This window comes from Notechis scutatus, chromosome 6, assembly GCF_049901735.1.
Source record: "Notechis scutatus isolate UNSWTSFEM ecotype Mainland chromosome 6, rNotScu1.2, whole genome shotgun sequence".
NCBI classification, from domain to species: Eukaryota; Metazoa; Chordata; class Lepidosauria; order Squamata; family Elapidae; genus Notechis; species Notechis scutatus.
Genome location: NC_142014.1, coordinates 62,564,519 through 62,708,697, shown reverse-complemented (window position 1 = coordinate 62,708,697; position 144,179 = coordinate 62,564,519). Strand labels below are relative to the sequence as shown.

At 38.6% G+C, this 144,179-nt stretch overlaps 1 protein-coding gene and 1 long non-coding RNA gene across 2 annotated transcripts; both read right to left on the bottom strand.

Moving 5' to 3' along the window:
* Positions 1-41,305: 41,305 nt before the first annotated feature.
* Positions 41,306-143,907, bottom strand: PTN (pleiotrophin). The gene is made up of 5 exons (XM_026695076.2): positions 143,162-143,907; positions 78,481-78,590; positions 70,362-70,535; positions 62,969-63,130; positions 41,306-42,050 (listed from the first exon to the last, which is right to left on the bottom strand). Exons 2-5 carry the CDS (start codon positions 78,587-78,589, stop codon positions 41,998-42,000), a joined length of 498 nt encoding a protein of 165 aa, XP_026550861.1. The 5' UTR covers position 78,590; positions 143,162-143,907; the 3' UTR covers positions 41,306-41,997.
* LOC148130238 (uncharacterized) lies at positions 120,987-125,799 on the bottom strand. The gene is made up of 2 exons (XR_015750154.1): positions 124,563-125,799; positions 120,987-122,165 (listed from the first exon to the last, which is right to left on the bottom strand). It is a non-coding gene; the product is annotated as an uncharacterized LOC148130238 (long non-coding RNA).
* Positions 143,908-144,179: the final 272 nt, after the last annotated feature.

The window sequence follows — 144,179 nt, the reverse complement described above, 5'->3', positions numbered from 1 at the left end:
TTTCTTGCACGGCTGTCCCATTTGCATATGTAAGATGCACAGATATTCCTGTTGTATTTGGTGTACTGGATGTGCTTCAATAACAATTCCACATTTTGGGGACTTATCAATAGATAATAAAAACGGAAGTTAGAAACAGGGAAACAAAAGAAAAAGATTAGTGAAATAAAGAAGATATTTTATGAGAGAGAAGCAAATACTATTATTATTATGTTGAATATTATCATTTTAATTATCAATTTAATATTATAGAATTAATGCTAATGTGATGAATATTGTTGTAAATTTTGATTATCATTTTGCAAAGATATTTGTACCCAGATGACATTCTGTTTAATTGAAGAATTAATTGAAGAATTGTTATATTTAAAAAAAAAAAAAAACCAATTCCATATTTTGTATGTTTCTTTCATATGTGCAGCATAGTCAACAGATACTGAAGATGTACATTGTAAAAAAACAAGATTTCTACAAAACAATATGGGCTAAGTTAAATTACAGGTTACTTTTGTGCTTAGCAGCCAAAAATCTATAAGATACCCCAAAAAGTGTTCATATATATAGCCCTTCTGTAAGGACTGTAAATTTTTCTTTACTTTTTTAACCTTATTTTTCTTAGAAGATTTGTCATCTTCTCCCATTAACAGCCAAAACCTCCTTTTTTAGTAATATAAAAACTAAATTTGAAGGTGGCAGTGTGAAAACACTAACATTTCTTTTCTTTTTTCTTTTTTGCAAGTTTTATTGGTTTCTAAAGACAAACAAAAACAAACAAAACATAAAAACATCCAACTTTCTTTCATAAGTGTACAAGCAGTGTGTCGGTTGGTTTACACATTTTTTGAGCATCCATTTCATAGTCTCAATTACAGTTACATTGCATAATAACTCATATTATCAATCAAAAATTGAATACCCTAGTATCACTATTAAACAATCATTTGACTGTAATTTTGTTCATTCATACTTTGTGAGATAACTATAATTTACTTAGTTTATTTTATAACAATTCATATAATCCTCCCAAATCTATCCTAAAGACATTTTATAGATATAATAACAAAAAAAGAAAAAAAATACATCTTTATATATTTATTATTTTCTAAGATTCTACATATTTCATTATTGTATTTTATTATCTAACCATTGATAGAAAAGGTCCCAAATTTTGTAAAATTGTTTATCCTCTTGTTCTCTAATTTCAAATGTCAATCTACTCATTTCAGCACATTCCAATAGTTTCTTAATAGTTTCCTCCTGCGATGGTATTTTCTTATTTTTCCAATTTTTAGCAAATACAATCCTAGCCACTGTTAATACATTTACAATCAAATATTTTAAATCTTTACTGTATGTATCAGGTAAAATTCCCAATAAAAATATTTCTGGTTTCAAGTCTATATGTTTCTTTGTCATTTTTTCAAACCACATGTGGATTTTAGTCCAGTATTTTCTAGCATCCGCACAAGTCCACCACATATGGTAATATGAGCCAGGTATCAGATGACATTTCCAACATTTTTCAGATTTATTCTTGAAGATTCTTGCTATTCTTGTCGGGGGGAAATGCCACCTGTAAAACATCTTATACAAATTTTCTTTATATGCTGTTGACATTGTCATTTTATAATTTTGAGACCACAATTTTTGCCATTTCTCTAAATCAATCCCATATCCAAAATTCTTCCCCCAAGCAATCATAGTTTCTTTAACTTGTTCTTCTTCTAGTTTAATTTCTAATAAATATCCGTACAGTTTTTTAATCACCTTTTCATCAGTACCTGTCAAAATCTTATCTAAGTCAGTCAATTTGTCATAGAATCCTTCTGTTTTGAGATCTTTATCATACCTTGAATGTATTTGCGCATATGAAAACCAATTCATCTTTATACCTTGTTCCTCTAGATTTTGCATCGATTTAAGTTCACCCTTTTCATTCAGAATTTCCCCATATCTAACTGGTATAAGGGAACTAAAACACAGGGCTATTTTAGAAGACATCATATACGGGAGTCTCTGTGGTTAAATTGGGAGAAGATTAAAAGACAATGCTATTTGAAAATTCCAGTCTGGTTATCGACTATTGAAGTATTTGCCTATCCTATAATATATAAGAAGGATCAAACAGTTAAAACACTAACATTTCTAATGCAAGTGGAAGTATTCCCTGTGTGAGTATAAGTATTCCTGACAGCAAGACACGGATATAGGCAATTATTGTGGAAGCACATTCCATTATTTTAAAAGAATTTTTTTTTATAGGAAATAGATGATAGAGACAGGCAAATCTCATACCTAGCCAACTGCATATTACCAGAAAATGAGTCAGAAATTATGTGCTCCATGCACGCGTGCCTAGGAAGAAAGCCAGAAGGAAGCCATTTGAGACAGAAAAGAACCAGCAGAGAAGGAAGGAGTACAGAACTCACAACAGAACTGGAGACTAAAACATATAAAGAACAGTTGCTGGAATTGGGAATGTCTAGTTTAATGAAAAGAAGGACTAGGGGTGAAATGATAGCAGTGTTCTGATATCTCAGGGGTTGCCACAAAGAGGAGGGATTCAAGCTATTCCCCAAAGCATCTGAAAGCAGGACAAGAAGGAATGGATGGAAACTAATCAAGGAGAGAAGCAACCTAGAACTAAGAAGACATTTCCTGACATATCAATTAACCAGTGGAACAACTTACTTCCAAAAGCTGTGAATTCTCCAACACTGGAAGTTTTTAAGAAGAGATTGACCAACCATTTGTTTGAAATTGTATAGGGTTTCCTGCCTAAGCAGGGGGTTGGACTAGAAGACCTCCAAGGTCCCTTCCATCTCTGTTATTATTCTATTTATTCTATTCTATTAATACTGTCTACCTTAGCTATTTACCTTCCCCTACTTCCCATCTGTGGTCAGTCCATAATGAATGGGTGAAGAGCTGGATTCAAACCAACAAGTACAAAATTCAGATCTCAGAATTTAAGAGAAAGAGAAAACAGCACCAACGCAATGACCTTGATTCAGATGTTTCTTCATTTTGACCCTGTTATTTATGAGGTATGAGTGGAATTTGACATTTCATAGAAATTTCATTCCCACCCTAGTGCTAGTAGTGGCAAAAATGACTTCTAAAAAAGTAGCTAAAATGCAAGGCTTTTTTTTTTTTTAATGTGCCAATCGTTCTATCTTTAAAATGAATGAAAGACAGCATATTGAGGGAATGCCATTACTCCTTCCCCCGCTCCCAAATCAGATTTAGAAAGTTTTCTTTAATATTCATTATTGATAATTCTTTGGATCGAACTCCTCTTTGTAGTCAGAGTTTCCTGCAACCTGTGGGAACAAAATGTTGCGAAAATGAAACTGAACATTCAGCAAGACAGTTTTGAAATTGCTTTCTCTGTGTTCTCACCCCATTAGCCAACAAATTGGGTAATTAATATTAATAATTACAAAAAGAATGAATATTGATTAGTCTATTACTCTGATGAATGCCTGAAAACCTTGCAAGAAAATCAAAATGAGTTTGTTAAGATTCTACTGGGGAGGGAAAGAAAACACATATCCTCCGCGGTAAGCCAGCAATATTAGCAAGGTATTAATGAAGCAACTGAATCCATGCCATCAATATACATAAAGGATGCCAGGCTGGTTTTGCAAGGTTTTGTCAAGAGTCAAACATTGGTCCAAATGCCTTTTCTCTACTAATATTAATTGTGCTGCTCCAAGGAAGAGCCAGACCTAGGATTTGACTAATTTATGTTTGTTATACTAATAGTGGTTCTTATATTGATATTTATTTTTGCTTCAGGGTAAATAAACTACCTGTGCAAAGCACTCATGCTGAGGCAGGTAGTTTTTCTCTGACATGGTTGTGAATTCAGTGGGAGCCATGTTGAAACAGCAGAGTGAAGGTACACTGGGGGGGACTTTCTGCCACCATATAAGATGGCAAAACGCTCCAAGGAAAACAGAGGTTTTCGACATGAAGTAATCAATCAAACCTTTATTACAACTCATAAGCCAGAAGGGACAAGCATAAAACGCATAGACCTGTAACTATTAATAACACTTTAAAAAGGGTAATAAAATTACATAAAATATATTATTATAGTAATTGTAGTACAAATAGTGTTGCAATCATCAACTTTTATGCTAAACTCTGATTAGATGGATAGTACAATATCAGGCAACCTGGCAAGAGATGTCAGGGTCCTGGTTAGTATCGCAGGCTAATTTTGCCAACTGCCAGCAGTTCGATTCTTACCAGCCCAAGCCTTTCATCCTTCCAAGGTCAGTAAAGCGAGGACCCAGATTGCTGGAGGCAATAGGCTGACTCAGTAAACCGCTTAGAGAGGCCTGTAAAGCACTGTGAAGCAGTGTAGAAGTCTAAGTGCTGTTGCTATTTCTATTGGACATTAGGCTTCAACTGGTTCGAAAATCAATATCCAGATGACTCTGAGCATTTTCAAGCCCTAATAGACACACACTTTCCTAAGGTCTGAAGTTTGACATCAGTTTTTATCAGGGGTGGGATTCTACCGGTTCAGACCAGTTTGGCTGAATCCCTAGTTCCGACAATTAGCTGACAGTGAACTGGTTCGCTGTGACAATCATGTGGGCCCACCCCCCCACCCCCGCACTGTACTTACTTATATCCTCTCAGCTAATCCGCATGGCAGAGCAGATTGCCGCTCCTCAGCTGCGTTACTCCCCAACATAGCAGGTAAGTTTTTTCTGGAAATATTCACATGCACGATCACCAAACCGGTTGTTACACCGGCAGCATCCCACCACTGGTTTTTGTTGGCCAAAACTAAAATGGTCTCTGAGAATCAGTGGACCCAAACCCAGAGGAGGAAATATATATATATATATCAATTTCAACCAGAAAATAAGAAAATGGAAGCAGGCTCTGGCAAACATCCTTTAAACATCCTTGAACCATAAAACACTATTCACGGTGCATCTCGAAGCTGCAAGTATCGCTCTTATAAATTTGGACTGGACAGCTTCCAGGATATTAAACTTTGTAAAAAATGTGAACATCATAAAGATGTTTAAGAGATTACTTTAGCAAGAAAAGTCTTGCAAGTTGCAGGAATAAAAAGTGTCCCTTCAAACAGAAGAATGGTAAGACAGCTGTGGAGCTATGTTGGGCCACACTTGTCCAATGAAAGATATGTGCACTCCAAGATAAGTAAGCCTGGAAAAACACCCTAGGATGCTCTATTAATTTGCCATTTGTATAAACCGTTATTGTGTCATACAAACTCTAGTACTTTATTTTTTATATAATTTACTACAAGGTGTTATTTTAGGCTAAAGGAAGCAAATGTCTTTCTCATTCCCACCTGAGAGTCAGACACAATTAAGAAATCATTTGCCTATAGTAAACCTGGAATTGCACATCCTGCTACCATTGGAAGTGGTGATTAGAAGATGTGGGAGCCTGAATTATTGAACAGATGTACAAGTTAAAAAGTAAGGAGGCTAGAATATAGAAAAAAAAGCTCTACAAAGGTTTCCCCAAGGGGAACATCTGACTTTCAGCAAGGTGTTAGAATAAAGAGTCTGGATAAGGGCGAGCAATCTTTTATCCATTGAGGATTCCTGAAGTTTTCGCCATAACGTCTCAGTTGAAATCAGATCAAAAGCTGAGTTGAAATCTACAAAGGCTTGCAAAAAGGTGCCTTTGGGCAGTGAGGTGTATTTTTCAGCTAAATAGTACAAGACCAGACAGCAGTCTAAGACTGAACAGTCTCCTCTAAATCCCACCTGGTCTTCAGCAAGAATATTTTCACTTTGGATCCAACTCAATAGTTTTAAAGAAGGATACTTTGCACATAGTTTGCACGCTGTATTGAGGAAGCCAATGGCTGTACAGATGGCAGGGTTAAATCTATTTCCTGTATTCTTATAGAGAGGGATGATATTTATGGCCTCATTCCACTCAGATGGAAAACATGTTGTGCTATTTTTAGTTATTTTATTTATTTATTTTGTCAAGCGATTCTTTCTTTTATTTTTATTTTTTATTTTTCTTATATGTATCCATGTATTCATAACTATGTTTTTACTTATACCTATTATTTTGTAAGCAATTGACAAAAATAAATAAATAAATAAAAATAAAGTATAAGTACAAACATAGTTATGAATACATGAAATGGATACATATAAGAAAAATAAAAAGAAACAATAGGACAGGGACAGTAGGCACGTTGGTGTGCTTATGCATGCCCCCGACAGACCTCTTAGGAAAGGGGTGAGGTCAATAGTAGACAGTCTAAGGTTAAAGTTTTTGGGGTTTGGGGAAGAAACTACAGAGTCGGGTAGAGTATTCCAGACATTGACCACTCTGTTGCTGAAGTCGTATTTCTTGCAATCAAGTTTTGTGCGGTTAACCTTGACTTTGTATCTATTGTGTGCTCTTGTATTGTTATGGTTGAAGCTGAAGTATTCATTGACAGGTAGGACATTGCAATGAAAAATTTTATATACAAACTTAGATCGGACCAAAGGCGACGTAGTTCTAGGTTTTCTAGGTCTGTAAAAAGCACTGTAAAGCAGTATACAAGTCTAGGTGCTATTGCTATTAATATAAGTAAAAAGCAACAACAACAGCCTCCACTGGGGCCCACCAATCTTGATTTTCTTTTAGCATCTCTGGAATGATAAAACCATCTCCATTTTCAATTGAATAATGAAATTCTTAGTCTTGCGTATGCACAGGAGGCCATTTAGGAGAAGTCACCATTGGGTAGAGAACCAAAAGTGTATTGTTTCTGTGTGCAAAAATGTTCTGAAAGTAACTCTCCAAAATATCTGCAGTTATTTGACAAATGGGACCCAGTGGTGGGATTCAAATTTTTTTACTACTGGTTCTGTGGGCATGGCTTGGTAGGCGTGGCATGGCTTGGTGGGTATAGCTTGGTGGGCGTGGCAGGGAAAGGATATTGTAAAATCCTCATTCCCTCCCCACCCCACTCACCTGCTTTACAGCTCCGTTCTCCTGTGCAGGGCAACAAAAGAAGACCCAGTCGATCAGCTGGGACTCAGGAGGCAGAGAATAGATGGGGGCGGGGCCAGTCAGAGGTGATATTTGCCGGTTCTCTGAACTACTCAAAATTTCCACTACCGGTTCTCCAGAACTGGTCAGAACCTTCTGAATACCACCTCTGATGGGACCTATTGTAAGTGACTAGCCATACTGTAGGTGAGCAGTTAACTAGATGCCAGAAATAAGCAGGGTTCTTAAACTTAGATGCTGCAATTAATCTCCAGATATACTCTCTCAGTTCTTGTTCTTTCTTAGATTTCATAAATGCTTTATAAAACTTCTTTTGCTCTCTTAGTGATTGAAAAGAACATAATGAGTTGTCAGATCAAAAAATATGTAGTGCAATAAGAAGGGCCTTTTTTGGCAATCTATGTCAAACCAAGATTTGAATCTCATATGAAGGGGGCTTTTGAAGAAACTCTATGTAATGAAGCCTGGAGAATGTGAATAGTAGTAATAATGTGATAATATCCGTTCAGAACAGTCTGCTAAACAAATTTGGGAGAAGAGTTAAAGAAGACATGGGCGAGGGCTCTAAATTTAACAAAAGTGGACAAGTTTTTGCTACTCTTGAAGACTATTATTCCAAATGAGTCTTTCTGTTGTGGCATCAGAGAGACAGGATCCTAATAGTTACTTTAGGATTCAGATGGCAGAATAATGGGAAATTGTTACTATCTGGATGATTCCCTACATAGAAATAAGTTATTAGATGAATAAAATAATTGAGCTCCTTTGCAGGTCCAGAAGGTTAGTTCCCATTTAAGTCTGCTCTAGCAGAGGCATTTAGTATGACCATATCTAGACTATCTATAAGCTGGGCCAGTCAGAAACCTGCCCTATTACAGTGTTTATCTTTAGACAGTTGAGCTTGTGAAAAGGTAGACTTCTGCATTTGAGGGAAGAGGCCAACTAAAATAAGCCTGTAAAAATGCAACTGACTCTCGTCTATGGAAATTCTCCATCATCCAGGTCATGGTTGTCTGAAAGGTGCTTTTTCAAAAAGCAACTGCAAGTATAAACTGATACTATCATTCACTACCCATGATCTTGATGCTATCCTTCTACTGATGTAGCCTAGATCTGGCTTTTTTGGCAGCTGCAGCACACTGCTGACTTATATTTAAATGGTGACCCATCAGGACTCTTAGATCCCTTTCACATTTACTACTCCTGAAAGTCTTCCATTTTTAACACTGGGTGTTGCCTTGAGCGTGTGGAGTGGAGAGAGAGGGGGGAGGGGGAGGGAGGGAGGTGGAGAGGGGGAGAGAGGGAGTGGGAGGGATGGAGAGAGAGGAGGAGAGAGGGAGAGAGGGAGGGGAGAGGGAGGGAGGGAGAGAGAGAAGGGAGAGAGGGGTGGGAGAGAGAGAGGAGGAAGAGAGGGTGAGAGAGAAAGAGGACAGGGAGAGGGAGAGGGAGGGGGAGAGAAAGAGAGGAGAGAGAAAGAAAAGAGAGAGGGAGGGAGAGAGAGAGACAGAGAGAGAGCATCCATGTTTCAGCCCACAGAAGAAAAAGGTGCTGGGAAGATTTCCTTGGCAACAATACAGAAGTTATTTCCAATTACCTTCCTCTGAGGTGTTTCTTCAAATTCCCATCAAGACTACAGCACTGAGATTTTCTAGAGGACTCTCATCCAAAAGCTAACCATGCCTGACGTTGCTGTTTCAAGATGAAACTCAAGTTTTAATACAAAATATTAGCTTTCTCCAACCTCTATTCCCCTTGTTGTTTCTTCCTGAATGAATTTACTATTTCATCTTTGTCTCTCGTTTTCTTTAGACTGATTCTACAGTTTTGTAAACTGTTTCAGTGAGGGGGGAAAAAAATCTAAAAACGTATTTAGTACATAAGTAAATAAAAACTTAAGCTTTTCTTTAATAAGTCAAAAGGTCTAAGGCATATTGTGGGTGCTCCATCACTGGAGATTTCTAAGAAAAGAATGGACAGCCATTTGTCTGAAATCGTAGGGTCTCCTGCAGGGGGATTGGAATAGAAGACCTCTAAAGGTCCCTTTCAACTCTGTACTTCTGTTAGGATCTTTATTAGGCAAATTGCAAGTTTAAAACCTATTGTGCAAGTCTGCAGTTTTTCAAGAACTCCATTTGCAAAGTTCTTGTGGTGGGAGACATATGAGAGGTGCAGTCATTCTCTCCCTAGAGGATTCTGTGTATCTTGGGTGTGATGAAGAAATGGCGGTCATAATTTACACCACAAACTTGTTTGAAAAAATTGAAATTAAACACACTGAGACTGGAAATGGGATTTGTAAGAGAAAAGTAATTAGCCTTCTGCTTGAATTTATTCATTTTACTTTCTTCACACATTTTAAATATTTTCTTCCACGACTGTTTAAAAAGATTTGGGGGAAAATATTTCCTTCCTTCCTTCTTTCCTTCCTTCCTTCCATTCTCATCTACCCCGTCTATTCTGAAAATAAACAAATGCATAATATATCTGATTTCTTCTAGATTTCTTTTATGTGCAAAATGTCTTCTAGACTTGTTTAAATAGTGTGCAGGCAATTTGGTTCCATAAACTGCACAGAGATTTGAGAAATTAGGATTTAATTATACTGCCCTAACCACTGCAAATCTTTTTTTCCCTAATTATTTATCTTCTGCTTTGAGGACAAGAGAGATTTGCAAAAGATCTTGATTTTTTTTTTTAATAAGCTATAAAGGAGCCCATACCTTTCTATGCAGTTTCAGGAAGAATTATGAGATCCTTTTAAACATGTTTTATTTTCTTGCAGGTGTGTATTTAGGCAGAAATTGCTTTTAACAAAGATTGCAATCAAATGATATCAGCAAAAGAACAAGTTGAAATATTAAAACAGAGCCCCAATCTCCTTTATTGGCTATAAATCCGCGTGCTTCAGCTTTTTTATATATTAAAGAGCATCATAAAGTTATTATTCTCATGTGCATGGTATGCATGAGAGAGGAGGGTGAGGTAAATGAAGTCATAACTATCATTAAAACCTGCTTTTTCTGAATTTAGGCATATTTAGAAGAATATACATCTAGTAGAGCCCGACATCAATTTTCTGCAATATCCTGGAAGTTATAGGCCAGGGGTGTCAAACTCGTGTCGTCACGGCAGCGTCACATGACATATTGGGATTCCCCCCCCCACTTTGCTAAAGCAGGCGATGCCAGCACATGATGGATGTGGCCCGTGGGCCATGAGTTTGACACCCCTGTTATAGGCTAAGACAAGTCTACTCTGCAATTATGCACAAGCAAACTACTGACTATCCCTTTGCTGACCAATGATATTGCATGATATGAGGGATATGAAGGGATATGAGGATGGAGGTTTGTCCTCTGAGTTTGTGGGCTGGTTTATGAATGTTTTTTACCAACATCTTCAGCAAAATTTAGGGGATGTCAGTGTTGGCATTCCTCTGCTTATAAGGGCTTCATGTGGTCATGTTAAGTGAGGATCATTGGGAGGCGAAGTGCTGGTTTGGGAGAGGTTGTGTGGGTTGGTTCAGGGTCAGTGCAGTCAGTGGTTGAATGTGTAGTTGATTTGAATTCTGAGGGGTTCATAGAGTGATTGTAAGTCAATGTGTCTGTTGATGGAATGGCTTGTGGAGTGCCAGGCTTCAATAAACTTGGATGGGTGGTGGGTAGTAGTGTGGCCAATGATTTTTATATTGCACCAACCAAATTGAATCAAATCAAATATTGAATTTGAGAATAAGAGAATCTTTTCTCTGAGAAAGATTCTTGATTTCCTCTTGATTAATTATTTTATTTTTTGAGTCAGACTATGGCAGATTGAGGAGTCTATGCACGATAGTGCCATCAATCATCAATAGTGCCATCAGGACTGAATTGACTAAGTGCATTGAGAAAGTCCAGAAATATTTCACAAGAAGAGTTCTTCATTCCTCTACTCATTGCAGAATACCTTATGCCACCAGACTTGAAATTCTAGACCTAGAAAATCTAGAACTACGCCGTCTTCAGTCCGATCTAAGTATAGTATATAAAATTATACATTGCAATGTCCTTCCTGTCAATGAATACTTCAGCTTCAACCATAACAATACAAGAGCACACAATAGATACAAACTCAAGGTAAACCACACCAAACTTGATTGGAGGAAATACGACTTCAGCAACAGAGTGGTCAATGTCTGGAATACTCTACCTGACTCTGTGGTTTCTTCCCCAAACCCCAAAAACTTTAACCTTAGACTATCTACTATTGACCTCACCCCTTTCCTAAGAGGTCTGTAGGGGGCGTGCATAAGTGCACCAATGTGCCTACCATCCCTGTCCTATTGTTTCTTTTTATTTCTCTTATATGTATCCATTTCATGTATTTACAACTATGCTTATACTTATACCTGTTATACTTATAAATAAATAAATTAATAAATAAATAAATAAATAAATAAATAAATAAATAAATTGTTGAATATAGTTAAAGTTCATCCAGTTCAGCATCTCATCTCCAGTAATGACCAACCAACTCTGTTGTCGGGCTCCGTTAGGGATGGTGGATAAACTGAGCCTGTCAGCACGTTTGTAAGAGCCGCTGCAGCCTGCCGATATCTACTTTCGGGATTGTTTAACTGCGTCACATGCAGAGTTAGAGGAGCAGGACGTTTGAGTCATAGGTCGTAGGTAACGTGAGGGGGAATCCAGAAAACCCCTGTCCTGAGTATACAGCTCATTGGCATTGGAGGCTAGATTGGCAATTGCACTAAACTGAGGAAAATGAAGCAGGCTTGCGCGGTTGTTGGATGGGGTGCAGTTTGACTATCTAATTCACCTGCAATGAGGTAGGAGTCATAGGCGATGGTTAGAATACAGAGAAGGAAACCATGGATATATTAGGTATACCCGGATGGTGGGGATAAGGGTTGATTAGGGGCATGTACAGGAGATAGAAGCATTTAGGTGGGTATGTCTATACCTTTAAATAGCACTGGAAGGCAGAAGCTTCCAGTGCTAACCTAGACCGGATTGTATGCTGTTCTTGCCAGATGGAAAGTTCGTTGTTTGACATTAAACACATTGAAACTTGCTTTCTGCTGTATGGTGGTTTGTGTGCAAATCTGCGAGTTTTCAAAGACCAGCTGAGAAAACTGACAAGCAAGCATAATTTCTTCCAGTACAATTAGTGTTAAACAGTATACAGCCACTGAATAGTGAGGGAGAAATACTCTTGTGATTTGTTCAATTACTTTTTAAATGTCATTTAAGCAAGTGGTTGTCTCTTCTAAGCTCTGTTCTGATTCAATTTGAACAGGTGACTTAAAATACAAAGACCTGATGCAACTCAAGTTTGCAATTTGAGATCCTATTTGCATCATTTTGAGATCTGATTCAGAATGAATTCATCCACTATAACACAGACCCATCAAAACACCTGCAAATGCTCCCATTTTCAGCTGAATAATGTAAAAACAATAGGGACAATGAGCCTTTTATAAGACATTAATGCCACTAACATTCAGATGGATGCCTTCAAGGGTTTCACTATGGTAATATTTCGAATAATTCCCCCTGCACATCTTTAAAATTAATGAGAATCTTTTACTTCTTTGGATCATTTTGTGTGTGGGGCTGGCGGGGGGGCGAAGGAAGGATGCCTGGCACATCTGGTTCCAAATTTGACATCTCCTGAAAAGAGGTACTATATTATTGCATTGCATTGTATGAATGGATTGACTCTGCCAGCCCTTCAGGGCAGTCCAGACAAGAAGCACAAACCATGAGTACCAATACTCACTTTATTGTAAAGTTACATTAACATAATCTTATAAATCTGAAAACATTTGCCCTTCTTTTACTTTCTAGAAAATTAGGAGGGTCCCTTATGAGATCCTTCTCAGTCCCCCTTTCCTTTTGTGGGCTGAGCTACCTTTGGTTTGATAGTAGTCTAGGCTGTGTCCAGTGGTGGGATTCAATTTTTTTTACTACCAGTTCTGTGGGCATGGTTAGGTGGGCATGGCCAGGTGGGCATGTGACTGGGTGGGCATGGCTATGTGTGTTTTTTTTCCCCACAGCACACCCCACAACCCATTTTTTGTCTATTGGGCCTCAGGGAAGCCTCCCTGGGCCCTGAAAAAGAAGCATTTTAAAGGTAAGTATAACAGCGAGGGGGAGGAACAGCTGTGCCATGTGATTTAGATTAGCTAGAAAGCAAGAAATCTGATGATTTCCTGCTTTCTAGCTAATCTGAATCACGCGGCATAGCTGATCGTCAGAAATACTGATTCAGCCGAACTGGTAGCATTTTTTTTTTACTACCATTTTGCCTGAACCGGGCTGAACAAGTAGAATACCACTACTGGCTGTGTTTCTTCCTCCTGTCTTCAAAGGTCATTCCACATACCATTACCTCCTGTTTCCCAAGGTTAGTCCCATCTACCATTACTAAGTTTTGAATAGGAATTGAAAGAGGGGCTGTTGACCTGTCCTTGTGAGATGATGCAGTTTGTTACATCTGGCCCTGGGCTATGTGGGATCTCTTGGCAAAGTTGATGAACTCCCTCATCATTGGCAGGACTCAGCTGTATCCAGGTTGTGATTCACTGATAATGTCCTATATTAACAGAGGTCACAGAAAGTAGACTGACAGGACTTCCGGTTTGAGCTTCTTCGGTGACAGACCGAAACCTTGTCTCTGCGAGGCTTTGATCCGTGCTCGCTGCTGGAGCGCCCCGAGCCAGCTGGTTTCGGGGCTAAGCCACCCCATAGAGGTGGTGAAGAAGGGGGAGACTGCCTGCAGGGTTGAGGAGAGCCACATCTCTCCTCCCCAGCTGGCCATTACTCCCTTTCCTGAAGGCGGTTGTAGCGGTGGTCAGAAATGGCCACCACAAAGAACTTGACTGGAAAAGAATGTGCAGGAGGAAGATAAGAAGAGAAAGTTTTAGTTGACCGGGTCAAACAGCAAAAGCAACAAATAAGGTACCCTGGAATTGAAACTATTAAAAAAAACAATAACATTGTTCCCTAAGAAGATTTTTAAGCTGCAAAGGAGAGAGAAAAGGGAAAAGATTTGGTGTTTTTTTTTCTCCTTTTCCTATACTGACAGCTAAGAGACTTAAGCAAGAAATTGGAAAAAAATCCACTTTGACATTAATAGGCATTTAATGCTGAAAATAAAAAGTCAAAGGGATAATAAAGATTTCTGGATAATCAAAAACTTTTGAAAACAGGAAAGGAGAGAAAAAGAATAAAAGGGCAGGATCTGGAAGGGAGGAGACTGCCTGGAATTAAAAAGAACTTACAGCAAGATCTCAACAAGACTTCCAAAAGATACATTTTAACTGAAATATTGCAACAATTGGGTGATTGTTTAAAACTGTTTAAAATGGCTCCACTTTTAGAAGAACTGAAAATGGAACTTAAAAAGTACAAAGAAGATGCACAAGATGGGAGAGGTTCTTTTGGCTTCGTATTTCAGTTTTTAGAAATGGAGATTTGGAATTATGAGAAACAACAAGAAATGCCTGCAGAACAAGAAGATTGCAACAAAGAAGAAGCCATCTTTAATGAACAAGTAATCTTAGGTGGGGAAAAAAGGAAAGGGGGGGAAGAGAATGGAAAGTAAACAACTCCAAAAAAAAAAATAGAGTGAAAAATAAGTATAAAATCAGAAAGCAACAGAAGAGGGGAATGCAGAAGAGAATTAGAAGTAGAGAGACAAGGGGGTAAAAAGGGGAGGGAGAAGATGAGAGGGAAGAAAGAAAGGGAAAGAAGTTATAAAGGACAGAAACAAAATATAGAGAAACAGGGCCTATTTAGAGATAATGGGTGAAAATTTAACGGAAAAAGGGATTCTGCAAAGGTACATAAGATAGTATTGTTATATTAGAAACAGAAATAATTTTAGAAAATATGAAACAATGTATGATTAAAATGTTTGATAAAATAGCTATCGTAATTCAGTGGAATGCTTGTCAATAAATAAATGTAACAAAATGAATATTTAATGATTTACAAAACATTATGTGAAAAGAAATAAGGGAAAAATTAATTATGAAGATTATATGTGTCTTTAAGGAAGTATGATATTTAATTGAAAAGAAGTGTTAAAGATGTTAAAATTTTAATTATTATTAATGATAGAACTGAATTGGAATGGAATGAGGGTTTATAATTACATATATTTATAATCTTTTTTTTAAAGAATATAGTGTGTATTATAAGAATGTACCAAGCAGAATTCGATTGGAAGTTGTGTATTATGTATTATATTGAAGGTCATAACCTTAAGGTATATATTGAAGTTTAAATAAGAGTTGAATGGATGTCATTAAAAGATATAAAGGTGTCATACTCCAATTAGTAACTACAGGAGAAAATTTGTTTAATGAGAAAAGATAATATGAAATTGAAACAGAACAGACAAAAGTATAAATATAATGATTTGATTTGAATTGAGATGAGATAATCAAAATAAAACTGAGAAAATTAAAAGAGGGGGAAAAACTATATAGAAAATGTAGAATAGTATAAGATATGGAATAGAACACAAAAAGGAGCATGAAATTGAGTTTTGTGTCTGTATAAAGAAGTTCAACCCGGGACCATGGTATTTTCAAAAAAGATGTTTTACTTGTATTTTGTATGTGTGAAAACCCAAATAAAACTTTATTTAAAAAAAGAAAAGAAAGTAGACTGACACAATGAAATATAATGAGTTGGTACATAGATTGCCAGAGACAGCAGTTGACATGGAAAACGTGTCAATAATAATTGTGTCACACCTTGTGCTTTAAAATAATAAATACTTAGACTAGTGTCTATAGCTGTTAGCTTGGCATCTAGTAATCCTTTGCCAAGCAGGTTCTGCAGTTCTACACTTAGGTCTTCCTTTTTTCTCTCTCCCCAGATGAACTGTGTAATTTTCTCGTATCAAATTTAATCCTTTTCAACTCGTTGTTTGGATTGTCTAAAATTTTATTTTGGACTTTCCTCCTAGTCTTGTGTCATTGGGAATTTGATTATTGTCCCCTTCATCCCTTCACCCAGCTCATTAATAAACATGGAACATCGCCTTGGACACCCCTTCAGTGCTATTCTCCATTTCTGTGTTCTCTCTTGGTGCTGCTACTCAGCCAATTCTGTAACATCTAGCCCTTACTTCACTATTTTATTCATGAGGATATCAAGAACAACTTGATCAAATACTTGCCTGAGGTCAAAGTACACTTTGTTCAAAGCATCTTTCCAATCTGTTAAGCTAGAAACTCTGTCAGAAAAGAAATAAGATCCACATTACTTGGACTTGCTCAAAATCTACCCTATGTATGTACACCATGCCAAATTCCTGGAAAGAACTTCTCAATTTGCACCTTGCTCACTCATTCAGTACAATTATGGAGAAATTGAAGGAAAGATTTAATCCAGGAGTAGAGTCTAGTTTGACTTGCGAATTGAGAATGTGAATTAAGCCCAAAACAAGATTAGCCTCATCACTGCAAAAGAGCTGTAACAGAAAATGTAATGAGGTATTAAACTCATTAAGAAAGCCCAAAAGAACATTCTGTCTTCCCCTTCCAGCATTTTCCTTGTATGGAAGTGAAGTAGCTGTGTTGTATATTATGTGTGACAACTCCAGAAGCAATAGAAGTGCCATCAAGACTTTAAAGCATTTTGAAAGAGCTTGATGTGCTGCAAAACCATTTGATTTGATTTGCTGCTTGAAGTGTGTCCCTTCTTTAATTCAAAAATCTGTTTTGAGGATGTGGCTGAATTTAGTTCTGCTGAATGGAAACAATATTTCCAACTTGTGCACTGTCTATTCTCCTTAAAGATAATGAAACGTTTGTTTGGAAAGGAAAAAATGATGGTCTCTCCTAGATCTCCAGAGAATTATTTTCATTAGTGGGCCCTGAATTGTGAAGGAGGAAGAAGGAGAATCTATGTCCCTGCTTTTTTTTTTTCCTGAAACTTTCAGCAAAATTCAGAAGAAATTAATTCTATACCTCACGGTCTTCTAGGATTGTTTCAAGGTGTCCTAAGCTGATGTGTGAGGTGGCTGGATATTTATACATTTTTCAGACATATTTCTTAGCACATCTGTTGAATTTCAGTTGTTATAACCTGTCAAATGGGTTGAAGAGTTTTGAAATAAACCAGGCTTTGTGAAACCAAAAGGGATCCTTCTGAAAGCCTGCCTCATCTCTTTTGTCAGACTGAGAGTTTTATGCGAGGACAGAGTTAAGAAAATAACACATCAGGATAAATATGCAGGAAAGATGAACAGAGGTTATGACAAGGGAAAATTCAAGCCACCAAAACTGGCCTCAACATCAGATACATCACTGTTTGCAACAGACTATCAGGGCCTATATGAGTCACTGTTGATAGGAGAGAAGAGTCTAGGTAGAAGCCACTGGTTTGTGGGTTTCCTTGAAGCTCAAGTCCCTCCTGACTTCTACTTAACATGTACATAAACCACTGAGTGAGCTCATATACGCAGGTATCCATTTCAGTCCCTAGCTGACCAAGTGACACCCTTTGTTATGTGTCCAGAGTCTATGAGGGCTTGGATGGGGAAAAACAGGCTTTGATTTAACCTCAACAAAACTGAATGGCTGTGGATTGTAAAATCTCTCAGGTGTGGTGACTTTCCATTATTCTAGATAGGACAGTATTTCTCTAGACAAAACTGATTCACAGTTTTAACATCCTTCTGGAGGCTTGGCTCCTTTGAGGAACAGGTAGTGGCCATTGTTGGGATGTTCTTCACATCTATCTTGTGCACCAATTTTATTGATTCCTGAATCATGAGATCCTGACCATGGTTATTTATGCCTTGATAATCTATCACTTGAATTGTTGCAACACGCTCTAAGTAGTATGCCAAGGAATACAGTAGAACCTTTAGTCGCGAACCAAATCGAGCAACAACCAAAACTTTTTACCTCTGATTGTGAGCAAATATTCACGTAGTAACCAAACACAGCCACATCGATTTCCCCTTCTGCACCATTTTTATTACGCGCTTGAGCTTCCAGTCACAATCAGATCAGGTGATAACTGAATTTTATTTTGCAAGCTGTTCTGGCTTCCATCAAGTCTCTGCAATCCATTCAAGATGCTGGTTATCACCTACAAAGCCTTCATGGCATAGGGCTCAGGTTTTGTGTGACTACCTGTCCCCTATTCTTTTAGCATGTCCCACAAGTTTTCACAGAGTAAGTATAAGCATGTTCCAAGACAATGCCATCTGATGGGACTCAGAGACATATCTTCTTTTTGGTAACATCTTCCCTATAGAAAAGGATATATCTCTGACGTCTGGATAGCCCTGATCTTGCTGATCATTTATATAACACTGAAGACCCATTTCCTCCCTTGCATGTTGGGCCAAGATGAACCCATCTTGAAGAGGTGAATTAGATAAATACATGAGTGACCTTGGACAGAGTGGTGTGATGATGGCCTTGAAGTGGAGTTCTCACCTCACAATCAGGAGGTTGTGAGTTTGATCCTAGGCAAATATTTCTCTCTCTGGATATGTTGAGATTATGTCTGCTGAATATCACTCCGCATTGGTGACAGGAAGGGCATCTGGCCAGTAAACACTCAGCTCCATTCAGTTGCCCAGACTCCACCCCAAAAGAGATTATGGGGTTATTAAAAGATGATGACGATGATGAGTGACCTTGGACACAATGCAGTTTGGTGGTGGTGGTGGGGGGTTTGTGTGTGTGTGTGTGTGTTGCTGTTCTAATCTAATTTTAGCTGCCCAAAGTCACATTATTAAGTTCTATAGCACACTTATCAATTGAGTCTATAATTAATCTATCAGATGTGAGAAACTTCTGCTAGATCTTAGCCATATTTCTGTTCGTTTAGTAAATATTTACAATTTCCAGAAATTGCATAAATTGATACCCTCTGTATGTATGTGTTGCATTTGATGCATTTGCAAATGTTACATATAGATAATAGGCCTCAGAATATACAATGATCCCTTAATTAATGAGCTTGTGATGTTGATTTGAGAGTAAGAACATGAATTTTAACACTTGGATAATAATTATCTAGATGTATAGCATGACCAGGAACATTACCAGTGACAAGGAAATCTCCTTTCTGCACTATTTTTTCCATATTATAAGAACCACAAAACAATTGATGAACCAGTCTTCAAGATGTGCTGTTGTGCTCTGACCTAAACCATTGACATCACACTTATGTTTCTCCACTTTTACTGTCCCTTGATCACTTTACATTCATGATTGCAATGCAGAATGAAATAACATTAACAACTGTGAGATGAAGCAGTATCTATCCACATGGTAATTATGGGAACATATGACCAATTAAAAAACAAAAAACCTCTGCCCTCTGGAACATGATGCCTACTTTATAATCCCCTTATGAAAAATCATCCACATGGTATACCATTTTTAATTTCATATGTAATGCCCATTTTACATACCTTGACAGTTTTAGATGTGATCTATTGGGGGGGGGGGGGATATGCATAAATTTAAGGATATATAAGTCAGCTCTTACATTACCCAAGGAACATTTATAACTTTTCATTTAACCATATTTCCAAGTGAATAAACACGAATGTTGGGTTTTGCCATTGAAAACCAACTCTGAACTACCTCTGAAGTTGGACATCAAATTCAGATGAAATATGGATTGGACCAAACTGCCATAATTTGGGGCATTGTACTCCAAGACAACTAGAGAGCAGTTCTTGCAATGTAAAAGTGCAATTTTGTTTCTTTGTGTGCCTATCCACTTTCTTTCTCAGGTGCTCCAAATTCTATAGAAAAGAAATATAAATGGGGGAATGGAGATTTGGTTGTTTGCACACAATGTGAGCTGAAGCCACAAGTTTGACAGACTGATATTGACCTTAATGGAAAGAGACAGCTGAACAATGGAAAACAGAACTTGTTCAGGTAGCTGTGTTTAGTTATAGCACATGACTGCTAGCTTCTGAATGGGTCCATTCAAGTAGGGCCTTGAGAGCAGAGATAAGGGAGCCGTAGTGTCAAAAGCTCCTTGTAATCTATAATGCTAGATTCTCTGCCTTTCCTAGTTCAAGTTCTTTTTTTATTTATCAGAATAAAGAAGTAATCATTGGGAGTCTTGGAGGCCTGCACAATAGGTTCTTTCATGTTGCCTTTTGTGCAAAAGGTCACTTTGAATTTTGCTTTGTTGAAGGAGGTGTGCAGAGTACATTTATGTAATGTAGGCTTTCATACAGTTCTCCCAGCCTGCGAAAGACCAAAAGCGTAGTTACCTGCCAAATACATCCAGAGGCAATGAGAGAGATGCTAGTGACAAGGAGCCTTCAAATTGTCTCTGATCGCAGAAATAAATGGGATTCTCACAAACAACTTTAAGGGCTACTATCAAATGCCCTGAAAGTATGGGTGATCTAATTTACTGCAACTGCTGTCTTCACAAAACCTCACTTAATGCAATGATAGGATTATGAAAACTTCTAGGTAAAGGTAAAGATTCCCTTCGCACATGGTCATTTCTGGCTCTAGGAGGCAGTGCTCATGTCCGTTACAAAGCCGAAGAGACAGCACTGTCCGAAGACGTCTCCGTGGTCATGTGGCCGGCAAGACTAAATGCTAAAGGTACCTGGAATGCTGTTACCATCCCACCAAAGTGGTCCCTATTTTTCTACTTGCATGTTTACATGCTTTCAAACTGCTAGGTTGACAGAAGCTGGGGCAAGTAACAGGAACTCACTTTATTAAAATTTTTAGGAAACTTCTAGGAAGTTTCAATTGCTTAAATCCGTGATTCTCAAACTCTGGCCTGCAGATACCTGGGGTTCCATGATATCATCACAGGGTTCTACAAAAGCTCAGACTAATTGGATGATTTCAATCTTAAGCCTTGGGGGTCCGTGGCCATGGTCTGTGGCCACAAAAGATATTTCAAGGGAATCCATGCTGAAGAAAAGGGTTGAGAACCATCACTAAGTGTGGACAGTTTGACAACAAATTAGAATGGAGTCCCATTCAGATTTGTAAATGGTTAGCACAGATATATTCCAGTAAAAGTATTCCAGATGTTTCACTGTATCCAGTGGTGGGATTCAAAAAAATTTACTACCAATTCTGTAAGTATGTCTTGGTGAGTGTGGCATGGCTTGGTGGGCGTGGCAAGGGAAGGGTACTGTAAAAACTCAATTCCCTCCCCACTCCTAGGGGAAGGTTACTGCCAGTTCTCCGAACAACTCAAAATTTCTTGTACCAGTTCTCCAGAACTGTTAGTAGAACCTGCTGAATACCACCTCTGACTGTATCCCCCTGCAAACACAGTGTTAATTTAGGTACTGACAAAACTTAAATCTCTATTTTCAGAAAGGACATTAAAATACTGTTCGTTTGTTTAACTGTGGAAAGAGAAGAAGATATTGGATGAGAGTTAATATTATTATTATCATACAATATAAACTGTATTTACTTATTATTATAAGTAAAATATGTAAATTTTATGTAAACATTTATATTGATACATTATAATACATTGATTCCATTATAGTTGCAGTTATAGTTGCAAAACATTAAAATTTGAAAGATGCCAGCAAAAAAATTTTTATTATAAAGGACAAGTTCAGTCACATATGGTCTTCTTTAATTAACAGTGCTAATGTTTCCATTAAATTAGCTTCATTTGTATAAATATTACTTGGATAGTAATAGTAAATATGGATGTTTAAAATATTTGTATTTCTCCTCAAGATTACATATATATATACATGTGCAAAATAATAATAATAATAATAATAATAATAATAATAATAATAATAATAATAATAATAATAATAATAATAATAACTTATATTAGTAAATCACCCAATAACCAATGTTACTTGGCTGTTAAATAATGAAAAGGCAATATAGGGGTACACTAAAACAGTAAAACATTAAATGCTTAAAATGTGCTGTTTGGAGATATTTTTTCAGTATATTTAAATGTCATCAATCTAGTTGACAGATGCAAATTGGAAAGGAAGCTTTACTGATATGTGTCAGTAGCCACAGAATTTTCTTCCAAAATAAATTCAAAAGTGAACTTCTGCAAGTGAAACAATATGCAATATTTGAAATTTTGAGCTAAGAATTAGCGTAAATGTTTGTTCACTTTCTTGCAGAGATTATGGAATGCTTAAAGTTCTCTGTTGCCATTTCCTTTTCTGATCCAGAGGTGGTATTCAGCAGGTTCTGAACAGCTCTGGAGAACCGGTAGCAGAAATTTTGAGTAGTTTAGAGAACCGGCAAATACCACCTCTGACTGGCCCCGCCCCCATGTATTCTCTGCCTCCCGAGAGTCCCAGCTGATCAGCTGGGTCTTCTTTGGTTGCCTTGCACAAGAGAACAGAGCTGGAAAGCAGGTTAGTGGAGTGGTGAGGGAATGGAAATTTTACAGTATCCTTTCCCTGCCACGCCCACAGAACTGGTAGTAAAAAATTTTGAATCCTACCACTATTCTAATCATATGTCAGAATTCTCTGGGATGCTAAGAAACTAGTTGAAATAAAGCAGTGATGTGAAGCTATTAGCCTAGGTCCTAGAAACTAAGATAAGGGAGCAATCAGAGGAACTGACACTACTTCAAAGGGCCACTAGGCTGTGCCTTTGGCCTCTAAAAGCTTCTCAGACCTTAATTAAGCAAGGCTTTTCTCCAAACTGTCAGTTAGAGATATTTCCTTAAATCTTATGAGTCAGTGGAGCCATCCAGGAAGACTTGTTAAATATTTATTGACACTTTAGTTTGGAGAGGCAACGTATTAATGTCTGAGCAGGAAGTAAAATTTATTGGCTGCTTTTATTTGCACTCTTTGGAAAAGGCTCTTATGCTAGGAAGGAGAGAGAAGAAGAACACAACTAGTAGCAAGGGGGATGGACTGAGTCATGGTGTTAATCAGTGGTGGGGTTAAAAATAATTACTACTGGTTCTGTGGGCATGGCTTGATTGGTGTGGCATTGCTTGGTGGGCATAGCAGGGGAAGGTTACTGCAAAATCCCATTCCCTCCCCACCCCACTAACCTGCTTTCCAGCTCCTTTCTCTTGTTCAGGGCAACAAAAGAAGACCCAGCTGATCAGCTGGGACTTGGGACGCAGAAAACAGATGGGGCAGGGCCAGTCAGAGGTGGTATTTGCCGGTTCTCCGAACTACTCAAAATTTCCACCACTGGTTCTCCAGAACTGGTCAGAACTTGCTGAATACCACCTCTGGTGTTAATGAGGGCACAATTGGGAGACTTGGAAGGACAGGTTACGGGCAGAGTATCATGAAGAAGGTATAAATCTGTGTGGTCACTAGGAGTTGAAAACAATCTAAAAGCACCGATATGCAACGACATTTGGGTTATTGAGCATAGTTCTGGTTGCTGCACCTCAAAAAGGACATCGTGGAGACAGAAAAACCTCAGGTGAGTGCAGCTGAGATGACCAAGAAGATGGAGTATACAAATTTATGCATAGACATAGAGAAACATTTTCCTTCTTCCTAGAATATTGGAACGAGAACTAGAAGTCCTTCAACAAAAATGGAGTCTGGAAAAATCAGGACAGACAAAAGGAACTGGGTTTTTTTTTTTACAACATTAATTCAGTTTTGGAATTCACTACTATGACATGTGGCATTAACTACAAGCTTTGGAAAACAAGAGGGCTTCTATTCACAGTTGGTTGGGCCACCTATAGCTTGATGACCTAAGGGGCTAATTTTCAACAGAAAATTACTTGTGTTCTTATGTTCTCCACCATACATGCTCCAAAAAGCACTTTAGAGTCTCACTCATTTCACTGTTGAAAAGATCCACTTGGTAGAAAATAATGTGATTTCTTCAAATAGTAAGAGAAAGTCGAGAGATTGCATAAGTTATCGTATAACATTGTGAAATGGTACAGAAACAAAATTGTATGAAAGATAGCTGGAGTCCTTTTCATTTTCTGTGATGCTCATGTGAAACAGTCCTGTATTTTTTCATGGAAGAAACTTTCTAAAAAGAGTCCAGTGTTAGTGGTGCATACCAAAGTGCTGAAAACTTGTGCCATTCTTTTCGTTCCCAACTGATAGGAAATCCATCTTTTCATTCTCTCTCTCTCTCTGGCAGGCCTCCAATTTTTATTCCAGGTAGATTAGCAGCAAGAATTGAGTTCAGATGATATTCTCAGATTCTGTGCCCAGCTAAATATTCAAGTCATTTATCTGAGGCTGTTTTAATGATATACACCGTTCTCAGAATGCACCAACTGAGCAACAACATTATATGGACAAATAATTTATGTGCCAGCTGACAAATATAAAATTTCTCCTATAAATGCCTGCTTTCAAAAATTAGTTTAAAATGGAGGCATATAATAGAAAGGAATGCAAAGAAAACTAATGCAAGTCCCCTATACTAGTTCTAATTTGCTGCAAATTGTACAATGCACACCCTCAGCAATTATTCTGAAGTTTCTGGTTACAACAATTAGAGGTTTTTGAGACTACATTTTGAACGGCATAAACCTTGGTTTTCTAGGCATGTTGGGGTTTCTTCTTGCCCAGATTTGGCTGGATATAAATAATTTAGAGAAGAACTTTGTTGGTTACAGTACTATTCTACTTATGTTTACAAAAGGGCTGGACAGCAGAGAAGAGGATCTGTCAGGGATGAGTTGATTTGAAGAGGAAATATGCAACTGCTTTGTTCTTATTTGTTGAGCTTGATCCAAAATAAACATTTTTCTAGACAGAACATCTGAGAAAGATACAGACATCTCCCAGTTTGCTTTCTTGGGTCTATCACATTTGGAGACTAGAAGATTAAAGAAATAAAATGCAAGAACACAAGAAATATCCCTTCCATCAATTTATACACATTCTCAGATTAAAGACATTCTAAAATTTAACTAGAAAGCCTAAGTTCTAAAAAATGACACATGTGAGAAAAGAGGAATGGCGTGTTCTCTGCATTTTAATAATCCAATTAGGAATTAGATAAATGGCTTCAGGTTGCTTTTGTCCAGATTGGGTGCCAGCTGTTATGTCAACCTAAATTGATAAGATATGCTCTAACTTACCACACCTACCTCTGTTCCCAGTGATAATATTGAATCTGGATGTCTTTCAGTATTATCCACTTAATTGTACAGAAGTTTGTGTAGGTCTGGATAGATCATTGATTGTTTTAAGACTTGGAGATTTAGGGGGTCAGATATGCCTTCCTCAGCTCTTATCACCATATTTATTGTTATGGAAGTCTATGCCACTTCTCTGTTGTGGTTTGTCCATTAAAGTTAATAGTCCATGTGCAAATCTTATTTTCCTCCTCCTTCTCCTCCTCCTTCTCCTCCTCCTCCTCCTCGAAAACAAATTATTGTAAATGTGTACATGTTAATGTTTAAAAACTGTTTTTTAATCATCCTCAGTCCACCTTTTCTGCAGAATACTTATTGTACACAAACCCCCTCTTCAGAGATATATGTACATTGGCTCCATTAGCTAAAGAGTACAATTTGCTCTGAACAGTAGCCCCTTTACTGCGTCACTTGTTCACATTAACAATTAGTTTCAAAACTCAAAAGAAATCCCAAGTGATGATGCTATGATTGACAAGATTTTTCAGTGCACTGAATTAGATAGTTTGACACTAGAATTGAAAGAACAAGATAAATCAGAATACTATAAAGTATGGAACAAATTTTACTATTGGAGAGACATGAAAGGGAGCTCACAAAATTGAAAATAGAGTTAAAGACGAAATAGAAATAAGGTATAAGATTTAAAATGGTACAAAGCTTAAATGTATATATGTATAGATGTGTATATAAATGTATATTTCTTTTGATCTTTTCTAGTGTAAAATGTTTAGACTGAAATGTATGTCAAACCACCACGTTCAATATTTTAATCTTATTTCCAATGAATTTAAAAAAATCAATTAGTTTCAAAACAGATATGCAGCATCATGTTCCCTTTTGTGATTTAGAAATGCCGAACTTCTGGTACAATAAGAAATGCCTCCATGTTTTCTCCATATCTGGTCGCTGAAGTTGAGGAGGCTGTCTTAGAATAGTTGATTCCTTTTGAAGCATCTCACATTAAAATCACATTTGAATGACCCATTAGAGAAAATAAATAAAAATAACTTTTAAAAATTCCAAAAGGTCTTGATACTGTTTTATAAAGGTAAAGCTTCTCTGAGTTAAGTTTAATTCTTGAATAACTATTCCCCAAATTCTAAAGCCATGATTTTTTTCAGATGGTTTCCCATTCCAATAATAGTTACATTCAATCCTTCTTAGCTTTCTTTTTGAGACCAGCCAAAATGGACTAGGTGCTACAACTTGCTGTAGATTATGATGTTAATAGATCCACTTACTGAAAAGATATTTATGTTATACTTATTGGGTAGAGGAGCCAAAGACTAAAAGGCAGTTCTATTCATGTACAGCTATAAACCCTACTGAGATCAATGTTTTCTATTCCCAAGGGAACTTCCTGAAGGATCGGTAATAACAAGTTGGCATTAGGTGAAGGCCTTTTAACCCACTGAGCAACTCAGCATGTGAATATGCTTTGATTATGACATTTTCCTCTGTTCTGTTACACGTTATAACTTTGTTTTAATTGCTGTTCCTGCAGCTTTATTTTCTTTCTTTCTCTTTTTCTGCAAGGTCTCCTGATTTTTATTTTACCATCTGCTGCTCCAGAAGATGTAGCTGAAAGCAGCCATAGAACTTTTCTATAGAAACAATTGACTTTATACAAACATTACCTCCAAATGCTCACAACACCTCCCAAAAAATGCTAGCAGGAAAAAGAAGGAAGGAAGGAAGGGGGGAAGGAAGGAAGGAAGGAAGGAAGGAAGGAAGGAAGGAAGGAAGGAAGGAAGGAAGGAAGGAAGGAAGGAAGGAAGGAAGGAAGGAAGGAAGGAAAGAGGGAGAAAGAAAGAGAGAGGGTGAAAAGAAAGGAAGGAAGGAAGGAAGGAGGAGAAAGAAAGAAAGAAAGAAAGAAAGAAAGAAAGAAAGAAAGAAAGAAAGAAAGAAAGAAAGAAAGAAGGAGGAGGAAGGAAGAAAGGAAAGAAGGAAGGGAGGGAGAAGGAGGGAGAGAGAGAGAGAGAGAGAGAGAGAGAAAGAAAGAAAGAAAGAAAGAAAGAAAGAAAGAAAGAAAGAAAGAAAGAAAGAAAGAAAGAAAGAAAGAAAGAAAGAAAGAAAGAAAGAAAGGACAGAAAGAGGGGGGAGGAAGGAAGGAAGGAAGATAGATTACAATTTTCATAACTTTTTCTACTGGTTTAAAAGGCCCCTCCTGAGAAAACTGCTGTGGAGTGGGAAGCCGCAAACCCCCAATTATCATTACAGATGATATTGCCCTCCATCCTTCAAGGATCATCTGCCACCCATGTGTCTTTCAGGACCATCAGTCCATTTATATCCATAGGGATTTCTTTGACAGGACTCACCCATGCAGGGAAAATGAGCTGAATTACAGTGGGAAATTGCTTGAAGCCTTTTCTTTTCTTCACTTCTGCTTATGACAATTTGAATTGAGTCATGTGGAAGAGCTTCAAAATTTGTCCTGTAGCAGAAAAATGAGCACGAGCCTTTCTTTGGAAGCTCTGTAAACATCTTCACAGAAATTTTAAGTGGGATCCATAGAAGCCATTTCTTCCCATTTCAGCTTCCATTAATTCTGTTCAGCCGACCGTACTCTCTTTCCTTGCATGCTTCATCTTCTCATACTCTGCCACATTTTCTTACTGTCAGACACAGCATTTGGGAGCTAAAGAAATATAAGGAGGATGCTGGAAATTCAATTGCACAAACATTACCCTACATATACTCCTATAGTTCCAAGCTACCAATGCAAAAATTAGGCTTGTAACTGCTTTGCCTTCAGCTGAATAGAAACATTCTGTTTTGACTTCACAAACATGACAAACCCTCTGAAGTTGACTCAAAGATTCTTTTATTAGGAGTACCTGCAACCTTGGAAAAAAGTTTCTCTCTCAATGCAGGCTAACAAATCCGGCCGGCCAGAAGATCAATAGTTGTCTGCCACATCTATTCATCTCCGCCCCCTGGCTTTTATGCCCAGAGCTAGATTGGGGCTTTGCTAGCAGTGGTGGCTCTTCCTTCCCAAGGGTCAGTCTTGATGTTGACCCTGACTCCTACACCGCTTCCTCTGATTCGGCTGCTGGAGGAGCCAGCAGCCGACGGGCTACAACACATTCCTCTGGGCTTACGAATAATCAGTATTTAAATACAGCTCATTTTATTTGTTTATTTATTTATTAAACTTGAATGCTGACCATCTCACCAAAGGCACCTCTTTTAAATGTAACCGGGTGTTTTTATTGAGCATTTTTAATAGGAAGAAAAGTCTCTATAATACAATCAATGTGCAAAACCTACTAGAGAAAATTGCAACCAGATAAAGCACAGATCTATTGGTTTTTTTTTTTTTTTTTAATATGGAGTCTGTTTCAGTGCTTGGCACCTTTCTTTGGCTGAGCTAATGATCAGAAGGGTAATCCCTGGTTGCCTGTCAGAGTTACCAAGATATGTTGTGATTATTTTTTTATTTATTCTTTGCATCATTTCTGAAAAGAAAAAAAACAACTTCAGGGAAACATGGGAATTGTCCTATTTTATTTAGAGATGGGTGAGCAATTTCTCCAAACATCTTTAAGAGAAGGCAAATGCAAGAGATCCCCTCCCCCCCAACTCTGTTCCCTACAGATTGAACTGAAATGTAAAAAAAAAAAAAAATACAGTAACATTTCAGATCATAAATACATGATAGTGTAGTGAAAAACAGGCCACTCACACACTCAAACTGGCTGCCTCATTGTTATATATGTTCTGTAGTATTGGTAAAGGGACACAGTGGCTCAGTTGCTCAGTGGCTAAGACACTGAGTTTGTCAATCAGAAAGGTCAGCGGTTTGAATCCCTAGCACCGCATAACCCCAGGTATCTGCAGGGCAGAGTTTGAGAATCACGGATTTAAGCAATTGAAACTTCCTAGAAGTTTCCTAAAAATTTTAATAGAGTGAGTTCCTGTTACTTGTCCCAGCTTCTGCCAACCTAGCAGTTCGAAAGCATGTAAAAATGCAAGTAGAAAAATAGGGACCCCTTTGGTGGGAAGGTAACAGCGTTCTGTGCACCTTCGGTGTTTAGTCGTGCCGGCCACATGACCATGGAGACGTCTTCAGACAGTGCTGGCTCTTTGGCTTTGTAATGGAGATGAGCACCGCCCACTGGAGCTGGAAATGACTAGCACGTATGTGCGAGGGGAACCTTTATCTTTACAGTATTGGAGCCCAGCATGAGAATATCTACAACATTTTCTTTACCTTTGCAATGGAATGAATGGATGTCATTGGGAGATGAAGTGAAGAATGTTGACTAAGAAACTATCAGGCAAAAGAAGGAGGAGCCCCCAAGGGCTTAATGGTCAGAGAAATAAACTTGTAAAGGACTCACCCTGATTGGTCAAATGATTAAAGTTGGTGGCATGAAATGTGTATTTTCAGACTTGCAAAATTCTGTCAATGTAGCCTTATAATAATACAGAATTAGCTCATCTAGTCATGTCTCCTGTCTGGTTTACCTTTGATGATATTTGACATAGTTTCTAAAATAAATAAATTTACATCAAATTTGAATGAGAATAGATGGAAAATCTATGGCACGGTCATGAGAATCTAGCCCAATATCACCCTGTGAGCTTTGGAGCAAAGTGAGAATTGGCTTCTGTATCTTCATAGTTCATTCAATCATTTAGTTCAGGGGTCCCCAACCACCGGGCCATGGACCGGTACCGATCCGTGGAACATTTCCTACCGGGCCGCCGGTTTGCTGGGCGCCGCCATCTTGTTTGATGAGAAAGTGCTTCTGGGTGAGCTTTTCCAGTTGGAAAGCGGCGTTTGGGTCCTGAAGGAATCCTCGCGCCTTAGTTTCATCGAAGGAGGGTGGCTTCGAACGAAACTAAGGCGCGAGGATTCTTTCAGCACACAAGGCAAGGCGAGCTGAGCGACCGTCCCGAAGCCGTCCCGAAGCCCATCGACAAAGGTACAAAGGAGGAGTTGAAGGTGGCGGGGAGAAGCGGGGGTCGGCTGGCTGGCTGGTCGCTCGGCTCGCCTTGCCTTGTCATGCGTGCTGATGCCGGTACCGGGCCGCGGATCATTTTGTGATGCCAGTACCGGGCCGCGGCACAAAAAAGGTTGGGGGCCACTGATTTAGTTGACAACTAGTTTTATTGGTGACGCAGTGGTTAGAGGGCAGTACTGCTGGTTACTGACTGAATGCAATTTGGCAGTTCAAATCTCACCAGGCTCAAGATTGACTCAACCTTCCATCCTTCCAAGGTGGGTAAAATGAGGACACAGATTGTTGGGGGCAATAGGCTGACTCTGTAAACTGCTTAGGGAGGGCTGAAAAGCACTGTGAAGCGATATATAAATCTAAGTGCTATTGCTATTTAAGGAAAGGATGCACATGGTGCCTTCTTAATTCTATAAGCAACCTAATATGCACGTCCCCATTGCTACAGCAATTACTCATCCCAACCTTTTCCCTGTAAGTCATTATCTACAAAGTGAGACCACATTACAAATGAAGGAAAAAATACATGTCCCAGGATAATTTGCAGGATCCAATCTGGCTCAGTCACTGGGACCAGAGGTCTTTCAAGCTTTCAGGCTTGTGCTGAAGCCCATCCTCAGGGAACTTTTCTCTACCAGAATCTGTAGAGAGAAATTCCCTAAAGATGGGCTACAGCATGAGTCCAAAATCTTGGAAGACTACACCCCTGGTTCCAGTGACTGACCCAGATTGGATCCTGAGACCATATTAACCAGTGGTGGGATGCTGCCGGTGTAACAACTGGTTTGATGATCACGCATGAACAGCTTTCTGAAAAAACTCACCTGCTATGTTACTAGTGGGGAGTAACACAGTAATGGCAATCTGCTCTGCTACATGAATCAGCTAAGAGGATATAGGTAAGTACAGTGCAGGGGCGGGAGGATGGGCCCACATGATTGTCAGAGTAAACCGGTTTGCTGCCAGTTGATCGTTGGAGCTAGAGGTTTGCCAGAACTGGTCCAAACCGGGAGAATCCCACCCCTGATATTAGCAATAACTTGATTAGTTTAAGCCCTCAAAACTTTTACACTTGGAAAATTCTTACTAAGTAATATCTTGATCATACATTTCTTAGGAAATCTGATCTTGGAAAAGCTACTACTGTATTAGCCTCAAGTAACTGGGGGGGGGGTCCCGAAGGCAGCATTCTCAGAGCAAAGACAAAGCATTTATTTCAACTCTGTGTGTTTATTTCCCTGATTGCTTAAAACAGTCCGGGAGTTTTGTGAGACGGTATCTCACCAAGGAATGCAAAGTCAAATTCTATCTTCTCTTTGATAAGACAGCCTGCTGTGGCATATTTATATAAGAAAATCGTTGGTAAACAGTCTAGAATTTTATGAGAATTAGTTCAGAAGGCCAAATGGGACCAAAAAAATTCCAAACCTAACAATAAACATTATAAACACAAGTTCTACTCAGAATGTTGGGGTGTAAAGATCAAGCCAAAGAAGCAAACACAATAAATCAAAGAACAAACTGTTCCATTCTCATAAGTCCTTTTGGCTTCATTCTTTCATCCTCTTCCATCTATAGTAGGCCAACATGACAATAGTGATGGCAGTACAAAATTGACTACAGTCAGTTTTCCTTCTGCAATGAAAAACAATTTGCAAAAAAAAATAATGGTGGGGATATCTGAACCAGGAATCTGACCTTGGTCTTCTGCAAAATCTTGAATCCATAATAAGTTCTCAGAGCTTGCCTTTCCATTATATATCTCTCTCTCTCTCTTATTTAAAACCTTTTGGGCAAGAAAAGATCATGCAGCCATTGGCTACCAAAACCTTGCAGCTCTTATTGGAAGACAACAGCAGAATAAATGAATTAATGTCCAAGTTTTAATTGCTGTACTCTAATTAAGTCTGTATCCAACCTATCATCTGCTTTTGAGTTTTTGAGCACATTGCATTTTTAACGATTAATCAAGTAACCTCTTGGCAGACAGCTGAGACAGAGAGACAGACGGACAGTTTAACACTGTCTTCTCTGAAGTCTTTTCTTCCTGTGCCAAATGATTCCTGTCACCACCTTGCTCTATTCCTGAGCAAAATAGACAGGCCCCCTTTTTATCCACTGATAAGACGAAAGACTGGACTGGGAAACTGGACTGATAAGCGAATGAATAGCAGTGATGGTGTACTGGCCATGTTCAAATCGACTCACTGACAAAACAATTCTGATATGCATGCCTCATTCCAGCCCCCAAACCTGCCAAGTATCTCAACTGACAGCAGGAAGACATGGCGTCAACAGGGGGGAAACATCAAAGTGGGGAGAAAAAACTCAGACATATAGGATCTTCTTAGAGTTTGCCAGTACTGAGTTTCAGAAATGGTTATTTTAGCCTCTAGGACATGAAGGGAGATCAAGCTAAGAAAAAAATTTACCCAGCCAAAAAGTACAACTAGCAAAGAGAAAACAATTTTCACATTAGAGTCTTAAGACTGTAAAGAAGTAAACTTCTGCATCCACTCAAGAGCAGTCCAATGCCCCTGTATATATGCCCCATATACATTCCCTGTATATGGATTTCAATATCCAGAATTCTCAGATCTCTTCTACCTATGGAATTCTGGGAGTGTCCAAAGGGTAATGACACAAGTTACTATCCATCGATACACTTCAGTCAGCACTGAAAGGGAATATACAGATAACCTTTTCGGCCATTTTAAAAGAGAAGTCCAAAGTGAAGATGGAAATACAGTTAGTCCTCGACTTATGACCACAACTGAGCCCAAAATTTATGTTGCTAGGTGAAGAAATGTCCCCGCTTAGTTTTGCCCCATTTTATGACCTTTCTTGCCACAGTTGCTAAGTGAATCACTGCACCTGTGAAATTAGTAACCCAATTGTTAAGTGAATCTAACTTTCCCATTGACTTTGCTTGTCAGAAGGTTGCAAAAGTTGAACACATGACTCCAGGACACTGCAACCATCATAAATATGAGTCAGTTGCCAGGCATCTGAATTTTGATCACATGACCACAGGGATGCTGTAATGGTTGTAAGTGTGAAAAATGGTCATAAGTCACTTGTTTTCAAGGATGCTATAACTTCAAATGGTCACTAAATGAACAGTGGTAAGTAAAAGCTCTGTCTCTGCCCCCTCAACTAATGACTCGTGTTTATTTGAAAAATCTTTGGTGATGTTTTCAAAGGGGAGGAAATTCATTTCATCCACATTTGAATATTGCATTATCAAGTCACTGCATGAATCAACTAAGTTATCATTCCAGTCTGGAGTTTTCAAATTTTATAATGTGTTCTATAATAAATGTTTTACAGTATATTACAGGGAAGCTAATAAAAGTGCACATATTCATAAAAAAGATAATAAAATCTATTACAGAAGGGGCAATGATTTGTAAAAATTGTGCATGCTGAGGAAATTTGCAAACAAAAACTGTATTATTTGAAAACATGTGTATTTGTAGTTTTTTATTTTGTTCTCAGGTTACTAATAAGCATCAAATCATACTAGAAAACAAATAAACCAATATAAATTATAAAGATACAAGCAACACGGTTATAGTCATAAGTGAGAAGAGATAGGTAATAGGAAGGATGAGAAGAATAATAGTAATACAGTTTTACTAAGTAGTTTGACAGTGTTGTAGGAATTTGTTGTTTTGGCATTCGGGAAAAAAACTGTCCTTGTGTCCAGTTGTTCTGGTGTGCAGTGCCCGATAGCATTGCTTTGAAGGTACAAGTTGAAACAATTTATGTCCAGGATGTGAGGGGTCTGTAAATATTTTCACAGTCCTCTTTTTGACTGTGCTGTATACAGGTGCTCAATGGAAGGCAGGTTGGTAGCAATTGTTTTTTCTGCAGTTCTAATTATCTGTTGAAGTCTGTGTCTGTCTTGTTTGGTTTCAGAGCCAAACAAGACAGTTACAAAGATGCAGATGACAGACTCAATAATTCTTCTGTAGAACTGAATCAGCAGTTCTTTGGGCAGTTTGAGCTTTCTGAGTTGATGCAGAAAAAACATTCTTTGTTGTGCTTTTTTGATGATGTTTTTGATGTTAGATGTCCATTTTAAGTCTTGAGATATGTTAGAATCTAGAAACTTGAAGGTCTCTACTGTTGATACTGTGTTGTCTAGTATTGTAAGAGGTGGTAGTATAGGAGGGTTTTTCTTAAAATCTACCACCATTTCTATGTTTTTGAGTGTATTTAGTTCAAGATTGTTCTGGTTGCACCACAAGGCTAGTTGTTCAACCTCCCATCTGTATGTAGATTCATTGTTGAATCTTGAATCTTGAATGAGACCAATCACTGTTGTATCATCTGCAAACTTCAGTACTTTAACAGAAGGATATTTTGAGATGCAGTCATTGGTATATAGTGAGAATAGAAGTGGAGAGAGCACACAGCCCCGAGGGGGTTCCTGTGCTAATTATACAGGTATCTGATGTGATTTTGCCTAGTTTCACCTGCTGCTTCCTGTCTGTTAGGAAGCTTATGATCCATTTACATTTACTATAGATAAGCTGGCAAAGAATCATTGACTGGTTAGTACAATAGTGGAAAATGTTGTTCACCTCAGGCCAATGCCATCAGATCCTGGCACACTTCACAAAATTATAATGAAGATAAAGTAATGACATCAATACATTTCTAAGTAGTATATTCTGGAATAGAAAGAAAAGTTATGGTACTCGAGAACATCTTTTCTCACTCTTAGCAACTTTATGATGTGTGGTCTTCAACTCCTAGATTTCTGGGAGTGTCCTGACTGGAAGTTGAAGTACACACTTCTTGAAATTGTTGATGTTGAGAACAGTGCTGTAGAATATCTAAAGAATATCTACACACCATGCACTGATGTCATGGTGCGCAATTCTAAAGCAATGTTTCCCAACATCAACAACTTTCTGTTTCAGAATGACCTTGGAAGACAGGAGGGAGAGACTAGGCAATGACCATGTCAGTGTTCCAACTAACCAACTCCAAAACAATAAAGTTCAAGACAAGCATTTCCTCAAAGTTCCATTTTATTAGAGCTGTCATATTGGCACATCTGGGAAACATGGAACTCTTAGATTCAGGTTTTCCCTTCCCAACAGAAATTCAACAATCCATCCCCTGCATCCACCAGTCCATCACATGGACCAAATCAAATCATCGTCCCAACTTAAGACATCCCCCCAGATGCTCCTTTCCAGGTGCAGGGTAACATGTCCTTGACTCTCTGAGAAAGAATGTTGTTGAGTCTACCTCACTATGAAATCCCCCCTCCCAAATTCCCAGGCACTAAATGTGGCAACCTCGAAGCTTCTAAGTAAAAAATGGCTGAAGGACAAGACAAGTAGAAACTGAGTCCATAGAAGAAATGGGAATAACAAACAGGAAGGACCCTCCCTAGTTTCTTGGACTGTAAAGATGATGGAGAAGAGATGTATTTTCAGACTTGCAAGGTTCTGTTAATGTAACCTTATGATAAATTTAAAGCCAGCATTTCTAGGTGTGCTTCTTGGATGTGCTACCTTGCAATGCTGACAATCATTCAGATTAGCTGTATTCACTTGAACTTATGTAAACTCTAGATCAACAGCATTCGTAGGACCACAGATTCTCCTATAAGCAGTGAATGAAAACAACGCCCTGTTGAATTCTGACAAACTTGATATGGCATTAAATAAAGTGTTGGGGTGATAATTATCTGCATCTCACCAGACTGGAAAGATGAATTTAAACTTTTCTTCGGCTTCCTGCTGTTATCCTGATGAAAATAACTTCTGCAAAACAGCTAGGCACATAAGGAGGAAACCTCACATTGACAGTAGTGGGCAGGTGCTTCTCAAACAAGTAACAGCTTCGAAACAAAGGGCTGTTATTTCAGAATCGCCGGAAGAGGAAAGTGTAAATCTCCTCTCCCTGCAAAAGTTTCAACGGTGTCGCATCTCTGCTCAGGCATGTATTCCAGAGGTGGTATTCAGCAGGTTCTGACCAGTTCTGGAGAACCGGTAGTGGAAATTTTGAATAGTTCAGAGAACCAGCAAATATCACCTCTGACTGGCCCTGCCCCCATCTATTCTCTGCCTCCCGAGTCCCAGCTGATCGGCTGGGTCTTCTTTTGTTGCCCTGCACAGGAGAACAGAGCTGGAAAACAGGTTAGTGGGGTGGGGAGGGAATGGGGATTTTGCAGTATCCTTCCCCTGCCACTTCCACAAAGCCACACCCACCAAACCATGTCACGCCAAGCAAGCCACATCACACGCACCAAGCCATGCCCACAGAACCGGTAGTAAAACATTTTGAATCCCACCAGTGATGTATTTCCAATTTTTTCTTCTTCAAATGTTGCTATCAAATGCATTTTCCACTTGGAGCCTGGCTCTTAGGAAGCCCATTGAAGCATTGTGGATCAAAAAAAATATCTTAAGGTAGAGAGGAGCCAGAGCCAGAACAAATATAGACTCTTCTGTTCTAAGGAGAAACTGTTTGACAAAGAGACTGTGTGACATTGAGAACTTCCTGAGAGAACTTCTTTTTACTGGAAGTTCATCAGGAATGTCTGTATTGGTGTAAAGCAGGAGAGAATGAGTCTTTCATATATGAGTTGTTCATATAGTTAATCCATTTTTAAAGCTGCCCCCATTTAGCATTAAATAATTGGTCTTCCAAGGCAATGCATAACACTCAATACTCTAAAGACTTCTTAATCCTTAGGAAAGGTTTGTAACTAGGATGGGATGTTTATCCTTGTAAGCAGAACAGTGCAACACAAACATAAGAATAAATCCTTTGGAACAATAATGGAATTTGGAAGTGCCTTTTGACCTTCAATCTTGTTGGCTGCATAAAGTAGCAATGCCCCAGTTAATACCTGGATATACTCATATACTGTTGTAGATTAGAGTTTGACACCAGTGGTGGGATTCATTTTTTTTTTTTTTTACTACCAGTTCTGTGGGCGTGGCAGGGGAAGGATACTGTAAAATCTCCAGTCAGAGGTGGTATTTGCCAGTTCTCCGAACTACTCAAAATTTCCGCTACTGGTTCTCCAGAACTGGTCAGAACCTGCTGAGTACCACCTCTGTTTGACACCCCACCCCACTACCCATATCTAGGGCGGTCTGTAAGAATTCCCATCTCTATTTTTATCCACCATGGTCACATAATGAGACAATTCCCTCCTGATTTTTCAGTGGGATATCAAAATATGGGATATGCAGTACTGTATCTAGGATATAAATCTTGAATAGGTTGAATGCATTTGTGAAGTGTTAAACTCTCCATAAAAAAAAAAGCAAAATAAAATAAGTTAAAAATCTCGCTAGTATCATATCATTCCTTCTTAGATTTCATATTATCATACTGCCTATTGTGCTCTTAAGCAGCTAAGGAAGAAAATATTAAATAGAACTGTGGTCACTGGCTACAAACAGGATTTCCCCTCCTGGTGAGCTTTTGAACTAGCTATCTCATCATGTTCTTCGCTTAGATATAAAAATAAACAATCCATAGAATTCATACCTTTGTTAAATCAACCTTATAACTGTTTCAAGGTTTCAGTGTGCTTTTTTTTAAAAAAAAAAAAAAAAAACTTCCTGGGAAAAAAATAAAAGTCAGAGAAGGTGGAATAATAGGGGTGTGGGGGTTTAAAGAGAGAGAAAGATTGTGGATGTTGTTAGGAAACATTCAAGCATCTGATGTTTCAAGTCATTTTTGCTCACCAGGAGTTTCTTCCAGGTAAATGTGTACAGAATTATAACTATGATGTTCTTTCATTTCAGATAGATCTATGCTGTGTAGGTCCTTTTTTTACGACATAAGAGATGTATATTTATTTTTTATAAAAATACATGCTTATATATCTACCATGCACATATATGTACCTATCACTTTATACTTTTAGGAGAGGCAACATTGTGCAACACGGAAAAGGAGTAATTTGAAATAATTAAGGCATGAGAGAAGAAATGGAAAAGGAAATAATCAATTGCTTGGGCAGATTTTGGTCTTCTGGTCAAATTATATCTTTTGGTGAATCTCTAAGTGAACTGAGGCCAACACAGGCTCCACAAAGCAAAAAGCTAAATACAATATCTTTCTGTAAATTCAAATACATGCTTGATATAGATGTCTAGTTGTTTACGGATTCCAAATAGGACTTTTTCCATCTTAGATATAGAAGTTACTTGTACCAACTTGAATAACAAGCTGGAGGAGCCTGCAAGAGTCAGCAACCCGAGTGCCGCTGCTAAATTGGTGCAAAGCTAGTTCGCCCCCTGCAGTCCATCAAGGATAGGTGCGCAAGTGCCAAACAGAATGAATTCACAACCGAGGCTGTCAGGACTGCATTGTGTCTGGCACAGTGGTCACCAACCAGTGGGCCAGGGACCACTGGTGGTCCGTGAGAAAATTTTGGTGGTCCACAGAGAGATGTCACCTCCAAAGCACCCCCAAAGCAATTCATCCAGGCTGCGTGGGAACACAAGGCTGCGCCGCTCACATGACCCCCAGGAACACAAGGGGGTGGAACAAGGGGGGGAAACTTGCCCCACTCACCCCACGTGCCTTGCCTGGCCACCAGGTTGCTTCTTTCTGCTTCTTTTTTCTTCTGCTTTTGGCTGCATTCAAGGAAAGCAGCAAAAGTCTTTCTTTCTCTTTCCCAAACTCTGCCAGAAATGAGTCTTTGGGACCCTGCAAGGCATCCTGCTCCAAGAGGCTGCACCATTCTGATGGAGTTTGGCGGAGAGAAAGAAAGACACCTGCTGCTTCTGCTGCTTTCCTTGCATGAAGCCAAAAGTCTCTCTCTCTGTCTCCCCCTGCAATCCCAAATAAAGAATGATTGATCTGTAGGAAAACGGGGTGGAGAATTTTCCTGTAGATATTTTTGGGATTTTCCCAAGGTCTCTGGTCCACAGGATTTAAAATTATGAGCTTGGTGGTCCCTGAGGTCCAAAAGGTTGGCGACCCCTGTCTAGCATGTGTAGATTTTCCTGACATTGTATGCCATATGATAAATAAATAAAGCATGCTTAAAATAAAACTGGAGTTTGACTACTTGACTGAATTATACCAAAGCTAATTGGTGTTTCTTTACCACAAGCAAGGAATGATGAATTAGTGGCTTGGGTACAGTTAAGCTTGATCAACCAGTTTATTATTTCTGTATCTTACTAAAAATGCATTATGTGAAAGCCTTAATTGGTTAAAGTTGTTGTACACTGCAGAAGTCAGTATCTTGGGCTCATCTGGTGATGATTATGGCATCTAGAAGATTAAGACTCAGGATATAGAAGACTAAATGGTAAACAAGGAAGAAAAATGGTTGTGCGGTACATCTGTAAAATAAGAGAACACAGGAGGATACAACATATCTGACCGAAGGTAGCCTGATCTTGTGGAGTGGAATGGCTGAATAAATCCATAGAAGTAAAGGTGAGGGGTTAGTTAAACACTGAGAAAAGAAAAGCACTGTATGAAATGGTATATGAATGTGATGGAAACAAGAATGTTTTTGCAAGGACAGAAAGACCTGAGGAGGCATAATGTACTGTTGCTGTAACCTTGTTGCATATGGTTCTGTTCTTATCTTCTGCCATTAATTTCGGTTGCTTGTTCCTTCTCTACTCTTTTTCTGCACTTTAAAGTATGTGGTGGGAATATTTGTATTTTATTGACAATTTATAGGAGCATGGTGACTCACGTGATTAGGATGCTGGAGTAGAGGTTAGTAAGGCCACGTTTGAGACCTGAATGCTGACATGGGGAGGCGTTGAGCTCCCGTCCTTTGCTCCAGCTCCTGCCGGGGACATAAAAGAAGCTCCCAACTGCATTTCCCCCAGGCAACAGGGTTGTCACCAGCTAATCCTTTCAACCCACAAGTGCCTCAGTGCTTCTGACATGAGCGCTATCTATGATTTAAATTGCAAATATGTCTTTTTGTTCACTTTTCTAGGATTTTGTGTCCATGGTTTGAGCACTAAGAGACTTATCACAATCTTCCATCATCACTGGCTTTTCTATTAACATAAACTCTTTACATCTAATTTTATCTACTGGGACAATCAAGCAGTCTTTGACCTCTTGATTCTAGCAGAACTTCATAACTTTTAAGAATTCTCTCTGCCTGCTTTGCATCTCTTCCTCCAGTTAAATATGTAAATGGTATATTTCATTTCCTATCCAAGTTCCCTTCCTATATGACTTGATTAGTTCTGTTGGTGTCTACTAACTATTGCAGCTTTTCTGTGTCTTTCTTAATAGGGGGTAGTCTGTGTCAACACATGAAATTTATTTCCAAGAAAGAGTTAAGCTTACCCTATTTTTCTCATGAAAAATAGGCTACCTCATGAAATGAAGTGATAAAAAGACTTTTGAAATTTGTAAATTTTTGGGCAGGAAGTTATTGGATGAGGTAAATAATCAAATGCATACTTTCCAGTAGCAGTTCAAATACTAACAATTATTTACAAGATCATGTGGGAAATAAAGGTTGCTTTTCAGTTGGCCAAAACTTTTGTTAAATTCAACATTATCATCACCAGCTATTATACCATCTACTACAGGTAGTTCTCAACTTAGGACCGCAACTGAGTCCAAAATTTCTGTTGCTAAGTAAGACAGTTGATAAGTGAGTTTGATCCCATTTTACAACCTCTCTTGCACAATTGTTAAGTGAATCACTGCAGTTGTTAAATTAGTAACATGGATGTTAAATGAATCTGGCTTCCCCATTGATTTCGGTTGTCAGAAAGTTGCAAAAGGTGGTTAATCACATGACTCCAGGACACTGCAACCATCATAAATATGAACCAGGTGCCAAGCAAAGAGAATTTTGATCATGTGACCATAGGAATGTTGCAATAGTCGTGTGAAAAACCACCGTAAGCCACTGTTTTCACTGCCTTTGTAACTTTGAACAGTCATTAAATGAACTGTTGTATGTCAAGGACTACCTCTAATGAATAATATCATGGAGTTACACTATCAAGTCATGATGCATTAGTCCATCTTAGTGAGATGAAAAAACATATTTTGGATCTGCAGACTTTGCTTCAATTTTTGATAGCTGAATAGTAACCAAAAGTAGTGGAAATGAATTTTCATGCTTACCATGAATTAATTCTGTCCTGTGATGGGAAATGTATTCAGGAAGGAGATAAAAAAAAAATCATGATGGACTATAGTTTTAAAATGTTTTATTAAAAGCTGTAAGTTACAACCAAGTTAGCTATTTCAGTGCTGGTACAATCTGCATGTAGAAATCTACTCTTGCTATTACAAAACATAAAAACTTGGTGGATGAAGTTCTGTCTATTTTATACATAAAAAGGCCTGTCTGCCCAGACCATTATGACATCATAGAACCCTTGTAGGCTATAACTTGGGAGTCCCATGTAAGTCATAAACATGCAGAACCAAAGTGGACTTGGCAGAGTAAAAGAGGAATTTAAAATGGATCTATACTTTCTCATATATAACGGCACTCATGTACTAAATGATATTGCTGCCTTTATTGAAATTTTCTACACATGCCACTAAGATTATAAATTTAAAATACTAGAATATCAACTTTCTCCAACTTGGATCATTCCAGGTGTGTTGCATTACAACTCCCATCATGCCCAGCCAAAAAGATGATGGGTGACAGTTGTAGTCTGACTCATTGGAAGATCAACAAGTTGGAGAACTTGTAACAGTGGAGTAAAAAAGAGAGAGAGAAAGAGAGAAAAGAGGGTGCATTTGTATGCTTATTTTTCCCTATTGTACAATTAAGCTATAAATAACTTCTGGATAAAAGGACTAGGTGTCAATGAAACTTGTTAACCAATTACATTCAAGGAAGTCCCATTCTCATGGCCAGCATAGCTTCCCTATTCCAGTGGCTTCTCCTGTTTCTTGCCTTCTTTTTTCTTTTTCTTGGGTTCTGTTGACACAAGAAGAATAAGAACAGGATCAAAACATTGTCAAAAAGAAAGATGACCACAGAGGATGGCAAGGAAAGAATGAGCATTTATTAGATCCCAGGAACAAGAGTTACATCCACCATCCTAACAACACTATTTTGTACAATGTATGTACTCAAGACTATCACATGTATCCAAGAAAAATATCTATTTGCACCTTCTTCCTCTTCCAATTTAGCATTAAGATCCTTCACATATAATCCAGAGAAAAAGTAACTTGGATTTTTCAAATGTCTGATTACTGACACATAAATATTTATCTGCATTAAAACTGAGTGAATACTTCATATTGATACTCTACATGCAATTAAATTCTTACTACTTTAAAAAAACACCTGAGAGGCCTGAATTTGTTGTCTGGCAAATAAGAAAATAAAGTCTCATAGCTAGCAATTCCATAGGAAAAGGATGACACAGGAAGAGGTGACAATAAAACTTTACTGGCTGGTGGCAACCATTTTAGATTTTCTAGACTGCACAGTTCCAAAAACATTTGGAGAGAAAATGGACCTATATCTACAGGTCTTTTTTAATATTAGCAGCTAGCTAAATGAGGTACCATCTTCATACCATTTCTACCATCTTCCTTCAGTTACTGAAATAGCAGTTTTTCAAGGAACAAAAATTGGTAAATTTCAATTTGTTTAAATGGTGCTTTTTCCAGGTATATGCCTCCGTTGGAAAAAAAATCAGTCAGCATCTCAGACAGGCACATTCTATTATGACATTTCTTCTGCAATGAGTATTCTCTAACTCATACCTTCCTGAATTGTATATCAAGCAGATAACTAAATCAAACAGTCAATAAAGAAACAAACAAAAATCGAACACATTCATGACTTGAGCCAAGAAGTGAAAGGAATGTTTGTAAACAGCATAATACTGGGTGGGATAACCAATAATCTTAATCTTTAAAACAAATTTCAAACTGATTTAGACATGTTAAAGAATTAGTCTGAAAATTACAAAATGAAATGTAACAGTGATAAACATAGCGTCCTGGAAAAAATGTACAATTCTGAAGTAGGAGGTACCTTTGTTATAGTATGTGTGGAAAAGATCTTGAAATCATAGTTGATCAAATATGATTTAGCAGTGTGGCATGGCTGCCAAGAAAGCAATAGCAATTTTATGAATGTCCAAATAACTGAAAATAATAATTCTGTTATATTCTGACAAACTCCACCTTGCATACTATGCCCAATTCCAGCTACCTTTCAGAAGGATTCAGAAAAACTGAGAAAGGTGTAAAGGAAGTCAACAAGGTTGATAAAAAGGGCTGGAAACTAAGTCCTATGAGAAGAGATTAAAGGAACTGCATATTCAACAGGTGAGAATATCTGTAGCTCAGGGTTGAACTGTGGAGTTTTTGGTGCTCTCTGAGCATGGTTGTTTGCTAATAGACATTTAATTATCCAACTAGGTAATATAATCAGTGTTAGCTATCATGTTACCTACTTAAATAATGAAGCATTTGCTAGCAAGCAACCAAACTTAGAGAGTACCAAGAACATAACAGAACAACATATGGTTAGGTTTGAGAAAGCTCATTGAAAGAAGAGGTAAGAGTCTTGGAAGATGAAAGTATTCTAGAATGCAGGGGGTAGAATAATATATTTCAATTACAGGGTGACATATACCAGTCATTGAGTGTTAGGAGTGTTGTAGTAGTTAGACCAATTCAACAATAACAATTGTTTAACGTGGCGGAGATCTCCCATTCACTGACTGTGTTCAAGAATGGCTGAAGAACCTTCTATCAGGCATACTTTAATATGGTTTCTGCACTTTTTACAGGGTAGAACCTGATGAAATAAATAGTCCTTTTCAATTCTGTCATTCTCTGCTGCAGTCTTCTGTAGGAAATGATGGATGGATTCTTTCAGCAGTCCTAAAGCTGAGTATAAAGTGGACAACTAGAATTGTGTGTCACAGAGACCTTAAGTTAATAGCTTCTTCCAGGTATGAGTGTTTTGGATTTAGCTTCTAAACCTAAACTTTGGAAGAGCCTCTTTTACTTTTCTAAACTTCAGAAAAGCCTCTTGTTGGAGCATTTGTTCCCCAAGATTACAGTGGAAGTATTGCCAAGGTAAAAGAACCAGTCAGGAGAAGAATAGCCACCTATCTTCTAAAGCCCATAGGTTTTATGAGATTTGCTATTGACCTTCAGAAAATCTCTGACCTTGCTGTCACTTCTGGTTTATTCACTTGTCTACTCAAAACTAGGGACATGGTGGCTCAGTGGCTAAGACGCTGAGCTTGTCAATCAGAATGGTCAGCAGTTCGCTGGTTCGAAACCCTAGTGCCATGTAACGGATTGAGCTCCAGTTACTTGTCCCAGCTTCTGCCAACCTAGCAGTTTGAAAGCGTGTAAAAATGCAAGTAGAAAAATAGGGACCACTTTGGTGGGAAAGTAACAGCATTCCATGCACCTTTGGCATTTAGTCATCTCGGCCACATGACCATGGAGACATTTTTGGACAGCGCTGGCTTTTTGGGTTTGTAATGGAAATGAGCACCGCCCCCTAGAGCCGGAAACACCTAGCACATATGTGCGAGGGGAACCTTTACCTTTACCTAGAATGGGTTGGAATAGGAACAAGAAGGAGCAGCCAAAACCACCATTCATCTTGCAGCCATAGGAAAAGAGGAAGTTAGTGGGGTTTTGCTTTTTGTAGGAAGGAGACTTTGTCCACACCTGCCTTCTCCCTCTGACAAAGAAATGTTAAAAATAAATGTGCGATTTAAAAATGGGCAATGTATTTCATCACCTATGCAGATGTTTAATGTTATTTTCCAGATATACTTCCCTCCCCAGTTTTTCTAAAGGATATTAATAGTGTGGGAAGAAATGGAGGGAGAGGAGAGACTCAATTATGATGCAGACCCAGCTTTTCTTATCTCAACAGCCAGTTATGCTTGGCATGCAAGTGTTTGTCTCAAGGATTAGCTGGTGGAGGACCCCCAAAAAATATCAGTTAACTCTTGGAGAAAAAGTCATAGTCCAACAGTGGAAGGCAAATGAGAAGATGCTGCATGGCTCTGAAAACATATACCTGCACCCACAAATCCTTTGAGTTACCTGCCACTGTTTTCTTCTTACTGGGGAATCTTTGGAATATGCTCACTATGCAGGTGAGCAGCCCATTCTACACCTTTGCCATAAATGCTCTATTCTAGATGTCTAAAGGAAAGAAGAATTAGGGGTGACGTGATAGCAGTATTCCAGTATTTGAGGGGTTGCCACAAAGAAGAGGGGGTTAAATTATTCTCCAAAGCACCAGAGGGCAGGATAAGAAACAATAGTTGAAAATAGTGGTGGGATTCAAAAATTTTTTTACTACAGGTTCTGTGGGCATGGCTTGGTGGGCGTGGCAGGGAAAGGATACTGTAAAATCTCCAGTCAGAGGTAGTATTTGCCGGTTCTCTGAACTACTCAAAATTTCTACTACCGGTTCTCCAGAACTGATCAGAACCTGCTGATCAAAGGGAGAAGCAATCTAGAATTAAGGAGAAACTTTCTAATAGTGAGGACAATTAAGCAGTGGAACAACTTGCCTTCAGAAATCATGGGTACTCCATCACTGGAGGTTTTTAAGAAGAGACTGGATGGTCACTTGTCTGAAATGGTATAGGATCTCCTGTTTGAGCAGGGGGCTGGACTAGAAGACCTCCAAGGTCCTTCCAACTCTTCTCTTCTATTCTGTTCTGTTCATCTACATATTTTACATATACAAGCACACATGCATTCATGCACACCAATATACATGAACACAGGTTATTTATATGAAAGTGCTTATCACACTTCAGGATAAGATGCCAACTTTAGCAACAGATCTACTCCTGTGGATGCCAGAGCCATCCTCAGCAATGCAATGAACCAACCACAAAACTCATACATGGACTTAAATTTGACAAGCTACTCTGTTCTCTCCAGTATCCTGACTAATCTGAAACAGAACAGAAGAAGAACAAGTTAAAAAAACTATGATTGCTTGGGGGAAGAATCTTGGATATGGGGTTGATCTAGAGAAATGGCAAAAATTGTGGTCTCAAAATTATAAAATGACAATGTCAACAGCATATAAAGAAAATTTGTATAAGATGTTTTACAGGTGGCATTTTCCCTCCGACAAGAATAGCAAGAATCTTCAAGAATAAATCCAAAAAATGTTGGAAATGTCATCAGATACCTGGCTCATATTACCATATGTGGTGGACTTGTGCGGATGCTAAAAAATACTGGACTAAAATCCACATGTTGTTGGAAAAAATGACAAAAAAACATATAGACTTGAAACCAGAAATATTTTTATTGGGAATTTTACCTGAAATATATAGTAAAGACTTGAAATACCTGATTGTAAACGTATTAACAGCGGCTAGGATTGTATTTGCTAAAAACTGGAAAAATGAGAAAATACCATCACAGGAGGAAATCATTAAGAAAATATTGGAATGTGCTGAAATGAGTAGATTGACATTTGAAATTAGAGAACAAGATGATAAACAATTTTATAAAATTTGGGATCTATTCCATCAATGGTTAGACAATAAAATATAGTAATGAAATATGTAGACTTTTAGAAAATAATAAATATATAAAGATGTATTCTTTTCTTATTATATCTACAAAATGATTCTAGGTTAGATCTGGGATGATAATCTGAATTGTCATAAAACAAATTAAGTAAAATATGATCATTTTGGAAAACATGAATGAATAAAAGTATAGTCAAATGATTGATTAATAATGATATTAATGTATTTAGTATATTGATTGAAAATATGAGATTATATACAATGTAATTATAATTGAAGACTATGAAATGGAAGCACAAAACAATTTGTAAACCCACCGGCACACTGTATGTACATATATGGAAGATCATTTGATGTTTTTATGATTTGTTTGTTTATGTTTGTTTTAAAAACCAATAAAAATGTATTTAAAAAAAATTAACCACATATGTCTTGGAGAAGTCCAAATATTATCTTTACTCATTTGCAGTATCGGAACAACCCAATTTTGTTGGTAAGTATTGAAAAGTGCAAAATGATGATGAAGTGTGCTATGATTAAATCAGAGATCTTTCTTCAGCTAACCAAAGTCAGTGCAGTTGGGTACCACATCTAAATATTCAGCATTTTTTCCTTAATAGTGTGGTCGCAATATTAGATAGTTCTGAATTGATATAGATTGAGTTTTTTTTAATGTCAGTCCCTTTATATATGATTTTTTTAAAGGAAGAAGCCATTTGAAAGCTTGTCCCCCAGAAGAGAAACATAATAACTAACACTTTGTGGAAATCAAATTAAACATACATTGCAATTTATTCTTTTTCAGTAAGCAGAGGAACTGGGTTGGCTTGAACACAAACAATGGTGAATTGTATCAGATTCCATAAAAGCTCCACACATTTCTTGTAAAATATGTCAGTTCTTGGATCCAACCTGCTGATGCAACTAAACCACTGTAGTATTGTATGTCCTGGCAAAAGGAATGGAGAATTCCAACAATGTGCTGCACAACTTGATTCATTGGATTAATCAGATTTTGTTATTTTCCATTAGGAGCAATAAATGGCTCAGCATTCTGAATGATGCTGACACAGACAATATGTAAGAATGCTGATTCTCACTGGAACTGCAAAGCTTGAACAATATATTTGAGGTTGTGCAGATGGCAGCCACGTTGGTCAATAGCATGTAAAGATCCAAACAATCACTAAATGGCAACAAAGAGTTAAATTGTTAATATCTCTTTGCTGCCAATCTCTATCTTTGCAGCCCAGATATGGAAGCCTACTAGACTGATGAAGAAGCAGGCACTGGAAGAACTGGAGGTTGCTTTGGCTTATTAGTTGCATATCTTTTCCCCCTTTCTTTGAGGTCTCCTTTATCTTCATTTTATTTCCACAGTAATAATCCTATAAGATAGATTAAGCTGAGAGAGAAATGGTTGAGGAACAGATATAACAGATAATCAGAGTTGGAAGGGACCTTGTAGGTCATCTAGTCCACCCCCCCGCCCAAGCGGGAGACCCTACACCATTTCTGACAAATGGCAGTCCAATCTCTTCTTGAAAGTCTCAAGTGATATAGTGAGTCTCAAGTGATATAGTAGGAAAAGGACTTGCATCTTCTTGTCACTGGTCCAAGCCCAGAACATTAACCACTACTAGACAATCCATCATTGGGTCATTGTTTCAGAAACATTTTCTTACGAGATACCTCAATGCCTTCAACAATGGAAGATTTTTTAATGTACTGCCATCATTGAAAAAATTCTTAAACATTCAAGGAGATATTCAGAGATGCATCTGCCTTGAAACTAGCCCATGTTGAAGTGTATAGTGCAATCAAACATTAGTTGTCCATGTCAAATGTTTTATAACATCTTTGATTATGTCATAAAACTTTTATGATAAATTTATTATAGGAAATTTGCCAAATTTCAATTCCATGGGGCTCATGGATTCCAAATTTTGGATACATTCTGTAAGTTAGCCCATTGGAGGCATCTTGGTTAAAAATTGTTACCCTTATGGTGCACCATTTCATCTGGTTAAAAATTATGGGAATGGGAATTTTAGTAGTATATAGAGTAGACAACCTATGATCTCTTGAGTTATTATTTCAAGATATTTTCTTATTAGATTCCTCAATTTCTTGACAAAGCTTCTAATGTTACCTGAAAATGTTGCTTAAAAATCTTTAAAATTAAGTTTTTTAACCTTAAAAAATTGTACTGCCTTCACTGGAAATGCTGGGATACAAACTTTAGCACAGGGAATTTCTATATCATTTTGGTATTATGTCATAAAATGTTTTATGATTTATGTCATAACATGGTTTACCAAATTTGCCAAATTTAAAATCCATTGGGAGGGGTTATGGGTTCCAGATTTTGGACAGATTCTGTAAATTAGCCTATTTGAGTTACTATGATGCATCATTTCTGCCAGGAACAAGAGTTTTGGTAGGATATAGATTGCTTCTGTCATTATCAGACATTACTAAATTTCCTGAGGCACAATTAATCAAAACCCCAACATTCATTGATAGGTGTTAAATATATAAATCAAGAAGTACATTGTGTGTTACACTATGAATTGTTTATTGAATAAACTGCAATTGATCATCCTGGATCTTGTTGCAATTCTCTTCTAATTGGTCAGAGAGCAATTCAAGGGCTTTTCCTACCATCTACTCTTAATTATCCATCTTGTTTTTTACAAGTGACTTATCCTATAACTATTAGTGGATTGAAATTCACTTGCATATTCATGTAACCTATCCAAACTTACAAACTAGATCTGCACATCCACTTTCTCTTTTCTCTAGTAAAATATCATTATATTATGGTGTCACTATATCTGCAAGGTATATCACCGCCTTCCTGCTGCATGAATAGAAATGTTCTCAATATAATGACCTGACTTCAGAGAAGGGGAAAAAAAAGACTGACACGTTTGTCATTTTCAACAACAGTTGGTGTTTCTTGAAGATACACCTCCTTTTTAGAGTTCACGTTTTCTCAAGTTTCCTAAAGTAGAAAGTTTAGATAGTTTGGCAGCACCGCATGTATTTTCACCAAACAGATGAAAACAGCTGAACAATGAAAATTTTCATATGTTTTGTACTTTGTTCAATTTAATCACAATTGTGATATTCTAATTTAATGCATATTATTTTTATGAGATCCAAGGGCTATAAAAGTTAGGTAAGGTTTCTGTAGTACACATACTATGAATTGTCTATCCCTATCATGTAGGAGAAGAGGAGATAGAAGGCTGGGAGGAAGAGTCAAGCATGTCATCAGCTTAGAGTTGTTATATTCTCACAAATGATCCAAGTCCAATCACTTTTGAATTCTGTTGCCTGTTATCTGTTGACAATTTAGTATTAAACTTTAGTTGATTAAATGTTTATGTGCAGCCTTGAACAATACATTTTTTGAACTGTAACAGTGAATGGTCCTGATCCTTTGCACCTGATATATCCCACACTAAGCCTTGGATATCCATGTCTCACCAGGCCAAGCAAAAGAGGGGAATTGACTCAAAGTTTGCAGGAACTTGGAAAAATGCCTGTCAACTTGTCAAGGTTCTGAATAATGAACCCAACCAATTCAGCACTCCAAGACTTTCAGCTTTCTCCAAGAACTGTTTTATTGAGTACATTGTTTCAGCATGAATGAAAACAAAACCAGTTCTAAATAGTTCCCGTGGTTTCAGTATAATTAAAGAATAGATAATTCCCTCCTTCACAGGTCACATTGTCCAATTATGTGTTCTGTCATCTCCTTGGCAACTCCCTCCAGTCTCTGGCCAGCACCTGTTGAGATGACCTTGGTTCCCACAGAATGATCTGTTGTTGCTATCTGATCTGACATTCCAGACTTCACCCCTCCCACACTGTGTGGCAATCTGAGAAAGGGAAAGATGGCTGCGGCAGGCCTGATCTGTTTCAAAGTTGACAATGCCTTTCAATGGATCCCCTTTTTACTATATATCATGGTGCAGGACATTGTTCTGTTTTGGAACCCCTCCACTTAAAAACAAAGTGATGTAACTTCTGAGTCATTGCTGAAAAATCAATATATATCTGCTATTAAGAACTGATAATTTTGCCTATTGTTCAAATAATTCTTTAAGCAATAAGATGAAACCAATTTTTAAAATAATTCTTCAAACAAAAATAAATAGAAGCAAGCAAGCAAGAATAATTTCTTATTCTTTTTCTTGACTCCTTTATTCTTTATAATAATGGAGAAATGTGAACCCTTTGGTAGTTGGTTCTGAGAAATTTGTTTTTATATTGCTATATTATCTTTTCTATATTCCTTTTTTTGATAACTGGCCTTGCATCTGATGACTAATATTTATGATGGGAGCTCTATCATGGTTATACTCAGATATGATTCATAGTGGAACCAATTCAAAAATAAGTTTTTTTTTGTCTCTAAAATACCTGCAAGGATTCAAAACATCATTACTGGTGATCAAACTGCAGGACATTCATATCACAATTCTTTTTCTTGCTTCTTTTATTCTTTACAAATAATAATAGCTTATAAATCTTCCAATGATTGATTCTGAGAAAGATTTGTTTTTATATTGTTATATTTCCTTTTCTTTATTCCTTTATTTGATAACCATCCTAGCATCTTCACCAAAAAATTTTTTTTAAAAAAACTCCTGCCAGTTTCAAGGGGCAAAAGAATCCTTATTTAAATTGTATAACAGATTGGATAGAAACATTTTGATTAGGAAAGTTAAAAGGGAAGCCTTATTTGAAGACAAGAGTTAGCAAATTTTTGAAATCTTGGAACGTTCTGTGGACTTCTGGAGGAGTTATGGAAAACTGAAGATTTCTCCATGAAAGCAAGTCATCAGTCAAAGAACCAGTGAATAGACAAGGACAGAATGTGAGATCATGTGCTCTTGCCAGCTGCATTTTACAAGGAGAGGGTTAGGGTTAGGGTTGTTTTCTGCAGGTTTGAGCATCTGGAAATTAAGGGATTAACTGTTTGGCTTGGAGCCACAGCAGAGCCTTTGAAAGGGCACTAAGTTCACTTTCTAATCATTTTTGGAAATTGCCTATTAACTATCCTCAAGCAATTAGAGACCTTCAGAACGACAAGTTTGAAATGTCACCAGGTTAGTTTAGCTTCAATTCTGAACAAAAGAATAATTATAAGATTAAGAACTTAAACAATTTGCAATAAACAGCAAAAAGCTAAATAAGGTTTTAATCTAAGAAAGTTATAAATGGATTAAGGATCCAAATAAATTTGAAATATTCACTTTTGCTATAAGATTTTAGAATTAGCTATAAAAAAAATAAATCCCTTCTCATGGGAATCAGATTTAGTTTGACCGCCTTGGCTATTTTAAGTCACAACAAAGAAAAACAATTTTATGATTGTAGAAACTGGACAAGAGAGAAGACTAAAGATTCTAAGTAGAAGTGCAGCAGATGACAAGGGAAAAATACAAATCTGCTTTTAGTGTTATTTAGCACTGGATCTTACAAAATGGCACAAATATCATAAGAAAAATATTAAAGGAGATGTTTCAAGAATTGAGCCAAAATTTAGCAGCCACAATATCAACAGTGTTAGCAATGATGACTACCTCTATGGATAAATGAAGTCCAAAAGATGTTAAGGAGAGAATGATGGATACGGAGCAAATTTTGTCTGACAAAACAGAGAAAGTACTTAAAGCAGAACTACAAATGACAGGCCAAGAGAATGATTTGGAAAAGGATGCTTTATTGGATATACAAAAGAAACAGGCTTAAAATTTAAAAATTAAAGGGGAAAAGCAGTGACAAACTAAGAGAATGACCTTGAAAAATTTCTTAATGGATTTTGTAACGATGTTTGTAAAATCATTGAAGAAGTCTGTGTTATGGGATAAAGAAGAATTGAACAAAAATTAAATTCTATGACAACGTGTGATTGAATTAAAGATTAAAACTGTTATATAATGACATAAAATTGATTTATTTGATCCAGAGTAAAATAAAACTTTTTCATGCAACTCTACAGATTTTTTGCTGATACTAGGATTAAAAAGTTGTTGTTTTATGGATTTGTTTATAATTAAGAGATGGGAAGGGGGCACAATGGCTCAGTGGTTAAAGATACTGAGCTTATAAGCTGGAAAGCTGGCAGCTTGAGTTTGAGATCTGAGCAACACACAAGGGTGTGAGCTCCCATTAATTGTCCCAACTCCTTCTCAGCAGCAGTTCAAAAGCATGAAAATGTGAGTAGATAAATAGGTACCACTTCGGTAGGAAGGTAACAGTGTTCCATGCACTTTGGTGTATAGTCATGCCAGTCACATGATCATGGAAGTGTCTTTGGACAATGCTGGTTCCCTAGGCTAAGAAATGGAAATGAGCACTACTCCCTAAAGTCAACACATCTACACAGAATAAACTTTTACCTTTATCTTTAAGAGATGGGATATGGAATAAAGAAATACCTTGTAATGAAGTTGGAAGTCACTTTTTAATATATTTGTTTTCTTTTTATTATGTTCTTTTTTTCTCTTTCTACTTTTTTCCTTTTTTCTTGCACTTATTCTTTCTTCCTATTCTTTTTATATACATTTAGTTTGTAGTAATTTGTCCTTATTTTAATCAAAATCCTTAATACAAATTACACAGAGAGAGGAAGAGAATATTGAAAGGTTATCTCTTCTTTATAAACAGCAGCTGTATTGCTTGTCACAATGTCTAAGCCACATTGCCTAAGCCATATTGCGTAACCCAAAAGAGCATTAGCATTCTCAAATAAGGATGCAAATTTACAACAATCCTCTTTAAGAATATAATGATGTGCCTAACAGACCCTCAGGACACAAAGAAGGAAAGAAAAGTATAACAGGAGAGACTTGGATAATTATTGAAAAAATAATCTTTAGTCCAAAGGAGGGGGAAATGTGAGACATAGATGCAGAGTAACTTTGTTTTAATTGCACCAGCTATAAATTGATCTGAACATTATTTTGACAGGCTTTCGAGATTTTGTTCCATCTATCTGAGTAAAAAGGCTAAGACGCTGAGCTTGTTGATCAGAAAGGTCGACAGTTTGGTGGTTCGAATCCCTAGTGCCATGTAACGGAGTAAGCTCCCGTTACTTGTCCCAGCTTCTGCCAACTTAGCAGTTCGAAAGCATGTAAAAATGCAAGTAGAAAAATAGGGACTACATTGGTGGGAAGGTAACAGTGTTCCATGCGCCTTTGGCATTTAGTCATGCCGGCCACACGACCGACCACTGAGACGTCTTCGGACAGCTCTAGCTCTTCGGCTTTGTAACGGAGATGAGCACCACCCCCTAGAGCAGGAAACGCCTAGTGCATATGTGCGAGGGGAACCTTTACCTTTATCTTATTCACAGTGAAGATCTTTCCAGAAAACTATTGTCATTGTTAGGCTAGTAACATGGTTGTTAAGTGAATCTGGCTTCTGACTTTGCTTGTCAGAAGGTTGCAAAAGGGGATCACATGACCCCAGGATACTGCAACCATCATAAATATGAACCAGTTGCCAAGCATCTGAATTGTGGTCATGTGGCCGTGGGGACACTGCAAAGATCGTGTAAATAATGGTCATAAGTCACTTTTTTCAGTGTTATTCAATGTCACTAAACGAACTGTTGTAAGTTGAAGATTACCTGTATAGGGCAAAAAAAAAAAAAAATGGAATGAAAGTGATGAAAAAAAAAATTAAACAAAAGAGAAAGGACCATCGGATCCAGAATGGAAAGGTTTTCTTATTCACTTGAAATAATAATTAGAATAAATATTAACTTATTCTGCCTCTATCTCTTTTTAAAAACATATCTCAATAAGCATAATAGCTTCAAGCGGTGCTCCCGCTGTGAAGAAGCACTGCTAAGTGCCAAATGTACAAGTAAAGCCATTGTTCTGATTAATTTTTCTTCTTTTTCTCCCTTTCACCCAAGAAAAATAGCATCACCGTGGGGAAAAAAAATTCTGCCAATATTATCCACTATTTAACGGAAGCCATTATTCATGCCATGTTCTGCCCTGGAATGGACTGCTTTTCAAAGCCTGTTAAGTCCAACGCGGTGATTGGGATGCCCTAAAAATCTATTTTGGGGACTAAACAGAAAGTCAGAAGTTTTTGAAGATATAAATATAGTGATAAATAATTCCTGGTAGATGTATTTTTAAGATCAGGTCAGCTCAGATAAGAATTGGCAAAGTAACGAATTCCTTAAGCTTCCATTTCCTACACTTGGGAAGGTCCCATTGTTAAGCATTAACTGTAAGCATGTATGAAAACACCTGTCTTCAAATTAGAATTTTCCAGATGTGCTGGACTACAACTCCTATTACATTTGTTTAAAAAACCAAATTCCTACCATACCGAGGCAAAAATCATTGGCCCTATATAAGGACAGGAGAAAAGTACATTCGAGGATTTCTGGAAGGCTGGAATAAGGTAGGAAAAGGGGATTGAAGGAGACATTTCCTATACAGTATAGAGTGTGTTCATATAACTCAGAGGTGTAAAACTCAAGGCCCAGGGGCGGGATCCAGCCCACAGGGTACTTAGATCTGGCCCATGAAGCCACCCTGGAAACAGTGAAGGATGAATCCACAGTACCTCTGCCAGTGAAAATGGAGCTCACAAGGGCCACGTGTGGCCTTCCTGGGCTCCATTTTCAGCTGCGATGGCCTCTTGCAGCCATTTGTCAGCAAAAAAATGGAGCCCGAGAGGGTTGTGCATACGGCCCTCCCAGGTTCCATTTTCTCTGGCAGAGGGCCAGTGGCCATGCCCACCCTGGCCACGGCCACCCCAGCCAAACCCAGTGTTTGACCTCGGCCCCCTGAAGTCAAACACAACCATAGTGCAGCCCTCAATGAAATTGAGTTTGACACACCACTCATGAAATTCTAAACCTAAGTTAACAAAAGACAATAGTTCCGATCATATTATTGCAGATAAACAATAACCATGAGCCACAATATAGACATATGGCTCATTCAACATGTTAAGTCATTGGTTGGTTTGGGTTCACTCAAAATACAGAACCCCAGATTTCTTAATCCCATTTTAGTTAAGTATGATTTGTTTGCAACTCTTGCCAATATCAGAAAAATCCTTCCTTTCCCTACCAAATTATTCCAAGCAACAGCTTATTCCTTTGCTAAAGATTAACCTTTTCATGCATCCATCTAATGAGCCATATTATAAATTAAGCAGTACAATAATCAGAAGCATCTGAAACCGAGAGCACGGAATCAAAGGGAGGAAAATCCAGCATTTTATGATAGAATTCGTATGAAAGAGCTTTAAACAAGCATAGGTTTTAAGCATTTCAGCATTTTAGTTCAATAACCTTACATTGTTTAAACTCAGTTTTTATTGCAAGGCTTTTAAAAGGATACTGAAAAGACTATCTATCTATCTATCTATCTATCTATCTATCTATCTATCTATCTATCTATCTATCTATCTATAACATGTTTACGTAGATATTAAAAATGTAAAAAAGAAAAGCTACTTCCATTTACTTAGTGTCAATATGATATGCCATCATAGTTTGATCAATTTAAATGCCTGGAATACTGATGCTTGAGCTGTATACATGAATAAAATTCAATTTCTCTAGCCAAGATTCAGAAAACAGATTTATAAGGATTGGTCAAGGATTCCATGCTCATTTAGAACAGGAATTCAAACTAAATTCTGATGGCTATTTAATCTTCACTTAAACACATGCAATGAATCCACCATGTTTCCTGCCCCTATTTTGTGCTGTGTCCTGTGACCATGGAAAGACTTTGCTGATCATTAAAGGATTTCAGGGGGGAAAAAAATCTGAGCTGCTATTATAGATACAGCAAGAGACAAATACTATAAGATGAAAGTGTTCTTTTCTTTTCAAAAACCACTTGGCTTCTTGAGCTAAAGCCATCTTGGGGTTAATATCCCATGTGGAAAAAGAAGAAGGATGAAACAAGAATGCCTTCATAGACCTGTCATACCATTTTGCAATTTTTCATATGGTGGGGAGGCAACTTTTGGCTTGGCCCACTTCTTGGGCAGTGTCTCTTGGTGAATTGGGGAACTCCAAATTGTCCTGACGCACTTTTCCTTCTTCCCAATACAACAAAGATAATGACCAGGACAAAATAGGTAGCATCACAAGACCATATACTTTTGTGTGTGATTGGACATACAAATTTTGTGTGTGTGATTGGACACCCAAACAAGTGTGATTGGATGAACAAATTTCTTGAGTGTTCAATCACATTTGGTTAAGAAAGAATTATATTCTATTTTATTCTATTAACTATTTCCTTTAGTGAAATTGTATACCTGCAGAGGAGAGGGGGGGGGAGAGAGGGGGAGAGAGAGAGAGGAGAGAGAGAGAGAGAGAGAGAGAGAGAGAGAGAGAGAGAGAGAGAGAGAGAATGCTTGATTCTCTTATTGATTCATATATGGGGCAGAGAGTTACTGCATTTACACTCTTTTTGTGGACTTTCTCTTGGTATCTAGTTGTAAAGAAAATCCTGGACTATTTGAGCCTTTAGCCTGATGCAGGAAGGGCTTATATTTCAGAATAGCTAATTATACTAATGAGCCATGGTGGTGCAGTGGTTAGAATGCAGTACTGCAAGCTACTTCTGCTGACTGCTGGCTGCAATTCAGCAGTTCAATTCTCAATGGTTCAAGGTTGATTCAGCCTTCCATCTTTCCGAGGTGGGTAAAATGAGGACCCAGATGGTTGGGGGGCAATAGGCTGACTCTGTAAACCACTTAGTGAGGGCTGTAAAGCACTGTGAAGTGGTATATAAATCTTATTGCTATTGTTATTGCACCTGTTGAGCTACTCCAGAAATTTTTTCTCTTCTTTCCCTGACTCACTTTCACAGATACATATCTATATAAATCTTCCTCCCTTTAAACCCATTAAATACATTGGGGGTCACAAAAGGAATAGACATATTCTCCATTTTAGAATGTGGCCACTGTCGTCATGGATGAAAGTCTATTAGCTGACCCTGCATACGATCAATACATTTCACTGTGACCTGTCAAATTTTGGAGCAAATGTCTACAAAAGAAATGCTTGAAGTATGTCCATGTATAAATGTGGACTGTTTTATATTTGGAATTTTGCTGTTAGACTTATAGAAGGAATTAATAGCAAACAGCAACCCCTGGTGACAGACCTCAATAATACATTGACATCCTCAATACCCAAGGGTATGGGGAAATGTAACTGTGAAGAGGGACACCGAGTGGTTGAATTTGATCCAGGAAGTTGACAGAGATGCCTGTCTATATAATTGTCTAATAATATTCTATAGGAAAAACAGAAAAGCAAGTCAATTAATTCTTAAGACCACAAAATCAGGTGGAATGTATCAGTCAGCTTTATGAAACTGCAGAGAAGGAGAGAGACTGGGCGTATCAATCACAAAAGATGAGCTATCAGAGCTTCATCTAGAGATACATGACACAACAATTATGTCAAAACTAATGAGAAAAAGCCTCCTTACTGCCTGGTTGAAAAATCACCTGAGAAATTCAATCTTGTCTTGACATCCATAAAATGTACCAATTCTCTTAACTATTCTTTATTTTCGTTCATGTTAGCAGAATTTAAATGTAAAATTTAAAGTACACAATAGCAGAGGTGGTATTCAGCAGGTTCTGACCAGTTCTGGAGAACCAGTAGTGGAAATTGTGAGTAATTCAGAGAAGTGGCAAATACCCCCTCTGACTGGAGATTTTACAATATCCTTCCCCTGCCACGCCCACCAAGCCACGCCCACAGAACCGGTAGTAAAAAAAAATGAATCCCACCACTGCACAATAGGTATTTAAGTATCTATTGAGTTCACCGGGGAGCTATATACATTAAATGCGACTTATATTCACTCTCATTTTCTTGGTCAGAGGAAGTAATATAAAAGTGAAACAAAGAAGAACAAATAAATTATGACACATATCTTATGAGATTCTATACCAACTCAAAAGTTCTCCCCATGAATGTAATAAATATATACAGTACATGGGAAGGAACCAGTAAGTTTCACCTTTCTACACTCTGCTCCAGAAAGGAAGTATTGAATAAGTACCTGAAAATTCAAATAGTTGCCCGCAGAAGAGATAACCTATTAGTGATCCTTATCCATTCCTTAACAACGTATAAAGGTGTGAACATCTTCCCCGAGTGTCAAGAATCACAAAAAAAGAAAGGAATAGAACTTGGTCTCCTTCTCCTCCTAATATGTATTACCCAACCAAGGGGAATATTTGAAGTCTCTTAATTCAAATACACTTTGGAGACTTTAAAACCATGCAACCGGTCCTGCAAAGTGCTTTAAATCCAAAGGATCTTTCTAGACTTATATTCTAGATCAGAGGTGTCAAACTCACATCGTCACGATGACGTCAGTTGACGTATCAGGACTTTTTCCCCCTTCACTACACTGGGTGGGGATGTGGCCAGCACATGACACATCCGGCCCGTAGGCCATGAGTTTGACAGCCCTGTTCTAGATGGTGTTTGGTAACTAAGGCATCATGATAGGATTCAAGACACAGGTCAATAGTTTGGAATTCTGGGAAACATAAATAGTGTGGGGGCACTATTAAGAAGCAACTATAGTCAAAATAACAAAACAAAAATCTATTCGGACTAGAAAATCCTTTATGCCCATGCATGGCCGAACTGAGTAAGAGGCCTCTCTTTTCTCCTTCCCACCCAGACATGAGCACCTTATTCTCCTTCTAAAACATAAAAAAATGTTTGTCTAGAACTCAAAAGATTTTTTAGAGACAACTGATATTTGCAGCTGGAGAGCTGAACATGGATGAACACTACATGTACTTTATTCTCAGTTTAGATGGGACAATAGCGATTTCTTCCTTCTAGAAACATTTGCAACTGGAGGTAATCTTAGCAGGAAAAAAAACTGTTAAGGACCCTGGCCACGAGGGGAGTTCTGCAGAGAGAGAGAGATCTCAGGCTTTATTTAACAGAATGAAAAGAATAGGGAAAACGCAGCAGGACTAGCTCACCAATTTTGGAAAAATGTAAAACACAAGACATTTGGCATCTAAAGAGGAATGAGATGTAGCAACATTAAATCTAAAGTTCAAAATTACTTATCTGCACCATTGGATATAGAATGTCTTCCCTGAAGGTTGAAAATTTGAGCAGATACCAAGTTGGAAAGCTCTTGCCTCCTCCAGTTTCCATCTAATCTTCGTCTCAGTAACCAGCTGAGTAAACCAAATGATGTCTCTGGTATTTGACTAAACTCTGTATAGTATGTTAGGTAACAGCAGCAACAGTGAGCCAGCAAATAAACAACCAAGCTGTGCACCTTTGTGAAGGATGCACAATACCTTGCTTTAAACACAGTAGCAGATCTCTCCACCTCAACTCCCACTATCACTCTTTACATGCCGCCTGCTGCAGCTGCAGAGCTCATTACACTTCTCAATTAATTAAGGGAGAAAGGCATATTTTTCTTCGGTTGGCAGAGATACGCCTATGTTAAAGCACAAAACTCTCTCAGCAGCCGTGGGATCCTACCTGTTCCACTACCGGTTTGGTGATCACATGCATGTGTGCGCACACCTAACCTGCGCATGCAGCTTTCCCCACACCAGCTGAGGCATGCAGCGCCAATCAGCTGAGAAGATAAAGAAGAGAAAAGTGCAGAGGCAGGTGGGAGGGCTGATCTTGCACTTTTCTCTTCTTTCTCCTCTCCTCTCAGCTGATCATCGGAGGCTATTTTTTACTACTGGTTCAGCCGAACCAGTCCCAACCGGTAGCATACCACCACTGTCTCTCGGTGCTAAGGATGAAAAGACAACTTATTCCTTCAAAGGGAAATTGGTACTCTTGATGGACCATCATTTTCATTATCCCTCTATTGCCAAACACAAGTATGGGGAGGGAGAACCTGACTCTGTGGTTTCTTCCCCAAACCCCAAAAACTTTAACCTTAGACTGTCTACTATTGATCACTTTCCTAAGAGGTCTGTAGGGGGCGTGCATAAGCGCACCAATGTGCCTACCGTCCCTGTCCTAATGCTCCCTTTTATTCGTATCCATTTCATGTATTCATAACCATGTTTATATTTATACCTGTTATCTAACACTTGCTTGACAAATTAAATAAATAAACAAATAGACAAATAGACAAATAGACAAATAGACAAATAGATAAATAGATAAAGTTCTCTAACTGTTGCTGTATTACAGCCCCCATTTGCACTAGCCATCATGGTTTGTGCTGAGGGATGCCAAGAGCTATGGTTTAATAACACAAGTCATGGTGTCCCCATCCATGATCTATAGAATCCTGTGGGAAATGATCTGTGCGCATTTGCAAAGGAATACTTCCCATCCCCAGATATTTTAGGAAAGTGCTTCTTTGAAACAAAACAATGGCCACTGTTTTGATAACACCAGTGCTTGCACATACATAGTGCATATATAGAAGCCAATAGTGGTAAGGTGGTTTAATTGTTTAAGATAGATCAACGTGTTCTCAAGGCAAAATGCCATAGGTGCTTGCAATTGATGCATCCTTGATCAGCTATTATTATTATTATTTTTATTTTGAACACATTATTGTCCAAGATTATGATAAATTACTTCTTTTTAAAAAATAATAATGTTCTATTTGGCTATTTAACCTGCCCCAACTTAGTGTCCTTCAGATGCGTTCATATTCTGTAGGGTTTTCCAAGTATAACAGATTATAATGACAATACTTTTTCTATCAGTCTAAATCTACGGTTTTCAAGATTTCTTTCACTAAGAATTGAGAGTATACAGTTAAAACTTAAAGTAATGTTGCACAGAATATTTTTTTCCTTTTTTAGCATTAATTAGATGAATTTGTAAATAGCAGTATATTTTGTTATTGTAACAATATAACTCTCACTCAATGGATCAGGTTGATTATTCATTCTTCTACTTCAGCCCACCATATGGGAAATACCCTCATCACTATCAATCCTTCTTATATTCCTCCTATATAAGTACATGAAGACTAAATAATAACAGAATAACAGAGTTGGAAGGGACCTTGGAGGTCTTCTAGTCCAACCCCATAAAACAGCAATGAGGAACCTCCAGCCCATGAGCAACTTGTGTCCCTTAACTTTCCTCAGTTGTCCTGGTTTAGAATATCATTTTCAGATCCTTTTCTCTTTCACAAGGCCAAATCATTCCATATTTATCAACCTTCTTTTTCCTGTGTAGGGAGCATCTTATCTTATTAAAAGTCCAGCTGGATTCCAAAAGGTATATTACCAAGGTGCTGAAAAAACTGGGTATAGCACAGCAATCTAAATAAATTTATTCCTTGTAAAACAGATCTGGATTCAAATGTTAATCAAGATGAATGGATAGGTTAATAAATGAAGGATTTTGGTGGGGAATTATTGTGAAATCATCAAGGACAATTGAATGAAAAGTATATACATGGTTAATGTTTGGGGCTTTTTTGTTGAATGTTGAATTATTATTACAGAATAACAGCTGTCCTTTCTAATAATGGTTACCAGTTTTTATTTACTAAACTGAAAACTGTGCAAAAAGTGTGGATGATAAGTCAGATAGATGATAGATAGATGATAGATAGATAGATAGATAGATAGATAGATAGATAGATAGATAGATAGATAGATAGATAGATAGATAGATACAGGATGTGAGGGTGATCTGGCTGCAACATCTGTCGCCAGGGTTGATTCGGCTGATCTGGATGACTAGGCAGGTGTCCCCTTCCTCCATCACCGCTCCATGTGTGTCCCTCCTGAAGTTGCACACTCAGTGGAAGAGGACATCCATCCCAGATAGAAGGTGTGTACCAATCTTCGGTCAAAGGGATACAATAGATACAAACATCTCTCTGTGTCTTTGTCTCACTTTGTCTCTGTCTCTCTGTCTCTGCCTTGCTCTGTGTCTCTCTCTTTCTCTGTGTCTCTCTCTGTCTCTCTCTGTCTCTCTCTTTCTCTCTCTTTCTCTCTCTTCCCGTGTGTCTGTCTGTCTGTCTGTCTGTCTGTCTGTCTCTGTCTCTGTCTCTGTCTCTGTCTCTGTCTCTCTGACACACACACAGATGGACACGCTCTAAATTCCTTTGTTCATTGGGCCATCCAAATACCTCTCTGTGAAAGCGTGATGCCCTGGATCACTGAGGGTCTTCCTCCATAGTTTTATCCTTTGCACAGAAAACTTGGATACTAGAACTCTATTTCCTTGGCAAACGGAAATTTTAAAGGATTACATTTAGGAGCATTGATGGGAAAGCCCCTAACCCAATCATTTCTTTTAAAAAAATGATTTTACCTTGAGGTTTTGGTTTGATAAGCTTCCCACAAGGCTTTGAAATGGTGACGGTCTTCTGGCAGTCCGCATTGTGTAAAGCTCGTTTTAGATTTCCAGTTCGAGTCTTCAGAGCAGTATTTAGATCACACTCTCCCCATGCCTGGAACTGATATTTACATTCCGCTGTGAAAAATAAATGACCGTGTTACTTTTTTTTCATTATCAGCAGCTGATAAAAAGCAAGACTCGGTAAAATAACAAAGATATTTTATCCAGCTTTTATTCAGAATAATGCAGGCAATAAGGCAGATTTTCATGGCGGAAACCATAAAACCACTTCCACTGTCACTGTATCATGGACTCGAAATTGAATTTGTACAAATGAATTAAGCAGGTTTTCAAATACACTCCCGAAAGGTATTGGCTCCAGCTCATTAGAAACAGATATATAAACAAGATAGAAATGGAGTGCTCACAAAACCAGGATGCACGTTGCATACTGATGTCACAATCACGTCTCTCTGAGTGCAAGGTAACAGAATCGTGAGGAAAATTTACCATAGAGCAAATGCCTTTTAATAGGAGGGGAGGATAAAATAATGTGAGAATGATGTACAAATACCTTTGCCATGAATGTTAATCTCATCGTATTCTGCTAGTTATCGTATAATTACTTCAAAATTCTCCTATCTAATTTTATTACAAAATGGTAGCATCGTTTTATACTGCACTGGTAAGACCACACTTAGAAAACTTTGAAGTATTTCTAGCAGGTCTACCCAATTCTGTAACAACTTTGTTCCCTATGCCATCTGTCTGGTGAACTCGCAAGATTAGTTTTTCTCGCCTTGTACATGTATACATCCAAACTAGACTGTGTTGTTTCTCTGTGGCATATAATATGTTTGGGTATGTGGACATATGCATATTTATAAATTTATTGATTATTATTTTTTATATTTTCATATTTTTGTCATGTTTATGTAGTGTATGTTGGAGGTTGTATGCAACAAAATTTCATTTTAATGCATGCCGATTAGTGTACATTTAAAGTGACAATAAAGTTATTCTGAGTCTTCTAAGTCTAAGACTAAGTCTGCACCCAGTTTTGGTCACCACCATACAAAAAAGATGCTGAGTGCAGAGAAGAACAATAAAGGGGACTGGAGGCGAAAGCATATGATGGATGGTTATGGGAACTGAGTATTTCTATCTAACAAACAGATGGACTAGGGCTGACATAATAGCAGTCTTCCAGTATTTGAGGGTTTGCCACAGAGAAGAGGGGATCAACCAATTCTCCGAAACACCTGAGGGCAGGACAAAAAGTGACAGATGGAAGATTATCAAGGAGGAATCCAACATAGAACTAAGGAGAAATTTTCCTGACAGTAAGAACAATTAATCAGTGGAACAACTTGCCTCCAGAAGTTGTGAATTCTCCAACATTGGAAGTTTTTAAGAAGAGATTGGACAGCCATTTGTCCCAAATGGTATAGAGTTTTCTGCTTGAGCAAGGAGTTGGACTAGAGGACCTCCAAGAACCCTTTCAACTCTGTTATTCCATATTCTGTCAAAATAAACCTTAATCCCTTTATAGAATCCAGATAAAATAAAAGTAAAGGTTCCCCTCGCACAGACGTGCTAGTCGTTTCCAGTTCTAGGGGGTGGTGCTCATCTCCATTACAAAGGCAAAGAGCCAGCGCTGTCCAAAGATGTCTTTGTGGTCATGTAGCTGGCATGACTAAATGCCAAAGGCGCACGAAATGCTGTTACCTTCCCACCAAAGTGGTTCCTATTTTTCTGCTTGCATTTTTACATGCTTTCGAACTGCTAGGTTGGCAGAAGCTGAGACAAGTAACGAGACCTCACTCCATTATGCGGTGCTAGGGATTCGAACCACTGAACTGCCGACCTTTCTGATCAACAAGCTCAGGATCTTAGCCACTGAGCCAGTGTAATATATATATATAAAACAAATAGGAGGAACAACAGAAATGATGATATAGTAACAAAGTAAAATTGAAAAGCTAATCTTTGTTTTCAATTGTAAAGAGCAAAAAGTTGGGATAAAGGAAAACTAAGTCAAAGGGGGGAAAAAGAAATAGTGAGAATTAGAAGAACCCAGGAAAAATAAGTGAATAATAAACTATGAGAGAGGGTGGGGGATAACCCTTTAAACACACACAACTAAATAAAATAAAGAATCGGTGGTAGGGGTGGGTTGTCAGAAAAGAGAGTAGCCACAGCCATGTTGATGAAGGCCCTGCCCTTCTTTGTGTATGTATAGGGAAAGGTTTCAGCTACAAAGTTCTGGCCACCATCTTGATATTGTTGATAATTCCCCCATCCCAGAGACACTGTTGATGAAGATTGTGAAAATGATCAAATCCAGGTATACATCTATTAACTTTTTTGACTCTGCTAAAGAATTGGGAAAGAGCTCATCCTACATTTATTCACTTCAACTGATAACAAAGTCTGATACCAGTCAAATAATCTTCTGGGGAATAGAATTAAAAGGGGAATTATAAAGATTAATTCACTCTTATAGAATTAACCCCACCCCACCCACCCAAATGCCCCTGCCACATGAATTATCCTTCTTCTCCACAAAGCCTTGGACATTGGTAGCACCTTCAAGACTAGGTAACTTTTTGGGAACATATCCTTTCGTTAGATGATGAAGTGGATTCACTATGACAGAACTGCAAATACAAAAAGTTGAAAGGGGTAGGGTCAAGAAAACAAGGTAGGAAGCTAAAAACTCACCACCCATCTTGAAGATTTCTATAATAGAGTAGAACTTTCAATTGTGCTGTAATTGGATCTGTCTGGTAATATTGTGGTGGCAAAGTTTCTGTTTTCTAACTTTATCCTGCCACTCTACCACTAGTCATTTGTTTTTCCTCCAAGGTCATGGATTTAAAAAAAAAATCTAATATATGTTGCATGCCTTGAGGCCAACCTTGGATGCTGTTCAAATAATGGGGAAGTTACTACTTTAACATTGATATATCTAAAGACACCTTCAATCTGACTCATTCATGGGTTGAAAATGAACAGTACCTTGAGAATGAGGCTGGAGAAAATGCTGCTATGGCATGTTTGTGCTATGGATAGATGAATGGGAGGAAAGATCAAAAGGGAAAGCCCCAAGAGTGGTGAACAAGAAGGTGGAAAGGACATATTTTACAACATAATCAAATCCATGGTTCCCCATTGCAGATGATGGAATAATAAGAATAAAACTTTGGCTGTAAATCAGTGTGCAAGTTGTCCTCTATGTATTTAAAAAAACATGGAATCTATTATCACTTTGACGCTATAATCCTTTCACCTTTGAATTTCAGTGAAACTTTTGATGTTAGGGCAGGGGTTGGATTCAAATTTTTTAACAACCGGTTCTGTGGGCATGGCTAAGTTGGTGGGCATGGCTTGGTGGTCATGAGACTGGGTGGACGTGGCTTGGCGGTCATGTTATTGGCTGGGTGTGGCCAACTCAATATCACTCACATCGAGGCACGTATCTATTCACCTGGCCTCTCATGACTGTGGGGATGCTGCAACAGTTGTAAGTGTGAAAAATGGTCATAAGTCACTTTTTTCAGTGCCATTGTAACTTTGAATGGTCACTCCACACAAGCAAAGGAGGGGAAAAAAAAGAGAAGTTCCAGAGACAGGAAGTCTAGTCCTGCCAAGAATGTAATAAGGGTTAACGGAGAGGCAGTTTCTGTAAGCAACATCAAAATGTTTCCTTCCTGCCTTCCTTACAGGATTAGGCCAGTAATTTCTTCTAACAACCGGTTCTCCAAACTGCTTAGAATGACAAACTGCTTAGAATGTTAACAACCGGTTCTAGAGAATAGGTGTGAACTGGTAGAATCCCACCCCTGTGTTAGGGATACTCTATAAGCCCTCTGAACCCTGTGTAGTCCACAGAATGCTGAGGAGCTGTGTAAATTTATATTTTGTGTATGGATGATCAACTGTTATTCAGATTGTAAGGAACAAATGTAAGCCTGGAACTGGTGGAAGAAAGAAGAGATTGACCAGTAGCAAGGTGGAATAATCCAATTACAGAGGAAATGAATGCACCACTAGAAGATGTGAAAGGCCAGTCTCAAAATGAATCATCCTGGACAAGGTCTATTTATGTGGTCCCTATGAGTTAACAATGCACTGATGACATAATTTATCCATTCATTACAGAACAAGACATCATCTTCCTCAGGATCCCTTGTGATAGGTAGCTGTAACTTCAGCCACTCTGACAGAACCAGTGGAAACTTTTCACTATTCTGCAATAATTTCAGATAATTGTCCAGAGGGCAGGACAAGAAATAATGGTTGGAAACTAATCAAAGAGAAAAGCAACCTGGAATGAAGGAGAAATTTCATAACAGTAAGGATAATTAACCAGTGGAACAATTTGCCTCCAGAAATCGTGGGTGCTTCAACACTGGAGGTTTTTAAGGAGAAACTAGGTAATCACTTGTCTGAAATGGTATAGGTTCTCCTGCTTGAGCCAGGGGCTGGACTAGAAGACTTCTAAGGTCCCTTCCAGCTCTATTCTATTCAGGATTTCTCCAGACCAAGATTTTAATCATGTTTTCTCACCCCCATCAACTCTCAAGAGTTATTTTGCCATTTAGAAAAGGCAAGGATTGCAGCTCCAAAGTGTGGAAATGGTGGTGGCCACATTAAACAGTGGAACTCCTTGACTTGGAAGATTACTTTGGTACCTTCTCTGGTGATTTTCTTTAGGGAGATATTTTATCTGATATTTTACTTTAACTACAAGTATGCTTGTTTTTACTCTTGATTTAGAATAATACTTTGCATCAATTTATTTTAGGGGCACAGTGGATCAGGGATTAAGGATGCCAAGCTTGGAAAGCTGACAGTCCAGGTTCAAGACCCAAATTCCACGTGACAGTGTGAACACCTGTTATCTGCCCCAGGCTGCTACCTACCTAGCAGTTTTAAAGCATGCAAATAGATAAATAGGTATCACTTAGGTGGGAAGGTAATGGCGTTCTGTGCACTTCAGTGTATGATCATAGTTTTGGACAATGCTGACTTCCTGGGCTAAGAAAAGGAGATTAGCATCGCCCCTTAGAATCAGACACAACTGGACAGGGGAAACCTTTACCTTTTACTTTTATCAATTTATTTCACTGAGACAAAAAGTGCATGGGGTAGCATCACCATTCCAATTCCCACTTTTTTTTTTCCAGCCACCTTCATGGGATGCCAATTAAAATTCTGCACAAAATACAGGTCATATCATGATCTTCAGACCAAGACTATGGAGGAAGCTCATACAAACTGTCCTTGTAACTTACAGAGATAGGTGTGTGGCATAATTAGAGCAAGTATACATCCAGAGGAGTAAAATACATTTCCCCATCTTGCCAGATATGCTGAAGATTGTTCCCACATGGAAGAGTATGAAGAACAAAAATCAAAATTCTTGGGCTGGAAGAGGCAAAGCAGAAATTCTTCAAGCCCAGATGGCTACAATAGGAAGAGACATGCAATTGAGCTGAGCAATATTAGTCAACTGCCAATAAGTTCTGGATCAAATTTTTCTTTCTTGTATTGAAAACTGCAAAAACTGTAATTTTTCTATGCTTTAATAAACATGTCATTAGCCATTGGGGTAATACATAAGTGCTAGAGGTTCAGAAGCGAGTTTATGTTTATGCCTTTATAGGTAGTTCTTGACTTACAACATTTGTTTAGTGATCGAAGTTATGGCATTGAAAAAAGTGAGTTATAACCATTTTCCACATTTATGGCTGTTGCAGCATCCCGTTGGTCATGTGATCAGAATTTGTATGCTTGACAACTGACAAGTTTTTTTATGATGGTTGAAGTGTCCCAGGGTCATGTGATCACCGTTTGCAACTTATCTTGCTTGACTGAATAGCTTGACTGAAGAGTCAAGCTATTCTCCAAAGCACCTGAGGGCAGGACAAGAAGCAATGGGTGGAAACTAATCAAGGAGAGAAGCAACCTAGAACTAAGGAGAAATTTCCCAACTGTTAGAACAATTAATCAGTGGAACAACTTGCCTCCAGAAGTTGTAAATGCTCCAACACTGGAAGTTTTTAAGAAGAGATTAGACAACCATTTGTCTGAAGTGGTGTAGGGTTTCCTGCCTAATCGGGGGTTGGACTAGAAGGCCTCCAAGATCCCTTCCAACTCTGTTATTCTATTCTATTCTATTCTATTCTAGTCTAGTCTAGTCTAGTCTAGTCTATTCTATTCTTCTGACAAGCAAAGTCAACAGGGAAGCCGGACATACCTTAAAACCATGCTAATAACTTAACAACTGCAGTGGTTCACTTAACAACTGTGGCAAGAAAGGTAATAAAATAAGGCAAAATTCCCTTAATAATGTCTTGCTTAGCAAGAGAAATTTTGGGCTCAATTGTGGTCATAACTTGGGGGCTACCTTTATACAACACACACACCATAAAATACTCCAGATAAGCTTTGCTTTGCTTTGCTTTCCTTTCTTTTCATTCATCTTTCTTGGTAACTTGAAGAGAGGAATGAAAGTTTGCTAAATATATTTCCCTGCCTGATTGAATATACCACATGCTATCAGGGGTCTTCAAACTTGACAGCTTTAAAACTTGTGGACTTCAACTCCCAGAATTCCTCCTCCAGTCATGTTAGCTCAGGAATTCTGGGAGTTGAAGTCCACAAGTTTTAAAGAAGACCCTTGTGCTAAATGTTTGGATCAATCATTTACTACCATCAAACTCATTAAACAGAATAATAAATTTTTAATATAAATGTGAGACTGAATTATCTACCTATCAGCCTGCTGGAAATTTCTTTTTTCTGACTGACTTTCCTTCTTTCTTTCTTTTTTTCAGTCTTTCTTTTGTTTTTGCTTGGTTGTTGATTTCTTTCTTGCTGACTTTTTTTTCTTGCTTGCTTTTCTTTCTTTCTTGCCTCTCTGTCTTCCTGTCTTTCTTTCTTTCTCTCTTTCTTTCTTTGTCTCCTCTTGTCTTCTTCTCTTTCCATTTCTCTGTCTTCCTCCCTTTCTGTTTCTTCATCTTCCTCTCTTTCTGTTTCTCTGTCTTCCTGCTCCTTTCTCTCTCTTTCTCTTTCCTTCCTCCTGTCTTCCTGTTTTCCTGCCTTTCTGTCTTTCCAGGCCATTGACTGGAATTCTGGATGATGCTGTTCTAATATGTTTCAACATTGAAAAAGACAGGTTTAAGTAATCTAAATAAATAGATGCCTTAATGTTGGTTGTGTTTTAATGCTTCTATTAAATATTAATTTTTAAATTTTGGCTTATTAAAGGGGATTTTTTTTTCCAAATTGCAAGTTTTTTAAAAATAGTAATAGATTAATCTCTAATAATGATTAATCAAAACCCCATGGGCGTTACCTCCAAATTGCTTCTTCCAGTTGCAGGGAATCTTACATCTTTGAGTCTTCATTGTCTGCTTACAATCAATGCCACTCCGAGTTCCCTCACGGGTCCCAAGGCCACAATCTCCACTTGTAGGCACACAGACACTCCATTGCCATTCTCCACAATCTGATTTTTTCATCTTCTTCTCTGAAAAGAGCCATAAGGAAAAAGCAGGAGAATGTCAACTCATAAAATATTTCTATGGTCTTTTTAGAGTTGCCAACAGAAAGGGAGGAGGGAAAGGGGTTTGGAAGAGCAGTGCGGCAGCTTGGAAATCAAAAATGCATTCCATAAATAGTTTTTTAAAGATAGTAAATAGGTGACTGAATTTTCTGCTGTGCAAATATCTAACTGGAGAACATGATTGATGAGTCTTGGCTATGGATGTGTCTCATTGGAGAATACGAATTATGATACAACCAGGGGGCGGGGAAAAACCAGGATCAAGGTGACAATGAATTAGGTGTCTCAGAGTCAGCTATACACAGGCAGTGCTGGACATGTTAACTCCCAATAAATATTTTTGAAGTTTTGGTTTGAGACTCATGATTTAATTGGTGTTACTGCCGGAATCCTGACAGAGACAATGTTGTTGTATAATTTTAAATATTATTCTGATTTTAATGTTTAATTTTATTAAACCAGCCCAGAAGCCTCTCCAAGGGAGACGGGCAGTTAAGAAGTATGAAATATGAATGAATGAATGAATGAATGAATGAATGAATGAAGAAACAAAACAAACAAACAAATAAATAAATTTTGGTGCCCAGGTATGAAAATCAAGAGTTCTTTCTGTAATGGTCTCTGAGAATAACTTTGAGAGACTGAAGAAAGAGCTGCAGCCTAGGCCAGGGATCTCCAACCGTGGTCACTTTAAGCTTGGAGGACTTCAACTCCCAAAGCTGGCTGGGGAATTCTGAGAGTTGAAGTCCTCCAGGCTTAAAGTGGCCATAGTTGGAGACCCTTGGCCTAGACAATAGTCTGACAAGAGATATCTCAGCCTCCAGGAGGAATGGGGATGGAGAAAGCATCTCAGAAAGGACTCTCCCCAGTTGTTTGGAAAGTAAGGGCAAGGGAGAGGGCCAGTGCTTTAAGACTTCCAAGATTCTGGTCCTATAGCCTTACAATAAAGGTAGTGTTGTTGCTCATGATTTTGGTTTCCTGTATATACTACTACAAAAGGCTGACACATTTTTACAGATGTTCTAACTGAAAATGGACGACTTTCAGGAGTTTGAGGTTCTGTGAACCACTTTTCTTAAACATATGCAAAGTTTACTGTAAGTCCTTCATCGTGACTATTTAACCCCATTGCTCCAAAAATGCAAAAGTAGGGAGCTCAGAATTCTGCTTTTACCTTGTATGAAACCATAAAACAGGATGCTAGAAAGCCATATATCATTCTTGGATTGCCCTTTTTATACCTTTTCTAAAAATGCAAAATGTGTGCTTCTAAAAAGAGAAGGTAAGAGTCTCCAAGAGAAACATAAAACAGATAAACAATTATTTCACTCAATCTGTAACTTTAATTGGCCAGGTTTGCAAACAATTTATATAATTGCTTTAAATGTTATGATAATTACTACCGTATATCTTTCATATGTCTGAGACACATCTGATCGATAGGGACATAATGTAACTGCTGTCAAATTATTAATTAATGCCACAGGGAGCTCTTGAAATGACTTCAATTAACTTATTATAAAACTCTGCAGCTCTTTTATACAGAGCAGGTCCTCCCACCATGTCAAATTTTGACCTTCCTAAGGACTTTACTGAGTCAGACACTTATTCCAGGTGCAGTGCTGTACATGTCTTCCTTGTCATAAACCAATGAGCCCAGGCTGTCAAATTCTACTGCACTTAATTCCTCCATTGCCACTTACAGTGAAACACATCATCAGCATCTTGTCACTTTGCCAAGTCCCTAGATTCTTTATCAAAAAAAGAAAAAAAAGTTAATGGCTTCTCTATGTTCTAAAACAAAGCACAAAGCACTTGACAATGTTATGTCTGTTGAATCTGTCCCATGGGGGGTGGGAATAGCATGGATGAGCTTGCTCAACAAAACTGGTAATATCTGTAATAGAACTGTGAACAAAGCAAGCACAAAATAAATGCCTGTGCATCCAGATTCTCTGCTATACTGGCACCTGGTTTTGGTTCTTCCTAGAAAATACTGACGCCTGGTTATTGGCTATTCCTAGAAAGATGGGTGACTTTCTCAAACCAGGAGTTGTTTGATTATTTTGGGAGCTACATGTCTGTGGAACCAGTGGAAAATAGAAATAGCCTTTATCAGACCCTTATATAAGACCCTTATATACTTTCCAATGCATCCTATAATAAGTAAATACAGATACTTTCATCAGTCTGCCATCCAGCACTTATGAAGGGAAAAAAATGAATTGATGAATAGGCAAGCAGCCATGAAGTCAGACCAGATACAGTCAGGGGTGGGCTTCAAAAATTTTAGCAACAGGTTCTCTGACCGGTGGCCGGGTGGATGTGGCCATGGTGGGCATGGCCTAGTCCAGGGGTCCCCAAACTTGGCAACTTTAAGACTTGTGGACTTCAATTCCCAGAATTCTCCAGCCAGCTTTGCTGGCTGGGAATTCTGGGAAGAAGTCCACAAGTCTTAAAGTTGCCAAGTTTGGAGACCTCTGGCCTAATCGACCTCCTGAGCCACAAGGGGGGGCGTTTTACCCTTTCCTGGCTCCAGAGGCTTTCCTCGAACCTCCAGAAGGGTGAAAATGGCCTCCCAGGCTCTGGAGGCTCTCTGGAAGCCAGAAATGGGCCTGTTTCAGGCCTTCCTGAACTTTTGGTAGGCCCATTTTTCGCCCTCCCCAAGCCTCCGCGTGGACCCTGCACTTATCTGCATCCAAAAGTGGCTGCATGGGGACTCCTGGGAGGGGAGAGGCGGTGTGGGCAGGGCCAGTCAGGAGTGGGATTTGAGGGTTCTCTGAACCACGCAGAATCTTAGCTAGTGGTTCTCCCAAACCTCTGCAAACCCCCAGCAGCCCACCCCTGCATACAATCATAGAATCTAATCAATTAGATTTCATTGCCTAACCAAGATCATATGATGGTCACTAGAGAAGAATGACAGAATGCGTTTATTTAAAAGATTTGTATGATTGTCCATCTTAAAACACAACTTTGGGAGGATCATGCCAATAGTAAAACCACAAACTATAAAATGATAAAATCCTAAAACCAAACCTGAAAACAAAAACTGAAAACCTGTTTCCTCAATCAACTTCTAGGAGGACCCAACGGGTGCTCCCTTCACTCTATCCAAGTCTCAGGAAGGCTAAAGGCTAAAATGGTAGGAGTTGCACCATTCATTTTAACCAATGGATTTGGGTTTTACAAGTTGAACTAAGTCGAACCCTTAGCATTCCATACTGGGGAATCTATCACAGTTTTGAATATCTTTTCTGAATCTAAAGAAGAAAGCTACTGAAGAATAATGGGGACCTATCTGAGTGTGTGCATAAGTGAATTAAAATCTTCATATACTTGAAGCTTCACCTTTTTCAATGTTCAGCAAACTGGTTAGTTATAGATACGTTTAGACTTATCCTTGTAACACTAATACTATGGGAATTGCATGGTCTGTCAGTTAGCTACCAGATATAATTGAAGTGACTGGCAGTTACTTTTAAGATTATGTGTTACTCAAGATCTGGATATTTTCATGACTATTTCATGTTGACTTTGCCTGCTGAGTAAAATATGGAAGAGAGGACTTGTTGAGGGTCTCTTCTCCCCAGAATAGAAATATCATTATCAGAGATCTTCAACTACAGCCTTTGCAGTATGGTCAACCTCTTTTTAGAATGGTTTGTCCTCCAGTATTTAGACCACCCACTTCAGTTAAGATTCTAGGCTGTCGACCAAAAGGACGGCAGTTCGAGACCCGAGCACCAAACAATGGGGAGAGCTCCCATTATTTGTCCCATGTCCCAGCTCCTGAAGTTCAAAGGCAAGCAAAGGCAAGTAGATAAGTATGTACTACTTTGATGGGAAAGTAATAACGTTCCATGTGCCTCAACTTATAATCATGCTGGCTACATCAACACAAAAGCATCTTAAGACAATGTTGGTTCCCTCAGTTAGGAAATGGTGAGAAGTATCACCCCAAAGAATCGGACATGACTGAGCAGAGGAAATTGTCACTTTTTTACTTTCTGAAATCTGTAAAAATATGACTCTTAATTTGGGGATAAATAAAATGTCATCCCAAATGAAGGGGCATTGAATTGGTTAGTTATAAATGTATTAATTTTTTAAAAAAATATTCTGCTATTAATATTATAAGCCAGTGAAGGTCACAGGAAATGGAGAAGCATAGAATTTGTAGTAATAAATAACAATAAAAAATACCTGAAAAGTATTTTTTTAATAGTACATCTGTTTGTTGTCTATGGCACAAAGTGATTTAACTTGTGGGAAGTGTTGGGTATATTTATTCTGGGAAGACAAAATGCAGAAAGAAAATGATAGCTGTCTCTAAATATCTGAAAGACTGTCTTGTAAGAGATGGAGCAAAATTGTTTGGAGTTATTCCAGCATGAGATACAATGGGTTTCAACTACAAGGTAGTAGGTTTGGTTCGTCATAAAGAAAAATCTTCAAATAAAACAAAAGCTGCCCACATCAACCTCTCTCATGTGATAGAGTTGTTTGTTTTGCTGGTAGGGTAGCTGGGAATTTCTGGGAGTTGAAATCCAGACATTCCATTTCAAATTTGCCAAAGTTGGGAATCATTGTTTTATTTGTTTATTTTATTTGTTGTCAAATAGGTACAAGATAACAAGTATAAGTATGAACATAAACACGACAAAAGGAAGTAAATACAGATAAATGGGGACCATAAGACAGGGATGGTAGGCATGCTGGTGCGCTTATGCACACCCCCTTTAAGGACCTGTTAAGAATGGGGTGAGGTCCATGGTAGACAGTTTAAGACTGAAGCTGTGAGAGTTTGAGGCTGTAATAACAGAGTCGGGTAGAGCATTCCAAGCATTGACCACTCTGTTGCTGAAGTCGTATTTTATGATAGCCCTCCAGTTATCATTTGTTAAAGAGGCTTTAGTAGTGGGTCCCTGCACTGGGTAGAGGATTGGATCTGATCAGTGGTGGGATTCAAATTTTTTTGCTACCGGTTCTGTGGGCGTGGCTTGGTGGGTGTGGCTTGGTGGGCATGGCAGGGGAAGGATACTGTAAAATCCCCATTCCCTTCCCACCCCACTAACCTGCTTTCCAGCTCCGTTCTCCTGTGCAGGGCAACAAAAGAAGACCCAGCCGAACAGCTGGGATAATAGAAGGGGGCGGGGCCAGTTAATAATAGATAATAGAAGGGGGCGGGGCCAGTCAGAGGTGGGATTTGCCGGTTCTCTGAACTACTCAAAATTTCCACTACTGTTTCTCCAGAATTGGTCAGAACCTGCTGAATACCACCTCTGGATCTGATGATCCTCAGTGTCTCTCCCAACCCATATAATCTATGATCTACAGTTAGATGGTGATTAAAATGTCCTGCTTGATTACAAGTGAGGAACCTATCATTGTTCATTTATTGCTGATTTTCAATATCCAGCAAACTAAACAGCATCTGGGGACTACCGATTGATCATACCTGAATGAATTAATACAATCAGTGCTCTCAGAGAGCCATGCGGCAGATCCACTCCGCTGCTGCCAATTTTCAACAAATTAAAATTCAGCAGCATTATTTTAGTGTAAGATAATGTAAGGACAGAATGGGCTAATCAACTTTTTTTTTTTTTTTTTAAATGAAGATGGTGTTTAAGAAAAAAGTGATTTAAACATTACGTATCCTGGTTTTCTTTACTAATCGCAGTCACATTTCTCCATGCCTGCTTCATCTCGTGGTTAGCATTTGGCACATTCTTTTTTTTTCACTGAAGCTGCCTTAGTTTATAAAAGAAGTATTTTAAAAGGGATTCCAGAGTGTCAGCAACTAATATCACAGATGAGAAAATTATACATCTTCTCATCTTGGAGTGTATTCTATATATAACATTTAACTATTCTTAGAGGCATCTTTGCTATCTGCACTAAATCAAAAGATAGAAGCTATTCTATCTTTTGAGAGACATTTTGATTAAAAGACCAATTTTAAGTGTCCTATAACAAGGGTAGACAACCCCATAGTGGACAACCCACAGTAGATATGTATCGAAAGTGGATAAAAAATGTAAATCTCTTTGGCATGTACAGTACATTCCATATGATTTTTTTTAATGTTTCTGAGTTCTTGATATAGAATCTAATTGTATTGGTTTTCCTCTTTAGACCTAATTGGGCTTTTCTTATGAGCAACAGTAAACTGAATGGCTAATAGCATTGAAAGTCACCTACTTATTCTGGTTATACATAAACTCTGCATGTAAATTTATTTTACTTTGTCTTTTTCTCTAAATTATCAGTATTACTATTGTTGCAGTTAAAATAGCTATCAGTGTGAGTCACAATGTCAAAAAAAGGAATGTGTCCACTCCTCCTACAAATGCAGGAATAGTATGAGGTTACACACCCCATTAATTATACTGGAGTTGGCAGTGTGACTTCTAAGGGCACTTTTTCACCCACAAAAACTCCCAAATTAAAACAGAGGCTCAAGGAATGTGAAAGCATGCCATCTGTTGAGATTCAGCATTGTTATGGATAAGATTACAATATTTGAGGGACTGTCACAGAGAAGAGGAAGTAAACCTCCCAATCACCTGAGGACAAAACAAGAAATAACAGATGAAAATCTATCAAGGAGAGCTCCAGCTTAGAACTTAGGAGAAATGTCCTCACAATGAGAACAATTAGCCAGTGGAACAGCTTGCCTTCATAAGTTGTGGATGATCCATCACTGGAGGCTTTTAAGAAAATAACAGATAATAATAACAGATAATCAGAGTTGGAAGGGACCTTATAGGTCATCTAGTCCAACCCCCCGCCCAAGCGGGAGACCCTACACCATTTCTGACAAATGGCAGTCCAATCTCTTCTTGAAAGTCTCAAGTGATGGTGCTCCCACAACTTCCAAGGGCAAGGTGTTCCATTGGTTGATTGTTCTCACTGTCAGAAAGTTTCTCCTTATTTCCAGGTTAAATCTCTCCTTGTTCAGTTTCCATCCATTATTCCTTGTCTGGCCTTCTGGTGCTTTAGAAAATAGCTTGACCCCTTCCTCTCTGTGGCAGCCCCTCAAATACTGGAAGACTGTTATTATGTCTCCCCTGGTCCTTCTCTTTACTAGACTAGCCAAGCCCAGTTCCTGTAACAGTTCTTCATATGCCTTATTCTCCAGTCCCCTAATCATCCTGGTTGCTCTTCTCTGTACTTTTTCTAGAGTCTCAACATCTTTTTTATAATGTGGTGAACAAAACTGGATGCAGTACTCTAGGAAAAGATTCAGCAGCCATTTGTCTGGAATCATATAGGATCTCCTGCTTGAGTAGAGGATTGGATGATCATTAGAAGACCTCTAAGATCCCTTCCAACTTTGTTATTCTGTATTCTAAAAGAACCCCCGAAATCTGTTGAGAGTTCAGGCAATCGTCTGATATCTCATAAGATTTGGTACCTATTCTTGAATTAAATCTTTTGGATTTTGCAATCCCTGATTAGATTGGTTCAGCTAAAGGTTATAAGGGGCACAGCTGATGCATTCCGCTTCCATGCCTTGTTTCATGGGATGGTAGCCTCATGGTCTGGCTGGGAAAGCATGGAAGTGAAGCCAATTCATTCTCATCCTGTAGAAGTAGATGCCATAATTTTAATTGATAGAAGTGAAGTACACAAGGAGCCATTTTTTTTTGTTTTGCTCCAAGAGGATGCTTTCCATAAAAACTAAAGACCTGGCTTCCAGCTTTGAAGCCCCACTCATCTCTATTAAAGATACCAGTGATATGTATTTAAAAAAAGAGACTTAAGCCCAACATTGTGCAGTATTTTTTTTCACTCACCTGAAACAGATCACTTCAGTACCAACCATCAGTAAACCAGAGGTGGAAGCAGAAATTACAGCATACCTCCACCTCTCTAAGTGTCTATAATTATTTGCACTTACCTATTTTTTCTTTTTTGCCAGCCTCGGTAGTGCTCACAGCTGCCAGCAGGAAAATAAATGTGAAGATAAGCACTGCAAATATCTGACACTGTTCTTGTTGTTTCTGCATTCTGGAAATTAATGAGGGGAAAAAAAATAAAGTTAACATCAGATATCAGTAAATAGGTAAGGACAGCTCTGAAGTGATAAAAAGAACCATCTTTGGCATCCAGAATGCACCGAGAATGGATCAAAGGAATCTAGTGCACAATAGTAACAGATTAGAGAATGAGCTCATTAGACAAGAACTCCCCGGCCATATGGAAAGGCAAAGGTTGTCCTCATTAGCATCATGATATTCAACAGATAACTTACTACTACTCAACCACAATTTTTGGCATGGAACTTATCTGCACCCATAACATTATTTGTTAACAATGTTGTGCTATCGCTTTAGTTTCTGCTGGGTATGTAACATAATAAACATTCACAGAACATATTTTCACATCAGTGTAAGTGCTAAATTAGCACACTCACTTTGCTTATCAACCAATTTCCCTTGCTCCCAAACCTAAATACCAAACTTAAGAGTATTTAATACTAGATTCTTCTCCTCTTCTCTCTATGAATTCTCTGCATTGTTTATTTTGGCTTAGTCTTCACTGCCCTTAGGTGTCTGCAGAGATGCTCAGTCTTCACTGCCCTTGTTTTCAATCGGATAAACTACACAGTTGTTGTTAGGAGTGTCTATGACATCATCTTGCCAAATATGGCAACTGAGGCCCTCAGAGGACTCACACTGTTATCTCAAACATCAAGCATACTATGCAATGTTATATATATGTAGCAGCATGTAATCCCATAGGATCCAGTACAGTTTAATGTCAAGTGTATGTAGGGTAATGATATCAACAAAAGATGAGAAGAGTAACGGCAGCAAAGCATTAGAAAAGACTGAATATTCAGTAAAATTTGTATAAATGTGTGCTTTCGTATTTGCATCACATATGCTGATATTGTCAGAACAATAATTAGCAAGTAATCCACAAAATGGATGGGTGACTTTGGGCCAGTCACTCTTTTTCAGCATAACCTATCTCATAGGGTTGTTGTTGTTGTTGTGAGGAAAAGCAGAGGAGAAAGGGATGTTGGATATGTTGAGTTATTTTTAAAATGATACAGGTGGAATACAAATAATACAAATAAAATATATGAAATATATAATAATATAAATAGAATATTCACTGTGGTATCCAAAAATTATGAAGAGGTTTGCAAACGTTAAAAATTACCAGAGGAAGGGAAGTGTTTTGTGTTGTTTGTGGCAGTCACAAATGTGAATAGGCAAGCTAAGTGGGCTCCTCTGAGACCTGAGCAAAAACATTAACAAGAAAATGAAAGCAGATGTCAATAAAAGTGACTAGTTTACAAACTAAGAATAACCTCAAAGTAAAATGACATCAAACAACATATTTGTAATTGGAAAGTAAGGCTGATTTGGTGGGGGAAATGTATTGAAATGTATTTCCAATTATTTCATAGGTTTTGTTTTTTTTTTCATTCAGTGGGGTTTGTATAAGTTTCTCCATTTATCTGCTTTAATTTGAATGTGTGTATTGCCCTCATTCCAAAAATAATGAATCAAGATTCATATCAGTGAGTTAACTAGGGCAAATTATTTGATCTTCCAACTCAGCATCTGCTAGATTTACAAAATATATCCAGGTTGCTTTAAAATCAACCTGCCTTTTTCCTTATGTTGTCCTACCAGAATGTGACTGCAAACTAGTTATCGCAGTAGTAGGATCTCTTCCTAAGCCAGCAATATCTCATCTTTGGAAGGATTGGGGTTTAACTGTAGGAATCAGAGAGCTGGTAGGAAAGGCATAACAGCACAACAAAAGGACTTTCTCTCCCCTGAAATATACAGAAAACAAACAAGCTGGTTTTCAAAAAGTAGCCAAGAACTAAATTATCTGCAGTAGGAAAAAATCATAACTGGCCTAATGCCAGGCAAGCCATGGTGGGTGGGGGTAGGATTAGCAAGAGCACAGATTACAATTCCCATGTGGTAGGACTCTAAAGCATTGAACATGAAGCTATCCTCTACAGGCTTCCTCAGATGAGAATGTATCATGGCCATGAATTTGATGGACATGCATTGTTCCTGTAGACTGGAGGAGGGGGGGCAAAGAAACGAGGCGAAGTGACTCAACTCTTTATAGGACTTCAGAAAAGAGCGGCCGGGCCAGCGCCCTTTAGGCTGTACAACATAGTTTCCGCTGGACCCGCCCAAGTCAGGGCGACCACACGCTACCGCCAAGGCCAGCCTGTGAACTATAGGAACTGACGTTCCATCCCATCATATGCCATATCTCTTTAACTGTTCAAGGAATTCTTGTCGAGACTCACCCTACACTTTGAACTTCATACTTCTAGGTGGGTGAGATAGTTCTGTATTTAACCTTTGGATCCCACGTGGTAAGTCTTAGGAACCTATTACCGTTTTAAAAATGGCATAAAAGGTCTCATCAATATATTTGTCAGAGTAGTTTTCTGCTGAAAAGCTCTGCCTTTATCACTTGACTGTTAAAAATGATCTCTTTCTGATTACTTCACAGAGAGGCAGTCACATTACCAAAATAAATGAATCAAAGCCCATGCTGCTCTAAAACCAGACACAATAAAATCCTGATTGCCCATAAGTGAGCCTGTTTGGTGTACTAGTTAAGGCATCAGGATCAGTGGTGGGATTCATAAATTTTTACTATTGGTTCTCTGGGCGTGGCTTGGTGGGTGTGGCCTGGCTTGGTGGGTGTGACTTGATGGGAAGGACAGGGGAAGGTTACTGCAAAATCTCCGTTCTCTCCTCACCCCACTAACCTGCTTTCCAGCTCCGTTCTCCTGTGCAAGGCAACAAAAGAAGACCCAGGCGATCAGCTGGGACTCAGGAGGCAGAGAATAGATGGGGGCAGGGCCAGTCAAAGGTGGTATTTGCTGGTTCTCCGAACTACTCACAATTTCCGTTACCGGTTCTCCAGAACTGGTCAGAACCTGCTGAATATCACCTCTGATCAGGATAGAAATTGGGAGATTGGGAGTTCTAGTCCTCCTTAGGCACAAAACCACCTGGGTAACCTTGAACCAGTCACATCCTCTTGTCAGGGTTCCAACAGATGCCCTAGTTAATGTCCCAGGAAGTGGGCAATCATAAACTACGTCCAAAACATTGCCAGGAAAGCTGCAAAGATAATCACCCGTAGGCATCAAAAAGTGACATGAAGGCATGCACTCATTCAAACACACTAATTCAATCCAGGTAGTCCTCGACTTACAACCATTTGTTTAGTGACTGTTCAAAGTGACAACACAGCGCTGAAAAAAGTGACTTATGGCCATTTTTCACACACACATATGACCGTTGCAGCATCCCTGTGGTCATATGACCAAAAATTGGTTGCTTGGCAACTGGTTCATACTTATGACAGTTGCTGTGTCCTGGAGGATCATGTGATCACCTTTTGCAACTTTCTGACAAGCAAAGTCAACGGGGAAGCCAGATTCACTTAACAATAGTGTGACTCATTTAACAACTGCAATAATCTACTTAACATCTGTGGCAAGAAAGGTCTATTACAGTCTATTACAAACTGATTCTTTATAAATAAGGTGGACTTTTCAATTAAGTTGCCACATGGCAAATGTAATCATGACTACCAGTAGAAGAAAATGTTTAGACTAAAGAAGAAAAGATTGTCTAAGAAGACAATCTTAGACTAGCAATATAGCTCTTCACTATCTCTTTCAGGGCATTTGCCCTGCTACTAATGGAAAAGTGAAGGTAAATTTTACATTTTAGTGAGACTGATCTTGAGGGAAACAATCTTTCAGTCCCATCTTCAGGCAACCCTCACAGTTTTCAAAAAGGCAGAGCTTTAAATTCACGTTGAAAAGAAAGTTAAAAGATTCCGGCTCTAATCTGACAAGGGAAGATGCAATTCTCACCATGAAATGTGTTTGAAAATGTCATTTGGCACTCTTAAGAGGCTCCTGCTGGTAGCCATCTTGTGAAAAAGCCACATAATTGCTATTGATGCATACTACTGAGAAGGGAAGCCCGCTACTGCAGAGAGCAAAGCATACACAACTTCCACAGTGAAGAATGTATTTTAATATTTGGAAATGACACATAGCTGCTTGACATAAAAGTTATTAGATGATTAAAAATGGACTAAAAAATCCTGAAAATATTAATATTTTAGTATTGTGTCTATAACTGATGATTATACACAGCACTATTTAGACTCCCCCAGACTCGTATTTAATATAATGCTTGTCTACCATTACTATTTTTGTTAGAATCTCAGAGCTGACACATATTTCAGTTGGTTTACATTCATGACTGCCTAATACATGCACATTTGCATGTATTTTTTTCCAAACAATTTTTTTGTTGCTGTATTGCTTTGTATTTTTTTTCTAAACAAAATTAGAGTATATTTTTTAAAAATGTGACTAACTCAAGTAATATAAGATGTAGTCTTTGTCAGAGTATATTCATGAACTGGCAAAGACATGGTTAACAAAGTCAGCAAGTGAGTAAGCATGGCAACAGACTAGCCAATGGGAGCTGACAGCCTGTGTGGTTGACAGGTGTGGTTTGGGCTCTGTGTGCTTTGCTGAGAATTGAAACTGCTGCTTGTGTTTTTGCTCATGTTAACGTTGAAAGAATCTACAAATAGTATTGTAAACTTTACTCATATTATTATGTTTATAAAGAAGTTAAATGATCCTGCTGAATCAGTCATCTGTGTGTTTTCTAGACTTGAATTTTTGCTGCATACTCTAACAGTCTTCTCAGCCTTTTTCACCATTCCTTTTCCAAATATATGATTTTTAGTGCAAATTATTTCTAATGTATGCTTTATTTGACTCTGGTGAATGACCTCAGATTGCTGTGAACTTCATGATGTCTTCTTTTTTTCATTCCTCAAACTTTGGAAAGCCAAGAAGAATGGCATGACAAATAAAACATGTCTGCAAAGCAAGAGTGACATCATCCCTATCCACCCTGAGTATCCCAAAAGAAATAACATGACAGTAAATCCAAACATACATGTCCCAAATGTGCTTTTTTAAAGAGACAGCTGGGCTTTCTTGTTTCTTTTCCTTGAAGACATTTAGCTTCTCATCCAAGAGGCTTCTTCAGTTCGGAACTGAAGAAGCTTCTTGGATCAGAAGTGAAACGTCTTCAAGGAAAAAAACAAGAAACTCCAGTTGCATCGTGAAAAAAAATAACCTTTTGAACAACCATGACCTGGATGACTGAGAATCTCCATAGACAAACATACAACGTGGAGTTACACTGGCACAAATGGCCTCTCAAACAGGTCCACTCAAATTATTGGGGGGGGGGTTATTTTCAAGATGACCTTTTCCCAATAGTTTTTGCCATTTTACAGTTCTGGTAGAGTGGACATGCTCTGGATCCACAATTCAGCACAAAATTTTCACTGTCATTGGAAGGTGGGTGTTCCCAAGAAATATCCTTTCTCTATCATGTTGTCTGTGTTGTGGAACAGCTTCCCTACAGAAATATGGAGAATCCCAATCCTACTTTCAGAAGATTATGAAGATCAGGCTCTTCCCTAGTCATTTAGCCTAGCCTATTAGTTTGGCAACTCTGGCATGGATGCATAGCATAGCTGTCCATTGTGGTTTGTAGTGTGGCTCCTAACCTGTTTGTATATGTGTGCTGTATATATTTTTAATTATTATTGGGTTTTTTTTTGTTTGTTTGCTGCCTGATAGACTTGGCCCCCACCTTTCTTTCACTATTACAATCAGTACTGGTTCCCCCCAGGGTTGTGTCTTGAGCCCCCTGCTATATGCCTTGTACACCTTTGACTGCTCACCAAGCCACACAACAAACACCATCATTAAGTTTGCGGACGACACGACTGTGATTGGTTTCATCTCCGAACAGGATGAGACGGCATATAGGGCAGAAGTAGAGAACCTGTCTATCTGGTGTTCACAGAACAATCTGTCACTGAATGTCCATAAAACCAAATAACTGATTATGGATTTCAGGAAACATGGACAGGATCACGCCTCACTCATCATCAACGGAGAATGAGTGAAACTGTCCCTACGATCATATTCTTTGGCATCCATATTTCAGCTGATATCTCCTGGTCCCCTAACACCAAGGGCATAGTGAAGAAGGGTCAGCAGTGGCTGCACTTCCTGCAGGTTCTCAGGAAGAACAATCTGGATAAGAAGCTGTTGCTGGCTTTCTATAAAGCCTCTGTGGAGAGCACTCTGACATATTGTCTGGGTGTGTGGTATGCAGGCTCCACAGTTGAGGACAGGAAAACTGTACAGAGGGTGATAAACACAGCTCAAAAGTTCATTGGTTGCCCTCTGCCCTCCCTAGAAGACTTAGCCAGGTCCTGCTGCCAAAGCAGAATCAAGGCCATTATAGAAGACCCCACACCCTGGCAATTATCTTTTTGACCTGCTGCCGTCTGGATGGCATTTTAGGTCAATAAAATCCCACACCACTAGACTAACAAATAGTTTCTTTCCCTGGGCCATCCGAACCGCAGATAAACACGAAGTCACTACCTCATTAAGATGTGAAAAGATGTGAAATCTCAATACCCCATTCAGATGTATAATAACATATTACAGTACAATCCATATCTTGTGTATTATACTTGGCTAAGTATTACAGTCAGTGTTGCATGTATATTTTGTGTATATTCATAGATATTGTACTCTCAAATTGCAAATGGAGATGTGGGTACTCTATCTTTCTTATCTTCATTTTTAAGTGCTTTGGTTTTATTGTATTGCAATCAGTTGCTGGGGTGCATCCACAGTTTCGTTGTACTTGTACAATGACAATAAAGTTCTTCTAATTCTAATTCTAGTGTTTTACCGAATAGAAGTCTGAAAAAATAAATGAATAAATAAACAAGTCAGATAACAACAAGGATAGTAATAATAGTAGAGTTTTCAATTTATGGATGGATGGATGGATGGAAGGAAGGAAGGAAGGAAGGAAGGAAGGAAGGAAGGAAGGAAGGAAGGAAGGAAGGAAGGAAGGAAGGAAGAAAGAAAGAAAGAAAGAAAGAAAGAAAGAAAGAAAGAAAGAAAGAAAGAAAGAAAGAAAGAAAGAAAGAAAGAAAGAAAGAAAGAAAGAAAGAAAGAAAGAAAGAAAGAAAATTTCATAGATCACTGACTAATTTCCCAAATTTTGCCATAAAAGCACACATACTCTATGAAGGTCAAGTAGATATAATTGATTCAGAAATGTCATGTATTCTTTTCCAGAGATGAGATTACTAAAATAAAGCAGCTACCATTATTTAACAGATTTTAACAGATAATCAGAGTTGGAAGGGACCTTGTAGGTCATCTAGTCCAACCCCTCGCCCAAGTACACCATTTCTGACAAATGGCAGTCCAATCTCTTCTTGAAAGTCTCAAGTGATGGCGCTCCCACAACTTCTGAGGGCAAACTGTTCCTTTGGTTGATTGTTCTGTCAGAAAGTTTCTCCTTATTTCCAGGTTAAATCTCTCCTTGTTCAGTTTCCATCCATTATTCCTTGTCTGGCCTACAGGCACTTTAGAAAATAGCTTGACCCCTTCCTCCCTGTGGCAGCCCTTCAAATATTGGAAGACCGCTATCATGTCTCTCCTGGTCCTTCTCTTTACTAGACTAGCCAAGCCCAGTTCCTGCAAACGTTTGTTGTATGTTTTAGCCTCCGGTCCCCTAATCATCCTGGTTGCTCTTCTCTGTACTTTTTCTAGAGTCTCAACATCTTTTTTATAATGTGATGAACAAAACTGGATGCAGTACTCTAGGTGTGGTCTTACTAAGGCTTTATAGAGTGGTATTAGTACTTCCCTTGATCTTGATTGTATCCCTCTGTTAATACAATTTAGGTTTGCATTAGCTTTTTGGCTGCTGCTGCACACTGATGGCTCATATTTAGCTGGTTGTCCACTAGGACTCCAAGATCCCTCTCACAGTTACTGCTATTGAGCCTGGTTTCACTCAGTCTATATGTGTACTTTTGGTTTTTCTTGCCTAAGTGTAGGACTTAACTTTTCTCTACATTGAATTTCATTTTGTTAGATATGGCCCAGTGTCTGTCAAGATCCATCTGGATCTTGAGCCTATCTTCTTGGGTGTTAGCTATTCCTGCCAGCTTAGTATCACCTGCAAATTTGGTAAGTTCCCCTTCTATTCCCTCATCTAAGTCATTAATGAAGATATTGAAGAGTACTTATAAAAGGTGGGGGGGGAGGAAGAAAAGGAAGGAAGGAAGATTCATTCTTGATTCTACATTTGAGAACTCAACAAATAAAATAGGAGGAGAGTTGGGAATTGTATGCAGGTCTGGAGTTTAGTTTAAATAGGCTTTAAGTCAGTACTTCTCACCCTGGTGAGAATCAGGCCATAGGAAAAATAAGTAGATCACCTTTCTTCACATATCTCATCAATATTCTGCAGTGCTTAGCAGATTCATAGTTTGGATGAATTATTCTATTGATTACTCTCAGTATAAATATGTCCATGAGTCATAGATGTCAGACTTCATATTAAAAAGAAAAGCATAGTTTCACCATAACAGAATAACAGAAATATCTAAAATGTGTTGTTAGAGAATTGCTCAGACCCTTTGGAATATTTTATCCATCCATTCATTTCTGCCATTTTTTAATTAATTTATTTAAAAATAATAGGAACTACCAGTTAGATTTCTTTAATCAACTGACTGCCCTGGTGATGTATATTTTTCTAGCACTTCAGGAGTGCATTAAAAATGCATGGGAGAATACTGAATGTAGGAACTTTATGTGGGTGAGGATATACTATTCCCTATTCGCTGGGGCTAAAATCATTTATCCATATTTTAATGCTACTCTTTAATCTTACTCCAAAGGCAATTTACAAAAAGAATAAAGTATGTACAGAAATGAAGGGGGGGCGAGCACTAGACTAAATAATTTTGATAAGATGAATGAAATATCCCAAAGTGAGATAAGAATCCCCTTCCGAGTACATTCATCAAATGATCAAACATACAGGATGAGAGGAAAGACTGTGAGAATGAAGCAGTTCAGGAACTTACAGCCATTTCAGTTCTCCTGTCTGCAGGTTGTGTCCGACGCTTAGCGACTTTATAAGCACATGCTCTCCATGCTCCGCTGTCAAGCACAGCTTCTTTCAGTTGTTAAATGTTCATCTTTGCATCGGCTTTGATGGTATCAAGCCAGTGAGGTCTCTGCTTGTTGAAGCAACACTAGGAGACAATTTTTTTCTATCAAGTCAGCCTTGTCTACCCAAATGTGGGGAGGAACATACTGCTTCCCTTTCACATGACAATAATATTCTAGCCTCTCTCAGCTTTGAATCCCTTCTCCTTTTTTTCTGGATCCCTGTTTGAAGGAAAATGTACTTCTTCCTCTTTGATGGTGGACAAAGTTACCATAACTTTCCCCACAACTCAAAGCTGTCTTGAATTGAGTTAGGGCCAGAGGTGGTATTCAGCAGGTTCTGACCAGTTCTGGAGAACCAGTAGTAGAAATTTTGAGTGATTCAGAGAACCGGCAAATATCACCTCTGACTGGCCCTGCCCCCATCTATTCTCTGCTTCCCAAGTAGCAGCTGATCAGCTGGGTCTTCTTTTGTTGCCCTGAACAGGAGAACAGACCTGGAAAGCAGGTTAGTGGGGTGGGGAGGGAATGGGGATTTTGCAGTAACCTTCCCCCAGGAGTGGGGAGGAAATGGAGATCTTACAGTATTCTTCCCCTGCCATGCCCACCAAGCCACGCCCACAGAACCGGTAGTAAAAAAAATTGAATCCCACCACTGTTTTGGATGCTTGAGTGTTTTCTCTATCAAGTCAACCTGGTCTATGCAAATATGGAAAGTAGCATACTGCTTCCCTTTCGCCTTTCAATCCCAATCTTCTGTCAGTTTTGTGTTTCATCTGGAGGTATCAGGGGGGATCTGTTTGTGCCCAGGTGTTTGCCTGGCTTGTGGTGTGGAGATTTTGTTTGTTTGTGAGTGCAGGCTTCCAAATAATTGACAGTCTGGTGGAATCATCTCTTCTACCTGAAACCATGAATAGAAGCACAAACAGATCCCCCCTGATACCTCCAGCTCAAACACACCCCAACCAGGCACCCAGATGAAACCTAGCTTCCTAACAAATGATAGCCATCCATTTACTCGGATCCAAGCTGCACTAAAAGCCTCCAATACAGGAACACAATGTTGCCAGCCAATCAACACACACAAAAAGCCACAAAACAGACAGAAGATATTAGAAACACCAATCAAGCAGAACACAGCAAACTCCAAGACCAATAAACACAGACCAAGACTCCCAACCAATCAGGATGAAGAAGAAAACCATTCTGGCACAGCAGTAGGCTAGCCCCAAATTTAAAACTGAAATGGCTGTGAAAGTCTGACTCACAGACGAACACAATACAGAAGCCTGATGATGGCAGATGAGATTCTGCCGAAACGTTGCTACAACTTTAAAAGCACAACTATAATGACGTGGAAAATACCCGAACAAAGCTGAATACTATATATGTGTGTGTATGTATGTATGTATGTATGTGTGTGTATGTATGTATGTGTATGTATGTATAGATATTTCTGAGGTTCTCGCGGGTATTTGTATGTGGATCTTTGGTTATTCAGGTTTTCTCCCGCGTAAGATTGGAAGTATCTAGGCAATGTTTCGATGAAGTCTCATTCATTATCTTCAGGCTTGTGTCTTCAGCTCTGTGCTTCTCAGAGTGATGTGAGCTTGCAGCTGCTTCTTCCTTTTAACTGCTAGTGGGGGTGTGACTTGATTGGGTGGGGGCTTGGCTGTGTTCTGATTAGGTGGGGGTGTGTTCTCATTGGTTGGGGGTTTGGCTGTGTTCTGATTGGTTGGAGGTGTGTTCTGTTCAGGTGGGGGCTTGATTGTGCTCAGGTTAGTCTTAGTTGCTGGGGGATTTGAGCTGGTGAGCTGTGGTCTTGCTGTTTGGCTTTGAGTTCATGGTCGTGCCACATCTTCATGGTGGGGGTCAGTTTGCTTCATGTATGGCTCGGAGGGGTTTAAAGTGGGTAGTGATGCAGCTGCAGTGCGGCTTCTGGTCCGTGGTCGTGTCTCATCTTCTGTGTGGGTGTGAGTCTGCTTTTTACGTGGAAGTGTGGTGGTGGAATCTTGTGTGGCCCTCGTGGGTGTGGGTCTGGTGTCATTCTTCATGTTAGGTACTCGTCTGTTCATGAGGGCGGGTTTCCAAATGGCTGGTAGGCGGGAGGTGTCATCTCTTTTATTCATGCTGTGTGGGTGTTTTTCTATCTCTATGGCTTCTCTGATTATTCTGTTGTTGAAGTGTTCGGTTTTGGCGATAGTTCTGGTATTTTTAAAGTCAATCTCATGTCCTGTGGCTTTGAGGTGTTGGACCAGGGAAGAGGTCGGTTCTTCTTTTTTGATTGAGTTCTTATGTTCTTCAACGCGTGCACTTATTCTTCTGTTAGTTTGTCCAATGTATGTGGTGGGGCAGGCGGTGCAAGGGATTTCGTATACTCCTTGGTTTTCTAACTCGATTTTGTCTTTAGGGTTTCTTAGGATGGTGGATATTTTTCTGTTTGTGCAGAATGCTGTTTTAATGTTGTGTTTTTGGAGGATCTTGCTGATTTTGTCTGTAGTGCCTTTTATATATGGGAGGAGGGCTTTGCCGTTCTCTTGTTCTCTGTCTTGGATTTTGGTTGGGGTTTCTTTTTGGATTAGGTGGGTAATATTCTTTCTTTGGAATCCATTGGCTGTTAGTACGTTGGTGAGAGTGTGTAGTTCGGTTTTTAGGTGTTGTTCGTTGGCTAAGCATTTTGTTCTGGAGATGAGTATCTCGGCTACGGAATTGATCTGTGCTGGGTGGTGGTGTGAGAGTGCGTGTAGATAGCGGTTTGTATGTGTTATCTTCTGGTAGATGGTGTGTCCTAGGGAGCCATTGGATTTTTTTTATACCAAGACATCTAGGAAGGGAAGTTGATTGTTAGCTTCTGTTTCCATGGTGAATTGTATTTTGGGGTGTAGGCTGTTGAGGTGTGTGAGGAAGTTGTTCAGTTTTTCTTTCCCGTGTGGCCAGATTATGAAGGTGTCATCTACGTACCTGAAAAGCACAGAGCTAAAGACACAAGCCTGAAGATGATGAATGAGACTTCATCGAAACGTTGCCTAGATACTTCCAATCTTACGCGGGAGAAAACCCGAATAACCAAAGATATATATATATATATATATATATATATATATATATATATATATATATATATATATATATATATATATATATATATATGTGTGTGTGTGTGTGTGTGTGTGTGTGTGTGTGTGTGTGTGTGTGTGTGTGTGTGCAAACTCTTTTCTCCCTTGTCGTTTTCTCCAATACAGTCTTCTTACTCCATGTACTCCTATCATTCCTGTCCATTATCTTATAAATCATCTTCCTGGTCCATCTTCAATCTGTCACCCTTTTGCCATCCTTTTTCATTCACTCCATGTGGGCACATAGTTCTGGGAATTACAACTGGGTTCACCTTGGTTTCAATGGGTAGAAAGCTTTCTGCTAGAAAGATCAAGATGCCCTAACCAGTGGTGGGATTCAAAAAATTTTACTACCAGTTTTGTGGGATCGCTTGGTGGGCTTGGCAGGGGAAGGATACTGTAAAATCTCCAGTCAGAGGTGGTATTTGCTGGTTCTCTGAATTACTCAAAATTTCCACTACTGGTTCTCTAGAACTGGTCAGAACCTGCTGAATACCACCTCTGGCCCTAACTCAATTCAAGACAGCTTTGAGTTGTGGGGAAAGTTATGTTAACTTTGTCCACCATCAAAGAGGAAGACGTACATTTTCCTTCAAACAGGGAACCAGAATAAAAGGAGAAGGGATTCAAAACTGCTCAAAAGTACAAGCGGAGTTCATAAAATAAATGGGAAGAAACAACAGTTCGATAACTGGAGCCATAAAAGCATGAGAATGTAATGAGAAGGAAAGCATCCGCTTCAGACAAATGCAGTGGAACAAGTTTTTTCTCCAGAGGAGCACAAGAGAGAAGGATTATTGAGATGTCATGGTTCATTTCACCATTGATTTCTCATAGGGATTTTTTTTTTTTTTAAATGAGAGAAAATTAGCATGTTGTAAAAAAGCAGAAATATTTTGACTTAATTGAGTTCATGCGCTAATTTGAAAGCAAAGTCAAAAACATTTCTATAGGTCTTTTTTTTTAAAAAAAAAAATGAGTCTTATTTTACCTCAGAAGAGACTGATACATTTGGGTTTGTAGAACTATATAGCTGATATTGTAAATGTGAGAAATATTTTAAAGAAATGCAATAAATAAACCTCATCTTGCCTTCACAACAGACCTGTTAGATAGACTCAGGAAGCTTGAGGGAAGTGAGCTGAACAGTCCTATAGAGCTGGGAAGGGGGAGAATTAGTAGGTTCAGGGTGCAACTCCTTTATACCAAGAACCTTGCCTTGAAAGAGTGGCTGCCCAGTCTCTTTTTTGTGTGGAACACTGTCTATATAAGACGGTCAGGACCATAGCCCCTGATCAGAAGGTGTGAAGTGGTCAGTATATAGGTATTCGACTTTTAGCTACCTGATGCCTTCCAGTTTTACGACACCCAGAATTCCCAGCCTACATGGCAGAAGTGGTATTCAGCAGGTTCTCACCAGTTCTGGAGAATCGGTAGCAGAAATTTTGAGTAGTTCGGAGAACCGGCAAATACCACCTCTGACTGGTCCCACCCCCATCTATTCTATGTCTCCTGAGTCCCAGCTGATTGGCTGGGTCTTCTTTTGTTGCCCTGCACAGGAGAACGGAGCTGGAAAGCAGGTTAGCGGGGTGGGAAGGGAATGAGGATTTTCCAGTAACCTTCCCCCTGGAGTGGGGAGGGAATGGGGATTTTACAGTATCCTTCCCCTGCCACGCCCACCAAGCCACGCCATGCCCACCAAGGCATGCCCACAGAATTGGTAGCAAAAAAATTTGAATCCCACCACTGCTACATGGCCAATGGGTATGTTGGCTGGAAACCATGGGATTTGTAAACCGTACAATGACATTGCAGTTGATAAGGAAGGCATGGAAGAGAGAGGCATTGGAGCTGTAACAATTACAGTGTTGGCTACTAAAGATGAGTAGTCTAAGAAAAATACTGAGTTTTATAATTCAGTACATTAAATAAGTTGAATGAAGGATTAAACTCCAAGTGGAAAGTCATGATAGAAAGATCCTACATGGATCTAAGGAGAATTTTCCTGAAAGCAATTAACCAATTATTATTATTATATAATATTATAAAGATTTCAGGTCAATGCCTGGAATGCACTACTTAACTCCTTTGTTACATCCTCAAACCCCCACTCCTTCAACGTTAAACTATCCACTATTGATCTCCCCACAATTCCTAAGAGGTCTGTAAATGGCGTGCATAAGTGCACAATCATGCCTACCGTCCCTGTCTTATTGTTCCCATTTATTCATACCTATTTCCTGTATTCTCACTCATGTTTATACGTATATCTTGTAAGCAATTGACAAATCAAATAAATAAAATAAAAATAAATAAATGATTCAGCTTTCCTCCCAGTTTTGTGGGTTCTCCATCACTGGAGTCCATTTGTCCAGTATATATGGTTCCCTGCCCCAGGCAGGTGGCTGGTCTAAAAGACTTCCAAAGTCTATTCCAGTCCTATGATGACACTTTGATTCTATGTTTCTATGATTCTATTAAATTTATCTCTTCAATAGATTTGTCAGTTTTATTTTCTCCCCTTTCAAATTTTTAAAACCTCAAGGTTTTGCCACCATATTTATATAAATAAAATTGCACATTTTGATAGGTGATTATCGCTTTTAAAAATATATATATTAAATTTTGGATATATAATTTCACTCTAATCTAAAACTCTATGGATGCTGCTAATTTCTTGATCATTAAAAAGTATTTTTCTATAAGTCAATGCTGGTGCCTTCTTAAGCCTATTAATGAGTAGATACTCTTTGTTTCAGCCCAGACTTCCATAGTCACACATCCCACATACTCATGTAACTTTTAAAAAGAGTCACAGTTATAATTGTGAGAGGGCAGAGAAAATGGCATTGAAGGACAAAAGAAAGAATCACTACCAAGGCAACAGTCAGATAAGGAGGACTTGAGCCCAAGCCAGGAAAATAACTGATGCCAGCCCTATAAGGTAGATCAGACTAAATAACCAATGCTGTATAAGTAAGGATTACTTTTATTGTAACAAAGTAACACAATCTTACAAGTCTGAGCTTCTCACTCCCTTGTTTTATCTTCATGTAAACTAGGAAATGGTTAGTCTGATAAATTTTATGTTTCTGCACACTGCATAAATGCTTAACACCCCACTCCCACAAAAAACCCACAGTGGTACCTCATTGGTACTCATCATTAATTGGTTCCAGGAGGTGCAATGAGTACCAAAAACAATTAGTACAGTAGAACCTCTGGTCACAAACACTTCTGACCATCACCAAATCCAGTTCCGACTAAAAAATTCTCATTTTTTTTCATGGCCGATTTCCCCTTTTGTGCCATTTTTTTTATAAGTGCCAAATTTCCAAAATTAGGTTCAGGTCATGACCAAATCGGGTTGCGACCAAAGATGTGGAATAAATTATGATTGTCATCAGAGGTTCTATTGTACCAAACAGTTTTTCCCATAAGGAATAATGTAGTGAGTCACAAGGCAGCTGACATTGACATGTTCTAACTCGTCCATTGAGAACCAAACAAATGATGAGTAGTGGGACAAAACTTTTGCATCAAAATGAGTTGAGTACCAAGTTCAATGAGTTTCAAAGCAGTTGAATATCAAGGAACCACTGTATGATGAAAGCCAACAGACAAGGATCTACAGAGGTCCATTTGCTTCCCCTTTCCTCTTTCATTTGAAGACATTTGTTCCTCTTCAGACAGTGATGTGTGTGCCAAGACAGTAGCTATAGAGAAGATTTGGATTCAAACTTTGCAATCCTTCTGAAGCAAGCCCCATCAGTACTGTATTTTATTTATTTGTTTGCATTTATATTAGGACTTCTATCCTGCCTCCATCATTTAAACTTGGCTTACAAATCCATTAACTGGGTAGATGTGTGGTGTGATGGCCTAGAGATGGAAGTTCTCACCTCACAATCAGGAGGCTGTGATTTCAATCCTAGGTAGAGGTAGATTTTTTTCTCTCTGGGCACATTGAGAATATATCAGCTGAATATAATGCCACATTGGTGACAGGAAGGGCATCCAGCAAGTAAATTCTCAGCTCCATTCTGTTGCCCAGACTGTACCTTGCAAGGGATTATGGAGTCATTAAAAGAAGATGATGATATCTTGACTGGGCAGATTCTACTTATCTATAGACGGCCCTACAGATAACCCAGGGTAAAACCAGCAGCTTGATCAGCACATTGAAACATCAAAGCCTCATCCTCTTCTGTATCAGTTGAAATCTCCTGATAATTGTCAAGGGCAGCCCCAGTTGCAGTGAGTTACAATGGCAAGCAGGTATATGATTAAATCTTAGTATTCCGTATTAAACTTAATTTGCACGATATAAAAAAAGGCTTCTATTCTATTATTTCCATCTTCTACATTTCCTGATTTATACCCAGAGGCTCTGAACCCTATTCTTGATTTGATTTGCTCATTACGATTCTTACATACTTTCAGCTCTTGAAATACACCGTATTTTTGGAATGCTATTCAATCTGATTGCTAATGACCTCTCACCCCTCTGTTCTTTATTAATCTTTCTGAACAAAGTAAACTATTTCCATTCATCCTGGAAATTGCTTCTCTTTCCATATAATGTATCAGAAAACTTCTTAGAATGTGTGAGGTAGGGGGCATGGGAATGGTGGTGGTGTGATAAATAAATGAAAAAAGAAAATTAATTCATCTAAAACAAATGCAGTCTGTTTTCCTCAACCATGCTTTTATAATGACAGAGATCTGGAAATGGCTTTTAAAGCAGTTTCCTGGTGTAATCGTTTCCTTTTTTTTTCCTGGCTTTTGGTGTTCTCAAAGAAAACAGGGAGGGAAGGCATCAGTAAAAGAAAGTTTCTTGTACAAGATAAAGGATGATGTCAAGAGGTATGGTTTATGGTATGTGTGGATGAGGGAAGCAATCTCTTTATATCCAGGATTTGATCGTTTTGGGGCCTCTTAAAGAGTGGAAGTGACATCACATAGCAACAGCTTAGACTTAAATAACATTTTACAGTGCTTTACAGCCCTCTCTAAGTGATCTACAGAGTCAGCATATTGCCCCCAACAATTTGGGTCCCCATTTTATCTGACCTCAGAAGGATGGAAGGCTGAGTCAATCTTGAACTTGGTGAGATTAGAACTGCCAAATTGCTGGAAGCCAGCAGTCAGCAGAAGTAGCTTGCAGTACTGCACTCTAACCACTGTGCCACCATGGCTCATCAATATAGTGATATGCAGGGGGGGGGGGAGGTGTAAACCTGAAATTTTCAGACTTCCTGGGGATTAGGGGCTTTAAAGAAAAATACAAAACTCTTTAAGACTAGCAAAGATTTCACATATCTATTCTAGCCCTGAAAAAAATACAGTGGAAAAAAGAACCCAGAGGGCCAGATTTTTTTGACTGCTAAAAATCCTACAGGGTTTTGGAAACTATAAGCGTGGAATAATGAAGGCTTATGATCACATGGTTCTTCACCCCTGCAAACATGTCAATCACATCTCTCAATGAGAGTCCTAAGAAAGCTTTTCTAAATGTTGCTTTTTAACATTATCTCCTACTGAATTATTTTTTTTAAAAAAATTGCTCAATTGCTCATTCAAAATTGCAAGTCTGCCTTTTCAAAATTATACCACAGCAATCTCCACTTCATTCATTCAAGAAACAGAAGCTCCTTTGCGGTTTTATAAAACTGATTATGCTCACTAGTAGGTCTGTGAATGCTTCAAAATTGACTCAAAAGAGTTGCTTCAAAAACGCATGGGAAATACAGCAACATTTTTTAATAGTTATAAATTGGGGGGGAGGGGCAGAAGGCATCTGTGTAAGCCTAAAAACACACAAGGCTGCTTTTACATATATGAAAGACATAGTTGCTTTAATAAATCAACTCATTAAAGCAATATAATCTTTTTTCAAACTGTGGCTTCAGTCCAATGGTAGGATTCAAATTTTTTTACTACCGGTTCTGTGAACGTGGCTTGGTGGACGTGGCAGGGGAAGGATACTGTAAAATCTCCAGTCAGAGGTGGTATTTGCCGATACTTTGAACTACTCAAAATTTCCGCTACCGGTTCTGCAGAACTGGTCAGAACCTGCTGAATATCACCTCTGCTTCAGTCACTTTTATCAGGTGCTGTACTCCTGCTCCTAAACATTTTAAAGCAGGGCTCTCCAGCGTTGGCAGCTTTAAGACTTTCAACTCCCAGAGTTCCTCTGGCTGAGGAATTCTTGGCATTGATGTCCACAAGTCTTAAAGTTGCCAACGCTGGAGAGCCCTGCTTTAAAGCATACTTTTTGAATTATTTTCAAAGCATATTCAGTTCTATTCACTAATCCTATGCAGACTGGCCTGATTTAATGAGACTTTTTGTGCCATGGAGGCAATGCAATTCTTTTCAGTATGGTGCTTTGCTTTGTCTTGAGACTTCATCCACGATCTGTAAATGCTTGACTTGGCCTTAAAGCAAAGCAATATGATTATTTGGTTTTGCTTTGAAAAGTGGGAAGAAATGTTGCCTTGTAATCATGCACGTGCTTATCTTATCTTCCTCAAAGCAAATCATCTCTTTAGAGCTGTCCATCAGATCTTGCTGCTGTAAACACCCTGTCTGGTAACTACTCAGTTCTATACCCTACTTCCTTTTCTTTTATTTATTTAAATTTTAAATAAATTAACTATAAAGTCAGAAATTTATAAAGTGAAAACCAATTTTTAACATCTTCCTTATTTATAAAAACCTAACTGGGCTTCACATAGGTCCTGGAGACATTCACAGAAAATTAAAATGGCAGTGGTTGCAGCCCAGTATTTGATTTGGAAGAATATTTACTACTTGCTTAGAAAAATGGCCAGCAGTAACCTGAGGTGGTGGAGAACATCGCATGACAGAACAAAATTGGCAGGAACCAAGCATTACCAACTTGTTTCTTGTAGACCAGGGCTGTCAAATTTGTGTCATCATGGCAGTGTCACGTGACATATTGTGACCTTTTTCCCCCGTTGCTAAACCGGGCATGGGTATGGCCAGCGCGTGATGCATCCAGCCACGGGCCAGGAGTTTGACACCCCTGCTGTAGACCAAAACTGTGTCACTAACCCTCATGACAGTCATAGTGTGAAGATACACACACACACACACACACACACACACACACACACACCATTCCAAATATGCCTAGTGAACTAAAATTATTGCAGACCCTTGCATTAGTCTTAAGCAGTACCTTCTGTAACAATGCATCCTAAGAGCCATGGTAGCACAGTGGTTAGAATGCAGTACAGCAGGGCTAACTCACTGCTCATTCCAAGAGTTTGATGCTGAGCAGCTCAAGGTTTCAGCCTTCCATCCTTCCAAGATTGGTTAAATGAGGACCCAGATTTTTGGGGGCAATATGCTGACTCTGTAAACTGCTTAGAGATGGCTGTAAAGCACTGTGAAGCAGTACGTAAGTCTAAGTGCTATTGCAGAAATAAACCTATTTCGATACACTGCTCCTGGTAGATAGGAGGATTTTCTGCATGTACTAGCAGAAAATCCATGCAGACTAGCTTTCACATGTGTCCAATGCAAAAATATAAATTTGAGAGTCTGTAGTATAAATATTTGCACATTATATCTGGATAACTGTCCAGAAACCGATATCATAAATATGATGCAATGCAATGTGATAGGGCTATCACTATTGCTTGCACAATGAGTAGAACCAGTTTTGTCCTATCTAAGTAAGAGTAGATTTTTTTTAGGATAATGTTGTTTCCTGCTTTATATTTCTATTTCATGGATATGTTTCAGATTCACTTTGGTTATTATTAGCATAAGATACAATATTTTTCAGCACTGATATGAAAATCCTAATAAATTATTTTGCTTTATAGTTTTTAGTATAAACAGACACCATATTGTTAATAAACAGTATTTTATAACTGTTTTGAATAAAAAACATTCTCTCCTGTATGTGTCCCTTCATGTACTACAGCCACAAAGAAACCAGTTAAAAAAATACTACAGCCACAAAGAAACCAGTTACCTTCTTTGTCTTTGAACAAAACTTAAGCTTAAATTTTAAGCTATCTTCTCTGTTGAATGAAGGAAAATGAGGAACAAGCTTCTTTCTAAAGAAGCTTCTCTTCATGCTAAATAAGAGCAGATTAGCATCATCTTGTGGTCTGCCAGAGATTTTTTGTTTGTTTGTTTTCCTTTATATTTTTCTCTGCCAGAACCCTTTAAGCTCTGATTTCCATTACAGAAAACTCTATATTTTATCTCTATTGTAAGTGAATATTTTGCTTATTGTTTGAACCTAAAATGTATTGCTATATTCTCTCCTTTCATTTTTATTTTATTTTTAATAACGCTTGATGCTATTAATCTCTTATGATATTGATCTATCTGCCAAGGAGGTATGGACTGATTCTCTTAGCCCCATATCTCAATATTATATGTCCAGAAGATGGCACTAGAGAATTAATTTCTCTTGTTTACCCCTTTTAAATTGCCAAAAAGTAAAACAGAGTGGGGTAGCCCTATGTCTCTCCTTCACTGGGCATGGGGAGGCTTCTTAGGGGATGGCAGTGAGAACTATAAAGCCAAATACCAAGGTAAGAGGATATATAACTACAGTAGTTTATATTAAACCAGAAAGCTTCAGTTTTTCAGCCTATCAGCTTATATGTATTATCTTCTATTTGAAGCATCTCCGCATGAGAGAAAAGTTATAGATCAAGTTTATGGAGGTTCTCCCTCATACAAGTCATGGTTTTCCCAAAGGTGCTTTTTCAAAAGGTAACCAGACTTTCTTTGTATTTTTCTTGAAGAAGTTTTGCTTCTCATCCAAGAAGCATCCTCAGTTCTGATTGAATGCTGGGCAATGGAAGGATCTATATTTCCTTGTAGTCATTTGGCTGTTAGCACTTTCTTATTAGCTCTCTGGAAGTTGTTGAGGCCCCTAGGAGGTTTATCTGTGCCCTCAGCAGAGATGGCATTCAGCAGGTTCTGACCAGTTCTGGAAAACCGGTAGCAGAAATTTTGAGTAGTTCTGAGAACTGGCATATACCACCTCTGACTGGAGATTTTACAGTATCCTTCCCAGGGGTGGGATGCTACTGGTTCTTCCCAGTTCTACAGAACCGGTAGCTCTGAAGAGCAGCAGACACCAAACCGGTTCTGTGTTTGCTGATGTTTGGATCACCTGCCTGCCAGAGCTCTTACCTGTCCTTTATTTCCTGCTTTTTCAACCTCATCTGCTTTGCATGGCACAGCTGAGGTTGAAAAAGCAGGAAAAAAGAGACTTTTCAAAGGCTGTGCACCTGTGTGCAGCACTTTTCAGCTGTCTGGATGGCACAGCTGATTTTTTTTTACATGCACATGCAAAACGTAGTCATTGAACCAGTAGTAACACCGGTTGAATCCCACCCCTGATCCTTCCCCTGCTACACCCACCAAGCCATGCCCACAGAACTGATAGTAAAAAAATTTGAATCCCACCCCTGGCCCTCAGGGTCACATAAATCAGAGTGAAACTTTTTTGGAACTGCTGAAAGGACTTTGTTGTAAATAGGAGATAGGTGGTGTTGCATCCCTCCCCCTCTGTTGACAGAGAGCTGTTCAATTTTAACAGAGATGGCCTCATTGACCCCTTTTTCAAACCAATGGTCCTCACTATCCAGAATGTGGACTTTGCTGTCTTCAAAAGAGTGACTTTGATCTTTCAAATGCAGATGGACTACTGAATCTGGTCTAGATGGGCTTATTCTCCAATGTTGTGCCATGAATTTGTAAAGTGGTTGTTTTGTTTCTCCAATGTACAGATCTGTACATGTCTCACTGCATTATACTGCATACATCACATTGCTCAGTTTGTGTCTGGGTGTTTTATCCTTGCAGTGGACAAGCTTCTGCCTTAGTGTATTCTTGCACTTGAAGTTTGTATGTATGTTGTGTTGGTTGAAAATCCTCCCGAGAACGTATGGAATAACCCCGTTGTTTCATTTGTTATTCTCTTCTTTGTCTCTTATGGAGAAGCTCCTGATGGGCATTTTTCTGAATCTGATGAAGGCCCAGTTGAGATATTGTTGAGATATTATGCACCAGTTGGTGCATAAGCGCACCAACGTGCCTACCATCCCTGTCCTATTGTTTCTCTATTCTTTTATTTTTCTTATATGTACCCATCTCATGTATTCACAACTATGTATACACTTATACTTATTATCTTGTAAACAATTGGCAAATCAAATAAATAAATAAATAAATAAATAAATAAATAAAAAGTACAAGTTCTGAGGGTTTCCTCCATGTGTTTTAATTCTTTTTCTTTTCCCTCTTTGCTGATAAGCAAACCTTCAGTCTGGTGTCGTAGGATTGTGATCACTCCCATTTTGTACTCCAATGAGTGGTGAGAATCAAAATGTAAATACTGATCTGTGTGTGTGTGGGGGTGTCTGTAAACATCAGTGTTAATGCTTTGGTCTTCCCTAATGTGTACAGCATAATGCACATTAGGTAGATTGTTTTCTTTAACATCTTCCCGTGTGAACTTAATATATCTGTCCACAGGCTTGGTGAAGACTTCCATGTCCTGTGTTTTAATCAAGTCTTAAAAGTTAACACAATGTCAGCCTTACTAGGTGGACCAGGCAGAAAACATGGCCAGATAAACTAATTCTGCTTTGTTTACAAAGCTACATTGACAGAACCATACAAATCTGGAAGTATAATTCTCCCCTATCACCCTTATAACCCAGTAACTTAGGGGGGGAGCGTTTCTCCTGAGTCTCTTGATCTACCCATTATGTAGCTGTGGGCTATGCTTCGTCTTATCTGACCATTCCTAGCACCATCTTTTTGTCCAATCTCCGAAGATCATTCCCACACACACTTTCATGAATTGCATCCATTTTTTTCAGATACAGCTGATGAAGTAAACATAGTCAACATAATTATAAACCACAAACATGATACTTTTTAAAGATGCACTCAGATCCATTATTTCTTCTTCTCTGGAAGCTATTTTAAACTATTTTCAGGATTAATTTATTGGCTCTAATTAAAATAATTCAGAAGCTAAGATCTAGCTTGGGGTCTTCTAATTGTGAATGAGATCAGAAATGACAGAGATGGGGAGTAACCATAAATAAGCAGCAAAGTATTAATTTTTTGCCTGTAGGTTTAAAATTCTGCTTTTCTTTCTGCAGTTAAAAGGATCAGTAGCAGAGAATTGGAAAGAAGTTTTGTGGAAATGTTTTGGCTGTGATTGATTTTTTTAAAATCTAGTAAAACATTTTAAATTATTTCCAGCTGTGTTAATATAAAGACTGCCTAGTCATCCTCTATTCTATTTTTCCACCCACCCAGGGATTTGTATATCAGTAAGAAGAGAAAAGACTTTGACTTGAACAGCTAAATTATATATTTCCAAAAATGGTGGACCAACTGTGGTATTATTTCCTTGTTTCTTTTTCCCAGTAAGTTTTGAGAGCATCCTGGTGCCATCTAAAAAGAGTTTGCATTTTTGCAAACTCTCCAATAATCTAGTTAAGATCATAGTTTGATGAATCTCTTATATCTTTTTCCTACTTTATAAAAGCTTTGAAACAATATTTTAAAAAGTATTAAAACAAAAAAAGCATGCCAGATTGCAAAAGAAACAAAAACGCACGTCTTGTAAGTAGATGTTAGAACATACATCCATATAAAAACAATACTAAAAATTAAATATCCATATTCAACTGAGAGGAATAGTGACTGACTAGGAAATTCTGGGAATTGAAGTCCATATATCTTAAAGTGGCAAGTTTGAAAAACAGTGATCTAGTCAATTCATGTCTTGTTCATGTAAACTGGTTCTTTTGCTACTCCTTTCTCTATGTTAAACCAATTGGTGTTTCCATACAATGTTCACACAGTGGCTTCCTGATTTGTGTACAGTACCAACTTGAACAGATGTGCTGGTACCCCCAAGTATTGTAGGACTCTCCATAGCTTCTCATGATGAACATGATCAAAGGCTTTCTTGTAATTGATGAAGCACATGTTAATAATATTTTTATTTTTATTTTATTTTTCCATGATCCAGTGCAAATTTGCAATATTGTCACAAGTGCCACGTCCTCTTTGGAAACTGGATTGAACATCTAGTAATTCCCTTTTGATGATTGCTGCTGGACATGGTTGTGTAATTTTAAGCAGAACTTTGCTGATCTGATGAGAGCAATTGTGTGATAATTGGAGCAATCTTTAGAGTTACCTTTGAACATTTAGCATTTGCAGCTCAATGTTGGTTTCCCAGATTTTCTGGCACAGATCTCTAAGCTTTGTGCAAAGGTCAATGGCACAGTGAAAGACACATTGCTGGTCAATGGTGATAGACTGGGAGAAATTATTATCAAAAGAGGAAATTTTCAAGGAGACTCGTAGCCTCCACTACTAGTTGTCACTGACTCTTCTGTAAAAATATTGAACAAGTTAGGCCATCCTTACTAAATATCAAAAACATCTGCCAGATTATCCTATCTCCTCCATCATCTCCTATCTCTGAAGCTGTATGGAAAACCACCATCTGAGTTCAGGACTGTTCCTATATACAGGCAAGATATTGCAATGAAGTTTGGGCAAGACAAATGTGCCTCCTTTATCATCAGCAAGGGAAAATAGTGAAAAATTGAATTAATTAAGAAGTTTTACCTGAAGAACGCACATCCTGAAGGATACATTTAATACAACACCTACCTATTCCAGGTCCTTAGGAAGGACTTGATAGGTCAATAAAACTGCCAAATCCAGTCTAAATATCTGGTTGACTTTGTAACCAATCATCATAATAAAAAAATTATTCTAGTCAACTCCCAGCAACTCTGGGCAGCATATGAATTTAATAAACTATTTTTATTATGACAAAATTTTATTAGATTTATATATAAATAGTATCATTGTAAATAGCAGGTGGAAAATGTCCTGTTTTCTCAGCAAGCTCGGGCTAAAAGTCACAGATGCTTTGTCGTTCTTTGTTCAGTGACAAAATTCTAGCTTCCTGGATTCCATCCAAAAAGTGAATGTGTTTGATTGTAATTAAAACATACTGTTGTGGTTTAGCAGTTGCCACTTCTTATCAATAATATTTGGGATTAATTGTGTGAAAGTCTTTCTCCATGCCAGCACCAATGCATCACTATCCTCTACTGGAATGTAATAGATTTGATCAATGTAATCATGGTTTTTATTCATAGGTTTCATGATCTCGACATCAGCTGCTGTAAGTTCATTATTGTTTATGCATTTGTATATTTATTATGAAATGGCTGAAAAAGTAGTGAAAGCTGTATTGGGTGTGTATTTGAACCTTGCTTCTAAATGTTGCTCAAAATATGTACAAAATCCATTTCATGACTTGATTCAACAATTAAGCAAATGCTATGTATCAAATCAAATGAAGATATGTCTACTTTAGACTCAAAGCAAGACCCTCCCAAAGATTAACATGGATGAACTACAAACAGACTTATATTTTAACAGTTTCAACAGTATGGGATGACATTTGCAGAAATAATAAATAATAAATGCATCAGAGGGAATGAAGAGAATGGATGCTGAGATTTTGGAATTAAGGTCCTTTAAACTAAAAGACAGAAAAAAAAAGATCCCGTAACTCTGGGGCTTTGAATTTGATGACATTTTCATGCCTCTCCAGTCAGGATAAGTTGAGGATTTCTTAATGTTCCCTATTGTTTCTGAAGATGAAGAACTTGACACTTGAAGATATTTTTTGGCCATGTCTCCACTTGCAAATAATTGAAGCACAAAACCTCTTCTAGCAGCATCTGTTTTCTGCTATGTCTCCATGACATTTCACTCATCTCATGCCGTCTTAAAATATTCTTAGCCACATAAGTGATAAAATAGTACTTTCCTTCTAATTTCAGTATTGTTCAAAAGCAGCCTCAGGATAAAATCGGTTGGGCTTCGTATCCTGTTCTCTGGGAGAGCATTGGATAAATGGAATGGCTAGGAACAGTGGCAATAACAATAGCACTTAGACTTATATACAACTTTACAGTGCTTTACAGCCCTCTCTAAGCAGTTTACAGAGTCAGCATATTGCCCCCAACAATTTTGGGTCCTCATTTTACCCACCTCAGGAGGATGAAAGTCAACCTTGAGCCTGGTGAAATTTGAACTGCCAAAATGCAGGCAGCCGGCAGGCAGCAGAAGTAGCCTGCAGTACTGCACTCTAACCACTGTGGCTCAGTGCATAGCGTAGCAGTAGCATTTAGGCTTATATATCTCCCCATAGTGCTTTACGGCACTCTCTGGGCAGTTTACTGTATAAGCATTATTTGCATATTGCCCCAACCATCTGGATCCTCATTTTACTGATCTCGAAAGGATGGAAGGCTGAATCAACCTTGAGCCCTATCAAGATCAAACTCCAGGCCATAGGCAGAGTCAGCTTGCAATACTGCATTTTAATTATTTCACCACTGGGTTTCTTAGAGGATAGAGCCAGATAGACAGAGGCAGGGAAATAGAAACAAATTACATATCAACTTAGACCAGCAGTTCTCAACCTGTGGGTCGCGGCCCCTTTGGGGGTCAAACAACCCTTTCACTGGGGTCACCTTAGACCATCGGAAAACACATATTTTTGATGGTCTTGGGAACTGAGACACCGCTCCTCTATCCGTCAGCCCGGCATGTTCTACTTCCATTGTCCCCCGCCACTGGAAGGTGAGTGTCCATGCGCAGCCCAACCATAAGTAGGCGCGCAACTTTCACAGCCAGCTGGGCAAAGTGCTCCTGGATCACAGCTGGGCTCCCGTAGCTGGCTCTGTGCTCAGGTGCCTCATCTTGGCTGGAGGCTCAGTCGCGGCTGTCAAGGAGAAGCAAGTGGGGCCATTTGGGCTGAGGGCAGCTTGGCCATTGGGGAAGCTTGCCTGCCTCTCTGGCCCAGCCTCACAAGTGTCTGGCTGGGAGTGGCCCACCTGCTTCCATCGCAGTCAGAGAGCCACATGTGGGCACTGAGAGGCCAAGCCCAGAGGCTGTGGCTGCCTGCTGCCACCCAGATGCTCCCGCTTCACCTGTAATCGGGAGGCGGTGGCGGCGGCACTGGGGGGGGCTGGCTGGGGGCACCATCAATCTGCCTTTCTGGGTGGGGAAGGAGCCTGAGGAGGGGAGGGGGCTTTCCACAGGAGAAAGACCAGCCCTGCCACCCTTCTCTTGGCAGCGACAGAGGGAGGTGGCCTGGGGTAGGTTGGCCAACGCTCCCAGCCATGAAGCCTGGTGGGGACAGGAAGAACAGGGTAGTGGGGCCACCAGGGCCAGGGACCCCCTTCCCAGCACCTGCTCCTCCAAGGCTCACCATTGGAAAGGCCATCGAAAAGGCTGTTGGGGGCTCCGGGAAGGGCTGGCCAGGCAAGTGGCACCAGGGCGAAGCATTCCATCTCCGGAGAGGTGTCCACATGGGTGGAGAAGTTTTGCCCAGGTGGGCAAAGGGGCACAGCGAGCCACGCAGACAGAAGGGGGCACTGGGGCTGGAGCGAGGCGGGTGGTTTCCTCCATTCGGGCCCAGCCCAGCCACTCCTCCTGGCCAGCCTCGGCAAAGGTGAGTGTGGGCAGCTCAGTCTCCCTCCCCATTGCAGCCCCCACTCAACCATCTGCCCAGAAGGCTGGAGGCAGCCCGAGAATCCCACTGCCCCTGTGGCCACTGCCTGGCTTTGGGGCCAAAAAGCGTTGGGTCCCCTGGAAGAGGAGGAAGAAACCCAGTTTGCAGGGGCGTAACAGAGAAGGGAGGGAAACCCTGTGGGAAGTGGCAACAGAGGCCAAAGGGTGGCATGGAAGGGCCCACAGGGCACCTCCTGGTCTCCCCTGGGGCCTTTCCTCACAACTCGGGCCAGAGTCCAGCTCCCCTGCAGCCAGAACCCCTCTGCCTACGCTGGGATCACTCACAGGGGGGGGCTTTCTCCCACATAGAGGAAGGGGAGCAGTGCTGGCCTGGATGGGTGTTCCGGGGCTTCCCTCGGGCCACTCCCACCTGACTCCAGTGCCAAGGCTATGCCAGGGAGGGGGCTCTGACCCCAGGGCTCCCACCTCCCCCGTGTGCCGCAGTAGCAAAATTACAGTTATGAAGTAGTAACGAAAATAATTTTATGGTTGGGGGTCACCACAACATGAGGAACTGTATTAAAGGGTTGCGGCATTAGGAAGGTTGAGAACCACTGACTTAGACAGATAGAGGCAGGGAAGGATAGAGCCAAATTACATATTAACTTAGTTTTTCACAAGCTCAAAGCTGAGTAAAAGAAATGCAGGTTTGTAGTACAACTTATGGAAGTGTTAAGTGATATTTCCTGGGTACACCTTGGATTTTGTACATTTTAAAAAAGTCTTGGGAAGTTTCCTAAACTGTACAATATTTAATTCTCATGAATGTCAAATATTTTGATTAGGAGGTGATCCCTAAAAATCTCCTAGTATAATTCTATGTTCATTTGAAAGGAATCAGTGCATTGTAATGGCATTTGGTAATTAGTTTGCCCATTCCCATTCATTGTGAGGAAAATATCATTAAAATATTGTGATATAAAAGCCCCTCATTAAAGCCTCTGTCTGTCATGATTAAAAGAGTCAGTGACTTGGATGTATTCCACCCTATTTCCTCCTTCAGAAAATTTATATGGCAAAGGTTGCAATTTTCAAACAAATGTTGTGTCTTTCTGCAGAACTCCATACAGGGAAGACATTACTACCATTAATTTAATCACAGATAAAACCAGTCACTTCTTTGGTGCACCCTTTTTATTTTCAAACTTAATATAAAGATCAGGTTGTGTTGAGTTTGACTTCTGGTGACTGTATCCATTCAGGCTTCGAGAAATTTTCCCCACCAATAAATCCATGTCTTTGATAATAATTTCTAGCTTGTCCAAGGAAGTTCTAATAATCTTTGTCCTTGTCCATCTATATCATCTGCTGTCTTTCCTACCTTCTATTTTTTTTTCAGTTTTACCAAGCATAATTTTTAGGTCATTCCTCAATTCTCAAAAATATATATTGTTCAGTTACTACTTAAATACCGCATTTGAAGTGTATATGTTTTCCTCCAAATACTAGTTGCAAGGGAATAGAGTAAGAAGGAGATAGCTCTCCCCTCCTGCTTGAGTAAACATCCCAGAGGCCATATGGCTGAAAAACAAAATGCTGGACAAAATTTGCTTTTGATTTCATCAAGGAAGGCTTTTCTTATGTTACATATATTTTCCAGTAAATGACCTTTGAATAATTAGTATTTTTCAAATGAACAATCCCTGGCTGTTTCTACCTGTAATTATCCATATGTAAACATTGGCACCCATACCAGTAATATAATCTAATATAGCAGAAGATATAATCCAATATTAGTTTATTTCCATGGCTTCTCTTAATTGTCATGGCAAATGTTAACTTTCTAGTATAATACCACCTTTGCATTTGAAAGGGAGCAAATAATACAAAGGAACAAATGAAACCCAATTTTAAGAAGTAATACTTTCAACAGCTTACCAACACCTTTTGGAACTGTTGGAAGCAAGAGTACCTGTCTATCTTCATATGGTTTTAGAATTATCTTGATTTCTCTATTGTTTATTTTCATGTGGAATGCCTGCAACTTTATTTCATTTGTTAATCTGCCATTTGAAGTTTATTTCTGACCAGTATTAAAAGATATCTTTAAAAATGTGAATTGGTGTAAGACAAGTGACTGGAGAAAAATCTACTTTGTATATGGGCTTTGTATATGGTCATCAATTTCTTCTATGCCAGTGGTCACCAACCAGTGGGCCGGGGACCACTGGTGGTCCATGAGAAAATGTTGGTGGTCTGCAGAGAAATGTCACCCCCAAAGCAAATAATCCCGGCTGCACAGGAACACAAGGCTGCGCCACCCACATGGTCCATGGGAACACAAGGCTTGTGTTGCTTGCATTGTGAACAACACGAGGTAGTGAGGGGAGGGGGAAAAGGGCAGGGGGGGGAACTTGCCCCACTCACCCCACGCACCTCGCCTGGCCACCAGGCTGCTTCTTTCTGCTTCTTTTATCTTCTGCTTTTGACTGCATACAAGGAAAGCAGCAAACGTCTTTCTTTCTCTCCCCCAAACTCCACCAGAAATTAGTCTTTGGGACACTGCAAGGCATCCTGCTCCAAGAGGCTGCGCTGGTGTGACAAGTCTTACAAACACTCATTTCTGGTGGAATTTGGGGGAGAGAAAAAAAGACTTCTGCTGCTTCTGCTGCTTTCCTTGCATGAAGCCAAAAGTCTCTCTCCCCACCCCCAAGAACGGAGCTGGACACAGTATCCTGTGATCCCAAATAAAGAATGATCAATCAGTAGGAAAACGGGGTGGGGAATTTTCCTGCAGACTTTTGGGGGGATTTTCCCAGGGTCTCTGGTCCACGGGATTTAAAATTATGAGTTTGGTGGTCCCTGAGGTCCAAAAGGTTGGCGACCCCTGTTCTATCCCATTCATGTTCTAATGGGCCATACCTTGGACCCTTCCCTTTCATAAGGGTGATGTGCCTGACCCCTTTGCCATGTTAATTCTTTTGAGCAGAGACTGCAGAATGCAGACAGAGGTTGGGTTATTCTGAAAAAGTTTATAATTTATTTCCATCTTTTCATACCATTGTGTACTCTTCCTTTGAAAAGTTCTAGTGATGATTGACAGGAATAAAAGAATCTTGTTCCAAGGCTTTCCTTTGAGCATTTATAGCTGGTAAGCCTATTTGGAGGGTGGGAGATAAAGTCATGCTGGTGGGGAAAAGTAATTCTATTTCCCCTTGCCATATTTTGCTGTCCCACCTCCTCAAAAGCCACTCTTTCTTTAACAAGTATTTATGTTTGTAGCTATTCACACATTCTGTATCAAGGCTTCCTGCCAGGAGTATGATAACAGTCCCTATTTCTCATTCTCTTTACTTATTTCCAACAGATGCAAGCAGGTTACATGGGTAGTTTTATGGTGAAGATTGAGAAAATCATGCTTACAAAACAGTTCTGAGAATAGGAGGAAACAGAAAATTTGAGCTGTGAATATGTGTGCATGGATGTATGTAATAAAATCAAAGGGCTGGAAGGAGCCTTGAAGGTCTTCTAGTCCAACCCCCTGCCTAAGGCAGGAGTCCTTATTTCATATTGTACAAATGGTTGCCCAAAGTTTTCTTGAAAACCTCCAGCAATGGAGTATCCACAACTCTAGGAGGCAAGCTGTTCCATTAACTAATTTCTCTCATTGTCAGGAATTTTCTACCCAGTCCCAGGTTGGATCTCCATTTGACTATTGTCTACCCATTATTTCAAATCTGTCCTTAAGTGGAAAACAAATCAATCCTCTCTTCCCTATGAGAGCCCTTCAAGTATTGGAAGATGGCTATCATCTTCCATCTATCATCCCCTAACCTTTCTCTTTATTAGGCTGTTAGTTCCCTTAGAGCTTCAATGTATAAATTAGCCTCTAAACCTTTGTTGCTCTTCTCTGCACTCTTTCTAGGATCTTAGCATCTTTTTTTGTATTGTGGTGACTAGAACTGGAGGCAGTATTCCAAGTGTGGCCTTACTAATGCAGTATAGAGCAGTACTATCATGTATCATGATCTTATCTTATCTTATCTTATCTCTGTTGATGGGACTGCATTGGCTTTTTTTTTTTTTACTGCTGGTTCATACTTAAGTGATGGTCCATCAGGACACTTAGATCCCTCTGATACTACTGTTGAGCCAGGTATTTCCTACTCTGGATCTGTGTGTTTGGTTTTCCTGTCTAAGTGTAGAACCTTACTTTTCCCACCACTGAATTGCATCTTGTTGGCTAGGGCCTAATGCTCAAATCTTTCAAGAAACTTATGAATCTTGAGTCTATCTTCCATCTACTATTGACCTCACCAGACTGTAGGGGGCGTGCATAAGTGCACCAACGTGCCTAACATCCCTGTCCTATTGTTTCTTTTATTTTTCTTATATGTATCCAAGTATTCATAACTATGTTTTTACTTATACCTATTATCTTGTAAGCAATTAACAAACCAAATAAAATAAAATAAAATAAAAGGTATTAGCAATACCTACCAACTTGGTTTCACTTGCAAATTTGATGAGTGCCCCTTCAATCTCCTCATCTAGATCATTTATGAAGATGTTGAAGAGAACTGTTCCCAAGACGGAGCCTTGAGGTACCCCACTGTATGGTTCTCGTTGTACATGTAATTCCACTGAGGACAATTGAGATACTGAATCCCTGTGAAATGCACAGGTGTTTTGGCTACTCTTTCATTGGGCTTCAGGCACCATATCTGTTCCTTATTTGCCACATACTACAGTATCTTTGGCATGTAGTCAGGGACATGATAAAGAGGCAGTGGAAACTTTACCCATCATGACCTTATAAGCAACACGAAGAGGGGAGCGTGGATCACAATACATTTCATCATTTTGTATCATTTTGATTAGTAAACATCTTTAATGCTTTGATCTGATAATTAGGGAACCTCACATCACTAGCTTCAACCTTTCATTCCTGGTTAACAACCAACATATAAAGGTTCCTTCAAGTTTGATTCTTAGTTATTCCATGGACATCTTCATATAGTTTTCTAAATAGCAGTGTAGAAGTAGTGTGCTGCTGTCTTTCTCTGAGATATTCTGATCCACAGTCCAAAGATTTTATGGTGGTCTCTCATTTAAATTCTAACTAGGTCCAATAACATTAAGATCAGACTAGGCAACCAGGTGCTGCTACCTGCCGCTAAAAAGTGTGCATACGGAATAGAATGATGAAGGTCAGGAAATCTGAAAACAATAGAAAGGCCTATTTCAGTATATCCAGTCACCTACTTGGATGATATATGTGTATATACAGCAACATTATGGTTGGATCCCTCATACACTTTATTTGCAGCCATTTTTATTGTGGTTAGTTTTATTGCTACTGCATAATGGGTTAAAGCCAAGGAAACAGGAATCTGGTAATCCAGCCACTCTTAGAAATCCTTTGAGACTGGGAGTGAATGTTAATTAATTAAATGAACAACACTTTTTTTAAACTAACCAATTATTACCATTGCTGAAAGAAAGAGACTCATTAAATTCCTCCCCCTCCAACGTTGTTCCATTATGCTATATCACCTATAATGTTTAAATTGGTTTTAAAAAATAAAACACCAGTTTCTTCTAAATGAACACTTCCTGCTCACTAAGATAATCTAACAGTGATTTCAGGTCAAGTGTCTTCTGCAATGGGGAATATGTTTCCTCTTTGGCATAATAAAATGCCTGAAAACTCATTTTAAGGAGCGTTTTATGTGTTTATTACTTTGAATTGTTTTTAATACTATTCTATGAATTGTGTTGGACAAATTAAAATAACTATCATAAAATAATGTGACCTTTAGGAATCAGTAGTATATATGTGCAAATAAATTATGGTGTGTAAGTAAAAACGTAAAGTAGTAAAACATTTTATGAGGAAAGATATTATTAACAGAGATTAAAGAAGTGTCATTGTTTCTTCACTGGCAAAAAAGAAGCACATGCTTCAATTCATTTTTATTCCATCTGTGTTCCAGGAAGCTCTCAGCCAAGTATATATTTCATTTTTCCTTTCAAGGATACCAGAAAGCATAAAGTAGCTAAGTTGCAATGGAAGATCCAGTATCTAAGGGTGCTTATTAGCATTCTTTAACTAACTTCAAAATGCCATGCTCTTGGTTATTCTTAAAGCTCTGCATTTTAGTTTTTGGCATGTTTAATTATCTGTACTTCTCTGATTTTATTATTCATGCACTCATAAGATCAAGAGAGAATGCCCTCAGCTCAGAACTCACTGCCCAATAGATTTAAGGTTGTGTAAGAACTTTTAACTGAGCATAGTAGTTCAGTTTTTAAATAATAAGACATAAAGATAAATTTATACTATGCCAAAAAGCAAACAATGCTTTTATTTATTGTTGTGTTTGAAGAAGGGCATCTATTCTTACTGACTGTGTCCAGAACTCTTTTAAATATTAAACCATAGTTAACCAATCCTAAATAACTGTCTTCACATAACCAAATTAATCAGATTGTCTTAACATAATGATTTAATCCATGTACCAAGCTAAATTTGCTCCACATGACTAACCAGACCAGTTAAAGTTTGAATGATTTCAGTCACATAATATTACTAAACTTGGTTAGTTTAACCTCAGCTCATTATGTTGTGGCTTATTGGCTTCTGAGACATCCAACCTGCAGTTTCAATAGCTTCAGAGGTGGGTATTCAGCAGGTTCTGACCGGTTCTGCAGAACCGGTAGTGGATATTCTAAAGAACTGGCAGTGGAAATTTTGAGTAGTTCAGAGAACCGGCAAATACCACCTCTGACTGGCCCTGCCCCCATCTATTCTCTGCCTCCTAAGTCCCAGCTGATCGGCTGGGTCTTCTTTTGTTGCCCTGCACAGGAGAATGGAGCTAGAAAGCAGCTTAGTGGGGTGGGGAGGGAATGGGGATTTTGCAGTATCCTTCCCCCAGGAGTGGGATGGGAATGGAGATTTTACAGTACCCTTCCCCTGCCATGCCCACCAAGCCACGCCCACAGAACCGGTAGTAAAAAAAAATGAATCCCACCACTGAATAGCTTACATAAGAAAATAATGTTAAAAGCATGAGTTGAGGCTGAAATTCTTTATTTAAATTATATTGACTAAAGAATAAGTCCTTTTGAATTTAGGGAAACTCACTTAGGAGAACACACTTTCTTTGTGGTTGCAGGTGCCTAAATCCATCTGATCTCATTACTTGTACTAAAGCAGACATCTAAACCAACCAAAGTACCATCTCATCTTTCCATAGAGGAGATCCAATCATGGACAAAGATTGTTCCATATTATCCTCACAAAACCATCTGGGGTAGCTTAGTGCAAGTCATTCATCCTAGGGTTATCACTAAAGGCCTGGTACTTTAGACCAGAGGGGAAGACCAAAAAGCAGGATTCCAGCACCCTTAAAAACATTATAGAAAATGGTGTTTTCTGTAAAATAGTATTTTATGCAAAAGTACTCTGTTGAAATCATCTTTTCTATGAAAGGCAAGGGTGTCTAACCTTGGCAACTTTAAGTCTTGTGGACTTAAACAACCAGAATTCCCCATACCGGCTTGGGAATTCTGGGAGTTGGAGTCCACAAGTCTTAAAGTTGCGAAAGTTGGACACCCCTGATGTAAGATGTATAGGAGTCCTATCCATTTCCCAATTTGGTCACCGTAGATGCAGATTAAAATTGTACATTTGGGATTACTTACATTAAGTAAAAAAAAAATACTATAATACTGAATTATAGATAAGATTTGCTTCTATTTGTTTCTAACTTCTATATTCTTTTTCTTCTGTTTGTTTCTAACATTTATTTAGAAAATGAAACTTTAATCATGTTCGTTTTCAGTTGTAGCTTATTTCTTTTTTATATATTCTATTTCTGTCTCTCTTTCTTTTACTCACATTAGCCAACTCTGTTTAAACCTATGCATTAAATGTACTCCATTTCTAAACATATTTCGCTTTTGCATTGAATGCTATATTTTCTTCTGTACCTCACACATTAAGGTGTCTGTATGTCTCTTAGTGGATGATTTAGTCTAAAACTAAATGGTGTTATGATTACTTTTCACTCATATGTTCATTTAATTAAATTCTGCCATTATTACACGCAGCATGCTATAAAAGTACCATCAGTGTAATGTTTAAAAGGCCATTTTTGTTTCTTTTCTTTGACTTCTTTCCACAAAACGTAATCACCGAACCAGTAGTAACACCGGTTGAATCCCACCCCTGGCTGAGAGGCTGGGTGGGAGGTGGAGGTGGGATTGTGGCAAAAGAAATGAAACTAGAAAGAAAATAGAAGAATGAAGTGGAGTTTAGGAAGGGAGTCAGTCCCTCAGAAGAAAGATAAAAAGGCATGCAAAGATTAATAGATACATGAACATCAGGAGAAGAGAAATTTAAAAAGGGGATGATTGAATGGAGAGTGAAAGTAATGGAAGAGAAAGAAAGAGAAAATGGGGAAATGGGGAAGTGAGGGGAGAGAAGAAGAGACAGAATAACTAAAGGAGATACAAGTTTCCTTTCAAGTTGGCAACAAGACTCAAGTGGAAGGAGACACTATGCTGCTATTATATCAAATGGGAAAGTTAAAACCCACTTCCAAAGTCTATTTCATGGGTAGAAGAAATAGCAATTTAGACTTATATACCACCCCATAGTTCACTACAGAACTCTTTGGCAGTTTTTATAATGTCAGCATTATTTGCATTTTGCTCCCAGAAATCTGGGTCCTGATTTTACCAACCTTGGAAGGATGGAAGGCTGAGTCATCCTTGAACCTCACAAGGATTGAACTCCAGACTGTGGGCAGAGTTTGCCTGCAATATTGTACTTAACCACTTAATCACTGTGCCATCATTACTTCACTGGATAATGAAGTAATCCAAGGCAGTGTAAGAACTACTTCTTAATTCAGATCCTATCCACCATATCATTTTTCCTTCTACCTCTCCTTCACAAGAAGCTCAGATCTGCTTCTCTGAAACCAAAGTTGGGGAAAACAAGAGGGAAAGCATTCCTCCAAGCAATCAGTCCCAGCTGCTAATCATACCACCCAAAGATGATGAGCAAATTAAAAGCACCGGAGCTTTCCTTCCAAATCTCAGAGCAAGTTTCTATGAGTATCTGACCTCATAGAATCAGAAAAATTGTTTGATTATATTCTCAGGGGAATTCAAAGGGAGATTGGATAGAAATAGAAACTGGGAAGTGGGGGGAAAAAAACTAAGCTGTCATGTTCCTTCTATTTGCCATTGGTCTCAGAATGTAAAAAGCCCAAGGAGACATGTCATCTCAAACCTGGGATTTCAAAAATGCTTGCATGATTTTTTCCAATTGCTGAGTAATAGTGCTTTTCCACCCCTTTTAAGTGACCCTGAAATTAACTCCTGGCCAATCCTTTTCTGTCCTCTATTATCCATGTTCTGACTCATAGCCTAATAGTTCTGTCACATGCAGGCAAGAGGTAGGCTGATCTTCCAGCTTTGTTGTCCTCTCTCTTCATTATGAAGTCTATAAAGACTTCGTGTTCCTGAGATCTTCTTCTTTTGTTCAGTTATAATTGGCAATGAATAAGTTTCTAAAAACCTCACAGGCACAACAATTAGCCAAGTCTCAATCAGCAATTCTAGTCAGGATTTTTTTCTATGTGATCTTTTTATACGGGCAATAAATGCAAACCAGGTTCCCACATAAGGAAGCAGGGATAGAGATCAAGTGGTTTTTACTGCTATACTATTTCAATCTTGGCCGAACCAAACAAGGCCTGCCAGCTGAGCAGTCTAGCATAGTTGTGCAGTTCTTCCAAGCCACTGGTTAAATTTATCAGTTGCCGCCATATGTCACTTCTACCAAAATGACAATATGTGCTCATAGATATATTTATGGCACAAAGCTATTTGTGACTAGAACAGAGTTAGCAAAGATACATGTATTCCAAACTGCATCACTTTTGTGCAAATTTGAAAGGTTGCTAGCCTGCCATCATAAATTGTCTTAAAAAGACAATTGAATTTAAAAAAAAACTGATCAGAAATGGGAAAGGATTGACTGTCTGTACCAATCTGAAAAAGTCAAGAGGTACTTCATTAAACCAATTGTTAGTCACCTAATTTTTTTATTAAAAATCCATGGCAAAGTAGAACAGATTTTATTCAGTTTGTGGTAATCACTGGATGGTACCAACTTAAGGGAGAAGATATAACTGGTGTAGGTTAAAATTTTGCTCTAAGATAAACATCTTAAAATTACAGAGGCGGCAGTCAAAAGGTCAAAAATGGCTGTGCAAACAAAGCTTTTTAATGCATATCAATTAGTTTGAGTGTTAACTGTTTTACTATTTGTCCATTTATTTGTTAAATTGTTTTATTTAATGGCAAACTTTAGATTATATTTGTAATATATTTGTGAATATATACAGTATGTGTATGTATGCCACTGGGTATATTGTGTATAATACGTCTTCGTGTTGGTATTCATATGTGTGTATCAACGAATAATAGCTTCATTTCAGGATGAATTGAAAACAACATTATGGGCACAAAAGATAATAGGAACATTTGCAGTATGATTGCAGGTAGGAACATGGACTGGTTTCTGTTATATTTAATTTTAAAGAAAGGTTAAATATTCACAATGTTTGTAACATTAATACAGTGGAAACTCAGATCGTGACCGTAATCCATTCCAGGACTACGGTAGCAACCCGAATTGCTCATGACCAGAAGCACGACCGCCTGCACATGCATGGATCAAAAAAGCCCAAAAAAATTGATGCCGAAAGGGAAATCGCTACGGCAGGGGAAATTGCCACAGAAATTTTCAGGTTTGCTTGGTCACCACCCCAAGATCTGTTTGCAACCAGAAGCAAAACAGAAGCAAAAATTCTGGTCATCACCCAATTTGGTCGTGAACAGAAGCATTCACAACCCAAGGTTCCACTGTATCTGAAATTGTAATTAATATTGATAGAATATCCACTTATCTATAGTTGTTATTCTAAGGCATTGAAATAACAGAATATTAAGAATTTAGGTATATTATATAAATATTATTGTATTGAAATATGCTGAATTAAAACTGAGAAGAAAGAGTAATAAACAGTATATATGGCTAGCATTAATAACAATTAAAGGATTGACATGCTTCTATATTAATACTTTATAGATATATTTCTAGTTTATTCGAATGTCACTCAATTACTATTCTGTATTTTTCATTATATTAGCAACATATTGTGGTTGTTTACCATATCCTCTAGTTGCCATACATCTATAAAATGTTTAATTTTTTTTTATATTGATGATGTTGGGTGTGTACTCTAGTTGGTCTTTTTTTTATTATGTTGAAAGTGTTGGGTTGCATGCATGAGAGTGTTTCTGGTGTTGCAATACAACTTCCGCTATGAGTCTTGAAAGCAGTGGTTCCCTTTGTTGATAGGTTTGTCCATCGATCTGAAAATACGTGGTTCGGCAGAGGTTACTAAGATCCATGATTCTAGGTGTTTCAATCTTGGTATATTTGGCTAGGCTGGCTAGGCTGTGCAGCGGTATTGTCATGGATTCTTTGGCTAATTCTGGGTCTAGGGCAGAGGTGGTATTCAGCAGGTTCTGACTAGTTCTGGAGAACTGGTAGTGGAAATTTTGAGTATTCAGAGAACTGGCAAATACCACCTCTGACTGGAGATTTTACAGTATCCTTCCCTTGCCACGCCCACCAAACCATGCCCACAGAACCGGTAGTAAAAAAAAATTGAATCCCACCACTGCTTTAGGGATGTGAAAATGGCTGTGGCATCAAATGACGAGACCATGATTAGTTTGGGTAATGAAACAGCTGCAAGAAAGCAACCAAACTCAGAGAGTACCAAGGATCTATCATCAATGCATTTTTTATTAGTCTAATTTAAAATGCTGGCTCTGCTTTTTTATTATCTGTCCTATTGCTCACTCTTTTTTAAAAAAGTTTTACTTAGTTTTGATTTGTTTTATTATAACACTTTACACTGTCCACTGTCTTGAATGCTTTTTTATAATGAAAGAAAAGAATATCAGAAATCTGTAAAAAAGAAAAACCTGCAAGTGAACTCTCCAGAGGTTGAATCCTAGATTTTAGGCAATGCAAAACATGTGCCTCAAGACATGAATTGTATGTTACAGATGTATTTCATTGATTTATATCTGTATCACATATTTCTTCTCTTCCCTTTCTGCCTTCATTTGCAATCATTATTTCAATGTAGGTAACATTCCAATGCATATATCTGTTTATTTGTTTAAGCTAAGAACAACATTTTGAGCCATGTAAAATCTGATACAACCTGTCCAACGTAGCATCTTTCAAGTGCGTTGAGTTGGGATCTGCAACCCTCTAAATTGTAGATGGGATTCCCTGAGGTTGAAATTACAGCATTACACCATATTGAGGAACACTAATTGCAATTTGATCTGCGCACTAATTCAAGAAGTTGATTTGCTTGGAAATATCCAAACAAAATCTTCAAGGATTGGTACCATGGGCATTCATACAGCTTTGTGCTGAGGAATGTAAATCTATTGTGTTTGGCCGTCTTTTGAAAGCCAACAATTTATTTAATAGAAAGAGAAGAAAAGGGCTTAATTTGTTAACATACAGGGATAAGGACAAAAACAAGGACAAATGTTTGATGTAATTAATCTTGTTCAATAGATATTTCTTGTATTCATTTGTTTGTTTAGAAAATTTATTTGCCACCCATTTCGTACCCAACAACTCTGAATGGCTTATAGCATAAAACATTAAAGCAGACAAGACATTAAAGATATCTGTTTCTATCCAAGATAGGCCACCAAAGAGGTGAACTGTATGTGTTTGTGTCAAAGGATAGAGATTCTCCCAGCCATTCAACTCATAGACAAACGATGAAACAGCCATCCCTGCAGTTTACTCATGAGGGGCTGCTCTGCAGAATCATATGGGCTATCTCAAGAATATGTTCTAACTCTGGATCCTGTCATACATGTTTGGAATTTGATCTGTTCTGTGCTGGTCAACACTGCATAGAAAAACTTCAATTATATAGGCTCAGTTTAGTCACTGCATGAGAGCGGTATGGTGGCCTACTAGTAAAGATGTTCACCTCCCACTCAGACAGTTGAGAGTTCAATCCTAGATACAGTGGTGGGATTCAAAATTTTTTACTACCGATTCTGTGGGCGTGGCTTGGTAGGCATGGTGTGGTTTGGTGGGCGTGGCAAGGGAAGGGTACTGCAAAATCCCCATTCCCTCCCCACCCCACTAACCTGCTTTCCAGCTCCATTCTCCTGTGCAGGGCAACAAAAGAAGACCCAGCTGATCAGCTGGGACTTGGAAGACAGAGAATAGATGGGGCGGGGCCAGTCAGAGGTGGTATTTGCTGGTTCTCTGAACTATTCAAAATTTCTGCTACCGGTTCTCCAGAACTGGTCAGAACCTCTGCCTAGTTAGCAGCAGATGTTTCTCTCTGCTAGGGCACAAAGAAAAAATATTTGCTGTGAACTCTGCGTAGGTATCAGGAAGGGTATCCAGCAAGTAAATGCTTAGCTCCATCCAGTCTCCCTGACTCTATCTGAAACAGGGACCACAGAGTCATAAAAAGGGAGTTTAGTCACTGCATGAAGGGCAAGAAGTTAAGAATGTGCATCATCCCCCATTTTCAATCTTGACATAGCGAATCATCACATTTTAAACATGCAAAAATGAAGCATGAATTGATACTCTAAAAGCATCCTGTGATTTTGGCCTCTATATCAGGGGTGTCAAACTCAAGGCCCGTGGGTCAGATCAAGTCCACGATGTGGTTGGATTCAACCTGCAGGGCCATCCTGGAAAATGTAAGGAGCCAGCCCGTGTTGCTTCTGCCCAGTCTACTCAGCGCGAAGAGGAAACATCAGGCCAGCATGGCTTCGGCCCGGTCTACCCAGTGTGAAGAGGAAACATGCCAGCAATTTGGGGAGTGGCATCAAGCTGGCCACACCCACCCAGTTGGCCACACAGCCCTGGTGTGGCCCTCAATGAAATTGAGTTTGACACCCTTGCTCTATATCCTTTTTCTACATATACGTATACCTGACCATCACATTATTCCCATTTCAAAATAACTACTGTGCACAAAGCATGGAAACCAAGTAAGAAATTATTATCAAATCTATCAATAGTAATCCATTTCTTTTAAAAAATTAATATCAAATAGGAATAGGAAGAAATTATAGTTAAATCTAATTGATATTAACACCATTCACTATATTTCTCCATAACTTTCTATCTTGTAAAACACAGGTGTCAAACTCGGAGCATCACTTTGCCATCATGTGATGTTTTGCAACATTTTTCCCATTCGTGGAGCTGGGGTAGGTGTGCGTGACTGGCCTGCAGGCCACCAGTTTGACACCCCTGTTGTAAAGCATCTTTGCTTCCACCACTTCCACACATTGATTCAAAGATTATTTTATAACATTCTTGCCTCTTTTGGAGCCTTTTATTAACTTTCTCAGCCTTCCCTTCCCTTTCAATCCTTGCACAAGCTCATCCTGCATAAACTTGCTTTGCAATTCAATTCTCATTGATTTCTCTCTCTCTCTCTCTCTCTCTGACCAAACAACTTTAATTTATTTCTTTCCTCTTGGTAACTCACATTTGTATTTCATCCCTGTTTCTTAAAAGCCATTCATTCTTGGTCTTGGCCTTATTTTTTTTAACCACATGCATTTTTTAAGTACCCAATCTCAATGCATTTTCATTTACTTTTATGTTTTCTCAACCCATCCTTGGCTTTCACATAGCACAGTGGACAGAAGCATGCTCTTATGCATAGCCATTTTCATAGCTTTTGAAATTCATTCATTTCTACAACAGACCTCATGCCGTCAACTATTTTACTATCAGCATTTGCAGATCTTAAGGTTTCTCCATCCATTCTCCTATTTCAGCAAACATTCTACCAAGATATACAAATTCATCTACCTGCTCCATTTTTTCTCCATTTATTTATAACTTGCAATCATTCACTCCATTTGCCTTGTCAAACACAATTACCTTGGACTTTGATACATTAATCCTCAGGTGCACACTCCCTGCAGCATCATTAAATATAACAGTCACTGAAAATTATTAAAGTTCTCGGCCAACAACATGCTGTCATCTGCACAAGGAAGTATGTACATATTTACAAATCAGGTTAAACACATATCTCTTCAATATATGTGTACAAATGATACATTTCAATTGTTACCGTAAATTCCTTATACATTTATCCATCAATACATTAAATAATCACTGCACATGGTTGTCTTACTCCCTGTTGTTTAAAATGGCATTTATCCTCATAATGCCTTATTTCCATCATGCATTATTCTTATCACATTCAAATAACCAGACTCCAACTTAATATCGATTGGATACGTTCCATAACTCAAGCCATTCATTTTTATATATTCTCTCTAAAACCATTTTAAATATTTATAGATTAGTTGAAAGATAATCAAAAAATATAATAATTTATACTATTGTTGTTGTTTAATATAGAAGAACTTCTGGGAAATTCGCAGCTATGAAATATATCCAACGAACAAACTTTTTTTGCAGCTTGCCTCTTGAACTTGAACTGTGCACCATAAATCAATATTTTTGTTACATCCACATCACAACAAATTGTTCTCCCATGTTTCTTTTTCCAATACAACGTCCTACTTTTTGCAGACCTCTTTCAATTCCATCATAAGGAACCACCTTCAGCCAGAAGATGCCATGACTTCCAACTACAATGGATTAAGGAAAAACATAGTCAACATCCATGCAAAGCAAAATAGATAGGTGCTGTCAAAAGATGTGGTTAAAACTGGGAGAGTTAAAGAACTCTGGATCCTCTTAAAAATCTTCACCTCTAACTTATACTGTTCTGTGCTCATAAAGACTGCACAGAAATACTGAAGTTATACAGGTTCAGTCTAACCCATTGCATGAAGGGCTAGGAAGGTAAACCATGTATCATCATCACATAATGAATCATTCTAAGCACGCATAAAACAAAGTATGAGTTGATTACCTATATGAATTGTAATTGATGAGCCAGCTAATCAAAGTACCCATGAATAAAATCATAATTTGGAATATTAAAAACTTGTAATCATCTTCTAAAAGCTGGAGAGAATAATTTCACATTCAAGAAATATATTTTTTTTAAAAAAAAGAGATTTGTTTTACATTGCCATAATGCAAAAATCTTCTTTCTAAAGAAGGGATCTTCTACTTCTTTGTCCATCTTCTACTTCTGCTTCTAATGCTTATCAAGGTGAATATTGTTCCAAAGGACCCTCTGTTCTCATAGTTAAAGAATGGCACGATAGCTATTTCATTAGAAGCAAACTCCCACTCCCTTCTAGCATCCGTTGATGTTACCTAGGTTGGTAAGGAGACATCTGCAAGAAAACCACCAAGGTCAGAGAGCACCAAGGAGACAATGGTTCAACCCTGAACTACACATATTCTGTTCTATAAATACTGTTCTACCATGCCTGAAATGAGGATGGAATGTAAATTAGGAGACTATAGTTTCACCATTAGAATGAGAGATATTTTTTTTAAATGCAGTCTGAGACACATGAACAACGATTACACTTTTTAAACGAAGAAAGAGAACAGTTAAGTCGGTGATATTTCCTCTTTAGCCCTGAGAGGGAGAGATGCTGGTGAATGAGAGAACAGTTCTTCTGCAGTGAGGAAAATAGGTCACTGTGCCAGTGAAAAGGGCTGGTGTTTGAGAAAGAGACAGGCTTACAAAAAAAAAAAAAGAATCCACAACTGAAAAGCAAGTTTTTCTATTCAAGGATGGGCAAATTTATCCAGTTCGGTTTTGTTAGGGTTACTCATCTTCAGTTTAAGCGGGGGGGGGGGGTAGATAAGGGTTATACATATGCACAGGTAGACAACTTCCAAAGTTGGAGCACAGGCTTTGTACTGATCATCAACCGCAGGAATAAGATTAGTTTGTGGAATGGCCAAAAAACCTGTTTGTTGCTGTTTTGAGGAGGAGGAGATTGCTGAAACATGGCACATGATTCTACAGTGAATCACCCTTCTATTAAGTCACTAAACGTAATCCTGACAGAGACAGTGAGGACTTGCGTTCCTTCTCATTGATTTGTTTCCACTCTTCCTCTCCTCACTCCATCTTAGTTTGATTCTTCGGACAGCTACTTTTTTTGAAGAGAGTTACTCTAGGTTACATTGTGCTATCTCTAATGGAATTCAAAGTTTAATTCATAAAGTGGCTACTCTTGACCTCTGGCCACATTGCCACCCACTCTGCCACCCCCTTCTTTTCCTGTTGCCATGGAAATGAATAGCGGGCTAAAAAAAAATGGGAGCAAATGAAGTCTAAAGCTTTTCACAAAACCCCAGAGAGAAAGATGAATGAAACTCATTCATCACAGAGTAAGAGACCCAGTTAAAAAATTCTGCTGGAAGAACCAGCGATAAGAGAAAGGAAAGGAGAAAGAAACAGAGGGAAGGATGAAAAGATTACTTCATGCAGGAAGATATATGATCTGAGAAGAAAACACAGTAATGATAAAATATAGTCCACAGTCAAAACTGAGGGCTTTTTTCCCCCAATAACACCAACAGCAATCCTTTAATTTCCCTGATGTTTTAGTTTATTTTCCAATATCTCAGAATGTTTGCATAAGAGGGTTATTTTATGATAAACCTAAATGAGCATTTGGAGCATTCAAAACATTTCAGAAAAGACTGAGCAGAAATGAAGATCTGGCCTCTTTCCAAATTTCTTCTACTTTAAATCTCCTACTCCTTTCTGATCCATCTAGTTTATTCTCAAGAAATATGGAATAAAGCAATAATACACTATGATACAATAATAAAATAGGGAACTTAGTAAAAGAAATAGAAGACAGAGAACTAGATCACATTGGGGAAAATGATTTATTGATTGATTGATCAAATTTGCCTGCCCATCTCGCAAAAGTAACTGGGCAGCTACAACAATCCAATAAAACAATAAATACAAAACAACTGTTTTTTTAAATCATTAAATAATTATTAAAAAATTAAAGAGCTATAAAAGCAAAACTAAACAGGAAAATAAAAATAATAAACAGAGAGCTAGCAATAATAATGGAGTTGCCTCCCAAATTTACCCATCCTTTGCTGGTATAGCCAGTTCTTGAGGGACCTTTCTTCTACTTGGCACTGGTGCATAGCCACTACAGCAGTTGTTTGTATTGTATTTTTTTTTATTGTCAGTCATGAAGATTTTCTAGGATTTTCCATCTTAAAAATCCACTTTGATTTGAGTGGTTTGGGAATACTTCTTGCAGCACTGCTGAAAACTCTCAAGAAGCATATCCTAGCTTTATGTTTAAAGAAAGAACCCCTTGATTAAACCTTCCATGGAGATTTTCAAACAGCTGCCCAACTCAGTCATGAAAGCTGCACATACCTTGTAACCAGACAGCCTCTTGAAATCAAATCTTTGGTATAAATAAGTATCAAAACTTATGCAGGTAGAAAAAGTCCCGTTATGAAATGAAATTGGATATCCAACTCAAGTGATGTTAATGAAAAGGAGCAACTTAGGCAAGAAGAATGTAAATTGGAGATTTAAAGGAGGCCTAGGAGCAAATGTGAAGACTAAAGAGGTAAATGAAGGCTGACAAGCCATAAGGAATTCTTTAACAGCATCCAAAAAAAAAAAAAGAACTCTCAGGACAGAATTGGTGGACCTGCTATACTACCAGGGTACAATCAAAGCACAAAGAGACTGTCAAGAAACAAACAAAAAAATCTCTGTTTGCTACAACTGTTTTTGCAAAAGAGAAAAAGCTTAACCTGAAGTTGAGACATGTGAGAAAGTCTAGAACCATTTGATGCTGTCCTGTAAACACTGCTTGTACACTGCTTAAGTGTAAACAAACACACACACACACACACACACAGAGGTATCTTAATTTATGATTGTTCATTTAACAATTGTTTAAAGTTACAACTACCTTGGAAAAAGTGACAGTTGTTGGGAGTGGTCTTGCAGGCTCTTTTTGGGGGCCATTTACTATTAGCTTGTTTGGCAATTCCTTGATGGGATATTGTTTACTTCATCAAGAACAATGATAAAGTGAACCCACAATGATGGGACAAACCGCTAGAAAATAAATAGAGAGCAAACTTTACTCTTTACTAGCACTGATGATGTTAATGTTACCTATCTTGGGTAGTGAAACATCTGCAAGAAAACAACCAAGCTCAGAGAGAACCAAGGACTTCTCATTTCAACCCTGAACTACAAATATTCTCCTTTATTGATCTGATGTCCTCAAACTCCATCACATCAACTCGCCAGGCTGCTCCAGGTGAGGGGTGAGCACTGTGTAGGCACTCTCTTTATCCTCCCACAGCTGCCAGACAACTGAAAGAGTGCATGGCGACTGCCAGAGCTGAACCTGACTCAGCTTCTTCTCCTGCCCCAGGGCATGCTTATTTATACTTGATTTCTGATTTCTGATTGATCTCACACATGCCAGGCGGGGAGAGCCAAAGGGCAGGCTTCCGCTAAAGCCAAGGCACATCACTCATTTGACAAATACTCCCAATAGACTGGTTAGTAGGCAAAATAAACTCTGCACCAGAAAAGCTTGAGCTCTATGGTTAGTTTGTAAGAAGGAAATTGGGCCGATCTGTATAAGCTAAAGATCAGTAGTAGAAAAGAAACTTTGCTATCAGGATTTGAGTCCTGGCATCTCCAATTACAAATAAGCAATCATAATGCTCAGCTTCCGTGAAAACTACAATTGTTTAAGCCTGGATAGCTCTGTGATATGGCTCTTTTCCAGATTATTTTTGACCAAACTGGGAAATGCATTGTGTTGACATGAAAAATAACCGTGGTATGGAGGCCTCCAATTTGACCTCAGACTTCCAACGATACCAAATGTCATAAGAATGAATCACATTCCTCCCATGCAAAATGGGATCAACCTCTAATTGGGCTGAGCCAAGTTTGGTGGCAGCAGACTGCCCAGCAAATATTCCATTTATCATGCAACTCCAAAAACTATTATTTAGAATGTTAAAGAGAAACTGTGACCATTACTGTCCTGCATTCCATCAGATACAGAGAGTCACAAAGATAACTTTGAATGAAATAGCCAAGAACTGTTACATAAGCAAAGTGGGCTTAAGTTCTGGGAAACAAGATAATTTGGAAGAGACTCTCCAATTTCCTGGATTATAAGAATATGGGGAGCACCACAGAATCATTCTTACAATTATAATCATTCTTATGACCTGTTACTAGAGCCTATATCCATCAAGTATAGCTCTAATCTTCTAGTGGAGCCAGTTTTCTGAACTGATCTACCATGTAGGGCTAACGGTTGATGAAGTAAAAAATTTAAATGCAATACTCTAGGAACGCTCCATGGTGAGGAGCAATTGTACTATGGTAAGTAATGTTACTCTTTTCTGACCCAATATGCTAAGATTTTTTTTTTTTTTTTTTTAAAGGCAGTCAGCGAGAATATAGAACATAGTACATCAGAATTGTAAGGGACTTTCAATTCCAACCCCTGGCTCAAACCATTTCAGACAAATGATTGTCCAGTCTCTTAAAAGCCTCCAATGTTGGACCACCCACAACTTCTAAAGGCAAGCTGTTCCACTGTTTGATTGTTCTTAGTGTCAGTAATTTTCTTCTTTAGTTCTAGGTTGCTTCTCTCCTTGGTTAGTTTCCATCTGTTGTTTCTTGCCTTGCCTTCTGGTGCTTTGGAAAATAAAGCAGCCCCTCAAATACTGGAATACTGCTATTGGAACACTGCTATCATGTCATCCCTAGTTCTTCTTTTTAGTAGAGTAGACCTACTCAATTCCTGCAACTGTTCTTCATGTGTTTTAGCCTCCAGGCTCCAGGTCATCAGGATATAGGTATATCACTACACATATGGAACCAGTTCAACTAATTCAGGGGATGGAAGGGAACGAAGTAGTAACTGGGGTGGCTAGCCCACATAGAATAGTGATTCCCATAAACAGGCCTACTAACTCTGAAAGGAATTATATCAAGAATTCTGAAGTCTTCCCTTGGGGAACAGTAATAGACAATTGAGAAAGTAAAGTGCTATAGAACTGAGTACTTTGGTTTCTGTTCTATATTAATGCATTTTCGAACACCCATTTGGTTTCCTGACCACCCTTCCTACAATTAAAAAGAGCTTTGTAAAGAAAGATGTCTGCACTTCAGTCTCTGGAGAACTCCAAAGAAGAAAATTCAACAAAATACAGGAAGTCCTGGACTTACGACCATAATTGAGCCCGAAATATCTGTTGCTAAGTGAGACATTTAAGTGAGCTTTGCCTCATTCTACTACCTTTCTTGCCCCAGTTGTTAAGTGAATCATTGCAGTTGTTAAGTTAGTAACACAGTTGTTAAGTGAATCTGGTTTCCCCATTGAAGTTGCTTGTCAGAAGGTTGCAAATATGACCCCAAGGTACTGCAACCGTCATAAATGTGAACCAGTTGCCAAGCATCCAAATTTTGATCACATGACCATGGGGAAACTGCAATGGTCATAAGTGGGGGAAATGGTCATAAGTCACTTTTTTCAATGCCATTTTAACTTTGAGCGGTCACTAAATGAACTATTGTAAGTTCAGGACTACCTGGATTAGAGCAATTTTCTAAATTCAACCTCCTCTTCTTTCTCTAGGAAGGGAGAATAAGAGGTCCCTGTTTTCCCACAGTAGCAAGGAAGGGCCAAAGGGGATCTAAATTTAAAAAACAAACAAACATGAATAATGATTAATGTACAATTAGTGTTCTGGAGATGAGAGGCTTAAACCGTGAGGGTTTTTGTTGTTGTTCCTTGGTTGCTGCTTTGCTTTGCTCACCTTGATGTAATTCCCACTGCAGACTCAGATGCACCCAGCCAAGCTGTTAATGAAAATGAGAGAGCTCAGACACCAAATAAGGATACAGTTGTGACCTTTGGGAAAACAGCTATCCAAAACAAACAACTCAGTCAGGTAACCTAGGCTATCGGGAGCGAATCAGGACACCTCTGAAGCTTTCTGGTAGTAAGGGCAAGGGTTCTTCATACTCAAATACAGTGAGGGGCATGAAACACTCAAATAAGAAAAGAAGGGAAAATACTGATTTCTCTCTTTCTCTCTCTCTTTCTCTCCCGTGTGTGTGTGTGTAATTATAGAAAGTGAGAAATATAATCATTGTGACTTATTTTTTCAAAACACTTTCCAGAAGATTCTTTGCTTGTCATGATTTGAATGCATTGATATGTACAAAGTTAACAGGAAACATTGAAATTCTGAATCAGTGTATTGGCTCAACTAACCATTGCTCCAATGCCCTTTCTAGAATCCAGGCAGCTATTTCTCCATCTCTTTGTGGAAAGAAAGGGACTCAACATAGGGTTTTTAGTATGCCAAACATTTACTGACTGAGCTATGGCTCTTTTGTTCATAAATGTGCGGTACAGATGATTTGAAAAATTACAGCTTCATTATAGGATAAGCAAATTAAATGGAAAAATAAATATATGATCTGAAATGTTCATTTCTAGTCTTTTTTTTTCAGTTTTGTCCTTCCCAAACAAACATACTCTTTCAAAAATAAGAAAATATGTTCCTTTACTGCTGAGAACTATAGGAATTATTTTCAGTAGGCCCTACCTAGCTTCATTAATGTACATTAATGTAATCTAAAGTTCCTTATTAACCTTCATCACTCATCAGCTTTCTTTCTATACTGAAAGAAACTTACAGGAAAGCCCAAAGTTTCCTGAGTATTTTAGGAGAATATTGGAAACATGATGATTTTTTGTTTGAAAGCTGAGAGATTGGAAAAGATAATATTGATTATGAGCTGAACAGATGGGATACTTACTCATTCTACCGTCATGTTTCTGAATAAAGAGAAATGTTTTGTACAGGAGTTTGTCTTTCATATTTTAAAATAGGCCATTGTTACCCAACAAAGGAAAGTTGGCATCAGAAGAACAATTTTTCAACAATAGAACATCACTGTCTTAGTTGGTGCTTGCTTTTACTTGCTGGTTTCACTCACATAGCATATATAGTAGTTACAAACCTAACAGTTGCCTTTATATCACATGCTCAGTTTGGTAAATTCTAAGCTGGATTAATTTTTATGTCTATGGATTAAAAACTGTAGATTGTGCATATCCAGAAAATGGCTTAATTCCATTGCCAGGTTAAGTGTCCTTTGTAATGAAGTTCTCAAACTGGATCAAGACCAACCAGAAAATCACAGTGTTTGGAAGGGGAACACAATATTTTTAAAGAAGCTGTTCAGGACTTTCTCTTTGCTTTATCTGCACCAGCTGGTGCCACAATTTTGGGGCCTCTCTGCAATAATATTGATTGAAATTTAATTACTCAAAGGAATACATTAATTTCTTAGCCAGTCCTAACCCCATAACATAATTAGCCGATTTGGGACAAGAGGGATCCATACATTCATTCATCATTTTAGGGATCCCAACCTTTCGCGCCGCCCGGTTCGAGTCATGGCGCGCCATCTTTATGCGCACGGCGCTATAAAAGTGCGCACTGTGAGCTTTGGAAATGGCTCACCGAAAGTCACGCTCGCCATCTTTTATGAAACAGCGCTCGTGAGCTTTACCGAAAGCTCAGCAAGCGCTTTACCAAAAGATGGCGGCGCCCAAACTTTGACCCTGTTTAGAATAATGCTGTGTGAAGTGAATACCAAGGCAGAACAAATAAAGCTGCAAAAAGAAAAAAGAAACCCATCCAGGACATCTACGTATTTCTTCATTTTGCAAAAGCATCCCTTGAAGATTAAAAATGTTGATTGCAACAAGCAGCAAAGACAGTTGAAATGTCTGGCAGAACCAGACAGAAACAAATATCATAACAGGGGACAATGATTACATGGTGTACATGACCAGCATACACAGTTCTGGAGAATTTTTATTCTTGTTTGTTTGGCCTGACAAAGAATAGCTCAAAGCCACTATAGCAGATGCCACAACCACAGCTGTGATTTTTCCAGTTTGCAGACAATTACAAATGGCAACTATGCATCCCACATGTAGCCAATCTCCAGACACAATCCAGAATAGACACAAGGGAATCTACCACACGGTGGCTTATCTGTATTTTTCTGATTTTTTTCCTGAAACTTTAATAACCTCATTTTCCACTTATCTGAACATTGTGATATTTCAACAATTGCACAGTCATTTTGTGACACGTACAAGTTTGCCCCTTAGGTTATATGTGTACAGCAGAGCAAAGTTTGAGAAACGAATGTATTTAAAGTGATGTTATTTTCTGTGCATTTTTAACATTAGTTGGATGTAGTAATGGAAATCCTTATTCATAGCTGTGGCAACAATATTGGCATTTTTAATGCTCTGGTTCAGATTAGGGATTCACAGATCAGTAAAAAATTCCATTTTATTGTAATCATTTGCAGGACAGTTAATTGCTTCTTTAAAACTATGTTTTTAAAATATTTATGTCTATTTTCTTTGCAATTTCCCACTAACACATGGGGAATGAATCTGGAGAAATTGACCATGTATGGTAGATTGGGAGCAAGACAGAACACACATAGTGTCATACAGAAGATGAATAATTTTCTCAACATAAGTTTTCTTTCTTTCTTTCTTTCTTTCTTTCTTTCTTTCTTTCTTTCTTTCTTTCTTTCTTTCTTTCTTTCTTTCTTTCTTTCTTTCTTTTCCAGATGTAACCACCCTTCCTTCCCATTCCTTTTCAACTGAATCTGAGCAAATAAATGGGATTTTGTCCACTATTTTGGCAAAAGGAATGTTTGCAGTCTATTCAGTGCCAGGAGGGGCCCCTTTTTAATAAAATCTGTAAATCTACTCCAGTAGAAATCCACAGCAAATTTCTTCTTCATCCATAATTCAGGCAAATATTAAAGGTTGCAACTGGTTTTCCTTGTTTGGAAAGTGAAGGGGAAGTTTTAAAATTGAAGTGCTGCTTACAGCTGTCGCATCTCCAAAACTAAAGGATACCACCCTTACCCATCACTATTAAGTGGTGCCCCAATAAAACCAGGTTTAAAAAGCAGCTTCTAATTCATCAGATCCATTTATATGATGTACTATGGTTTTATCAGTGAGAGGTAAGTACTATTGAGTGGAAAGGTTTCATTTTGCTTTGTTTTCTCTGGGCATTTGGTGATTGTGTGTCAATTTAAAAAGTGGTTCTGGATTTATGTGACCTGTTATTTGGTGAGATCAGTCAGTGAGCTGATTCAGTTAGAATTAGAATAGAATGGAGCTGGAAGGGACCTTGGAGGTCTTCTAGTCCAGCCCCCTGCTCCAGCAGGAGAACCTATACTATTTCAAATAAGTGATTGTCCAGTTGCTTCTTAAAAACCATCAGGGATGGAGCGCCTATGATTTCTGAAGGCACTGCATTGCATCTGTGAAGTTCTTCAGACAGAGTGCTTAATCTATATCCTCACTGGATGGAGCTTTTGTCCCAAACCTCCCACAATTTCTAAGGAACTGAAGAAGCTTTTTGGATGAGAAGTGAAATGCTTTCAAAGGAAACAAAGAAAGCCTATTTGTGTTTGAAAAGCATCCCAAGACTTTACAGGTCCTTTAAAGGGAAAGCTGAATTGTGACCAGGGGTGAAAGTGATCAGAATTATGTCGATTTCTCCTTCTCTTGGTCAGGGGAGAAAGAGGTCTGCAAAATAACAGGCTATTTATATGGTTCTGGGGTTTTTCTCTCTCTCCATTTGTGCAAGGGCCAGTAATAATATTTTAGTTATTTCAGTAGTCCAGAACAATGCAGAACAGCTACTACAGTGAGTTGTAGTTTCTGCAACCTAAAAATTATTTTTATTTAGTTATTTAGGACTACTTCGATCTGTATATTGATTAAAGTATTGGCCAAGCAGCTGGTTTCAAATGGATGATGTCATATCATTCTACTTGTAGAACTCCCAATGAGATTCTTAATACAGGAGGAACAAGGAGGGCTTGACAGTAAAGCAGCTTCAACCCATTACCAATATCCAGAATTTCCTTTTCCTTTCTTTTTTTTCACAACCAGACTACGTGTTGAAAATATGAAGAAAAGTGATGGCAAGATTTACAAGCAGTCCTCATTTAGTGACCGTTTGCAATTACAACAGTGATGAAAAAGTAACTCTTTGAACATTCCTTGCATTGATGATCTTTGCAGATTAGTAAAGCAAAGGAAAACTAAAGTAAGGTCATAAACACAATTGTGGCTTCATTTAGAAACACTTAGCAACCATTTTATTTAACAACCAAGTTGCCATTCCCAATTGTGACTGATAAATTGTGCCTGTATTGCATTTTATTTGTAATGAAAGTAAAGAGTATTTTTGTTGGGCTAGTAATAGCAGACTGAACAACATATTTTGCAGGCATTCATTGGTCGTTTGAGAAAGCAGCAAATAGCTCACTGGGTTCTCCGTATGTTTTCAGCATTCCAAGGTCAACAGGAGGGAAATTATCAGTTTCAGACCAAAATAGAGCTAGCAATAGCGATAGCACTTAGACCTATATACCCCTTCCTAGTGTTTTACAGATCTCTCTAAGCCAGGCCTGTCAAACTGGCAGCCCATGGGCTGGATGTGTCATGCGCAGGCCATGCCCACTCAAGCTCCTCAAAGGCAAAAACAAATCACAATACATCACAATATATCACATGACATGATTTAGTTTGACACATGTATTCTAAGCAGTTTACAGAGTCAGCATACTGCCCCCGACAATCTGGGTCCTCATTTCACTGACTTCGGAAGGATGGAAGGCCAAGTCCACCTTGAGCCAGTCAGGATTGAACTGCTGGCAGTTGGCAGAGTTCGCCTACAATACTGCATTCTCACCACTGTGCCACCACAGCTCTGGTGATGCCATGTCAGACGGCTCTTATTTCAGATATATTTGCCTAGAATTTGATTCAGTCCATACTGAGGAGAAAGGAACCATAACTGAACTCAGTGGACTTTCTCTCTCAACAGACACATAGTAGGAATGTGTATATACACAGCTATATGCTAAACCAAAATGGTACTTCAGAGCCATTGGGGAATTCCTGCCGACAACACCTGTTTGCAACAGAGGACAGCCAAGGGATCCCAGTTGCATACCTTTGGCTTTGAATGTGAAGCATTAATCCTAATGTAGTATATAATCCTTAATTTATGGCCATCATTAACCCAGGAATTATGGTTATAAGTCATGGTAGTCGTTATGCAGGTCACCACATGACTACACCCAATGTTTTGTGGCAATCATTAAACTAACACTGTGATTGTTAAACAAATCTGTTTTCCCCAATGAGTGTTGTTTGCTGGAAACTGGACATAAATACAGGCAAATAGCAAAATAAAAATGGTGAAAATGACAGTCACATCACTGTGGGATGCTGCAAATGGCCATATATAGGACCTGGTTTACAAGCACCCAAAATTGATCACAGGGAGAGCGCAAGTATTGGAACTTCAGAAATGGGTAGCGAATAATTCTGGGGAGGTCCATCTTTAAGCAACTTTAAGATGTGTGGACTCCCAACTCCCAGAATTACTCAGTCACCCATTTGAGAGTCAGAGTCCGCACATCTAAAATTCACTAAAGTTAAAAAAATAAACATTGCCACAGATGCTTTGATGACTACATTGTATATTATACAAGGGCAATCAAGGATGATTTACTCTCAAACTAGGTTGTTTTAATACTGCTCTTCAACTGCTTCTAAAAATTTTTATTTTAAACTGTTAGCCATTTAACTCATGCCCTTTAATTCAATTAATTTAACTGGGTCCTTTTCTGTGTACTGAACCGAAGAGTCCTGAAAATGCTAATGATAAAGGAGTGTGTGAAAGTATCAAATGCATATGTGGCCTACTAATGATCCTCCTGTAAAATGGAACATTTTATAAAATATTTTTAAAATACAGGAAACGTTCACCTACAGAACAGGGGATGAAATAGTGAAAATATGCCATATTTATATAGTAGGGTATCTAGGAGAAAGCCGGAAAGGTGAATGACTATGAGGAAGCTTTTAAATCCTCTGTTCCCTGTGTGCAAGGACGATAAGATCAAAGGCAATTACACAAAAGATCTGGGTCGGAGCAAAGCGAGGCTGGGAAGTCCCAAGAGAAAGTATGTGACCTGGTTTCATATTCAGCTACACACTGACTGCTGTGTACTTTTCTTGAAAGGTAAGAAAGAGGCTTAAACTGAATCTCATCCAAGAAATGTATTTTGATAGCTGAATATACATTTCCTAGAATACACTTTTCTGGAAAAATAGTGTTTTTTTCACTGCCTTCGAAAAAAAAGTTCAATTTGTAGAATTTTCTTACTGTATTACTTAACCACCACCATCCACCTCTCTCTGTGTGTGTGTCTTTCTCTCTGTGTCTCTGTCTCTTTCTCTCTCTTTCTCTCTCTCTCTCTCTGTCTCTCTCTCTCTCTCTCTCTCTCTCTCACACACACACACACACACACACACACACACACTGACATACACAAAGGCTTCAGAATGGGCTGATTTTCAGATATTATCAAGAAAGCAAAATCAAAGCAAAAGCTGGGATGCCAAGCAGTTCTTACTAGAGTTCTTGCAATGAAACAGAATCTATGCTAGACTGAATACTGTGGCCATTATACAAGAAATCAGAGAACTTCTATTCTTCTCTCTCTGGAGGAGAAATTTGGTGACATTATCTCCACAATTTCATTATGCAATTTTGCAGAGGACAATTGTATAGGGCCTTTTGTAACATTAACAAATGAAACACTGTACTCATAAGTTGCATTAGATTCCACCCTGGATAATCACCTGCCTATAAATAAAACAACAACAACTAGACAACCTTGGCTTATCCATCACTAATCTCAAAAGAAGCTAAACAGAGTCGGATGGAGTTAAGACTTGTATGGGATAACATTCAAGGAAAGGATAACATTTGAGAGTCACCTTATTGGGGTGATGGGCGGCATATAAATTTTATAAATAAAATGAATGAATGAATGAATGAGCTATAAGCAAGACTGGGAAATCAAAACAACATTCCAGGATAAACGGTAAACTGCTTCATGTGTTGCCAAGAAAAATGACATTGTTATCTCTGTGAAAACACCAGTTGCTGAGCTCATTTTGACCTTATAGATAACATGAGCAAAAATGTGACATTACTGGAAATAAATTTTCCTTTTTTTTACAAAGTGTTTAAACTCTAGATCAAAATTATTAAATTGCAAATCAGTAGAATAGCAGAACAAGAATATATCAAAAACAATGACTGACAAATAATATAGTTTCCTATGTATCAAATCACTTAAAATAGAACAGAGATCTCAGCTGTTTTCTTTAACAAGAACAGAAAAGTATGAATAATGCTAATTTATAGGGTACCTGCTATTGCCATTGGTGATTTTTTTTTTTTTTGATGCTGTAGTAGAGCATTCACTCATGACCTCCTGATAGACTTATGTATTCTGAAATTGTGCATTTGTGGGCTATCAGTGCAAATCCTGCCTTCCTTCACAGCACTCCATCTAAACAGGTCAAATATTTGTGAACAGCTATGATATTTGCAATTAAGATTTACAATCCAGTTCAAACAGATTACAATTTCATTAGTCAAACACATCTCTCATAACTCAAATAAATTCATGAAATCAAGCTACTTTTGAGGAACCATCTTCCTTAAGCTTCCAGGAGAATGTGTATGTCTGGTATTCTTCATTTTTACATTTGTTCACTCCACACAAACATGAATTCCGATATCTTTCTGAGCCAAGATTCAGAAAACACCATGTAGAAAGTGTAAAATATCATGGATAACACAGAATAAATCTGTGGTCAGATCCATAAGGAATTCAGCACCTCCTATCATAATTCTGCATCTTTTAGCACTGTTGGCAAAGACGATGGTTGTTAATGCATGGAAAATTTATTTAATTCATACACTCAACATTAATAACCCATGGGTGATTTGCTAAGGATCAGAAATAATATTTGTGTAGGAATATGTGGTTCAGAAAACCAGTAATAAAAACATAAGATGTTTTCTATTAATACATCAAAAGGATGCTTCTTCCTTACAGTATTCCTACCCCGTTGCATTAAAATACCCTTTAAATTTATTTTATTTTAAATGCTATGAAGCAAATGATTTATGAACAATTACTTAACTACTTGGTAACAGTTTATAGAAGGAAGGAAAAAAAGAATTCTACCCGGATCAAGCAAAGGATATTTCAAGGTTAACATTCTCAGCAGATGGGAGATTTTGATGCTAATCACTTGTCCTGGTGATTGGGGTATTTCTTAACTCTGCCATTGTTTCTGGTCTCTGCGCCTTTGAAATGCAAGTGATTGGCCTTCTTTTGCCCTTCCTTCTCTTCTCCGTCCACACGATCCAGGCAGAAACTCAATACTTCCTTTCCATTTCACCCAGCTCCCTTATACTTTTGTAATATTTATCCATATTGATTTGTCACAATTTCCAAGTAATGCTATTAGCCAATAACTAAATGGGGTACTCTGCTGTTTCATCAAATCCACGCTTAGCTGAGATTGTGGAACCTGATCCATTATCCTATTAGCCTTCAGAAGTAATCTCCTGGGTGAGATTCACTGCCTACTTTTCACTCCTTCTATGACTGGCAAAGGAAAGAAAACTGTGCAGACCCAGCTAGAAATAAAAGCAGGAACAAAAGGCATTTTATCACAGAGATTTGAACTGAAGAAATATATACTACATGCCTATGTTGGGGAGGGAAAGGCAAAACACGTGCATATTCATAAGAATACTGATACCATTTTTATTTTATCAAATATATATGTAAATCTAGGTAGATATATTTTTATTGAATAACAAAATAACAGAGTTGGAAGGGACCTTGAAGATACAGCCTCCTGCTCAGGCAGAAAGCCCTATAAAACCATTACAGATGAATGGGTGTTCAATCTCTTCTTTAAAACTTCCAGTGTTGGAGCATTCATAACTTCTGGAACCAAGTCATTCTACTTCCATTTCTCCTAAGTTCTAGGTTGCTTCTTCTTGCTCAGTTTGAAGGGAAGAATTATACTCTAGCAGGTGTGTGTGTGTGTGTTTTGAATATTTGTGGAACTGGAGAATGAGATGCATGATCTCCAGGTCATTTCAGGAAATGCTGCAAAGCAAGCAAAACCTCTACAAAGAGTCTTCCCCCACCTCCCAGTTGTCTATCTGACATCTACTGTGCTTTAAATTGTAAATTCTGATTTGAGGATAGAGAAAATATGAAAAAGGGAAAAAAAACTCCCAAATGTTCCAACCATTTCATTCATTTTCAAAAGTACAGGTAGATCTTGACCTACGACCCCAATTGAGACCAGAATTTTGGTTTTAAGTTCAACGTGATTGTAAATAGAGTCATGGACCTGATTGTATTACAATTTTTCTGGTCATTGTGAAGTGAATCACTGTGGTTCAGTGAATTTTGTGGTTTTTTAAGTGAATCACGTAGTCATTAAGCAAATCCAGCTCCCTCAGTGAATTTTTTTTTACCAAAAATTAGCAAAAAAGTTGCAGATCACAATCACATGACCATAGGATGCTGCAACCAGTGGTAAATTTGAGACAATTGCCAAGTGCCCAAATAGTCATCACATAACAATGGCAGTATGCAATGGTCGTAAGTGTGAGTACAGGTCATAAAGCTCTTTTTCTGAAGCCAATCCTAACTTTGAACCATTGATAAACAAATGGTTGTATGTCAAGGACTACCTATAAGTCAGATATGTCTTGGGTAAATGGTAAAGGCTAGTAGATTTTGATCTTCTACTATTTAGAACATTGTGGATTTGATGGAGATGGGAAAAAATGGTCTTAGAAACATTTCCATTGTGATGACTTGAATTTTTGTTATATTCCACTCCCAAAAAACTACTTATTAGACCATAGATATTGTCTTAATCTTTTATCTGATATTCTCAACTGAAACAAAACCTCAGGACTTCTGACTTTATCCCCATTACTATGGTCTTCCTAGTTTACATGTGCTAATACATCTTTTTATTTATTTATCAAATATAGAGACTGACCATCTCGGTCACAGAGCAGCTATGGGCAGTGAACAGTTTAAAACAGGGGTGTTGAACTCACGTCATCACAGTGGTGTCATGTGACGTATCATGACTTTTTTCCCCTTCGCTAAACTGAGCATGGGCGTGGCCAGAGCATGATGCATCCAGCCCACGGCCCGCGAGTTTGACAGCCCTGGTTTAACACATCAAAACCAAGTTAAAATCTCTACCTGTATTTACCATATCTCAGTAAAAAGAGGCCGATAAAATAGGGATGGGATAAGTTAAAAGATAAAAGCAATGGAAAGGGTCTTCAAGGTTACCAGCCCCAAGATTGCATGCTCCTCTGGGGGCCCTGGGCAAGTCAGTGGAGCCAGATCTTCACATTCTTCTGAAAGGCCAGGAGGGTGGAGGACCCAGCTCACCTCTGTAGGAAGGATCTTCCAAACAGCAGGAGCAATGGCAGAGAATACTCTCTCCTGCACTGCACCAGCTGAAATTATTTAACTGACAGGCTTCACAATATGCCCTTTCTGCCTGATTGGGTGGGGTGTGTGCCAATGTAATGGGGAGAAGACAATTCCACAGCTTACCTGGAATGCATGCTGGGTAAGGTAATAATCAACATCTTGAGTTGACTCATAAGCAGACCAGCATCCAATGCATCTTGCATAGCAGAGGTTTTACATATACAGATTTGGGGGTGCCTAAAATTGCTCATGTGGCTACCTTCTGTACCAGCTGAAACTTCCAGATTTGAGACACTGCCCATCTCAGTCTCAGAACAGCCATGGGTACAGTTGCAACAGTTGTAATAGTTTGAGCAGTAGATGAACTGCATGTGAGTGACGAAGAGAAGAGCCTCCCAATCAGGAAGGGCTATAATGACGCACAACACATTTGACCAAAGACCCTTCTAGGCATGATTACCAAGTGATCTTCAAGCAGGAGTTTGTGAGTCCAGAAGGACCTCCAGATAACTCATCAGTTCTGTCTGAGACTGTGCAACCCCATCAAAGTTGATAAAAATTCAGGTACAGATGAGTCCCCACCCCCATTCACAACAATTCTGTTTTACCCAAAATCAGCTGAAACCTGCTGTTGTTCTTCATTCAAACCAGTGGTGGTGTTCAGCAGGTTCTAACCAGTTCTGGAGAACCAGTAGGGGAAATTGTGAGTAGTTCGGAGAACCAGCAAATGCCACCTCTGACTGGCCCTGCCCCATCTATTCTCTACCTCCCGAGTCCCAGCTGATCTGCTGGTCTTCTTTTGTTGCCCTGCACAGGAGAACGGAGCTGGAAAGCAGGTTAGTGGGGTGGGGAGGGAATGGGATTTTGCAGTAATTTTCCCCCAGGAGTGGGGTGGAAATGGAGATTTTACAGTATCCTTCCCCTGCCACCCCAATGCCCACAGAACCAGTAGTAAATTAAATTGAATCCCACCACTGATCCAAACTCCCAAAATCTCCTGAAACCATGGAAGAACATCCGAAGTATTACTTAGTTCACCCAGGACGTAGTGTATAACTATGTATCATCAACATATTGATGATACCTCAACCCATGGAGGTATGGATGATCTCACTCATTGGTTTCTTGTGGATGTTAAATAAGAATGGCGAAATCATTGGATTCTGTGGGACCCAAAGAGATTGTGGGCTGGACTTCTCACTCCTATTAACACTGATTGGAATCAGCTTCAGAGAAAGGATGGATGAACCAGCATAAAACTGTGCCTCCCATTCTCAGCTCCCTAAGTCAGGCCAAAAGGATTCCATGGTAAAGGGTATCAAAAGCTGCTGAGAGGTCAAGAAAAGCAAGGATGGACCATCCCACTCCTACCTCAGATCATCTAAAAGGGTGACCAATGTTGTTTCTATTCTCTATCAAGGCCTGAAGCCTGACTGAATTCCCCCCTCAATCTAAATAAAAACGATGAACTTGTGGAACATAAACTTTTAAACACTTTTACTACATTGTAAAACACCATGCCAAATGATATTTCTGTCTTTATTGTTAAGCATATTTCACTTTTTGATGAAAAGGGAGAAAAGCAAAGGTCTATCTGAGGCTATCCTAGCACAGGAGAAAGGAGTGTTCTCTCTCCAAATGAAACAGTGATTTGCATCTTTTATAACAATAAATTTTAAATCTCTGGCCAGCTGACAAACATGTTTATTCCCTGGATCTTTGATTAAAATTTAATTAAAAGCAAAGAGATGAAATTTCCGGATATTTAGTACTATATCCCATGAGACTCATAGAAGCATGCAAATGAGAAGGTACATTTTTTGTCATGTTATTTTATTGTTTATCAACTGAGCTCACAAAGGCAGGATAAGATGAAGCAGGGAAGAGAAAGTAAAGACATGCCCCCTAGCCCTGTTCCAGTGGTGGGATTCAGCCAGTTTGCACCATTTTGGGAGAACCGGTTGTTAAGTTTCTGAGCAATTTGGTGAACTGGTTTGCTGTTCACAATGTTTCACTGGCCTTGCAGGGATGAGCCTTCAGACATACTTCCAGGGAGCCATATCTTGTAAAAGGATATTAAATGCAAATACATGCAGGTCCATGTTTAAGTAAAATAATGAAGAGATACCAATTCCATACTTTTATTAAATAGGTCAACTCTAATTGTGATTGAAAGTCAGATCAGATTTTTAATTTATATTTTCTTCATGAATTTGCTATTCATTGAATAAAGGGAAGGAAGGAAGGAAGGAAGGAAGGAAGGAAGGAAGGAAGGAAGGAAGGAAGGAAGGAAGGAAGGAAGGAAGGAAGGAAGGAAGGAAGGAAGGAAGGAAGGAATCTAACTGTATAATTCTAAAGACGTTGCAGGCCAGGAATGAAGAATGGTAAACAAACTGTCCCACAAATACAACTTTAAATGGATTCCAAACTGATCTGAAGTTTGGTGCAGACCATTTGAAGCTAGGACACATGCATTTCCAGCCAGAATGTTGAAATCACATCTGTTATTCAACCCACAGGTATCTGATCATTGTGAACAATAATTCATTTTAGCTGTCATTAATTCCATGAAATTAATTTTAAATTTTAACACAGGTTTTATATTTAAGCATTCAACTCATTGTCCAGCCATCATTACTCATCATTTCTGACATCACTTTTCTTGACAAACATGAAATAGTTCCATCACACAAATTGGAACTGACGAATTAGAACCCATGGAACTCAATCTTGCCTTTGATGCAAGCAATGGAGACTGAGAGGTTGTGTTGTACTTCTGTTCCCCAGTCTCTCTTTTCATCCTATTCTGTATTGAAATTATGGAATCAAAACAAAAGTTCCATTTCCTAAAACAGGAAAAGGATGGTCAGAGATATAGTGACAAATAGTTTCCTACTGACTTGTTAACAATTAAAGATGGAACTTTAAAGACTTTTCCATATCACAAAACCCCAAGATATTGTCTGAAGGCACATGATGCAGCAACCATATTGAAACTCTGTACTCTGCCATTATTTCTCTATACCATTTGCAGTTCCATAGCAAATGGCAAACATATATAAACATATATTATTTGTTTAACAAATTTATACAGTCACCTGCCTCACTGAACGTGACTATGGACAGCATACAACCAACAATATCACAGCTGTTAAAAAGTTAAAAAAAATAAAAGCAAGATTATGGGAAGAGGAATATCCATCTAAATTACAATATAAGCATCATGCAGGCTACTTTAAGTCCTTTCAAGTAAGCTTGGCACCTTTCTTTAAAAAATATTTAGAAAGCATAATTTTCTGCTATATTAAATTGTTGGTCACTATCACCATAAGGAAAAGGATGACATCAAATAAACCTTCTTGTAAAAAAAAAAACTAGATTTAATTAAATCCACAAAAGTAGAGTCAAAGAAGCAGAACAATGTGTATTTGCAGACTTTTCATGCTAGAAAAACTCATTTTGGCCCTAGTAATCTGCAGCCATGTCCCTGTCATCTTATATATGTCTACATATCCAGTGAAGCTGAAGCAAAGGTGACTAACACTAGCTGGTACTTGGGGGGAGAAAGTGTGCAAAGCTCTGCCCTCATTTTAGTGCTGACTGAAGGACATTCACTCTTGAAAGAAGGGGTGGTTAAAATCAGGCTCTTCCATTTCTTCATCAACTCCCCTTTCCTTTCCCAGTGGGGTTCAAGAGGCAATCCTGAGGGGATTTGGATCTTCTTTTCTACTTTTAAATTGTCTCTTGAATCCTTTGAGAAGGAGATAAACAATCATACAACTCCATCTATTTTACTCCTTACGATTCCCTCAGTAAGTACAACAGAAAGAAGGCGTCACCAGGAAGATCCCTCGTGAGTTGATGAATGATGCTCATATTATTTGAGCTCAGCACTTTGAAATTATGAAGGGGATGGTGGACCCATCCTCACAAAAAGAAGACATGTCATCCTTGTTCCCCACAAAAACACATATTCTGAAGTCCCTCAGGTCTTATCTGCTTCATCAACTTTCTTCAGCCATGGAAACAGATGAACGGAAATACGACCTTAGGAGTATTTAGCTTCCTTTGACTCACTGCCTTTTCCCCAAGTTGCATTTTTATGTGATTTTATGTGTGGGTGGGTGGTTTACTGTACTACACCTACAGTCAGAAACAAGTTAAGCAAAAAAAACTTACTTTGAGTTGCAAAACCTCCTGCCTCTGTTAAACGGTCTTCAGATCAAGTGATCAGTTGTCAGAGCTGGCTTCACCTTTGCTCAGAAAAAGCAAGAGGTCTTCTGGTTTTCCTTCCCCCTCTCTAAAAACTATAGACTCCTCTGCACTCCCTGTGTTTCCAACCCGTTCCTCTGTCCCACTTCCTCGCAGTTCACTTTCTTCTCTTTGAATGTTCTCACCACGACTGTGCTACTCAAGGCAGAGAAACTGATCTTTCCTTTGACTATGGATAAAGCAGGCTGTGAATGAGCAAGTGTAGTGTGTGTGAGAGAGAGGGAGGGAGGAAGGGAGGGAGGGAAAGAGGAAAGAAAGGGAGGGGAAAGCACAATTCACTCACGGGCACTGAATGAGAATTTCATTAAAAGCAGGTCACTCAAGGGTTAGACTCTCCCAGCACAATCTGAACCCCCGCCCCCCCAAAAAAACAGGAAGAGAGAAATGGCAAAAACTTTCCTAGTCAGGAATATCATCCTTTTTTGGGGTGGGGGGAGTGTTGTTGGTTTTCCTAGAGTTTATGGCAGGGAAATGTAAGAGTTAACACCTCAGGGTTTAAAAACTTCAGAGGCTGTAAGCAGCATCCAATCAATTTCTAAGCTTTTCTCCACCAGGGAATCTCAGCCCAAGCTCAGGAGATGAAGCAGGGAGGGGAGGAACTTACTCCATCTTCTTTAAACAGCTCGTTAAGATATTTTTGTCCTATTGTGTCTAAGCAAATGGTCAACTCATGTGATCATTGTAACAGTGAGAGGAGGAGTCCATTCACAAAAATACTACAGTAGTTGAGTATGCAATTGGACGATTGATTTTCAAAAGAGGCTGACAAGTGTACAGTATTAACAAACTAAGAAAGGGGTCAGCTCCCTCAAAGTCAGCTGAAAACCCAAATCGTTAACAAACAAACAAAAAAGATCTGTTTAGTCTATTGCTCAGAAAAATTATCTTTGTTGAAATAGCATTTCAAAGACAAGAAAGATTTGGA

What these genes read in the sequence shown, in the direction of transcription:
- PTN (XM_026695076.2), bottom strand. Translation starts at nt 78,589, where the DNA reads ATGCAGAAACAACAAGAACAGTGTCAGATATTTGCAGTGCTTATCTTC. An exon ending in TGGCAAAAAAGAAAAAATAG is followed by an intron (nt 70,536 to 78,480) that starts GTAAGTGCAAAT and finishes GGCTCTTTTCAG; the next exon opens with AGAAGAAGATGAAAAAATCA. An exon ending in CTGGAAGAAGCAATTTGGAG is followed by an intron (nt 63,131 to 70,361) that starts GTAACGCCCATG and finishes TATTTTTCACAG; the next exon opens with CGGAATGTAAATATCAGTTC.